This window comes from Mesoplodon mirus (assembly GCF_964341445.2).
Source record: "Mesoplodon mirus genome assembly, chromosome: 12".
Taxonomy (NCBI): domain Eukaryota; kingdom Metazoa; phylum Chordata; class Mammalia; order Artiodactyla; family Ziphiidae; genus Mesoplodon; species Mesoplodon mirus.
This window is the reverse complement of record NC_138988.1, coordinates 40,726,261-40,865,731: the sequence shown is the minus strand read 5'-3', so window position 1 is coordinate 40,865,731 and position 139,471 is coordinate 40,726,261. Positions and strand designations below refer to the sequence as shown.

The window sequence follows — 139,471 nt, the reverse complement described above, 5'->3', positions numbered from 1 at the left end:
TCCCCATAAGGTTAACAGCTGATCTTTCAGCAGAAACTCTGCAAGCCAGAAGGTAGTGGCTGCACATATTCAAAGTGATGAAAGGGAAAAACCTACAACCAAGATTACTTGACTCAGCAAGGATCTCATTCAGATTTAATGGAGATATTAAAACCTTTACAGACAAGCAAAAGCTAAGAGAATTCACCACAACCAAACCAGCTTTACAACAAATGCTAAAGGAACTTCTCTAGGCAGGAAACAGAAGAGAAGGAAAAGACCTACAATAACAAACCCAAAACAATTCCTATGGTAATAAGAACATACCTATGGATAATTACCTTAAATGTAAAAGGATTAAATGCTCCAACCAAAAGATATAGACTGGCTGAATGTATACAAAAACAAGACCCGTCTATATGCTGTCTACAAGAGACCCACTTCAGACCTAGAGACACATACAGACTGAAAGTGAGTGGATGGAAAAAGATATTCCATGCAAATGGAAATCAAAAGAAAGCTGGAGTAGCAATTCTCATATCAGAGAAAATAGACTTTAAAACAAAGACTATTACAAGAGACAAAGAAGGACACTACATAATGATCAAGGGATCAATCCAAGAAGAAGATATAGCAATTGTAAGCATTTATGCACCCAACATAGGAGCACCTCAATACATAAGGTAAGTTCTAACAGCCATAAAATGGGAAATCAACAATAACACAATAATAGTGGGGGACTTTAACACCCCACTTTCACCAATGGACAGATCATCCAAAATGAAAATAAATAAGGAAACACAAGCTTTAAATGATACATAAAACAAGATGGACTTGATATTTATAGGACATTCCATCCAAAAACAACAGAATACACTTTCTTCTCAAGTGCTCATGGAACATTCTCCAGAATAGATCACATCCTGGGTCACAACTCAAGCCTTGGTAAATTTAAGAAAATCTAAATCATATCAAATATCTTTTCTGACCACAATGCTATGAGACTAGATATCAATTACAGGAAAAAATCTGTAAAAAATACAAACACCTGAAGGCTAAACAATACACTACTTAATAACCAAGAGATCACTGAAGAAATCAAAGAGGAAATCAAGAAATACCTAGAAACAAATGACAATGAAAACTCAACGACCCAAAACCTATGGGATACAGCAAAAGCAGTTCTAAGAGGGAAGTTTATAGCAATACAATCCTACCTTAAGAAACAAGAAGCATCTCAAATAAACAATCTAACCTTACACCTAAAGCAATTAGAGAAAGAAGAGCAAAACAACCCCAAAGTTAGCAGAAGGAAAGAAATCATAAAGATCAGATCAGAAATAAAAGGAAATGAAGGAAACAATTGTAAAGGTCAATAGAACTAAAAGCAGGTTCTTTGAGAAGATAAACAAAATTGATAAACCATTAGCCAGACTCATCAAGAAAAAAAGGGAGAAGACAAATCAATAGAATTAGAAATGAAAAAGGAGAAGTAACAAGTAACACTGCAGAAATACAAAGGATTATGAGAGATTACTTCAAGCAACTGTATACCAATAAAATGGACAACCTCAAAGAAATGGACAAATTCTTAGAAAAGCACAATCTTCCGAGACTGAACCAGGAAGAAATAGAAAATATGAACGGACCAATCACAAGTAATGGAATTGAAACTGATTAAAAATCTTCCAACAAACAAAAGTCCAGGATCAGATGGCTTCACATGTGAATTCTATCAAACATTTAGAGAAGAGCTAACACCTATCCTTCTCAAACCCTTCCAAAATATAGCAGCGGGAGGAACACTCCCAAACTCATTCTATGAGGCCACCATCACCCTGATACCAAAACCAGACAAAGATCTCGCAAAAAAAGAAAACTACAGGCCAATATCACTGAAGAACATAGATGCAAAAATCTTCAACAAAATACTAGCAAACAGAATCCAACAGCACATTAAAAGGATCATACACCATGATCAAGTGGGGTTTTTCCCAGGAATGCAAGGATTCTTCAGTATACACAAATCAGTCAATGTGATACACCATATGAACAAATTGAAGGAGAAAAACCATATGGTCATCTCAATAGATGCAGAGAAAGCTTTTGAAAAAATTCAACCCCCATTTATGATAAAAACCGTCCAGAAAGTAGGCTTAGAGGGAACTTACCTCAACATAATAAAGGCCATATATGACAAACCCACAGCCAACATCGTCCTCAATGGTGAAAAACTGAAAGCATTTCCACTAAGATCAGGAACAAGACAAGTTTGCCCACTCTCACCAGTATTATTCAACATAGTTTTGGAAGTTTTAGCTGCAGCAATCAGAGAATAAAAAGAAATAAAAGGAATCCAAATCAGAAAAGAAGTAAAGCTGTCACTGTTTGCAGGTGACATGATACTATAAATAGAGAATCCTTAAGATGCTACCAGAAAACTACTAAAGCTAATCAATGGATTTGATTAGCTTTACAATACAAAACAAATGTATTACAAAACTAATGCACAGAAATCTCTTTCATTCCTATACACTAATGATGAAAAATCTGAAAGTGAAATTTAAAAAACACTCCCATTTACCACTGCAACAAAAAGAATAAGATACCTAGGAATAGACCTACCTAAGGAGACAAAAGACCTGTATGCAGAAAATTATAAGACACTGATGAAAGAAATTAGAGATGATACCAACAGATGGAGAGATATACCATGTTCTTGGATTGGAAGAATCAACATTGTGAAAATGACTATACTACCCAAAAGACTATACTACCCAAAGCAATCTACAGGTTCAATGCAATCCCTATCAAACTATCATGGGCATTTTTCTCAGAACTCGAACAAAATTTTCACAATTTCTGTGGAAACACAAAAGACCCTGAATAGCCAAATCAATCTTGAGAAAGAAAAACAGAGCTGGAGGAATCAGGCTCCCAGACCTCAGACAATACTACAAAGCTACAGTAATCAAGACAGTGTGGTACTGGAACAAAAACAGAAATATAGATCAATGGAACAGGATAGAAAGCCCAGAGATAAACCCACACACGTATCGTCAACTTATCTTTGATAAAGGAGGCAAGAATATACAGTGGAGAAGAGACATCCTCTTCAAAAAGTGGTGCTGGGAAAACTGGACAGGTACATGTAAAAGTATGAGATTAGATCACTCCCTAACACCATACACAAAAATAAACTCAAAATGGATTAAAGTCCTAAATGTAAGGCCAGACACTATCAAACTCTTAGAGGAAAACATAGGCAGAACACTCTATGACATAAATCACAGCAAGATCCTTTTTGACCCAGCTCCTAGAGAAATGGAAATAAAAACAAAAATAAATGGGACCTAATGAAACTTAAAAACTTTTGCACAGCAAAGGAATCCATAAACAAGATGAAAAGACAGCCCTCAGAATGGGGGAAAAAATTTGCAAATGAAGCAACTGACAAAGGATTAATCTCCAAAATTTACAAGCAGCTCATGCAGCTCAATAACAAAAAAACAAACAACCCAATCCAAAAATGAGCAGAAGACCTAAATAGACATTTCTGCAAAGAAGATATACAGATTGCCAACAAACACATGAAAGAATGCTCAACATCATTAATCATTAGAGAAATGCAAATCAAAACTACAATGCAAGGGTTTCCCTGGTGGCGCAGTGGTTGAGAGTCCACCTGCTGATGCAGGGGACATGGGTTTGTGCCCTGGTCCGGGAGGATCCCATGTGCTGTGGAGCAGCTGGGCCCATGGGCCATGGCTGCTGAGCCTGCATGTCCGGAGCCTGTGCTCCTCAACGGGAGAGGCCACAACAGTGAGAGGCCTGCATACTGCAAAAAAAACAAAAAAAACAAAAAAAAACAATGCGATATCATCTCACACAGATCAGAATGGCTATCATCAAAAAATCTACAAATAATAAATGCTGGAGAGGGTGTGGAGAAAAGGGAACACTCTTGCACTGTTGGTGGGAATGTAAATTGATACAGCCACTATGGAGAACAGTATGGAGGCTCCTTAGAAACTAAAAATAGAGCTACCATACGACCCAGCAATCCCACTACTGGGCATATACCCTGAGAAAACCGTCATTCAAAAAGAGTCATGTACCACAATGTTCATTGCAGCACTATTTACAATAGCCAGGACATGGAAGCAACCTAAGTGTCCATCAACAGATGAGTGGATAAAGAAGTTGTGGCACATATATACAATGGAATATTACTCAGCCATAAAAAGAAACAAATTTGAGTTATTTGTAGTGAGGTGGATGGAACTAGAGTCTATCATGCAGAGTGAAGTAAGTCAGAAAGAGAAAAATACCGTATGCTAACACATATTAATGGAATTTAAAAAAATAAAAAAGGTCATGAAGAACCTAGGGGCAAGATGGGAATAAAGACACAGACCTACTAGAGAATGTGCCTGAGCAAATGGGGAGGGGGAAGGGTAAGCTGGGACAAAGTGACAGAGTGGTAGTGTATATATGGAGAAATATACACTACCAAATGTAAAATAGATAGATAGTGGGAAGCAGTAGCATAGCACAGGTAGATCAGCTCGGTGCTTTGTGACCAGCTAGAAGGGTGGGATAGGGAGGGTGGGAGGGAGATGAAAGGGGGAGCAGATATGGGGATATATGTATATGTATAAGTGATTCACTTTGTTATACAACAGAAACTAACACACCATTGTAAAGCAATTATACTCCAATAAAAATTTAAAAAAAAGTGTCATTAGCAATAATATAAAAATATGGATAAATTTTCAAAGGATATGAAAGACTTGTACACTGAAAACTATAAAATACTGCTGAGAAAAAGAAGATATGTAAATGGAGAGATATACCTTCTTTATGATTGAAAGACTCAATATTATTGTGTCAATTCTCCCCAAATTTAACTACAGATTAGGTGCAGTACTAATCAAAATCCCAGCAAGCTTTTTTGAAAACATTGTCTTACTGATTCTAAAATTCACACAGAAATTCAAAGAACTAGAACAGTCAAAACAACTCTGAAGGGCCTCCCTGGTGGCGCAGTGGTTGAGAGTCCGCCTGCCGATGCAGGGGATACGGGTTCGTGCCCCGGTCTGGGAGGATCCCATATGCCGCGGAGCGGCTGGGCCCGTGAGCCATGGCCGCTGGGCCTGCGCATCTGGAGCCTGTGCTCCGCAACGGGAGAGGCCACAACAGTGAGAGGCCCGCATACCGCAAAAAAAAAAAAAAAAAAAAAAAAACAACTCTGAAAAAGAAGAACAAATTTGGAAGGCTAATACTACCTAATCTTAAGAGTTATTATAAAGCTACAGTAAATGAAAACAGTTTTTTTGTTGTTTTGTTTTTGGTCACACCTCATGACCTGTGGGATCTTAGTTCCCCAACCGAGGATCGAAGCCAGGCCATGGCAGTGAAACCACTGAGTCCTAACCGCTGGACCGCCAGGGAATTCCCAAAACAGTTTGGGTTTTTTTTAATAAATTTATTTAATTTTTTTGGGGGGGGGCTACGTTGGTTCTTCGTTGCTGCGTGTGGGCTTTCTCTACTTGCGGCGAGCGGGGGCTTCTCTTCATTGTGGTGCGTGGGCTTCTTGTGACTTCTCTTGTTGTGGAGCACCAGCTCTAGGTGCGTGGGCTCTGGAACTCAGACTCAGTAGTTGTAGTGCCAGGGCTTAGTTGTTCTGTGGCACGTGGGATCTTCCCGGACCAGGAATCAAACCCGTGGCCCCTGCATTGGCAGGCAGATTCTTAACCACTGAGCCACCAGGGAAAACCCAACAGTTTGGTTTTGACATAGAGATAGGCACCTATATCAAAGGAACAGAATAGAGTCCCAAAAAACCCCACACATTTATAGACAATTGATTTTTAACAGAGGCATAAAGGCAATTTAGTGGAGAAAGGATACCATTCCAACATTGGTGCTTAGACAGTTGGACATCCATATGCAAAAATAAACAAACTTGGATCCATATCTCACACCATACAAAAACTAACTCTAGATTAATCATAGACCTAAATGTCAAACCTCAAATTATAAAATTTCTAAAAGAAAACAGAAGAAACCCTTTGTGACCTTGACTTAGACAATAAAAGCACAGAACAAACTGATAAATTGGACTTCATCAAAATTAAAAACTCCTGCTCCTCAAATGACACTGTTAGGAAAATGAAAAAACAAAGCATAATGTAGGAGAAAACCATTGCAACGCATATATCTGATAAAGAACTTGAATCGAGAATATGTAAAGAACTCTCAAAAATCAATAAGAAAACAGCACAATTTTTTAAATGAGTAAAGGATTTGAACAGGCACATTATCAAGAAGATATCCGCATGGCAAATAAGAACATGAAAAGGTGCTCAACATCATTGGTCATTGAGGAAATGCAAATATAAAATGGAACAAGATTCCACTACACTATCAGAATAGCTAAAGTTAGAAAGACTGACCATATCAAATATTGACAAGGATGCATTTTGCTTTCTTCTTGGTGGTGGGAGGTGCAAAATGCAATAATTTGTCTTCTATTTTGGAGGTGATGACTACTGGACCCCTAAAAGTTTTACTGATGTGGTGGCCCCCAAATCTTCATAGGATTTTTCTCCCAACCATTGTAGCACATGACAAAGACTCCATCATGCTAGACATTTATTGCTTATTTGGTCCAATTAATATGATGTCATCAATATAGTGGACCAATGTGATATTCTGAAGAATGTCCAGATTATTTGGATCTCTTTATTTTATAGTTTGACCGAAGTCATGAGAGTTAAGATAGCTTTGGACAAAACTGTGAATGTGTACTGTTGTCCATTTCAAATGAATGTGAACTGTTTTTGAGATTACGGATTGTCTAATATTTACAAACTCTTTTAACCCTATTGTAATATGCAAAGCGTCTGTTCATTTAGTTCACACTATTTAACCCTAGCATATGACCGAACATAATTCAGCATATCCAAGTACCCCAAGTGGTAGAGACAATTTTTGGTCATTTTATCCCTAATACAATCTAATTTCTGCCTCACCAGACAGCACTCACAGCTATGTACATCTCAGAGAGAAAACTTGTATGTATACTCCATCGAAGTACAATAATTTTCCATGCTTTTTTTTTTTTTTTTTTTTTCGGTACGCAGGCCTCTCACCGTTGTGGCCTCTCCCGTTGTGGAGCACAGGCTCTGGACACGCAGGCTCAGCAGCCATGGCTCACGGGCCCAACCGCTCCGTGGCATGTGGGATCTTCCCAGACCGGGGCACGAACCCGCATCCCCTGCATCAGCAGGCAGACTGCCAACCACTGCGCCACCAGGGAAGCCCTTCCATGCTTTTTTTAAATTGAGAAAATGGCTTGTATCTAGAGAACTGGTGTTCAGATCAAAGTGCTCTCTCAATAGCAATTTATTGAATCCTCTCTATATGCCAAAACCTGTGGGTAGAAATAGAGGGTACAAAAATAAATGAGATAATGTCTGCCTTTGGGAGGCTCTCAAAGTAACTGGAGAAACACTTCAAACAGTTAAGGGGTAGTACTGTATTGAACATACTGTAAAGAGGGGACCAGAGTGCTAAGGGAAAAGGAAGTAACTCCTCATGCCTGGAGGAGTTTAGGAAGGACATGGTACATAAGTTGAGCACTAAATAGTAACTATTTATCTGACCAAAAAGGGGGCAGGTGAGGGCATTTCCAGGCAGTGAACATTAGCCCTATTAGCGAGTTTGTTAGTAACTTTGGAGCATACTTGAAGCCAAGAGGGTTGTTCCCTCCTTTCCTACAGAGAACCAAAGCAAGTGGTTAGACAGCTTTATGTGCTAGGTTATGAGAATCTGAATCTAGGTTATAGGCTTTCAACAATGGAGCAGCTGCTAGCCAAGGCAGGGGCTAAGGCGAAAGACTGCCTGAAATCATTCTTAAATACATGCTCATGTGAGAATGTCTGACTTCCTAGGGTTTGTACTATCTAGGGTGGTGTAATAACACAGCCATCAGAAATGAGCCTCCCATTCCCTTGGAATACATTTTCACAGCTTTAAATTTTTTTTAGTCCTTTACAAATTCATGAAGAATGAGGAACCCAATGACGAATTAGAGTTGGGCTCCTTGCAGTGAGGGCTGCTTTTTTTCTCAAAGGATGCTTAACAACCCTTGATAGTTTGGGGCATCACGGTTGAATGCTGGCAAAGTATAATTTTTTTTAATGTTGAAAACATGATTCATACAAACACAGAATGAACGTATGTCAGGATTTATTAACTTAATAATAAGGGAGCCAGTAAGTTAAAGCTGGTTATAAGAGCATGTTGAGGAACTGGGTATTCATAGACATTTATAAAAGAAAACTAGGAGTAAAAAAGGAATGTTAGAATTAAAACGTTAGATTAGATATAAAACTGGTTCATATCCAGGAGGGCATTCAAACTGTACCCTTTGAGGTTATCTTTTCTACTGGATAATATCTAGCATATAACTTCAGAGTCTAAGCATATAGTTGATAGTAATAACAATGCTACATTCCCTTAGGCTAGGTAATGAATTAACTCTTAGATGAGACCACCATCCATCCCCAGTAATGCATTGAAAGTACGGGCCACCTACCTTCTTGCCTTTTTTCCAAGTAATTTTTCTTAACAACATTTCATATTTCTTCAGCCAGGCATTTGAGTTCTCTTCCCCCACCCAGCCCACATCTGTCCCAGCATGGCTTTTTAAGTCCAGCTGCCCTCTACACCTTACCGTCCATGTATACCACACTCCTCTACTTCAGAACTATTGCCCACCCTCTCCCATCAACCAAAGACCCTGCCGTTCATTGCCAGAGGTCAGAGTACAACTTATCCTTCAAGGGCAAGTGCACTTGGCACTCTCTCCTCAGAATTAGTGCTGTAATAAATTGAATCACCCTTGACACCCTTCCAAATTACTTAGTACCAATCTTTCTTGGCTGGTCTAAAAAAAAATGGTTTCTTGGGATTTTACTATTTTATATGCTTAGAACCTCTCTAGAGACAGCCTGCTGAAAAACTAAGTCTTCAGCTATTAAGGCATTTGGTCCTGTTTAATTGGATTTGATGGCTTGGGCACACCTGCACTAAAGCTTTCAAATGAAATGCACGTTCTGTTGCATGAACCTAATTTAAAACTGGCCCAAGGGGACATTTTGTACAATTGGTGGAAAATTTGTGATATCATGTTGAGACTTAAAATGACTAAATTCAGCTTTGACAGATTTTTTTTTTCTTTTTGGCTGCATTGGGTCTTCGTTGCTACACGTGGGCTTCTCTCTAGTTGCGGAGAGCAGGGGCTACTCTTCATTGTGGTGCGCAGGCTTCTCATTGCGGTGGCTTCTCTTGTTGCAGAGCACGGGCTCTAGGTACACCAGCTTCAGTGGTTGTTGCTCACAGGCTCTAGAGCGCAGGCTCAGTAGTTGTGGCACACAGGCTTAGTTGCTCTGCAGCATGTGGGATCTTCCCGGACAAGGGCTTGAGCCCATGTCCCCTGCATTGGCAGGCAGATTCTTAACCACTGCGCCACTGGGGAAGCCATTGACTGAATTTTTGATGCAAAAAAAATCAAGGAACTTTGGAAATAGGGCCACAAAAAGGATGATAGACCATTAATTCTGGCAGTTAATAATGGGACAACTGCATATCCACATGCAAAAGAATGAATTTGTTATACTAAGTGAAATAAGCCAGACAAAGACATATATCATATAATATCACTTATACATGGAATCTAAAAAAAAATGATACAAATGAACTTATTTACAAAATAGAAATAGACTCACAGACATAGAAAACAAACACAGTTACCAAAGGGAAAAGAGAGGTGAGGGATAAATGAGTTTCAGATTAAAATGTATAAACTACTATATATAAAATAGATAACCAACAAAGACCTACTGTATAGCACAGGGAACTATACTCAATTTCTTGTAATAACCTATAATGGAAAAAAACGTAAAAAAAGAATATATATATTTATATATATGTATAAGTGAATCACTTTGCTATACATCTGAAACTTAACACAATATTATAAATCAACTCTATTTCAGTAAGGAAAAATTTTAATGCAAAAAAAAAAAAAGAATGAATTTGGACTACTATCTCACAAAATTAACTCAGAATGAACCAAAGACCTACATAAAACTGTGAAACTCTTAGATGAAAACATAGGTGTAAATCTTCATGACCATGAATTTGTCAATGTTTTCTTAGATATGGTACCAAAAGTACAAGTAAAAGAAAAAAAAACTAGACTTCATCAAAATTTATAACTTTTGTGCTTCAAAGGACACCACCAAGAAACTGAACCCACATATAGGAGAAAATATTTGCAAATCATATATCTGATAATGGACATGTATCTAGACTATATAAACTCTTACAACTTAAAAATGAAAGATAACCCATTAAAAATGGACAAAGGACTTGAATAGACATTTCTACAAAGAAGATATTAAAATGGCCAATAAGCACATGAAAAGACAGCATCATTAGTCATTATGGAAATTGAAGTCAAAACCAAATGAGATACTACTTCATACCCCCTGGGGCGGCTGTAATAAAAAAAAAGACATAATAACTTGTTTAGAATGTGGAGAAATTGAAACCCTTATACACTGCCGAGGGAAGATAAAATGGTAGAGCTACTTTGGAAAACAGTCTGGCAACTACTCAAAAGGTTAAACGTAGAGTTACTATTTGACCCAGCAATTCCACTCCTAGGTATATACCAAGAGGAATGTACACGTATGTCTACACAAAAACTTGTATTTGGGTCATAACAACACTATTCATAATAGCCAAAAAGTGGAAATAATCCAAATTTCCATCAGCTGAATAATGGATGAACAATTGTGGTATACCCATCATTTAAATATTATTCCTCTATAAAAAGGAATGCAATACTGATACATGGTACGATATAGATTAACCTTGAAAACATGCTAAATGAAAGAAGTCAGTCACCAAACACCACATATTGTGTGATTTCATTTATGTGAAGTGGCCAGAATAGGCAAACCTCTAGAGACAGAAAGTAGAGTGGTGGTTGCCTGTGGCTGGGGGAGATAGAATGAGGAAATGGGGAGCAACTGCTAATAAGTTCAAAGTTTTTAAGAGGGTAACAAAATGGCCTAATATTAGATTCTGGTGATGATTGCACCACACTATGAATATACTAAAAAGAGTTGAATAGTTGTGATAGAGACCATATGGTCCACAAAGCCTAATATTTTTACTATTGAGCTCTTTACAGGAAAGTTTGCCAATTTCTCCCTTATGGTAAGTTTTAAATTGAAATGTGTGACTCCTCCAACTCTGTTCTTCTTTTTAAAAATAGTTTTGGCTATCCTTTGGGGTCCTTTGCATTTCCATATAAATTTTAAGATCAGCTTGTCAGTTTTTCCAGAAAGGTCTGCTGGATTTTGATAGTGATTGTGTTAAATTTATAAGTCAAATTGAGGAGATCATTTTTTAATTAATCTCAAATTGTCTGATATTTTACTAGTGAAAACCTCTTCAACTGTTTTATGTGTCCTTTTGATAAGAACTATATCATTTTTGACCACTCCCTTGCTTTCTGGCATAAATTATTTCAAGATCATTTCATAATTTTTCTTGTCACAGCCAAGGAGTTCTGGTTCTTTCAGTGGAGTCAAAATTTTGGTACTTGGTACTAGATCTTGGTACATTGCTATTGGGGATGTTACTGCTCCAAAACCCTCTCAGTGCACAGAGCTAGGGTATATTTGAATATAAATAAATAAATAGATAAATAGATACATACATAAGTAAATCCCCTATATACACACACATACACATTTATATCTATTATTTATGTCATTGTATGTGTATATTTGTATATTATATATGTATATACCTATATTAACATTCATGAGTAGCTCACACTGAATCCACTAGTTCTAATCTAATACCGCCGAGTTCTTCCAGTTTTCTTCATTTCCATATTTGTTACTCCCTTCTTTGCAATGAGAAACCTGGCTTACATATTCCTTAATATACTTATATGTTTATATATTTTATATAAATAGATAGTTATAGCTGTGTCTATATCTATACACTATATACTATATTAGTCTATATATATTTATGTATGGTAGGATTGGACTTTCCACCATCTCTGTGACTATCAGAGACAGTCTTCTTTCCTCATGTTCTAACTGGGAACCCAAGAGGTCAAGGAACATTCCCAAGATCATTCTATTAGTGATGGACACAGGCCTTGCTGAACACAGGCCTCCCCACCCCCTGATGGGTTTGATTGTTTCCTGTGATTCCACAGCAAGCATAGACCTGACTCCCAGTAGGAGGATGTCTTAGATTGGCTGCCCTTGAAACAGACTCTGAGCTGCAGAGAGTTTGTTCCACAAACTTGTACAGCAAGTCTGTTAGAGAACATGCTCAGTAGGCACAACTGTAAGGGGCAAAGGAGGCAGAACTGGGCAGAAGGAGAAACCAACCAAGGTTGGAAATGAGACCTCAGATCACCCTACAGGCAGATCTGGAGCTGGGGTAGCCCCCAAAGTTGACTCAAGTTGTGAGATGAGGAGCTGGCTTTTTTATCTCCACATCAGCCCACCATTGGCTATGGGCTGGCCCCTGGAATGGGGCATAGCCTGCATGGCCAGTTCCCTGTAGCTGAGGGCAGTTTCCAGTGAGAAGTGCAGCTATGAACTGTAAACAGTTAATACTTACAGCAGCTGAGGGATGGGTGCATCAGCTCTGAAGAGGGGATAGGATAGAGCCCCACAGAATCCACTAGAGAGAAAGAAGTCTAGCCTGCAGGCAGTGGTGTCAGACAAGTATTCAGCATCGCACAGGAGGTGGAGCTCAAGGAGCAGAATTAGAACAGGCAAGGGCAGCTGGCATTTTGGCGTTAGAAACAGGTCCTGGGAACAGCTTACTGGGCATGAAGAGACCACATGGTGTGAGAAGGTTCTGAGCTGGACCTTTTACTTCTGGCCTGTGTGTTTAGGGGCTGAATGGTCCAAGTAAAAAGAAATCGCAGGATCTCTCAGAGTTGCTTCCTTTCAGTTCATCAACTTCAAGTGGCAGTTGTGATTTAGTTATGTGTTGCTTTCCTCCTTGAGTATTGAACTTAAGACAGTTGATAAATTGACCTCATAAAAAATATAAGCTCAAGGGGAATTCCCTGGCTGTCCAGTGGTTAAGACTTGGGCTTGGGACTTCCCTGGTGTTGCAGTGGTTAAGAATCCGTCTGCCAATGCAGGGGACACAGGTTTGATCCCTGGTCCGGGAAGATCCCACATGCCACATAGTAATTAAGCCCATGCACCACAACTACTGAGCCTGCGCTCTGCAGCCAGTGAGCCACAACTACTGAAGGCCACGCGCCTAGAGCCTGTGCTCCACAACAAGAGAAGCCACTGCAATGAGAAGCCCGTACACCACAACGAAGAGTAGCCCCCGCTCGCTGCAACTAGAGAAAGCCCCTGCACAGCAACAAAGACCCAATGCAGCCAAAAATAAATAAATTAATAAATAAATAAAGTGATAAAGGTCTAATATAATTAAGTTATCCATTTTATAATTTTATTAAAAATAAGATAATACATCAATATATTGTTTCTTACTAATTTCTAATAATGCAGTGTAATGTGTAGCTAAAATTATACATTACTTGTGAAACAAGGAGTATGATAAATGCATGGTTTCCCTGAGTAAAGAGTACATATGGATGTGGATGTGATTCAAATTCTAGTGTTTAGCTTTTTTAAAAAAATAAATAAAAATCAAGTATAAAAACAGTAAATAACTTCGTTATAGGAAATCTTTTCCTATTTAATGAAATAGAAATGTATTTACTGCTAAACACTAATTAAACTAGCCTGTACTTTCATTTTTTTTTTTTTTTTTGGTCAATAGAAGGTAGACAATATTTAACAGTTTTTAGAGAGTTCCCTTGCTGTCCAGTGGTAGTACTCGGTGCTTTCACTGCCGTGGCCAGGGTTCAGTCCCTGGTCAGGGAAATAAGATCCTGCAAGCTACATGACGCAGCCAGAACAAAACCAATTTTTAAAACAATAAGGATTTACCATTATAACAAATACTTCATGATATGATTTTTTTTTTTTTTGGCTGCGTTTTGGGTCTTCATTGCTGCGCAGGGTCTTTCTCTAGTTGCGGCGAGAGGGGGCTACTTTCGCCGCGGTGCTCGGGCTTCTCATTGCGGTGGCTTCTCTTGTTGCAGAGCACGGGATCTAGGCGAACGGGCTTCAGTAGTTGTGGCTCGCGGGCTCAGTAGTTGTGGCTCGCGGGCTCCAGAGTGCAGGCTCAGTAGTTGTGGCACACGGGTTTAGTTGCTCCGCAGCATATGGGATCTTCCCAGACCAGAGCTCAAACCCGTGTGCCCTGCATTGGCAGGTGGATTCTCAACCACTGTGCCACCAGGGAAGCCCATCATGATATGATTTGATAAAAATGATTTTAACTACCTAATCAAGCAATGCATAACAAATCTAAAATAAATCAGATAAAAGTTTTATCCAAGATATCTGGAAAGATTTAGTAGTCCCGTGAAAACGTTCCAGGTATATTTAAAAGAATCACTGTTAACAGTCCGTACGTTTTTTTCTTTCCAAGAATGATCATTTAAAGACCTGCTTACATTATATACATATAGAAAGACATTTTTGGCATTCAGGATAGAATTTCTTATCGTGCTTTTTTAAAATTGAAGTATAGTTGATTTACAAAATCGTGTTAACTTCAGGTGTACAACACAGTGATCCAGTTTTACATATACATATTCCTTTTCAGATTCTTTTCCCTTACAGGTTATTACAAAATATTGAGTATAGTTCCCTGTGCTGTGCAGAAGGTCCTTGTTGGTTATTTTATATATAGTAGTGTGTATATGTCAATCCCAATCTCCCATTTTATACCTCCGTCACCCCCCTTTCCCCTTTGGTAACCATAAGTTGGTTTTCTATGTCTGTGAGTCTCTTTCTGTTTTGTAAATAAGTTCACTTGTATCTTTTTATTTTGGCCAAGCCATGCGGCATGTGTGATCCTAGTTCTCCGATCAGGGATTGAACCTGTGCCCCCTGCATTGGAAACTTGGAGTCTTAACCACTGGACCACGAGGGAAGTCCCTGTATCATATTTTAGATTTCACATGTAAGTGATGTTATATGATATTTGTCTTTCTCTTTCTGACTTACTTCTCTTAGTATGATAATCTCTAGGTCCATCCATGTTTCTGCAAATGGCATTATTTCATCCTTTTTTATGGCTGATACTCTTGCCTTTTTTGTTCTGCTCTCAAGTGATTATCTAACAAGAGCTAGGCATTCTTGGGCAATAGTCAGGGGATAGAAGAGGCAAAATTATTGAATAAAAATTGTCAATACTCCCACTGCCTCTATCATTTATCCGAATTCAAAACTTGGGGCAGAATGCCCTGGTCTTAATTTAACTTTACTCTTAACAGAAATGAGCCCAAGACAGGGAGAGACAGGAAGCCCTCTCCAAGAGTAAAGAAGGGTAATGCCTTTTTCTTATAAAGGGACAGAGGGCTATTGGTGATCCAGGCCTAGACTTGGGCCAACCAATGTTAGAAAATTTATGGGCAATGAAGAACTGGAAACATGTATCAAAGCCCTAAGAAGGCCTTCTCATGCCCCAGTGGAATCAGATCCTGGTTTGAAGACCACATATCTTGGTCATAGTGGAGCTGGTGAAGTGATATTGCCTCTTCACTCTACCAGATCCAGAAGGAATTGGAGGTAAATCCCTCGGCCAGAAAAGGGAGGGACTATGACCTTTTAATGAGTAATTAATAATAATAATAATAATACCTTTTCTTAATTTATTCATAGGTTTTCATGAATAAACTATATTCTATTACTTTTTATTATTTATGCCTAGTGCTCAAACACACTGGTTTTCATGTTTACTTGACATTAAAATTGACAAGAGAGGTCTTTTAATTCTTTTAATAGTTAGCCAAAATTTGATTTTCTCTTCAGAACTTTTTTGTTTGAAGATCTGTAATCATTTTGTGACTTTAAGTTCCTATATTGAGATCACCCCAGAACACTTTTTAAAGGGGACTCTCAACCACTGCACCACCAGGGAAGCCCACCCCAGAACACTTTTTTTTTTTTTTTTTTTTTTTTTTTTTGCGGTACGCGGGCCTCCCACCGCTGTGGCCTCTCCCGTTGCGGAGCACAGGCTCCGGACGCGCAGGCTCAGCGGCCATGGCTCACGGGCCCAGCTGCTCCGCGGCATGTGGGATCCTCCCGGACCGGGGCACGAACCCGTGTCCCCTGCATCGGCAGGCGGACTCCTAACCACTGCGCCACCAGGGAAGCCCCAGAACACTTTTTAAAGGAGCAATCTACCTAAACTGTTACACTTGGGAAATGGCTCAAGAGATGCTAATTTATCAACATAATGAAATACCATGCAGTCAACAGAAACGGCAATGTTGAAGGCAAATGATGTGGTTGTGTACAATAGCATTTTAAAAAATTTTATTGGAGTATAATAGATTTACAATGTTGTATTAGTTTTAGGTGTACCACATAGTGATTCAGTTACACATATACATATATTCATTCTTTTTCAGATTTTTTTCCCATATAAGTTATTACAGAATATTGAGTATAGTTCCCTGTGCTATACAGTAAGTCCTTATTAGTTATCTATTTTATATATAGTAGTGTGTGTATGTTAATCCCAAGCTTACAAAGCATCTTAAATGCAGAAACTAGAACACTGATATCAGTGAGTCAGGTTATGTTGGTTCAGAGCTGAATTGGAGAAATTTAACATATTAAGTGGGAGATATATGAGGAATTTTTTCTCTTAAATCATTTTCTTAATGTGGTCAAAATATGTGTTGTACAATAAAAATATGCAGTGAATGTTGAGAGCAATGATCACTGTTAATGAGTAAACAAAAGTGTTCCTTGCAAATTAATTAGTAAGTAAAAGGACTTTCAAAGGGCAACGAGCTTAAGTTATAAAAGGGAGAGGTGGTTATAGAAAAACCTATTTGGCAAAAGGCTGCCAAAGAGACCCTAAAACATCTCTCCAGGGGGTAAATTCAAGAAAGGCCGAAGTAATAGGCTTATGGGGTAATGAACAAATCTGCAGAATGAAGGTCCAAGGACCTGTTGCTATTGATAAGCTTGAATATTTTGACATCCCCTCTCAAAGCAAGAAAACTAGCCAAGACAAAGGCAAATGTAGTGTGTATAAACTCAACAACCACATATCAAATATGTGTAAACCTCTGCCTCTGTGTTTCAGCATTTGCCCCCCTCTCAAGGGTTCTCCTCTTTCCTCTTTCCCTCCTTCCTGGGATCCTGGGTAAGGAAGCTTGAATAGGGGGAGTGGTTGGTCCTTGCTCATTAACCTATTTATCCCACTTGGATTCTGCCTCTGCTCTGGCACCTCACTGGGATGTGCTGGCCAGTAAAGCTTACCTCAAGCTCCACTGCCTGGGAGTCTTCCTCAGCCACAGTTACTCTACAGCTCAGTTGCCTTGTTGGTTCTGATGTCATGTTGAATGTAGCACCATGTTGAATAGAGTACCACTATGTGGTAGGGCCCTTCGGATGCAGCACTATGTTGGTGGTGGCAGCATGTTAGAGGAATTCCATGTTGGATCGAATGCCACATTGGCAACAGTGCCATGTTGGATGTAGCACCATGTTGGCAGTGGCACCAAGTAGATGGGGGCATGTTGGTGGGCCATCTGTGATTACTGAGTGCTGCACGGGCTCTCTAAATGACTGCTCTAGGGAATCCAAGACAAGCTGTCTACTCTGGGATTTCTCATCCCACCCCAAAACTGTGGGTCCTTAATACACATACTGTCCTTGGAAGTTCAACCCTGAGAGAAGTGTGGAACTAGAGCCCCATCTCTGACTTCTTCCTCTCTTCCAAAAAATCGTAAGAAAGTAAAAATCACCCATCATTCCACCCTACATAGATAGCTACTGTTGATATTTGCATAATAATATTTTTATTTGTGTGTACATTTGAATGAAATGGTACATGTTATACATAATGTTTTATAATATTTTTATTTAGTAATATATTTGTCAGTCTTTGTGTATGTGTGTGAGATCTTGTTTTTTAATTTTTCTTGAAATATAATTGATTTACAATGTGTTAGTTTCAGGTGTACAGCAAAGTGATTCAGATATATATGTGTGTATATATATATATATATATATATATATTCTTTTTTAGATTCTTTTTCATTATAGGTTATTACAAGATATTGAGTATGGTTCCCTGTGCCATACAGTCCTTGTTTTTTATCTATTTTACATATAGTGGTGTGTATATTTTATACTCTTTTTTCTTTTTTTGCGGTACGCGGTCCTCTTGCTGTTGTGGCCTCTCCCGTTGCAGAGCACAGGCTCCGGACGCGCAGGCTCAGCAGTCATGGTTCACGGGACCAGCCACTCCGCGGCCTGTAGGATCTTCCCGGACCGGGGCACGAACCCGTGTCCCCTGCATTGGCAGGCAGACTCTCAACCACTGCGCCACCAGGGAAGCCCTGGTGTGTATATTTTAATCCCAAACTCCAAATTTATCTCTCCCCTGCCTTTCTCCTTTGGTAACCATAAGTTTGTTTTCTATGTTTGTGAGTCTATTTCTGTTTTGTAAATTATCTTTATTTTTAATGGGTGTATACGCTTCCATAGTATAAATGTACAACTCATTTAATCAATTCCCTCTTCATTTTGGGTGCTAACAATTGTTCACTCTTATATAAACAGTGGTGTATATCCTTGCAGAGAAATCTCTGTTCATCACCACGATGTTTTCATTAGTAAATTTCCTAGAATTAGAATTTCTGGGTCAAGGGATAAACTAAAGTGATGCATGCTCACTGTAAAAATTCAAACAATACAGAAGTTTATGTTGCTAATAGGTGTATACACTTCCAGCCTTTTTTCTCTGCATGTCCACACACATATGTGTGCACACACACAGACACACATTTATAAAAGGTAAAATGGTATCATACTATGCATATTATTCCACAGCTTGCTCTTTTATAAAAACTAGAGTAGATCATGAACATCCTCCTAGTCTATAAGTTTACCTCATTTTAAGTTGCAGAGTATTCCAGAATAAAGGTATATTTTGTAAGCCATTCCCCAGTGGACAGACATTTAAGTTGCTTCCAGTATTTCTCTCTTATAAATTGTGTGGCAGTAAATATTCTTGTTTGTATAACTTTGCACACTTGTGTGAGTAATTCTTTAGGATAAATTTCTAGAAGTGGATTTCTGGGTCAAAATGTGTTAGGAACATACTGAAGTTCAGTCTCAGCCTTGGTATTCTACCAAAATTTGATATTTGCGTTTGGTTTTAGCCAAAGAGCAAAATGCCTGTCTTGTGATCACTTCTGACTTTCCTGACCTCGTCATCAGTGATCACATGGTAGCCCTGGACATCAACCAAGCTCCTGCTTCACTTATTGACTCTGGTAGGTAGAATAATGCCCCTCCCCCAAAGATGTCCATTTCTCTCTCTTTTTAAAAAATTTTATTTATTTATTTATTTATTTATTTTTGACTGCATTGGGTCTTCGTTGCTGCGTGTGGGCTTTCTCTAGTTGCAGCGAGCGGGGGCTACTCTTCATTGCGGTGCGAGGACTTCTCATTGCAGTGGCTTCTCTTGTTGCAGAGCATGGGCTCTAGGTGCACGGGCTTCAGTAGTTGTGGCTCGCGGGCTCTATAGCACAGGCTCATTAGTTGTGGCTCACGAACTTAGTTGCTCCGCGGCATGTGGGATCTTCCCGGACCAGGGCTCAAACCCCTGTCCCCTGCATTGGCAGGCAGATTCTTAACCACTGTGCCACCAGGGAAGCCCAAGATGTCCATTTCTAATACCTGAAACAGTGAATATGTTAGGTTACATGGCAAAGGGGGATCAAAGGTGCAGACAGAATCAAGTTTACTAATCAACTGATTCTAAAATAGATTATCCTGGATTATCCAGATGGGTACAAGATAATCACGAAGATCCTTAAAAGTGAAAGAAGGAAGCTGAAAAGAAGGGTCAGAGGGAGACAAGACTATGGAAGAACAGTCAGAGAGATGGCTGTGTAGATGGAGGAAAGGGACCATGAGCCAAGGAATGTAGGCAGCTTCTAGAAACTGGAAAAGACAAGGAAATGGATTCTTCCCTATTGTCACCTTGATTTTAGCCCAACATCAGACTTCAAACTATAAAATAATAAATTTGTATTGTTTCAAGCTACTAAATTCGTGGTAATTTGTTACAGCAGCAATAGAAAACTAGTACCGTGATCAAGAGATTTCTGGTCTAACAGAGCTAATCTGATTAAGTAAGTATTTATAGGATGGAAAATCAATCAAGAAAATGTTTCATGAGTGTCCTTGACAATGGAACGCACATGGTAAAGCTTGTGAGTGGTTTTGGAATCAGAGACATACAGTGCTCTGTCTATACCTTTCAGATGTTTCTTCAGACAATCCCTTTAGTGCAGCAGGATGTGTTGGTCAAAGGCAGAGAATGGGCTGCTTTCATCATTTTTCTTCAGGCAAAGACATTACCTGACCTGTCAGAGATTTGGGAACTGTCTTGTCATACATATACAAGTTGAAATGGCAGCCATTAGGTGTTTAAGTACAACTATAACAAGAAGACTTTTCACTATTTTTCAATAATAATACCAACACAGTAGGACTTACTAACAACCAGTTGTTGCTTACGATAAAAATAGTTTGCAGGAACCTGATAAAGAGAACTGAAACCAATTTAATTTCCTCTCTCTGGATTAAAAAAAGTACTGGGTCCAGGCATACTTTCCTGTCATTATACACGGAGAACAAGCAAAAATAACAGCTATTTGTTCCAACAAATACTTGCTCCTAGAAAACTATGAACTAACAAAAAGAGCTTACTTATCAAAACTAGCATTTTACTCATTGACGCTTGCTTAAAGACTGTTGCCTCACTGTGCCTACCAATCCAAAATTATTGTTATAAATTCTGCCTAATCTCGATCAGTTTCCTACTTTGCAAGACCCTCCTTTAAACTACCCAGTTTGGACCCTAAAGCCCTGTAAACATCCTTCCCTGACTTTCCCCCTCTGAGAAATTTTTATGACTTTGTCAATTTGGCATTCTCTTTAATGCTGTAAGTTTATTAAATTTAACTTAACTTGAACAGGTTTTCAGGGGGTCTTTTGGAGAGTCTTTTCCCGATAGAGGTAACCTTGAGGGTGCTAGTATACTTTCCATGAACCCTACTCTAAAGATTCTCCTATATTCTCACTCCAGGGAAGATACTGAAGTTGGTGTGTATGCAGTGGAAGCTGAGTATCACATGGATATTCATATACAGTTTTATTTCCTTAAACACAAGTCACCTTGCTCCACAGCAACAGTTCTAGGTCCAAAGTCAAAGGAATCTATTTATTAGAAATAAAAATATGTAAGTGAAAGTAGCAATGTTACATCTACTATTTAGTAGGTGTTTTCTTCAAGTAAAGCAAAACTCTTCAGTTTGTGTGTTTGCTTCAGTGAAATTGTATCATCAACTTAGCCTCAAGTCCAGGAATTGAAGAGGAGATAAATCTTTACCCAGTCAGCTCGCTATTAGAGAGGAAGGAAACTTTAATAACTTGATGACAACATCACTGTCAGTTGAACACTTTACTGCAGAACCTACAGAAATAAATCTGGCTCCTCCACTCACCTTTGCTGACTATACTGAAAATGAATGACTGTTTAGTATCACAAAAGTACACGTAACAATCGAGCAGCCCATGTTACTTGGAAATTATGGTGCCCATAAGTATTAAAATGTAAAACTTAAAAAATTTGGCTACTAAAATAAAATAATTATAATTATTTATAAAAATAATTACTATATAATAATAATTTTGAAATAATTTTAATTAAAATTTGTATTTGAACAAAATGTGTTTATGGTATCCCTCTGTTAACACAATTAAAATTGTTAAAGGTATCACCAAATTTTTATCCAAAAAGTTTGTACTAATGTAAAAAGTATGTACCAATATACATTTTTTTTTTTTTTTTTTTTTTTTTTGCTGTACGCGGGTCTCTCACTGCTGTGGCCTCTCCCGCTGCGGAGCACAGGCTCCGGACACACAGGCTCCGCGGCCATGGCTCGTGGGCCCAGCCGCTGCGCGGCATGTGGGATCCTCCGGGATAGGGGCACGAACCCGTGTCCCCTGCATCGGCAGGCGGACTCTCAACCACTGCGCCACCAGGGAAGCCCACCAATATACATTTTTAAGGCTCTGGAGATAGACTACCTAACTGTCCTCCAGAAAACATGAGCCATTTGATTCTGCAACACTGAAGAAGAATGTCCATTTATGTGTTGTTAAAGGATAATTTTTCAAAAAAGTTATAATCGTGAACAGGAATAAATAATGGGCATTTATGAATTGCAAAGTCTTCATAGACATTAACTTGCCTGGTCCTTTTAGCATCCATGTAGTAGGGAGGGCAGTAACAGCTGCTGCCTCCATTTTACAAATGCAGAGATTGAGCCTCAGAGAAGTGGCACCTAAGGTCACAGACTCTGAGTGGTAGCATGTGGACTTGGCATAGGGTTCTCAGACCCTGTGTTCCTTTTTCATGTACCTGGCCACTTATGTGACCACATTCTCTATGCTCTCAGTGTCTTTGGGAGCCTTCCAGTTCCTCCTTCAGCCCGTCTCACCTTCTGCAGGAGAAGGCCAGGCACAGCCCTATAGCAAAGACAGTTTCTTCCACCCTTGCCATCTCTGCCCTTACCATCATTCCCAAATTTAAGAACAATACTTGTCCACTTGGGACTACCCTGGTGGTCCAGTGGGTAAGACTCCATGCTCCCAGTGCAGAGGGCCTGGGTTCAATCCCTGGTCATGGAACTAGATCCTGCATGCATGCCGCAACTAAGAAGTCCACATGCTGCAACTAAAAGATCCCTCATGCTGCAACGAAGATCCCGCATGCCTCAACTAAGACCCAGTGCAGCCAAAATAAATAAATAAATAATAATAATAAAAGAACAATACTTGTCCATTCCACACACACTCAACTCTAGCATCCTAATGCTTTTTGCAGCTTTTCTGGACAGAGCAGATTCTCCTTCAAGGGGTGTATAATAGGAAAATCCCACTTGTTTCTTAAAAGCCATTTAGTTATCAAATCACACAATCATGGCTGGCCTTTGAGGTAAGCCCCTTCCCTGCATGCAATACTCCCTCTTTTTTCTTCCAGCCGTTGCTGATACATTTCTGCAAATAGCGTGCCTCTCCCTTTATTGTTGGAAAGCTGAGCTGGTAAAAATGTTTTTCATCTGCTCATATAAAAATATCTTTCTAAATTAAATGTTATTTTTGTTAAGAAAAGCAAATTATATTTAACAGAAAAATTTAAAAATATTTTAAAATTTAAGGGGAAAAATCACTTCCAGTTTCATCCAGAAATAACCACTTTTGACATTTTCGTCTTTTTTATTCATATATATGTGTGAATATCTCTGTATATGATATAATTTTCAACTGATATGTTAAGTAACTTTTCCACAACTGCTTTTATAGAATCACAGAATCTAGATTTAGAAGAAAACTCGAGGCCTTCAAGATATTTCTTCCTGGTTTGAGGGCTTTGATTGGGTCTGCCTAGACACTGCTTGTATCCTCCAGGGACTGGGAGCCCAGTTTGTACCAAGAGAATCCATTCCTGGTTTGGAAAATTCTCATTCCGTTTTTGTCTCCTGAAATGACAGAAGATGAATATGAATATGTCCTATTTGGATTTCTCAGATTGAATATCCCTGGTTTCCATGATTATTCCTTGCTTGACAGAATTTTCAGAGCCACTCATGATGCTGGTCACCCTCCCAGGGGAGTCTGTTCACTTATAACACTGCCTCCAGTCCCTGACATGAAGTCCCAAGTGCAGCCTGGCAGATGTGGTGTGTAGTGGGGCTGCTGCTTCCCTAACCCCAGACACTTGACCTCCAGTAACACGGCCCAGGATGGCACTATATTTTTAGCAGCTACTTTTACTGTAAACTTTTGGGTTGGTCTTAAAAAGCCATCAGTCAGGATTAATTGGAGAAAGATAATGCCAGTCTGAATGCCAGCCTTCTCAAATCCAAAATCTATTTTGGGGAGTGGAAAGGGAGCCTAACATTGGTTGGTGTGTGTGTGTGTGTGTGTGTGCACATGTGTGTGTTTGTTCACCATCTATCAGATGTAATGCTGAGCACGTTCATATCTTTATTATTATTATAGTTATTGTTACTGTCATGGCAGTTTCAGTTGGTTGAGGTCCTACTGTGCACTAGGCATAAATTAATTTCATTTCACAGAGCCCCAGGATAATTAATTGTTGTTTTACACATGAGGAAAGGAAGGCAGGGAAATTGGACAACTTGTTCCAAGGTCCCACACCAGTAAGATGTTTACGCCCGTATTCTACCCCTATATCATATTGCCTCAGAAAAGTGCAACCACTGATCAACAGTCAAGTTCAGAGTGAGATTCCCGGGAATTCCCTGGCAGTGCAGTGGCTAAAGACTATGCGCTTTCACTGTGGAGATCCTGCAAGCTGATAAATGATCAGATTTTTAATATAGTTCAAAGGTTAATGTCCACGGAATTTCTTGACAGATTCAATGTGGGGTGTAAGAGGAGTGAAATACAAAACTAAGGATTTTAGCCTGAGCAATAGGGCTGAGATAAAGAAGGCTGTGGGTGGAGCATGTTTTGGAGTGGCATTTGAGCATTTAGGGTTTTTTTTTGTTTTTTTAAAAATAAATAAATTTATTTATTTATTTTTGGCTGTGTTGGGTCGTAGCCGCCTGTGGGCTTTTCTCCAGCTGGAGCAAACGGGGGCTACTCTTCGTTGCAGTGTGCAGGCTTCTCATTGCAGTGGCTTCTCTTGTTGCAGAGCATGGGCTCTAGGTGCACGGGCTTCAGTAGTTGTGGCACATGGGCTCAGTAGTTGTAGCTTGTGGGCTCTAGAGCGCAGGCTCAGTAGTTGTGGCTCATGGGCTTAGTTGCTCCACAGCATGTGGAATCTTCCCGGACCAGGGCTTGAACCTGCGTCCCCTGCATTGGCAGGTGGATTCTTAACCACTGTGCCACCAGGGGAGTCCGAGCATTTAGTTTTAAACATGCTGATTTGTAGATATCTTAATAGACACTCAAGTGGAGATGCCAAGTTAGCAGTTAGCTATACAGGTATACCTTGTTTTATTACATTTTGCTTTTTGCACTTTGCAGATACTGAGCTTTTTACAAATTAAAGATTTATGGCAACACTGCATTGAGCAAATCTATTGGTGTAATTTTTCTAACAGCATTTGCTCAACTTGCATCTCTGTCACATTTTGGTAATTCTCACAATATTTAAAAATTTTTCATTATTATTATACTTGTTATGGTGATCTATGATCAGTGATCTTTGATGTTACTATTGCGAAAGATTACAACTCACTGAAGGCTCAGATGATGGTTTGCATTTTTTAGTAATAAAGTATTTTTTAATTAAGGTATGTACATTTTTTAGACATAATGCTATTATACACTTATTAGACTACAGTGTAAACATAACTTTTATATGCACTGGGAAACTAAAAAATTCATATGACTTGCTTTATTGAGATATTCACTTTATTGCAGTGGTCTGGAATCAAACCCACAGTATCTCCAAGGTATGCCTGTACAGTTTTGGAGATCAGGAGAGCAGCCTAAGCTAGATATATAAAATTGAGACTTGGCACATGGATGATGCTTAAAGCCACAAGGCTGGATGAGATCACCAAGAGAGTGATCTCCCTATTATCTCCTCTGGATCTGTGATTAGATGTTTCCTAAATCTTCTCATTCTCTCCACCATGACTCTTATCCGTGCTTTCAATTTTCTTTCTCTTCCTCCCACTACGCTACAAGTCCCAGCAGTTTCTTCAGATCCAACATCTAGGTCATTAATTCTCTCTTTCACTGTTTATAGTCTGTCATTTTAACTTTTAGAACTACATTTTCTTCATTCCTAGAAATTCTTTTTAAAAAAGTATGCACTCTATTTTAATAGCCTTTATCATATGTTTGACACATACTTTGTCTTTATTTAAAACATAACATATATATTGTATAATCTTTATCCAGTAATTTGTTATCTGAAGTTCTTAACTCTGAAACTCTGATTCTGTTTACACTGTGCCTCCATCATGATACATTGTTTCCATGTATGCCACATGTGCACACATGCATGCATATGCATGTGTGTGTCTCTGTGTGTTAATCTTTGGAGCTCATGTTTACTAGGGCTTTGTGGGAATGCTGTGTAGCTGGATAAAGGGCCTGAACACTAGATTTTAAAATTTGATTCTACTAGGTGTTTCAACCTTGGGAAAATATTTTTTTTCTGTCTAAAAACAAACCTTTAGATCTCCAGTTTTATTGAAGCCTTGGGCTAATTTTTATGCTAATTCTTCAGCCTGGTGGCTCCTGGACCACACAGTGTAAATTTGAATCCCAAACCTGTGCATGGTTGCAAATTCTCACAGGACCTGTTCTCCCTCATCCCTGGGGAAATGTTATTTCTCCATGTCAGTGGGGAAATTTTTTTAGCTCACCTCTTCATCGGGTGCTACCTTTATGCAAGGGGTCCCATTTCCATCTTCCTATGAGGCATGGGCCATAGTCTTATTTCTCACACTTATGTGGGCATTAACACTCAAGAGCAACCGTCCACTCACACACCTTCTACCAGCCACAGCCGGTTCACACACTGACCACTCTGGTTTTCAATTCTCCAGCTCCTGGCAGTTCCCTTTCTTTCCTGCAAATTTAGCTTTGCATTTAAAAGAATGTTATACTTTAGACAGTATCTGTTTGTAGCCAGAGTGTTTTCAGGTTACCTGATCTGTCACATTGATGGAATTGGAAGTCCCTTTAGGGGTGAATGTGATGGTCAGATTAGCTCAGCAGGAACTATTTTCTAGAACAACAGGCATGTTTGAGTGGATATCATGCCCCCTAGCTCCCTGTCATGTTGGAAGCATCTGCTTCTGTGAGGAGTTTGCATGGAGGGTGATCTACAGAGCACCGTTTGGCTTATTCCTGTGGCTCTGCCCACGCTGATGATTTCTTGTTTGTTTGTGCCAGAACTGACCGAGGCGTATGTGGTGATGAATGAGCTAGAGACACATGGGACCAACTGCCATGACAGAGGCCCAGCCTGCCCTGGCCTGCAGGCCCCAGGACTGGCTGTCCAGGAATTCTGTGCAGGGACGTCCAGCATGCCATTCTAGCCAGTGACAGGGAATGAAGGGAAGGGGGACTGGTTATACCACAAATGGCTGCTTCCTGTGGCTCCAGCAGGATGATGTACCCCTGTTTACTATGTTCTATTTCCTGAGCTGCTCCAAAGATGCGGGAACCCCAAACAAGTCCTGGTAAGGGCAAGGGCAGCCAAGAAGGGAAAGAATCTGAAATCTCTAAGGCCTCCAACTCATCAGCTGGGATGATGAGCAGAGCCTGGACATATCTGCCTGTTTGGCCACATTTAAAGGAAACATGAGGACTGACATTCCCCGTGTGTCATCCAGGGGAATGAAGTCAGGGGACTTCAAAGCTGCTCCGGGAAGCCTTGGCATAGAAGGAGTCTCTGAAAGCTGTTTCAGGACCATTGTGTATCTGCCAGTCAGTGAAAGAGAAAGGGGGTGGATAGGAGAGAGGGCAGAGACCTTAAGGAAAGTCTTCAGCTTTCTCTCTTCAACAAAACCCCCATCTGGCTGCTCACTGATGGGCTGAAGAACAGAACCACAGTGTCTTTGATTGGAAAGATGCCATTTAGTTCAACCTTCCAGCTAGTGTAGGTTCTGCAATCTCCTTGCCAGACAGCCTCCCACCATGGGGTTCTCACTGCTAACTTCATGGTAGGAATGATCTCATTTGAAGCCTCTTCTTATTTTGAGGTAAAAATCTGCCTTTCAGTCATTTCCACCTACACCCCATCCTCTCCTGGTTGCTGAGGAAGAAGCACCTCCTGCCTTTACTGGCTCAGGAACACAAAGAGGATTCCCTGCGAGAACCTACAGTCTCACCCATGAGAACCAGGGCTCCTCGGACCCAGCTCATCCCCAGGATGGCCATCCAGGAAAGGAAAGAGGCTGACCAGTGGGACAAAGGCCTGCCAAAGGGAGACTGGCTGAGCTACTTTTTCACTTTCTTACTGGAGACTCAGTTAGGACCCCACCTGTACATAGGGAAGACATCCTCCCAGATAGGAAATAAAATAAAGTTCTTGGATGAGCAACGAAAGCCAAACTAGGAAGTTATTTTATCCTGTCCCTGCATATAAGATAGTGAATCGAAACCAAAAGTGTTCTGTGAAGATATTCGAAGGTGTCCTTTGAAGGCTGTTCCTCCTGGCAGGCAGGCCATTGTGTGTTCTCTGGGCTGCACCCAGCCTTGGAGCAGAGGGATTGGAGTCTGGGCAGGTGCTTTGGCAGTGCCTCTAGAGCAGGCAGGAGTAGCTGGTGGTTTCGTCCTTCAACGCAGTGGCAGTGACTCCCTATTTTCTATGTGTCTGCTGGAGGCCCATCATGGTTTTCAAATAATTGTGCTAGACACAGAAAAGGGGAGAAAACAAGTTAATTAGGACATGCGGACCTAACAAGGACTCAGAAGCCACACCACTTATATCCACCCCATCATTCTTCCTGCAAATATCACTGTTTGAGGACAAGGATTCCCTTTGACTAGCCCGTTCTGTGAGAAATAATGTTCCATTCAATCCCTCTCATTCTTTCATGCTAAAGAAAGTGTGTAAACCTGTTTTTAAATGTTTAAAAGGAGACAGGCGTGTTTCAAGGGCCCACTTGAAAGCTTCTGACAAGAAGTAGGTTCAAAAAAAGAAAAGGGCTCTCTCTCCAGAGGGGTGGGGCCCATGTATTCTGAAGGGCCTTCCCTCTGCAAATCAACTAGATGTTCGTGAATCCTACCCTTTTAATGAACTGCTAGGCTCTTGGTAAGCATGTGGAAAAAGTAAGCTGAAACAGAATCAGTGGGAAGGGCAGTGAGCAAGCAAATGCTAAAACGAACATGGAATTTGGAGGTGAATCCTAGATTCCCCACATGGTGAATCTGAACTGAAACTGAAGCTCCCACATGAAGCTGGAATTATTTTACCCCAATTTTTTATTGTGGTAAAATACACAAAACATACAAATTTCCATCTTAACTGTGTTTAAGTGTACAGTTTAGTGGTATTAAATACATTGATAATGTTGTGCAGCCATCACTACCATCTATCTCCATAACTCTTTTCATCATCCCAAACTGAAATTCCATATGCTTTGAACAATAACTCACTGTTCCCCTCTCCCCCCAGACCCTGAAAATCACCACTATACTTTCAATCTTTATGACTTTTTTAAGTCAATCATTTAATTTTTAAATTATTTTTTAAGTGTTATTGGAGTGTAGTTGATTTACAATGTTGTGTTAGTTTCAGGTGTACAGCATAGTGATTCAATTATACATATACATATATTCATTCTTTTTTAGATTCTTTTCACATATAGGTTATCCCAGAATATAGGTTGTCCCAGAATATTGAGTAGAGTTCCCTGTGCCATATAGTAGGTCTCTGTTGGTTATCTATCTTATATATTGTAGTGTGTTGTCTGTTAATCCCAAGTTCCTGATTTATCCCTCCCTGCCACATTTCCCCTTGGGTAACCATAAGTTTGTTTTCAATATCTGTAAGTCTGTTTCTATTTTGTAAATAAGTTCATTTGTATCATTTAAAAAAATTAGATTCCACATATGAGTGACATCATATGATATTGGTCTTTCTCTGTCTGACTTACTTCACTTAGTATGATAATCTCTAGGTCACACCACGTTGCTGCAAATGGCATTATTTCATTCTTTTTTATGGCTGAGTAGTATTCCATTGTATATATGTACCACATCTTTATCCATTCCTCTGTCGATGTACATTTAGGTTGCTTCCATATCTTGGCTATTGTAAATAGTGCTGCAATGAACATTGGGGTGCATTTTGGTTTTCTCTGGGTTTATGCCCAGGAGTGGGATTGCTGGGTCATATAGTAGTTCTATTTTTAGTTTTTTTAAGGAACCGCCATACTGTTCTGTATAGTGGTTGTACCAATTTACATTCCCACCAACAGTGTAGGAGGGTTCCGTTTTCTCCACACCCTCTCCAGCATTTATTTATTTATTCATTTTTATTTATTTATATTTTTTTGGTGTGTTAGTTTCTGCTTTATAACAAAGTGAATCAGCTATACATATACACATACCCCATATCTCCTCCCTCTTGCGTTTCCCTCCCATTCCCTATCCCACCCCTCTAGGTGGTCACAAAGCACCGAGCTGATCTCCCTGTGCTATGCAGCTGCTTCCCACTAGCTATCTGTTTTACATTTGGTAGTATGTATATGTCCACCAGCATTTATTTTTTGTGGACTTTTTCCCCCCCAGATTTATTGAGATGTAATTGCCATATAATATAATATTGCATAAGTTTAAGGTGTACAGTGTGTTGATTTGACACACATATATTGTAAAGTGACTGCAACCATAGCATTAGCTAACACCTCCATCATATCATATAAGTACTATTTCTTTTTTGTGGTGAGAACATTTAAGATCTACTCTCTTAGCAACTTTCAAGTATATACTACAGCATTATTAACTATAATTACCATGCTATACATTAGATCCCCAGAACTTATTCATCTTATAACTGGAAGTTTGTGTCCTTTGACCAACATCTCCCCATTCCCCACCCCCACCCCCAGCCCCTGGTAACCACCATTCTAATCTCTGTTTCTATGAGTTCAGCATTTTGTTTGTGGACTTTCTGATCATCGCCATTCTCACCAGTGTGAGGGGATACCTCATTGTATTGATAGTTTTTGTTTGTTTGTTTGTTTGTTTTAGTTAGTTATTTTGCCCAAGCAGTGCAGCATGTGGGATCTTAGTTCCCCGACCAAGGATCGAACCTGCATCCCCTGTGTTGGAAGCAGGGAGTCTTAACCAGCGCCAGGGGAGTCCCCACATTGAGGTTTTGATTTGCATTTCTCTAATAATTAGTTATGCTGAGCATCTTTTCATGTGCTTTTTGGCCATCTGTATGTCTTCTTTGGAGAAACGTCTATTTAGATCTTCTGCCCATTTTTTTGATTGGGTTGTCTGTTTTCTTGATATTGAGCTGCATGAGCTGGTTGTGTACTTTGGAGATTAATCCCTTGTTGGTTGCTTGACTTGCAAATATTTTCTCCCATTCTGAGGGTTGTCTTTTTGCTTTGTTTATGGTTTCCGTTTCTGTGCAAAAGCTTTTAAGTTTAACTAGATTCTATTTGTTTATTTTATTTTATTTTTTTTCGGTACACGGGCCTCTCACTGTTGTGGCCTCTCCCGTTGCGGAGCACAGGCTCCGGACGCACAGGCTCAGCGGCCATGGCTCACGGGCCCAGCCGCTCCGCGGCATGTGGGATCTTCCCAGACCGGGGCATGAACCTGTGTCTCCTGCATCGGCAGGCAGACCCTCAACCACTGCGCCACCAGGGAAGCCCTATTTGTTTATTTTTGTGTTTATTTTCATTACTCTAGGAGGTGGATCAAAAAAGACCTTGCTGCAATTTATGTCAAAGACTGTTCTTCCTATGTTTTCCTCTAAGAGTTTTATAGTGTCCAGCCTTACATTTAGGTCTCCAATCCATTTTGAGTTTATTTTTGTGTGTGGTGTTAGGGAGTGTTCTAATTTCATACTTTTGCATGTACCTGTCCAGTTTTCCCAGCACCACTTATTGAAGAGGCTGTCTATTCTCCACTGTATATTCTTGCCTCCTTTATCAAAGATAAGGTGACCATATTGCGTGGGTTTCTCTCTGGGCTTTCTATCCTGTTCCATTGATCTATATTTCTGTTTTTGTGCCAGTACCATACTGTCTTTGATTACTGTAGCTTTGTAGTATAGTCTGAAGTCAGGAAGCCTGATTCCTCCAGCTCCGTTTTTCTTTCTCAGGATTGCTTTGGCTATTCGAGGTCTTTTGTGTTTCCATACAAATTGTAAAATTTTTTGTTCTAATTCTGTGAAAAATGCCATTGGTAATTCGATAAGGATTGCACTGAATCTGTAGAATGCTTTGGGTAGTATAGTCATTTTCACAATATTGACTCTTCCAATCCAAGAACATGGTATATCCCTCCATCTGTTTGTGTCATGTTTGATTTCTTTCATCAGTATCTTATCATTTTCTGAGTACAGGTCTTTTGCCTCCTTAGGTAGGTTTATTCCTAGGTATTTTATTCTTTTTGTTGCAATGGTAAATGGGATTGTTTCCTTAATTACTCTTTCTGATCCTTTGTTGTTACTGTATAGAAATGCAACAGATTTCTGTGTATTAATTTTGTATCCTGCAACTTTACCAGATTCATTGATGAACTCTAGTAGTTTTCTGGTAGCATCTTTAGGATTTTCTATGTATAGTCTATCTTTATGATTTCTGACTACTCTAAGTACCTCATGTAAGTGGAACCATACAGTTATTTGTCTTTCTATGACTGGTTTATTTCACACAGTGGCTGTACCATTTTACATTCCCACCAACAGCTCACAAGGGTTCCAATTACTCCACATCCTTGCCAACACTTGTTCTTTTCTTTTTTTTTTTTTATTACTAGCCATCCTAATGTGTGTAAGGTGGTATCTCATTGTAGTTTTGATTTGCATTTCTCTAATGATTAGTAATGTTGAGCATCGTTTCATGTGTTTACTGTCCATCTGTATATCTTCTTTGGAGAAATGTCTATTCAAATCCTTTGCCCATTTTTGAATTGGATTTTGTTTTCTGGTTGTTGAGTTTTAGGAATTCTCTGTATATTCTGGATATTAATCCCTTATCAGGCTGGAATTCTTGAAGGAGTTTAAAATGGTCCTGTGTTGGTAATGCCACATGGCAAAAGCAGGTGCAAACTCTTTCAGGAGGAAAGTAATTTCAGCTTGTACATTCAGGACTCTTAGAGCTTAAGTTCAATCACATTTATGGTCAACTGAATTTCAACAAGGGTACCAGACAATTCAACGGAGAAAGGATGACTTTTTCAACAATTGGCACTGGGAAAACTGGATATCCACAAGGAAAAGAATAAAGTTGGACCCCTGCCTCACATCATATGCCCCCTCCTCTGAGCCCAGAAGGGGTAGGCCTCTCTGTGGTCAGACAAGGAAGCTCCTGCATAGTGGTCACAGTCAAACAATGTCCGAGGCTGGGCTGCCTATGCCTACTTGACCCCACTCCATTCTCTCCCATAGAGCCCTGCCCTCCTACAGGTCTGGGCTTCCTTGATCCAGGACTGATCTGGGCTTCCCTTCAGGGGCCAGAGTTAATAAAGCTTGATGCTCACAGCATAAGGCTAAATGGCTGCCTGGATAAAGCCATCCTCTCTCCTGCTGAAGGAGTGGGCCCAGGCAACTAGGATGGGCAGGTGACCCTGCCCCAAGCCACAGCTGACTGAACCAAGAATGCACACTTAACCCAAGAAGAGTCAGTTAGGCTTCTCCCTCCAGAGAGACACAAAGTAAGTAGTCAGGTGATACTGGGCACTGGGGCTGTGAAGTCTTGGAAAATAAGGGCATGCCAGGGCCAAGGCTGGAGCTAGAAATTGAGAGGTGGGGAGGGGAGAACAGATAGATGAAGGATCAAACCTCAGGGAGAAGCTAAGGTCAGATCTGGAAGGAGAAAGGCCTGGAGGGAGAGGAGCCTGGGCCCTGCTTCCTACAGATGAGTTCTGTGGCCTGCTAATCAAAGTATGGTCTTGGACTAGCTGCATGGGCACCATCTGGGTACTTATTAAAAGTGCAGACTCTCAGATTCACCCTGGACCTGCTGCATCAGAATCTGCATTCTAACAAGACTCCTGGTGATATATGTACACAGCACAGGGTGAGAGGTGCTACTATGGAACCTTCAAAATCTGTGTTAACAAACCCCTTCACTCAAGCTTCTTTGAGTGGGCTTTAGCTCCTCACAGCCATCAAAGGTCAGTGAAGGTATCAGTTTAACTATAAATGTAAAGAATGAACTCAGTCAGGAGAAGGGCTTTCTAACTATAACACAAAATCCAGAAGCCAAGAAAGACAAGACTGATAAACTTGATTTCATAAAAATCAGCAAAATAACTACAAAAAAAACGTAAGTAAAGCCAAAAGACAAATAAGGGGAAATATTTGCAACTCATATCATAAAGAGCTAATCTCCCCAATATATCAAGAGTTCCTATAAATTAATAAGAAAAATACCAACAACCAATAGAAAAATGGGCAAAAATATCAACAGGCAGTTTATAGGAAAAGAAATTAAAATGGCCCTTAAACATATGAAAAGAAGCTTGACTTTACTGATAATAAGAGAAATACAAATCAAGGCTAGACTGAGAGACCATTTTCACCTTTCAGATTGGAAAAACCCAAAAAGCAGGATTCTGCATCTTGCGGAGAGGCTGTGGGGAACTAGCATCCTGTATATGCTGCTGGGGGGTGGGGTGTGGGTGATGGGTTCAGCTCTAGGCAGGCAATTCGGCACCATCTATCAAAAGTACAAATGTCCTTTTGGCCAAGAAATTCACTCCTACAAACTTGCCTTTCACTCCTGTGTGAATTCACATTTGTACAAGGTTAATTATCACAGCAATGTTTGTCATAGTAAAGAAATGGAACCTCCTAAAATCCCTCAATATGAGATGCATTAAATGAATTCTGATAGATCCTTGCAACGGAGTACTACCATGCAGCTGTGAAAAAGAACACAGCAGCACCAACAGGTTGAAGGGGGATGATCTTCAGAATAGACTGTTAAGTGGAAAAAGCGAGATGCAGAACAATGTTCAGGAGGAACACTAGAAATAAGTGACAGCGGTTCCTTGTCAGAGGGGACTGGTGGGAGCTGGACTGATGGGGGACTGGGTATTAGTATTTTCGTGCTTTTTAGTGCTTCAGTTGTATCATCCTATTGAAAATGTAAATGAATACCACAAAAATATTTTTAAAACAATGAGCTCACTTGGGCAGTCACCCCATGTGCCGCTGCCACCTGCCGTATAAGAACTGCCTCTGGGCACAGAAAAGCACACAGCATACAGGCCTCCTGTGTTCTGGCTCCAGGCTGAGCCTCAGCAGAGCGGAGACCCTTTGTTCCAGCCCGCTCAGTGAGGAGAGTACCAGGCCATGTCTAGCTTTGCCTTGGCTGCCTGTGGTCCTCTGGTCCCCTGCCACCTGTGCACAGTCGCCTCCACTGGAGAGGTTCTCCCCAACAGGAAGTGGCCTCAGGGGAGCCCCAGGCCCTGTCCTGGCATGTTATTCACACATGGGCTGTCTTAGCACTCACCAGCCATGTCCAGGCCTGGCCAAAGTCTGTGGGACCCCTATTGGTTCCAGCCCAGCCCCAGGACTCTGGAGTTGGCAGAAGATACACACTGACTCTGGGTGACTCTGGATTTCCCTGGACTGGCTTATTCCTCCTCTGCCTCTCTACAGTGGGGAGTGTAATCCTGGGTGTCCTAGTAATGATGTCCCTGAGGCCTTGCCTTCCTGGAGACATGACTCTCCCGAGTTACCTTCTGTTCTGTCTTGACTTTGGCATTGTAGAAGGAGACAGAATCAGGGCCCTCTGGCAGCATCGTCTGCTGCAGCCGGCTGAACCTGTCCTGGTCATCTTCTCCCTACAAGAGTCCCAACACAGCACAGTTCCTTCAGCCTGGCATTGTCAGGATTCACTCTGACAGGGCCTGTGGTGGGCATTAGGGCAGCCTCTCGCTGGGTCTGCAGACCTCCACCCAGGATAGCTCACAATCCCCCAGCGTCATGTTTTCCAGTGTCATCACGGACACCCTGTAACCGCCACCAGGGCAAGATGAGCCACTCAGGAAGGGGTGCAGCAGCATGTGGTGTTTTCTGTGTCCTCATCCTTGATAACAGGGGAGAGACCTGTACCTGCCCACCTGCCTGGGCCAGCTGTAGGAGAGGCTGGGAGCCGCCGGTACACTGCCAAGCTTGTGGAGAGAACAGAGGACAAGGGGCACTGCCCACTGCCCTGTGCTTGTCCACCATCCCCACCCCTGCCCTGTGCCACTCACCAGAGACACAATCCTGCTGAGAGGCATCATGCCTGGACGGATACTGCCACCTGGCTTCAGTGCCGCCTGCAGGTCCTCAGGGACAAAGAAGGACTCATTGTACCAGATGTCAAATTCTGCAGGGAGACAGGGAGATGGCACTGTGAGGGTGGGGAGTCCCTGAGGAAGCAGGTCAAGGCTGTGTGTGTCTGTCTGTCTTGTACTTGTCACAGCTCACCCTCTCTTCACTTCCTGCTCCAGGGCCTCACCCTTTCCCATCTCCATCTCCTGCCCTCAGAATCCTGGAAACACATATCTAAAGCCCTGTCCAGGGACTTCCCTGGCAGTCCAGTGGTTAAGACCCCAATGCAGGCTTTGATCCCTGCAACGGGAACTAGGGGAACTAGGATCCCGCATGTCCCAGGGCACAGCCAAAAAAATAAGTCCTGTCCAGCCCCTGCCTCTGCCAGAGAAAAGTTCTGAAGCCACTTCTAGAACCCAGATGGTAGCCCTGCCCTGTGCCTCCTGGAACCCCAGGTGGCCAGCCAACCTTCCCAAACGGCACACCCATGAGCAGGCGATGTCGACACTGATCCACCAGGTGCTGGCAGTACTCGATCTCAGCCCTGAGGTCCTGTAGGTCCTGATACTCTGTCCGGTACTGCTTCTTGAGGTCTTTAAGCTTCAAGATCAGCAGGAATTCCTCCTCATCAATGATCATCAGCCCCTTGTTCTCATACTCGCCTGCAAGGGGAAGGAGGAGGTTAGGGAATGAGGTGCCCACCTGAGGTGGTCAGAAAGAGGGGAGAGTGCTGGCAAAGCATGAAGACAGGACCTGGGAAGGGCTGGGGTGCAGCATGGAGGTGGACAAGGCATGAGAAGGCCAGGCTACTAGGATATGTCTCACAGGGAGAGGGAGCTCAGGTCAGAGGACCACACTGGCATTTTTAGGACAAACAGGAGGGGTGGGCAGAGGAAAGGGTAGAGATGGCCCACGTTCCACGATTATTTTGACCTTAAACCCCACTAGCCAAAGATATCCGGTAAATACCTCTATTATACAGGTGTTTACTTTTATAAATTATGTAAACAAGCTGCCCCCACCGGCTAGTACCACAAGGCAGTTGGGCAGGGTTCCTTATTAATAACAGATGTAAACCCACATTTCAAATTGTCTTCTTGACGATTTCAGCATTCGCCGGCTACCTTCTTGTCAGAGGCCATCAGACATCTTGTCGAATGGCTGTCAGAGGGCTCCAGGAGGAGAGGGGTCAGTTGTGCTATTAGTCATCTCCTCCGCTCACTGTCTCTTTGTATGGACCTTTTAAGGTCTGTCAGTGTGATGAAGGTTGTTAGGTTAAGACAAAATAACGATATCTGTGGAGCCACTCACCTGGCTGTCTACTGCTCATAGCACCTTGAAAGTTCAGCAAAGGCGTCATGTCAACACCGAGACCAAGGACCCCTGGAGAGTGAGTCCTGTGTGTGACCGAGGTGTGTGGCCAGGGTGCACGAGGCAGTCCCCAGGTACCGGAGGAAAGCATTAGCACTTCCGCTGATGTTTACAGGGAAGAAGTGAGGCACATTAAGTGTCACTGACACCATTCATGGAGAGGCAAGGGTTCCAATTCAAGGTGTTTGCAGTGGCGGGGGGAGTGGTGTCCAGGGTAGCCCTCACCTTCAGTGCAGAGCAACCTGGTTTGCATGCCGTGGGCCTGATGTGGTCACTTTGATACAGACAAATCCGTCAATCACAGAGTAGAGTCTTTAGAGTACTCTGTTGACATGGGGAGTGACAACATCTTTTGTACTACCCAGAGGTTCTCTGATTATCTCCACAGAAAACACTTATGAGAGCTGAACTTAAGATGATTTTTCTTTTTCTTTTTTTTTTTCACAAAAGACTAATTAATGTCTCAAATTCAGTGACTGTTCTGGGCTGATAAGTGGCTGTCAGTCAAGGTACCTAGAAAATATTTTTAAAAATGAATTTACTCGATCTGTTCCCTTAAGATAAAGGTATTTTACTTGCTATTTTAACAACCAATGGGAAAACAACTGCTTTCGGGGGGAAAGAGCAAAAATGTTTTTTGATACTGATAAAAGTTTAAATATTTTAAAATATTGTTTATTTCTTCTTCATCCCATCCTTTAAAAATGTCCATTTTCAGGTATATTGAGGAGTAAGTGATATATCAGCATAGCATACATATATATTATTTAAAATATGTAAATATATAATAAGGGGTTGCATATTCAAAGGAGGTGTGGGGGGCACACCCCTGGTGGCACAGTGGTTAAGACTCCACGCTCCCAATGCAGGGGGCCCGGGTTCCATCCCTGGTCAGGGAACTAGATCCCAAATGCGTGCCACAACTAAGAGTTCGCATGCCACAACTAAGGAGCCCACGTGCCACAACTAAGGAGCCCTGGAGCTGCAATCAAGGAGCCCACCTGCCACAGCTAAAAACTGGCGTGACCAAATAAATACATATATAAATATGTGGAAGAAAAAAAAGGTGTAGGCAGAAGGCACAGAGAAGTGCTTGTTGGTCCTGCAAGGCCTTCACTCTAGAGGTTCTGGGTGGGGGCATGTCTGGAGCCATCATCACCCACCTTCCCCTACTTCCCAAACCCATGGAGGGCTTTGCCCTCTAGAACAGTGTGTTACGCTTGGTCTGTAGGGTATGAGCAAAGTAGCCCCAAGAATTTGGAAATAAAGTTGCCCTCTGAGAAATAAGTGAGTAAAATGCAACCTCTGTGAGTGAGATGATCCCCCTGACCTGCAGAAAACCAAGTGCCACCTGGAGATGACCAGGTGATCAGTGAGATCATTCAAGAAGGCTGGCCTAGCATAGGGTTGCGATTTAGCAAGGGAAAGCCCAGTAACTGGTTGTGTGCCCTGCCTGTGAACAAGAGTGTGGCCTCTGAACCACCAGCCTCAGTGTTGGGATGGTTACTCATTAAAATGCAGGTTCTGGGCCCTGCTCCAGATTTCCTGAGTCAGAGCCACTGATTGCAGCCTAGGAATCTGCACTTGACCAGCCCTCCCAAATGAGTCCTCTGCTTACTCGAGCTTGAGGGTTCTTGGTGCACATTGAAGGTATGGGCAGTGTCTGCCACTGGGACAAGGGCACCAGGTCAGGGTAACCAGGTGAGCACTCTCCCCACTCCCCACACAGAGGTCCCTGCTCGTTGAGCCTGAGGGCTTCCCGCACCACCTGCCTTAAGAGACGAGACTTTGCTAGGCCAGTTTGTTGCGGGGTTGGCATGAGGAATGGTCTTAGTGACAGTGAATCACTTGGCCCTTGGTATCCACATTCTCATTCCCTCCTCAGTTTCTCATGTCTTGACTAGCACCCCTACCCCAATCAGACCACTGTGGTCAGTGAGGAGACAACACCAGGACCCATGGACCTTGTGGTGGTCGCCAGCCACCCATCTCCCTGGGGAAGTATCTACAAGACCAACATTCTGTCCCTCCATGGGCAGAAGCACATATCAGATGGAAGGTCCAGCACTTAGATCTGAAATAATGCAAGAAAGGGGACTTGCAGGCAGAAGCTAGCTGACAGGGAAGGACTCTGTAGTTCCCCAGGGCTGACTAGAGCCAAGTGATGACCTAGGGATGAAGCCTGCACCCCAACATCCCCTGCTGGCCCCCTACCAACTCAGTCCTCCAGTGCCCAAGTCTGCCCCATCCCGAGCAGGATGACTCAGATGCCACTGTCCCCCAACTATCTTCCCATCACCTTTACCTTGCTTCTCTCGTAGTGACTTGTGGAAATTTAGTGCCTCCTTGGTCATGTCGATCTCCCGCTTGATGGCATTGATGCGCTGTGTGGTCTCGCTGGCCCTTTTCCTCCGCTCGTTCAAAATGGATTTGTTTTCTTTGAAGATGCGGTTGATCTCACTACCCCGTTCGTTCTTAAAGTCCTCAAAGGCCACAGGCTTGGCGGGTGGGGTGCTGGGCCTGAAGATGGAGGGGAAGGAGGAGGGAGAAATGGGGCAGCTGTCTTGGAGCCACCGGGCACTTCACCTTTCTTCCCTGGGGCTTCTGTAAGCAGGAGGTCAGAATTCCTGGGCACCACCTACCCCAGATGGGAGCTAAACTGTGTAGGAATCATTCTCTCGTCTCGTTTTACTGAGCACACAAGGGCACGTGACTGTTGCAGAAAATGAGGAAAGTAAGGAAAAGTTACCCAAACCCCCCCCCAAAATACCACTCATTACCTATTGGCAACCACACTTAGGCGTATCTCCTTCATTTCTTTGATAACTGTTCTAATATTTGGAGTCATGCAATATATATAATTTTACATCTTACTTTTTTCACAGAAGCATTCTTTCATGCTATTAAAAACTCTGAGAACTCTAGTTAATAAGATGTAAGATGAAGTGCTGGGCAGGGGAAAGTAGATTGTCTGCAACGTACTTTGAAATCCATTTTTAAAAAAAAGATGGATGGAAGGATGGAGAGAAAGACACATGATGAAATACTATAGTAACATTAACGGTAGAATCAAGAGGGTGTTCACTATACAATTCTTCCAACTTCTCTGAATGTTTGGAATTTTTTCCCCAGGGTGGGGAAAAATTCTTCATGTACATCTTTGTACATTTCAAGGGCAGAGAAAATAATTCACTTAGTGCCCTTTCCCTAATGTCAACTATTGAAGGTGTTACCAAAAATTTTTTATTTTGCTTTTTAAATTAATGACACAATCTTTTTGTATAAATCTTTGTCTACATCTCTAAATATTTCCTCAGGATAGATTCCTAAAAACTCAATCACTGACTCACCACAGAGAGGAACTGGGTGGCTGGAGGAAGGGTCTCATACCTGAGAATTTTGTATCTTTTGAATATATTACTTATTCAAAATAGGCAAATTTAATTATTTAAATAATTGCTATTTGGAGGGTCTAAAATGATTCCATGTATAATTGTGTATCTTGGATGACTCCTGAGGTTGAACCATTTTGCACGTGTATAAGCCATCATATTTCTTCTTTTTTGGACTGTGCTCCTAGTCTTTGCCTATTACCCCCATTTTATTTCTCTTCTATCTGCAGGCGCTCTTTCCTTGTCATACTCTTGATTTTGTATGATCTGGTGCAGGAGTTACTGTTAGATGGTCACCTGGGTGGGCGTAATTCCTCCTTTGGGGATTCCGAGGCAAGGGGCTCAATACTGGAGGTCTCCCGGTCCTGCAGAAGCATGTCTTTGACATCTCCATCCTTGGAGGATGGGGTCAACTGGGTCTTGGAGGTGGAAGCATCCAAGTCCTTGCCACTCACAGGGCTGCTGGCACCCTCCTTTCTTGTCAAGGAGCTGGAAGGAGAAGGCAGGGAGACCCCAGGCTCAGTGTCTCTGATGCTGAGGGGAGTAATCTTGCTCAGCACTTATACACCAGAAGCCCCAGCCTGCTCAGCTCCTATCTTGAACATAAACCCAGGCCAAAGGGCAAAGAGTACAACCCTAAGCCATGCAGATGGGGAGGAAGAGGAGAGAATTTCTCTTCCTTTTATCAGAACAAGAAGTCCTCCTTCCAGCAGTCTCAGCAGGAGACACCTGGGAAGAATGGGCAGTCTCCAGTTTGGAAGCATAAGGACCTTTGGGGTGGGCCACAGGCTTTAAGGAGCATCATGGCTGCTGAGGTATTAGTCACACAGGCATCCCTGGGAAGGAGTAGCAGATCCCCCACCCAGGGTGCGTCTGTCTGCGGACCAACAGTAAAGAGAGACACGTCTGCCCCGCTGCTCTGATCAGTCCACGACTTGCTCTCCCACCTCTGTCAGTGCCCACACCAGCTCCCCAGAAAGTAGCCATCCTCCCTCTCCAACTGATGGCACCTGGGGTCTTCCCTCCCAGAGAGGTACATGTGAGCAGGACTGAACTAAAGGGAGGATATACATGGCTCCTTCCACTGTTTCCTTCTCTTTTCTTCTTCTTGCAACAGGTGTGGCTTGGGGGAACCAAGCCTTGATCCATTTGTTACTGCACTAATTACCCAACGGCAGAACAGAGAGGGTGGGGGTGTGACCTCCCTTCCTGAAGAGGCAGGAGGAGGCCAGGGCATCCTCCTACCCAACTCCAGTACTGCATGTGACAGTTTTCTACAATCAGCTCTGGCCCGTGTCCTTTTACAAGTGATAATAATGGTAACAACATATTTGTATTGAGGTCTTCCAGGGACAGGGATTGCATTTACTCACTTATCCTCAAAACCACCCCAGTGACTAATGCTATTATTATTATTATTCCCATTTTAGGGATGAGGGAACAGAGGCAGAGAGGCTCTTATACCTCACAGAGGTGACCCCCTTGGGTGAAAGAACTACTGAGCAGAGAGGTGAGCCCAGGAGTTACCTCCAGAGCATGTGCTTTGTCCACCATGACACAGCACTTCCCAGCGAGGCTGGTTCATTAAGGGAACCTTGACACCCTCCATCTACAAACGAGTCTTGCCTGAAAGGTGAGCTGGAGTTTTTAGGTGATGTGGGTGCCAATTAGCCGGGTCACAGAAGGAACCTGGTGGTGGGGGCTGGGTTTCCACATGAAGTACCGGAGGGTGAGTGCCAGCCTGGCTTCTCACTTCCACTCTACCGCACCTTAGCAATGTGACCTTGGAATGAATTCCCCTCTCTGAGCCTTGGTTTTCTCAGTTAAAATGGAGACATGAACTCCCACCTCGTGGAACTGCTGTGAGGATGACAGGTGACCAGCCCCAGCCTGGGCCCCACAGATGCTGCTAGTATTGGCAGGAGAGGTATCCATTGTGACCACCCCATAACTAAGATACCAGGGGAAGGGAGGGACAGCTTATGTCCTCCCTTTCACCAGCCAAGGAGGGCCAGGTGCTGATCAGCTGGAGCAGCAGGAAGGTCATTCACCTGAGCTGCTCTTTGAACATCTTCTTGGACCTGGATTTCTTCCCGGGTCTGGTAGAGAAAGGGGCGACTCCGAGTCCGAAGCCTTGTCCGTCAGGCTCGCCCACTAGGTGGCCGTCAACGTCCGTGAGCCCTGCCTGGACAGAGGCCAGTTGCAGGTCTGTGGTTAGATTAAGGGTTCAGGCTCCCTGGGGAACCAGGCGTATATGGACCAAAGGTAGACATGTTCATCCCACACACCGAGATGTGGCTCCTGCTGATGTCACTTCAGGCTGTCCCCAGCAGAGCTGTCTCTGACCACCCTACCCAATGTCCACTTCCTACATCAACTCCTCTCATGGTCTGGTGTCTCATTCCATACGCTGAGGCTTTTGGGGCCCGTTTCCAACCTAACTCTGGGAATTGGTCTTGTTTACTACTAGCCACACCTCCATTTTATGGAGAACATTTTGAACTCATATGTGGTTTACTCCTGCCTGGATCACCCCATGCTCATGCTGGTGTTACCTTTATCTGTCGCAACCCTAGATCTGCCTTAATGCAAGACACTCACTGTCTCTGGAAAGATCTGGGGATGGAAAAATCTGATGTGAGTCTTGTCGGCAAGAGGCAATTGTGCTTACCTTCTGGACAGCAGAGATGGCTGCAAAGTCATTCTTGTCTATGAGGGTGTACTTCCTGCGCAAAGTGGACTCCACTTCCTGTTCCTGTTGGCTTGGGAGAGAGAGTGAAAGAACCCCTCACAGCTGGGGCCATGCTGAACCCACTGGGGCGAGCACCAAGTACTGGAGTTAGAAGTCGTTTGTGTGTGGCCCCTGCGACAGAGCCACATCCTCATCATGAACCAGACCAGACCAAAAACGCTCATTCCCCTGCTCCCCACTCCCCAGTGCGTGTACCCATTGTCCAGCCCCCAAATCTGCAGGGGCCACCTTATGTGCCAAGCACAACTGCTCTAAGATGACCTTTAACAAGGACCATAAGCCTGCCTCGGCACCATGCTTTCCCACCTGTCTGTCTCTAACAGGCCCTTCAAAATCACATACCCATCTTCTGTGATACCATCCAGCATCAGCCAGTCAGGCTACAGGTATGTCTGTACCCAAATAAACCACAAATCCCTCCTGAGGTGGGGAGGGGGGTGTGGGGAGTATCAAAGTGTCCTGCTCCGGCCATCTTCAGGGCTGGCACTCCATAAGGACCTCCTGTCCAATTAATAAACTCAGGAAACCGGGGACCACCTCGTTTCTGAGTAGCCCTTGAATGGAGGGCTGTCCTCCCCACTTCCCCCAGGGGAAGGGAAGGGCAGGAGGATATAAGAGCTCAGGGGCAGAGGCTGTCGGGGACACCCAGGGCCTGCCATACCCAGAGGCCTCTGATCTGGCTCCTCACACACCAGAGAGAAGGCAGTGCACTTGGAGACCGGCATCCATACCATGGGAAATGAAAATGGCAGCCTGACGTAGCAATGGGGTGGATGGGGTGGGACCCTTACCTCAGAACCACCCGGAACTGGTTGAACACCTCCTGGATCTGTCTGAGGTTGATTATCTGGAGGGAAGAGAACAAGGCAGAGGTTAGACCAAGCGCACCATGGGACCAAGGCTGTGTCTGTGTTAGTAGAGAAACCAGGACCCCTTGGCTAACCCGTGGACCATCTGTCTCAAGAATGAGACATCTGGGACTTCCCTGGTAGCACAGCAGTTAAGAATCCACCTGCCAATGCAGGGGACATGGGTTTGATCCCTGGTCCGGGAAGATCCCACATGCCGCAGAGCAAGTAGGCCTGTGCGCCACAACTACTGAGCCTGCACTCTAGAGCCCGTGAGCCACAACTGCTGAAGCCTGCACGCCTAGAGCCCGTGCTCCTCAACAAGAGAAGCCACAGCAATGAGAAGCCCGCACACCATGATGAAGAGTAGCCCCCGCTCACTGCAACTAGAGAAAGCCTGTGCACAGCAACAAAGACCCAATGCAGCCAAAAATAAATAAATAAATATATATTTTAAAAGAGGGCTTCTCTGGTGGCGCAGTGGTTGAGAGTCCACCTGCCGATGCAGGGGACACGGGTTCATGCCCCGGTCCGGGAAGATCCCACATGCTGCGGAGCGGCTGGGCCCGTGAGCCATGGCCACTGAGCCTGCGCGTCTGGAGCCTGTGCTCCGCGATGGGAGAGGCCCGCGTACCGGAAAAAAAAAAAAAACAAAAAAATGAATTGGACATCTGCCAACACCCTCTCAGGAAAGTGGCGGTCCAGCCCTCCTCAAGAACAGAGAAACACCTGATTAGTAGTTGTAAAACTATTTACTGCGACTATAAAAATCACCTTTTCTGAGTGAAGACCTCTATAAAATTAAAATGACTCTAGTTCTTGAGAATACTAAGAAAACATTTAAATAAAATTTATTGTCCTCAGCTCTCTCCTGCTTCCAAAAGGTTCCATTACGAACTTTTCTGTGTGGGCACAGACACACTCACCTGTGGCTGGAGGAAGGCCATCAGCCTCCCTCTTGGGCCTATAGCCCACCAGCATTACCCTCGATGCCTTGGTCAGTCTGGGGCTGCCCTTATTAGGAAGACCAGAGCAGCCTGCCCCTCAGTTGTCCCAGGCTTGCCTCTGGCAGCTGCTCACAGTAACAGGTCAGGCGAGGTTCTGCCCATGAGCTCCCTGATAAGAGGTCTGCCAGCTTGTGCTATAAAAACAATGCATCTTTCCCTGTGTGGCTGCTGTCTCCTCCTCCTTGGCCCACTCCAGCATGGGCCCTGGGGGGTCTGCCTTGTAGACAACCAGCATGACTGTCATCCTTTAATGCCCTCACTCTGTCTGGCACAGTCAAGCCCCTGAGGTGCTGCATCTCAGTTCATCCCAGCTCGGTTTCCCTCCCCACCACACCGTACAGGTGAGGCCACCAGAGTACACAAGCTTGAGCATTTTCCTGAGGTCACTCAGCAAGGAGATAGCTGAGCTGAGATTCGATCCAGGGCAGCCTAGCTCCAGGGTCCACACTTGTGCCCCCAGTGATGGACCACCTCCTGTGTATTCAAGGCTGTTTAAGGCTGTCAGCCACTCTGTGGGTCACCCACAGCCCTGCAACCCTAAACAGGGATGCCGAGACCCTGAGGTGGGCTAAAGGGCCCTGAGGCCAGGAGTCCAGCACCACCTACCCTACACCCCCTGTACCCTCTCAGTGTGAGGTTACAAGGCTAGCACAGCACGCATCGGGGTGTGGCCAGGAGATGGAGGCCCGGGCCAGCTGGACGCGGTGGTCCTGAGGGGCTCCTTACGTCAATCTCGTCCAGCGTTCCCTCCAGGTACCTCCGCACCTGGGAGTTGATCTCGGCAATTTGAATTTCATCCATGGGGTCATAGTTAACGAGGGTACGGTTGGCCTTGGAGGAGAAAAAGGAACATATTGTTAAGCTCCAAGCACCCGAGCCCAAGTGGGGTGGCAGGGACCATTCTGAGAACCAAAGTGGGGAAGTTGGGCACAGACCCTGGCCGCCCAAGCCAGCTCCATTCCCTTCATCACCACGTCCTGGCAAGGAGGGCCTGACTCACAGGCCAGGTGTTCATGTCAGCAAGGGACAACCAGGTAGGGCGGGGAAGGAAAGGGTGCCCAACAGGGGGCCTGCTACTCCAAACAAGGGGGTTCTGCTGACTGAGTCTCAGCAGACTCTGTAGGATGAGGGCCACAGGATGGAGGGGGCAGCCTCTGCCTTGAGGCTCCTCTGAACCATGAGCATTAGCTCAGACAGGCTACTGGAGGACTCCTGCCCCCACCCCCTACCTTCATGGCTCCCTGCTGCTGTTCCCACCCGACCATCCAGCCTTGGTCAGGGGCCACCTCTCCTGACCTTGACCCATCATGCTGTCTGCCCCTGTACCCCTGCCAGGCCTCTGGCCCCTGCCCCTCATCCCCCCTGCCTACTGCCTGACCATCTGACACCCCTGTCCACATCTTCTTGTTTGTCCAGTGTCCCTGCCTACCAGATATTCCTGGTCCCCCAGCACTTCTGCCCCACCCCCGAGTCTCTCTACTCGGCCCCTGACCCATATGGCCCCCTGTCCACCCAGTCCCTCTGCCCACCCAACCAGCTTTGCTCATCCAGCATCCCTGCCCTGACCCTTTGCCCCCTCCCAACCTAGCCCTTCTGCCCACCTGGTACCCTGACCCTAGTCCCTCTAGCATTCTGGCAACCACGCCCCACCACCACCTCTAGCCCCTTACCAGGCTGTCATGGATGGCTAGTTCCTGCTTGAGCAGTGCCAGCTCCTTCTCCAGGTTCTTGACCATTCGCTGCCAGGGAAACATATTGTGGGGTCGGGGGGTGAGGGGGAAAGCAGGGAGGACAGTCAGAGAAGCCACCCTGCCTCTTCCATATTAAGCCTATAATTCCCCACCCGTGCCTGGACATCCTGGCTCTTCCGGGTAATCCATGGGGTGTGATCTCAGCATCTGGATGATTCCCTCCCCACTGGTGACTTTTCCCCAACTGGGTGACTTTAGGGTTTGAGGGGGTCTCAGCAGTCCTCTGGCCTCTGCCTCTTACTGCAGAGGAGACTGAGAACAGAGTGAGCACAGGCACCCCTAGGGCCACCTCAAACCCTGACTCCCAGGAGCTCCAGGATACTCCAGTCCAACAGGGTAATGGCCCTCTCAGTGCAGCCCATGCCTCCAGGATGCATTGACCCTCATCCTTCCCAACCACTACGCAAAGCATTACCATTCCCCACTGATAATCAGGTATGCCACCTCCAATTTATTGCTGCTACAAAAAATGCTGCAAAACATCTTTGCACTTACATCTTTGTGTACGAGAACACAGTGATGTATGAGCTCTATGTGATCTGCCCCATTACTTCTTTCCTACTCTTTTCTCCCTGCTCACTCCATTCCCACCAAATGGGCACATTCCTGCCTCTGCATTGTCTGTCCCCTCTGCCTGGGACACTGTTCTCCCAGGTATTTCCATGGCTCACCTCCCTCAAGTCTTTGTTCAAAAGCTTCTAAATTAGGCGCATCTCTATCACCCCATGTAAAACTGCAATCCCCTCCCCACCCTCACACCACTCTTTTAAAAAATCTTGCTCTACTTTTCTTTCATAGAACATACCCTAGAGCAGTCTTGTCTAATAGAACTTGCTGTAATGATGAAAATGTTCTGTGTTTGTGCTGCAAGCCACATAAAGCTATTGAACACTTAAAATGTGACTGGTGGGACCAAGTAAGTGAATTTTTAATTTTATTTAATTTTAGTGATTTCAGGGGACTTCCCTGGTGGTCCAGTGGTTAAGACTCCGCACTTCCACTGCAGTGGGCACGAGTTCGATCCCCGGTTGGGGAATTAGGATCCCGCATGCCGTGTAGCACAGCCGAAAAAAAAATTTTTTTTTACTGATTTCAGTAGCCACATGTGAGTAGTGGCTACTGTATTGGACAGTGAAGCTCTACAACTTAACTATTTTGGTTTTAAGAAAAATTATATATATTTAATATTTAAGGTGTACAACATGATGTGGTGTTTGTTTGTTTGTTTGTTTTGCAGTACGCGGGCCCCTCACTGTTGTGGCCTCTCCCATTGCAGAGCACAGGCTCCGGACGCGCAGGCTCAGCGGCCATGGCTTACGGGCCCAGCCGCTCCGCGGCATGTGGGATTTTCCCGGACCAGGGCATGAACCCGTGTACCCTGCGTCGGCAGGCGGACTCTCAACCACTTCGCCACCATGGAAGCCCTACAACATGATGTTTTGATATACATGTACACAGTGAAATGATTACTACAGTCAAGCTATTAACATATCCACTAGTTACCATTTTTTGTGTGTGTGGTATGAGCATCTGAGATCTGCTTTCCTAGCAAATTTTCAGTATACAATACACTACTATTAATTATAGTCACCATGCTATATATTAGGTCCCCAGAACTAATTCATCTTAGAACTAAAAATATGTACACTTTGACCAACATCTCCCCATTTCTCAGCCTGCCCCCACCCCACTCTTGGTAATCACTGCTCTATGTCTGCTTCTATGAATTTGACTTTGTTAGGTTCCACATATAAATGAGCTCATGCAGTATTTTTCTTTCTGTGTCTGGCTTATTTCACTTAGCATAATGTCCTCTAGGTTCATCCATGTTGTCGTAAATAGCAAATCTAGAAATGACTGATTTCTTATGTTTATTATATCTATCTCTCCCACCCCCAGCAGACTGTCAGCTCTTCAAAGACAGAGATTTGTGTTTCTGTTGGTACACTGATACATCCCAAGTGCTTCAAAAAGTGCCTGGCACATAGTAAGTACTCCAGAAATTTTAGCTGAATGAATAAATGATACATTTCTAGAAGCAGAATTGCTAAGTCATTTTACATTTGATAGATACTGTCCTAGTGTTTTTCATATAAGCAGCACAAGGGACTTCATGCTGAGAACCTTCACTGTGAACAACAGGGCTTCCTTTAGTTGTCAAAAAATGGCCACTGGAGGGAGCCCCTGACAGCTGGTTCTCAGGACTGGTGACCAAAGCTGTGACCAGTCTGTAGCAAGGGGTCCTGGTGTCCTGGTGGCTCAGTGGCAAATCAGGGCACAAAGCCTGAACTCAAGACACATGACCAGGGTCCAGATTCTGACTCTGCCCCTCTGGGCATCCTCAAGACGGTCCTTCAGGTGGACTCCCTGTGAGGTGAATGGGAGAGCACTGGTGGCCGGCCCCTACTCATCTCCATCCCTTCATCTCAGCTGAGGGATCTCAGCTCTAGAAAGTGCACTATTCCCAGCTAGGAAAAGTCTGGCTGAGCTGCTGGGGACCTCCAGCTGGATGACTCTGTCCAGTGTGGCATGAGGAGCCAGGTTAGACCTCTGGGCCAATCAGGTGATGGTGGAAATGAGCCATCTGCTCCCATGGGTCACCAGCCTCTATGCTGCACCCTGACAGTATGGAAGCCATTTCTCCTACTACCTGGCAGGCTTAGTGGCCTCTAACTTGCCCTCTTCTACTGACTGGAAAGAAGCTGCTTGGAAATAGGGCTGAAGCAGAAGACCACACAGAATAGGGTCTGGCAGCACCTCCTGGCTGACCAACTCCCTTATAAGAAACAGGGGCATTTTCTGGATGGAAAAAAAATGCCTCAGAGACAGTACAGACCCATGTAAGATCCTTGATGGTTAGGTGTTTCCATCATAAATGTAATGAGGATAATTCAGAGAGTTCTGCTTAAGTCCACGCCAGGTTGTGAGCAGCTATCAGCCTAAGAAGTTTCCTTATTTTGACCCCACGGCAGCGTGCAGGTGTGCTTCCTCTTGGCAGAGTAGGGTACCCCAAGTCTCTCTGCTGTCTGTTTATGCCCGTGGCTCACAACCCTTACACCACCTCACAGAATCACAGAATGACACAGTGGGAGGGTTGCTGGAAGTCATCAGTCCAACCTCCTAGTTCACAGATGAATATCCTGAGGCTCAGAGCCTGAGCAACTCACCACAGAGAGCTGGTAGCAGAGGTGGATCAGGAACTCAGTCTACCACCTTCCAGCCAGCCCCACCAACCAAGGAAACTCTACAGAAGCTATTCCACCCCCTTGAAAACAGGTGTCAGTACTGAAAATGGTGCTGGAAACAACCTGGGAATACTGGCTACAGTCTAGGAAAGGCAACAACCAAAATAATTTTCCAGGTCTCTCTCGAGAACTCATACATATAAAGGAAAATGCTTATCATAAAGATTATAAACACATTTGCATTTGGTGACATGGCAACTTGGCTGTCCAGGAACAACAGTGCAGATTTCAGAACAGGAATTACATTAAAATGAAAGTCCTCACTGCCAGGTGCAACGCCCACTCAGCCAGGTTCACAGGTGGTAATGTGGTAGTCCTAAGCTAAGAGAGCACCAAATAAGAAAATAAGAAAAATAAATAAGAAAAGCTCCAAGCTACAGAAAAGCATAGAAAATAATGCCATGAAACCTTGGGAAGACCACCTTAAAATCTGACTTTAACAGCGTGCCACCATATTGGCTTCCGGTGTTTTTGTTTTTTTAAGAAATAAAACATTTCAGATAAATGTGAAGCCCCTGGCTACCCCACTCCAAATTCATTGCCCACCCTGACATCCAGAAGGAACCTCTGCTCAGTTTGGTCTTTTCACTCCCATACATTTTTTCTTTGTACACACATCTATTCACTAATGATGATCAGCATTGCTTTGTATGTTCTTATACTCGGTATAAACGAGAGATGCCACCATTCAATCCCCAGGTTGTTTTCTCACTAGAGATTATCCATGCTTGCAGCTCACTGACTCTCTCCCTCTGCAACCTACTTAGCTACTTTTCTGTTAAAGGCTATTAATCACGTTCCTAACTTCTCACCATTACAACAAGCAGTGCAGCACCAGCTTCTATAGGTCTCTTTATGTGCATATGTGAGAATGCTGCTAGACTATATACCTAGAAGTGATACTGCTGGTCTGCAGAAGTGACTATAGTGCTAGCTAACATTTCCTGAGCATTTACTCCATGACAGCACTGTGCTAAAAGATCCCTACCCGTTATCTTGTTCTTCACATCTCTTTGAGAGTGAACTCTGTTACTCCTGCCTGAGAAAGAATAAGTATCTCGCTGAGGTTATACAGCTGACGAAGGAAAGAGCAGGCTGCTGAACCAGGATAGCCCAACGCAGGGGCCAGCGCTCTTAACTACTGTGCCCCTCATTCTCCAAGTGTGGCCCCAGAACAGCAGCAGCACTGGGGACACTCATGAGAAATTTGAATCCTCAGCCCCCACCCCAGACCGATGGAATCAGGAACTCTGGGAACGGGTGCAGTGACCTGTGGTTCAATGAGCCCGCAGGGTGATTCTGACACCCATTCAAGTTTGAGAACCACTGCTCTAAGCTCTACTTCCTCCTCAACCTCCAAACCATGGGTTAGATCCACAGAGCCCCCGGACTGTTATTTTCCTTCAGGATTTAGAATCTAGAAAGTTTAGCTGGTTTGTCATGGGTTTAGGGCATGTATATGCTCCTGTCTCCAGTAACTACGATTGCATAAGCATCTTAAAGGAAAACCAAATTATTGGTAAATGTGTTTTTACTTTACTAGATGTTGCCAAAATGCTCTCCAAAGTGGTTGTCAATTACACTTTGACCAGAAATAAATAAGCATTGCTGTTTCTGCACATACTCACCATTGTTTCTACATTGTCAGGAAATTTCTAATTTTTGCTAGTCTGAGGGTGGAATTCCACTAAGGTTTTAACTTGCATTTCCCTGGCTAATGGTGAGGCTGATCATTCTTCTGATTGGTCAGCTGTTTGCTGAGAGGCATCGCTCAGGCTGGGAAGAAAGAGGCTCTGTAGTGACCTAACCAGATGAGTCTGAGAGATGGTCCACACTGATTTAACTCAGAAACAATTAGCTCTAAGGACTCTCATGCAGAAGCCCAGGGGCACTCAGAGGACTTGAAGCCCCACATATGAATTGGGTGGGGGCCTGACCTAGCCCTTTCACCTTTGTGGCAGCCCCCAAGGGACTCTAAACACTGGCCTATCCCAGAGCAGAAAGGGACTGACCCAGGATCACATGCGTATCTTTGGTCAAGGCAGGAAGGGAAGCCAGGCTCTTGTGACCCAGCCTGCAAACCCATACACCTTCCCCACAGCGAGATACCTGCCTACAAGCCCCTTAGTACCTCAGCGTCATACTTTTCGTTGATGGCAGGCTCAGTGGTGACCAGCTTCATCCTGCTGGCAAACCGCAGTGAAGACAGCTGAAAAACACATCAGACAGACCTCTATGTTCTTGGTCAATTACTTGTGAGTAGAGATATGTGCAAAACAGGTTAAAGGATTCCACTAGAAAACAAGTCTCCCTGCAGAGAGGAATGCTCCATGGGCCCATGGAGTGACATCTGGGGGTCCTGCCTGAGTCCCTCTGGGGGCACAGCCAGCCAGGGGTAATTATGGCTGGGGGGCCCATGAGGTGGCCACAGAAGCGGGCACTTGGGAAACAGCCCCACTGTGTTGATGTTCCATGAGGAGTGGAGGGCTGCTCCCTGGCGGTGAGGAGCAGCCAGTGGCACATGAGCTGCCAGTGAGCCCTGACATCCCAGCCTCATACTGTGCTGGGCTGACTTGGAGCCTTGAAACAGGGAAGCCGACTTGGAGGGGGGATGGGTAACCCAGAAGTAGCCTGAGGAAGGCCTGAAAGGGCTCTTCCATTGGACAGTCTTGCCTAGTAGTTAAGAGCTCTGCCACCAACCAACTGACTGCACAACCTCAGACAGGTCTTGTAACTTCTCTGTAAAGTTGGGAAGACCTGCCTCACAGGGTCACTGGGAGACTTAGTGCTGAGGTGTGTAATGTGCTCTGGACAGAACTGGCCCACAGAGAGCCCTCAGGAAGAGACCCCTGTCATTTTAGTTGGAGTTGCTTCTGTGAGGGTGAAATCAGACTCTCCTGCTGTAAGCACAGCAGCAAGTGTGGCCACGACTCCCTCATACACGCATGCATGTTCACTGCATAAAACAACACGAATCATGACAGGAACAGTTTTAAAGTTTTAAAGCATTTGGAGAAGAGAATCATGAGCTTCTGCACCCCCAATATGCCTTTGTCCCAACCCCCGAAACTCTTCCAGCAGCTCCTTAGGTCTCCTGTGGGCTCAGTCCTAATCAGAGATCCCAGGTGGTGTGGGCACAAGCCTCAGGGGAAAGCAGGTACCAGGAGAGCTGCTTCCTATGTGACCATCTCAGGGGTGGGGATAAGGGGAGAAAGGGTCTTCCACGATCTTGGAGGACGTATTTCTTAACCAGGCAGCCAGGAGGCCCAATATTCATATGACTCCTCTTGGGGTTCACTCATGCTTTGTTATGCTGTGAGACCAGTAGGTGCCTGAAGCCTTCCTCTGGGGATGCTGTCTGCACGTCAGCTGGAGCTCCCCTCCCTGGCCTCCCAAGTTCCAGGGCACTGGGTATGTGGCGGGAGAACTCCCCCTGGAAGCTGGGATGGTCCTTAATGCACCAAGTTGGGAGGCCCTGTAGGAACATCTTGCCCTGCAATGTCCCTGGAAATGACCTGTTTCACCTAGTGGATTCTCCAGATGACTGAAGCTTGCCCCAAACATCCACATTTGACCAAAATGTCTAGGGAGAGATTTACAAACCTATCTTATTTAGGATGGGTAGGGAGGAGAGGCGGGGAGCTCCAGCCTGGGTGCCTAGCTATGTGGACTCACCTGTGTCACTGGCTCACTTCGTATTCCTGCCTCTGGTTCTCATAAGCTTCTCACCTCCCCAGATCACCTGTTTACTGCTGCTGGATTAATCTCCCTGAGTCACAACTCTGGCCACAGCCCTCTCCTACTAAAACCCTGTGACAGCCCCAGCCACCTGCAGCAGAATAGCCAAGGCCTCAGCATGGCCGCCAGGGCCCATCCAGCCGCTGCACCTTCTTCTTCTTCCTCTCCTTCCTGAGCTCCTCGCTGCAGTGGCAAAATACTCCTGGCATGGGCCAGAAAACACAGTCCTTGCCCCACAAAGCTGGCTCTCAGCCTTCTCTTCTCACATAGGCCCCCACACTGAGCTTGCCACCTGCCTTGCCTCTTCCTTGACATGGCTTCTGCCCCTTGGTGCTTGGTATTTGGATCCTGGCTGGGCCCCCTTCAGCAATTTTGGCTCAGACTCATCCCTGGATCCCTCCACCCTTGACCGTGTCTATAGCTACTGTGTCAGTTTACCCAGCCCTGGCATGCATGAGGAGGGATTCCATCCCGGTTGCACTGGCTGTCTTTACATACCGTCTCTTCTAACTGGGCGGCTTCTCCATAGATGTTTGTCACAAGGACCATATTGCAATTTCCCCCTGCAGAAAGCAGGACACAGAAGGGACATGAACCATGTGGGTTTTCTGCCAAGAGATTCCTTTGAGGCTGGTGGGTGGTGGGGGCGGGAGGGCTCTGAACATTTGTGTCCCTTCAAAATTCATATATTGAAGTCCTAACCCTCAATGTGATGGTATTTGGAGGTGGCACCTGCAGGAAGTAATTAAGTACAAGAGGTCATGAAGGTGGAGCCCCATGATGGGATTAGTGCCCTTGTAAGAAAAGAAAAAGAGACCAGAGCCCTGTCTCCCTTTCTGACCTCTTTCTTTTCTTTCTCTCTCTCTCTCTCTTTGCCATGTGAAGACACAATGAGAAAGTGGCCATCTACAGGCCAGGAAGAGAGTTTTCACCAGGAGCCATTCCTGCCAGATCTTGACCTGGGACTTCCAGGTTCCAGGACTGTGAGAAATAGGTGTCTGTTGTTTAAGCCACCCAGTCCGTGATATTTTGTTCTAGCAGCCTGAGCTGAGACAGGGTCAGAGAGGACACACGCAAGCATGCATGAGGCTGGGAGGCAAGGGGAAGAAGAAGAAAAGCAGGAGAGGCTGTCAAATGTACCTAAAAGAGGAGCTGGGGGAAAAGCAGAGGAGAGAAGGCCTGGGGTAGGGCAGAGGCCTCTAGGCCAGGGCTTTGCTTATGGGGGTTGGGGAGAGCACTCAGTTAATAATCACACACCAACCACTGTGCCATTGGGCCCAATGCGAAAGCATGGGAACACAAGGATGACAAGACACAGCCCCAGCTCCTCAGTCAGGGAAGGGAGGATGTCACAGGAGAAGCCCTCCACCTTGGTCTTCAAGGTGATGAAGGATTCTGCCAGCTGGTTCAGGGATGAGGGGAAATGAGAAGGTACTTCCGGTAGAGGCAAAAGCTTAAGCAAAGGTTCTGAGGAGTGAAGAGAATGGCATGGGGGACATGAGAGGGCACTGTGCTTGATTCTGCCTTTCCAGGTGTGCCTGAGGTCACTGTGAAAAGGCTGCAGGTAAGTCCATGCCACCAGGAGGGAGCAAATCCATTATCACCAGTAACAGACATGCCAGGCCTGTCCGTCCCCTGCTGTGCACCAACCACACCCTCACCTAAGGAATCCTTCAGGGCGTGGGTGAGCTTGCACTGCCGGAAGGGGATGTGGTCTCGCTTCTGGTCCCCGAGGGCAATGATGGCCTGCTCCAGGAATGACAGCGACTTGTTGATGTAGGTGGCTTCCTTCAGGACTCGGCCCTCAGACTATAAACCAAAGGTCAGTTCCTCATCAGACCAAGTGGAGAGGCTGCCCCACAAAGAACACTGCAGGTCTGTGGCCAGGCCAGAGCCTCCTTCCCAGAACCAGGTCTTCTCTCCCTGTCATGGGATTGTATTGTATCCATCTTGGGCTAATGGGAACACTCACAGGAACACTCGTGCAAATATTCTTATGAATGAATGCTCATGTGAATATGAATACTTATGTGAATATGTATATGAATACTCTCAAGAGTCACACTATTATGAATACACATGGGAATATTTGTGCAGATACTTGAGCAAATAATCCTGGGAATATACATTCATTCAATACACAAATACAAACATTCATAAGAACGCACATAGGAATGCTCATCTGAATGCTCTTGTGAATACTTATGTTAATACGCTCACATGAATATTTATGCGAGATGAAAAATTCATGCAAATATTCATTGTGTGAACACTCACACTGATAAATAGAGAAACGCTAATACGAGCATGGAGCATTGACTGAGCACTGACTGAGTGCCAGGTACTTTGCTAAGAATTTAGGAGCCATTATCTCATTTAATGTTTACAAAAATCCTGCCAGGTAGGAACTGCCTCTCTGTTTCACCTCTGCTAGTTCTGTCCCTCCAGCTCCACTGCTCCTAGCTCGGGACGGTGCTCACGAATGCCCTATGAGGGACGGCCCAGGTGCACAGAAACTAAGCCGGAAACAGAGCTGTGGCTTCTTGAGGAAGAACTTCCTGCTCCCCCACTTACCGCAGACTTCCCCAGCCTCTCGGAGCCTGCTAGATCCACCAAGTTAATTTTGGAAGTGATGTACTTTTCGTCTGATAAGGTCCGTGAATGGGCCTACGAAACACCCAAAAAGAGGTTAAACTGTCACAGGGAGAAGGTTCTTATTGAGCAGGCCCCATGGGAATCGACCACCCCTCTCGGCTCTTCAGAGAGCTTGCACTTACCTCCATGTAGATTGTGAAAATGCAGTGTGACCTAGATGAGTTCTTGTTCATTGTGTGGGAGGCTATAATCCTGTTGGTCTCTCCCTGAAGAGGACGGAAAACACAGACATTTTGAAATATTAAAATAACATGGCATTTGGATAATTTTTCAATTATGCAGAAATGATATTTATATCACTGCAATCAGCCAGGCCTTCCAGGGAAATCTCACTTATAAACTAGTAGAATAGAAGACAAATTGGAGTCCAGACCTATACTTTCACTCACTGCTAGAGATGTGTGAATTTGTATGATAGTTTTCTTTCCTTCTTTTTTTTTTGGCCACGCCATGCAGCTTGCGGGATCTTAGTTCCCCGACCAGGGACTGAACCTGTGCCCTTGTGAGTGAAAGCTCCAAGTCCTCACCACTGGACCACCAGGGAATTCCCTGTATAATATCTTTCTGAAAAGCAAAGCAGCAATAAGAATTAAGAGCCTTAAAATTGTTCATGAATATTGAATCATAACCAACGTATATATCCAACAATTAGGGAATGGTCTAGTTGTACAATGAAATGTTATGCAGCCAGGAGAATGCTGACAAATAGTTTGTTTTTTTAAAAAATACATTTATTTATTTATTTTCAGCTGTGTCGGGTCTTCGTTGCTGCAGGCGGGCTTTCTCTAGTTGCAGCAAGCGGGGGCTACTCTTTGTTGCAGCGCGCGGGCTTCTCACTGCAGTGGCTTCTCTTGTTGTGGAGCACGGGCTCTATGTGCACGGGCTTCAGTAGTTGTGGCTCAAGGGCTCTAGAGTGCAGGCTCAGTAGTGTGGCACACGGGCTTAGTTGTTCCACGGAATGTGGGATCTTCCAGGACCAGGGCTCGAACCCATGTCCCCTGCATTGGCAGGCAGATTCTTAACCACTGAGCTACCTGGGAAGTCCCGACAAATAGATTTTAATAACAGAAAAATGCAGAATCCAAAATCATAGCAAACTGACTTCCACAGCACAATAAAAGGACTATACACCACAACCATATCCTTGCATACCCCGGGATGCAAGGATGGTTTGACATACACAAATCAATCAATGTAATACACTTCATTAACAAAATGAAGGACAAAATCATATGATGGTACAATCTAAGGAATGCAAAAGCATTCACAGAAGAAAGAATAGACAGATGGTGCTACCAAGATGTTAATAATGGTCACTTCTGGGTTGGAGTTTATAGGTGAATTTTTATATATGAGGGCTTGTGCTTTCATTTTTTTTTTTTTTACAGTGAACATGTATTACTTTTATTTATTTATTTATTTATTTATTTATTTTTATTATTATTTTTTTTTTGCTGTACGCGGGCCTCTCACTGCTGTGGCCTCTCCCGTTGCGGAGCACAGGCTCCGGATGCACAGGCTCCGCGGCCATGGCTCGCGGGCACAGCCGCTCCGCGGCATGTGGGATCTTCCAGGATCGGGGCACGAACCCGTGTCCCCTGCATCGGCAGGCGGACTCTCAACCACTGTGCCATCAGGGAAGCCCCTTACTTTTTAAAAGTTAGGAAAAGTCAATGATTTGTTTCTTTAAAGGGACAGCAGGCCCTTGCCTCTAAGTCAAAGGATTGGGCACTATGACCAGAATACACTTAAAAGGAAATGTGGTGGAAATGGCTGTTCTTAGAGAAAGAGATCCTTGCAGGAGGGACTCCGTCTCCTTAAAGGCCCCTTAGAGGTGCTATGAACAAGCCTCAAATCAGTGATGCCACGTTCCCCTGGGGAGAGTGGAGCACCCGAAGAGGAGGGGAGGCCCTGGGCTGTGGAGGAGGCCTAGCTGGCCTCCAGGCTATACCCTCATTGCCTCATACTGTCCACCTCTCCTGCAAATTCAGTGACGTTCACCAAGAGTACAAGGGGTCACTTCACCTTTATCCTTCAGTCTCCTCTTTCTGAAGTGCCCTCTTTGCTTGTCTTCCTGCCTTCTAATTAAGCAACCTCTGAAGGCCAGAGAAGTGTCGTTTCCTCCATGAAGAGTCCTTTGCTGACTGCCCTCACCCTGGCCACATCCATCCAGGTGTCTGTCACTCCTGGAGCACAGTTCAGATTGTGCCGTGGTTGTCACGGGTTTCTTCCTCATCCTTCTCCACCCCACAGCGAGCCTCTTTAGGCCTCACATTTATCCTTCCACCATCATTGCCTAGCAAGGACATGGCCCTTGAGGAACTACTGCTGCAAACAAAATGCCTGGTTCAATTCTACATATGAGTGCTCAGGCACTGCCAATCATGCTTCTGAACAGCATCCACTGAGCACTTATTGTGTGCAAGGCTCTGTAGTCAGTGCTCAAAATGCTTGATCCCATCTGGTGCCTCTGTTATGGGAAACAATGCGGAGGCTCTTCAAAAAAATTTTTTTTAATTTATTTTATTTATTTTTGGATGCGTTGGGTCTTCGTTGCTGCGCACAGGCTTTCTCTAGTTGTGGTGAGTGGGGGCTACTCTTCGTTGCAGCGTGTGGACTTCTCATTGCGGTGGCTTCTCTTGTTGTGGAACATGGGCCCTAGGGCACGTGGGCTTCAGTAGTTGTGGCTCGCAGGCTCTAGAGCGCAGGCTTAGTAGTTGTGGCGCACAGGCTTAGTTGCTCCGTGGCATGTGGGATCTTCCCAGACCAGGGATCAAACCCGTGTCCCCTGCCTTCACAGGCGGATTCTTAACCACTGCGCCACCAGAGGAGCCCTCTTCAAAAATTTAAAAATAGAACTACCATATGATCCAGCAATCCCACTTCAGAGTATTTATAAAATAAATCACAGGGATGTAATTTACAGCATGGTGACTATTAATAATACTGTATTGCATATTTGAAAGTTTTAAAGTTGCAAAAAGAGTAGATCTTAGAAGTTCTCAGCACACAGAAAAAATGTGTAACTATATACGGTGACGGATGTTAACTAGAGTTATTATCGTGATCATTTGGCAATATATACAAATATTGAATTATTATGTTGTACACCTGAAACTAATATAATGTTACAAGCCAGTTATACCTCAATTTAAAAAAATATCTGATCCCATCTGATTCTTATGACAATGTTTTAGGGTAGGTTTAAAAACAGTGTCTCCACTTTTATAGATTAGCAAACTGAAGCTTGAAGAGATTAATGATTTGCTCGACATTAAGGCTTCATAGATTGAAAGAAACCTGAATTTGAGCCCAAGTCCCCAATTCTAAGTTCTATACCTTTTGCACTGTATCACAGCCCAAAACATCAAGGGGGCCTTCCAGGAATACAATGGACTAAATATTCAGAAAACTTCCCACTGCAAAACACCTAAAGATGATAGAGAGAATATTTAAAAACTCCTTTTGAATGCATGGCTGAGACTGCAAGAAAGTAAGGCCAGTACCCAGGGCCAGACACAAAGCAGGAGCAGGAATCCAGGAACTGCAAGCCAGAACCAGTGCTCTTACTGCCCTGAGGGCACCTGCAGACGGAGGTGCTGTAAGATAGCCCTTGCTGGATTTCTTGGTGATTCTCTGAGTAATGAAATTGACATGTTATAAAGATAGAGAATATCTCCTTTTGCTCCCAGAGCCATTTGCTCTTCACATTCTGAGGGTGGTAGACCTAGAGCCACTTTTGTCTTCCCTCACCTCCCTCCACTCCCATCCCCCCACCCAAGCCATCTGTTACATTCAAAGGGTGATAAGATCTTTCTCCTTCAGAAACAAAAGCTTAACTTCCAGGTAGAGACCTTGCCCTCCTTTCCTAAGAGAGGATTTACTTACATTTCAAAATAAAAGCACATGCTCTCTCTCATCCTCCCTTTCTGTCTCTAGCTTTACCACCCGCCACCTCCGCCCCACCCCACGCTGCAATCTCTCTCTATCCTAACAGAGGGGAAGAGGAGTAAATGTACCAGCTCCTATATAAGCTCTGAGATTTGTAACTTTGGAATTCCTCTCCAATAGTACAGACACCCTCTCCCCTCTGTAGGGCTTCCCTGGTGGTGCAGTGGTTAGGAATCTGCCTGCCAATGCAGAGAACACGGGTTCGAGCCCTGGTCCAGGAAGATCCCACATGCTGCCGAGCAACTAAGCCCGTGTGCCACAACTACTGAGCCTGCGTGCCACAACTACTGAAGCCTGCGTGCCTACAACCTATTCTCCACAACAAGAGAAGCCACCGCAATGAGAAGCCTGCACACCGCAACGAAAAGTAGCCCCCGCTTGCTGCAACTGGAGAAAGCCCGCGCGCAGCAACGAAGACCCAACGCAGCCAAAAATAAATAAATTAAATAAATTTAAAAAATTTTTTTAAATCTGATTTAAAGAGGCCCTGGATTGGTAATGTTCCCTAGGCTCCTGAAAGAAAAAACTATACTCTAAAGTAATATAGTCTCAACCCAAGCCTCAAAAAAGACCCACTGATAAAGGGCCAAGGGAGTACAGCTTATAATCAAATTACAAAACATACTTGTTATGATAAGGTAACATTTTATTTTGATTCATAGAACGTTTGGAAGAAATATACAGGGAGGTCCTCTCTACCTTCTACTCAGCCTCTCCTATGATTAACATCTTGTAAAATGGTAGTACAATGTCAAAACCAAGAAATTGACATTGGTATAATCCACAGAGCTTATTCAGATTTCACCAGTTATACAACTTATTTGTGTATGTATGTCTGTATGTGTGTGCATTAACTAACTATGCAAGTTGTTATTTCTAGGAAAAACGAGAGAGAAAATATAAATATGAATGAATATATAACTTCCAAACTAGTAAAGAGGGAAACAAATATAATAAAAAATAAAAATATATAATAAAAAAATCCAATGAAAAAGAAGACAAAACAGGTAAGAAAAATAAATGGGACAAAGAACACACAGTCAAATGACAGATTTAAACCCAAGTATTTCAGAAACTACGTTAAGTGCAAATGGAATGAAATGCTTCAGTTAAAAGATAAAGACTGTCAGAGTAAATTTTTAAAAATCCTCTCATATGCTCTTTACACAAAAAGCCAAAACAAGAAATTTATACACATTCAACTAACCTAAATTTAAGAATTTTTGTTCATCAAATAACACATCAAGAGAAAAAAAAGTCACAGGAAATAGAAAACATTGTAATACACACAACTGAAAAAAGAACTAGTTTTCAGAATATATAAAGAATTTATACAAACAAGTAAGAGAGAAAAAAAAGACATCTGTAAAGAAAATAAACAAATGACATGAACAGGGAAATCCAAATGGTCAAAAAATACATAGTAAGGTCCTTAATCTCACTGGTAATCAGGGAAATATAAACCAATGAGTGGGACCACAGTGGGAAACACTACACATCAGCCAGATTGGTCAAGATTTTAGGGTCAGAATAATGGGAATTCTGATAACGTGTTGTGGGAGTATACCATTATGGAAAATAGTTGGTATCATTTAAGAAAGTTTAAGACACACACACTGTATGACTCAGCAATTACAGTTCTTGATTTTACCTAGAGAAATTCATGCTTATGTGCCCCAGATATACATACAAGAATGTTGCTAGTTCTCATTCCTAATGGCCGTGTCTGAAATACACCCAATCTAGGAAAACCCAACTGTCCATCAGAAGTAGAATGGATAACTAAATTGTAGTATATTCACACAATGTAATATGATGAAAGTGAAAAATATACAGCAACATCAGATGAATTACACATAAAAAGTAGTTAAAAGGTAAAAGAAATAAGACAGAATTCATCCTACGTGATTCCTTGTATATAAACTTCCAAAAAAGTAACTTATGCTGCTTGAGAAAACATAGGTGGGATGCTCCAGGTGGTAAAGCTATAAAGAAGACCAAGGAAATGATTACCATACAAGTCAGGAGAGTGCTTACTTCTAAGGGTATGAATAAATAATTATTCATGATTTAAAAAACTCTTGGGCTTCCCTGGTGGCGCAGTGGTTGAGAGTCCACCTGCCGATGCAGGGGACGCGGGTTTGTGTCCTGGTCCAGGGGGATCCCACATGCCGCGGAGCGGCTGGGCCCGTGAGCCATGGCCGCTGAGCCTGCACGTCTGGAGCCTGTGCTCCGCAGCGGGAGAGGCCACAGCAGTGAGAGGCCCATGTACCACAAAAAAAAAGGAACCTCTTCACAAACTTGGACCTTCTTTAAACTTAATTTAAGCCACCAAAAACCTACGGCAAACATTCTTCATGGTGAAATGTCAGAAGCAACAATAAGACGAGAATGCCTCATTGCTGCCACCTGGGAGACTCTTTCTTCTGTGTACATGCAAGGGATCCAGGTTTATATCACCCCTGAGGACACCTAAATGACATTTAAAAAAAAAGTTTTATTTGACATATATATATATATATATATATATATATATATATATTTAGGCTGTACCGCGTGGCATGTGGGATCTTAGTTCCCCAACCAGGGATTGAATCCATGCCCCTTGCATTGGGAGTGTGGAGTCTTAGCCACTGGACCACCAGGGAAGTCCCCTACATGTATTTTAAATACCATAAGGCTCACTGTTTAAAAAAAAAAAAAAAGACTCATTGTTTTAAGTATACAATTCAATGATTTTTAAAATCAGTAAAATTACAGGGTTGTGCAACCATCACCACAATTCTATTTTTAAAATGTTGTATCACTCCAAAAAGTTCTCTCAGGCCCATTTGCAGTCACTTCCTGTCCCCTCCCCCAGGCAACTACTAATCTGCTTTCTGTCTCTATAGATGGGGTTATCTGGACATTTCAAATGAATGGAATCATACAACAGGTAACTTTTTTATTTCTTTTACTTAGCATTTTTTTGAGATTCATCCAAGCTGTAGCATGTCTCAGTGCTCCATTTCTTTTTATTGCTAAACAGTTTTCCGTTGTATGGATGTACCACATTTTGTTCATCCATTCTCCATTGAGGAATATTTTGGTTATTTCCGGTCTTTGGCTATTATGAATAGTCTTAATATGAATTTGTGTACAAGTCTTTGTGTGCACATTTCATTTCTCTTGGGTAGATTTCTAGGAGTAGAAGTGCTAGGTCCTATGATAAAATTAATGTCTAACTTTTTAGGAAACTGCCAAAATGGTTGCACCATTTTACATTTCACCAGCAATGCACAGAGTTTTAATCTACATGATTTTTAAAAGAATAACATATCCCGGGGAATTTTTTTATTGATTTGTAAGAGTTTTTATATACCAAGGACATTAATTCTTATTTTTTTTCTATACCACAAATGCTTGTGATTTAATGATAACTAAAAAAAAGGACAATTTCAACTAAGTAAAGAAAAAACTTCACAAGAAAAAAGACTAGAAGGAAATAAGCCAAAATACATATTATTGTTGCCATATGTAGAAAACAGATGAGTGAATTCTTTTTTTGCTTCTGTATTTTTCATTACTATCTGAACTTGCTAAACAAGCATATATTAATTTTCATTCTGGTTATCAAAGTAAGTAAAAAACTAAGGAGGGAGGAAAAGAAAAAAAAAGTAAAGGAGGGAGGAAAGGTAAGGAGGAAGGAACCGGTAGACTTGATCATCTCACCTCAAAAAGGAGGCTGAATGCATCCTCCTCCTGACTTGTGAGGTGGACCGACAAGCCCTTAATGAAGACCCCCTGAGGACTTTCCACGATGGTCATAGGTGTGACCGAGGGTCCAACGTAAGGCAGAGTGGACAGGAGATCAAACAGGCTCTCATTATAGATTTCCAGGTAGGAAACACGAACAGTGATGGCCTGTGTGGGGCGTTCTTCGATCATCTTAAAAACCTAGATGGGAGATTGGACAGCAGTCACTGAGAGCAGAACTCCAACGGCCAGCCAGTGCTAGGGGAGTTCTTACCTTAGGAAGGAATCCTTGCCCTAGAAGAATTTACAGTCTAGTTGGTGTGATGGTCATCAGCAACAACAATTATTAGTAGTTGCAGTTTATCAGGCAGTATTTATTATCATCTTGTAGTTTTTTGAGGCCTGACTTACAGATTGGCTAATACTTGTACAGTCTCAAGAAGTAGAGGCATGATGAACAGAAGGGACTCTGGAGTGAAGATCTCTTGTTTTGTGGGGTTTCACCACATATAAGCTTCTTTCACATCCATTTTTTAATTCTACCCTCATGATGCCACTGCGACTGAAGCAGGGCAGGGGCAATACCCATCTGTGGTGGCTCAGCTACTAAGGGAAGAAGTCAAGCCAGAACTCAGCCTTCTCGACTCCTAATACCCTCCCCAGTGCTTATCAGCAGGTGACTTTGGGCTGGTCTTTTCCCCTCTCTAGACCTTAACTTTCTTATCCGTTAAATGAGGAGTTGGGTTGGATGATCCCTGAAGTCCCCGCCTTGCTCTTACAGGCTAGATTTGTGCTGTCCAATATGCTAGACACTAGCCACAGGGGGCTGCTGAGCGCTTGAAATCTGGCTTGTGCAAATGAGGAACTGGATTTTAAATTTTATTTAATTTTCACTAAAAATTTAAAACTGATCCTAAATTCAGTTATTGGTAAACTTTTAAGTATGTTTGGAACAGTTTGGGTTTATAAATCTACCTTTTCAACTGTAAATTTCATGAACTGTAAATACACAGCAGCTCTTTCTGATGAATATTTAGTGTCTTAAATAGAAATGGGCTGTAAATGTAAAATACATACCAGATTTCAAAGACTCAGTATAAAGAAAAAGAATGTAAAATATCTCAATAATTTTCATATTGATTACATGTGGAAATGCTATTTTGGCTATATTGAGTTAAATAAAATATATTATTACATATTATTTAAAAATAATTTCACTTGTTTTACTTTTTTAAATGTGGCTATTGGAAAACCTAAAATTGCATATGTGACTTACATTATATTTCTATTGGGCAGTGCTGGGCTAGACTATAAAGTCTAAGATGCTGAGATACTGAAGCATTGACAGTGGGATGTTAAGGATATTGCTTCAAGAAGTTATCGCATGGATGGTCATACACTAGAGGGACATCTACACTTCTCACAGCACAGGGCTATAAAACCTCAAGATGCTTTTTAGGGAAAAGTCCTTTGCCTCCCACCTTCAAAAAGAGGGTCCTCACAGAACGCAGGCTAGCAGACTCTGAAGGAAGGCCCATCTGTCCTGTCTTCAGTCACACTTCCCAGACCAAGGCTGACTCGGTCCTGAAAGCTCATGTCGTGCCCTGCTTCTTCCCTTTGCTCTTTCTGGGGCTGTGGTGGTGCAAGAAACCAGAGCAGGCCAGTAAGGAAGCTCTGCAAGGGTTCATACCTCCCTCATTAAAACCAGGAAGGAACAGGATTAGGACCTCTGAATCCTCAATTACAGGGTCACAGACCATCAGAGCAGCAAGAAGCCAGTCAGCACATCTGACTGCCTCTTTAACAAATGAGGAAACAGGCTCAGCATGGGCGTAGGTCAGAGCCTGGAACCTAAACTCTTGGTTTACACACACACACACACACACCCCACCTTGGGTAACCTGTCTCCCCTACAGGCTGCAACTCCTTTGAGGCTGGACCCCACTGTCTCCAGGAGCTCGCCTGGGACGGGCAGCATGTATGGTAGAAAGAGGGGACCTATGTGGCATCCCACCACGGGCCCACTCTCTACCTGTTGTAGGGCACGAGGGAGTATCCCCCGGTGCTTGTAATTCTCAGTTGCCCCCGTCATGGTGTATGTCTTGCCAGCTCCCGTCTGCCCATAACACATGATGGTGCCTGCAAACATTTCAAAACACGTCTTGGTGACATCCAGAAAAACAGCTCCAAGGATAGCTCTCCCATCCCCCAGCATGCCCAGTGCCAGCCAGAACCCTAGTGTGAAGGTGGCCATCAGGAGCAGCCAAGGACAGCAGGAATTCCTGCCATGGAGGGTGGGTGAGCAGGGAAACAGGGATATAAATGGTCAAAACACAGACAGCTGCTCCGAATCTGTGGTCCATGTAGTTCTCTACTGCTTCCTCTCCAAAGAGGGGATCTGATCCTAGGGCTTCTGAGGAGAGCAGGGAATTCCAGGGAACACTGGAATTTTCCTAGAAAGATGAGGGAGATAAGAGCATTGAACTCAGCCCTTCTTTAGCAAGATCATGAACACCCAGGCTCTCAGGGCTTGGCCTCCCTGCAGGGCAGCCCAGGCAGGAGGAAAGAAGGGCTTTCAAAATCCCCAGGAAGAGATGGGAGTCAGAAGGGCATTTTCTGTTAGTGATGGGAATTCTTTGTAGACTGCAAGTTCCCACTGGACTGAAGGGCTGCTAGTTGGTCCCAGGCCACTTTCAGAAATGGAACACCATGACCAAGCCCTGATCTGTCACATTGCCCTCTCTGGGAAGACTTTCACTTGCACCTCTCTCATGCTTTAGGTCTACCATCACCAGGCTCTGGGACACAAACCAGTCACGGGCTCCGGTTCCCATCTGCTCTTCTTCCTGGCTTGAGCAGCCTGAGCCAGACCCAACCCAAAGGCTGCTTCTGGGCATTTACAAAACAGATCTGCCCGGGCAATGCTGGGCCGTAGAAATCAGTGTTTGCCTTTGCCACGTGAAGTTCCTGGGATTGGTAGGTTTTACACAAGGGGTCTTAATTCAGCATCTGAGCTGGAGTCAGAAGCAGTGTCTATTAATCCTGCAGAAATGTGCAGGAAGGAGTCAGTTCAGCTGGGACTCAGAGCCCACGACTCTTAGCCTCCCCGGGCCTTAGCTCCTTTGTCTCTGCTTCCTCAGGGCCACATCCCCTCAGGACCAATGGAGACCATAGCTATATATCACACACAGGATACGTTACAACATTTAGGCATCTACACTCAACGGACTTTTAAGCAGAAGACCTAAAACTTGCAAACAGGGAACATTCTAGTCTGGAGCCACCAGACGGGCAAAGTCTACAGACTGTGATATATTTTTTTCTATGTATTTTTTCTTTCTTTTTTTGGTCACGCTGCGTGGCATACGGGATCTTAGTTCCCCGACCAAGGATCAAACCCGCTGTCTCTACAGTGGAAGCACAGTCTTAACCACTGGACCGCCAGGGAAGTCCCTCTATGGATTTTTAAATCTTTTTAAGATTTTAAGGGACTTTCCTGGTGGTCCAGCGGCTAAGACTCTGTGCTCCCAATACAGGGGAGGCAGGTTTGATCCCTGGTCAGGGAACTAGATCCCACATGCTGCAACTAAGACCTGGTGCAGCCAAATAAATAAATAAATAAATATTTTTAAAAAAAGATTTTGAAACAGTCTTAGAGTGAACTAGTTTGTAAAAATTTCCCAATAAATTTTAATTTGTTAAAAAAGCTTTTTAGTTAAGCTTTTAAGAAACTCAAACTGTACTCAAGTCTTTAGTGATATATGTAAATAATACTATAATACAATGGAATAGATTGATTGTGCTGGTAGAATGAATGGAAATATCCCCTAGCAGGTAGCCAAGAGAAAAATATTTTGACTCCATCAAATTTATCATAAAGACTTTATGTTCAAAACTAATATTCAGGGATTTGAAACAGGATAATAGTTGAATCCCCATGACCTACAGAGAGTCAGGGTCATATAATCTTCCTATGAAGGTAGGATCCCAGGACCATGGATCAAGCCATGCCCACAGTATCACCAAGCAAATAAGTTTTCCACCATAAGAACATGGAGACAGACAAATAATCAAACAAAAGTTAGTAAGTGAAGTTGTATTTTATTCACCATAAAATACTTGTACCTCTTCCTGGGTGGGCAGGGGTTCCACAGGTTCTTATGTAAAACAACAATTAATTAACTAAATTACCATTATAGCCATTGAGGGCTTGAGAAACCACATCCTTGGCGACTGTCTCATAAACCAAGTCCTGGGAGGCATCATGGAGAACTCCATCCAGCTTGAATGACCAGTCTGTCTGCTGGTTATTGACAACTCCTCTCCGAGTATCTTTTTTTAAGTGAATATCAATGGTCTAGGAAGAGAGAGAGGTAGTTGTTAAGAAACTGGTATAAAAAAGTCACTGATAGCCAAGGCCTGACCTGGAGGAAACAGAGAAGGTGAACTTTAGGAAGAACAGGGACTTGCACGTATTCTGGACGACCTTTGGGAGGTGGGAAGGAAGGCACTGCAGGGAGGCCACACACCCTCAAGGTGGAAGGATCAGGAGACTGGAGCACTTGCTGGTTTCAGCACATCTCACCCTAGTGTTCAGGGTGCTGTCTGTCTTGGTTCCCCCATTTCTGATATGGGGTCAAGCATATTTATCACATATCAATATTTATCACATTAAACAAGCTTTAGATAAATTCAATAAGCACAGGGAGGCCTTGAATTAGGCCAGAGAGAATAGCAGGCTTGGTGATAGAGGCCTGGGCTTGAGCCCCATCTCCCTCGTGACTGGCGGTGAGGCCTCCCTCAGCACCGTGGTGAGCACTTACTTCCACACACACGCTATGGGCTAATGTGAGCAATGATGAAATGATAGCCACAGGAAAGGCTCTGGACTCCTCAGACACAGTTACTCACTGGTATTAAATTGAGGGTGACTACCTACTTGTAATCAGCAGATTTTTAGATGCAAAGATTTCTAAAAAATTTTTTTAGAGTTTTAGATCCCTCCATAGCAAGCCACTGTGGCAGCAGCTAGTTTAGAAACATATTGGGTTAGGTCAATGGTAGATTCCAATCTTCGAAATGGGGACTTCTAAAGTAAACAGACTCTCACTGGAATCTTATACTGGCTGCCCTAGTCCAGAAGCCAAGACACAGCTACACGCAGAAAAACTAAGATCAACAGAGAAAGGCTTGGTCTATTCATACATTAAATGCTCTGTGCTTCAATCATCACTGAATCCATGTCCAGCAGGGTGCACTTCACAGCGCTGCATGTGAGTTTCTTTCTGACTGCTAGGACTTTCGAACCTTGAGAAGTTGGCCTTTGAATTCCTCTCTTAATGTCTCCATGCTGCCCATAGTAGATCCGCAGATGTTTGCTGAATGAAAACATCCCATAGTCTCGAGGTGTCCTAAGCCTGTCACAGCCTTCAGAAGAGTTGTCAGGACAGTGGTGGGGACAGGGGGATGGATAGATCTTTCCAGTTCTCTCCATAAGAGTTTCTCCCTCCCTTTGGTAAGTTTAATAATAATCATCTGAAGACATTCCTGTTGAACTTCCTGGGAGATCTGATCACCAGGAAGTTTTATGAGTGTGCACAAACGTCAGCTTCCTGTGTCAGATATAAGGATAAAGGTAAACTTTTTTTTAACTTTTTATTTTACATTGGAGTATAGTTGATTAACAATGTTGTGTTAGTTTCAGGTGTACAGCAAAGTGATTCAGTTATACATCTAACTATTCTTTTTCAAATTCTTTTCCCATTTTGAGATTGACATGTACACACTGCTGTATCTAAAATGGATAACCAACAAGGACCTACTCCCATTAAAAATGAGAGTTTCATGAGTTTCCTCATCAACAACATTGTGGGGGAGTGCTTTGGCCTTGAATGACTCTAGATTCCATCTGAACTTTTACCAATTCTGTCTTGGTCCTTAAAAGGTTGCTTGGAAACCTTAGAGGTTGTAGTGAGGAGGGACAGAGAGATGCCCAGGCAGGTGAAGGCAAACACACTGTACTTACTTTGTTGTCATCTCCATATTTGATCATTTCATGAGCAAAGTCATCAGTAGGTTTGACACGGACAAATGCATGAACTTTTTTCCTAGTACCCATTCTAGCTAAAAAGAAGAAAATAGAAAAATTTTCAATAGTCATCCTCCAACAACCATTAGAACGGAGGTGTCATTCATCAAGAAGATCAGAAAACATGATGTGCAGTCCATGTTTTCCTCTCCCACTGAGAGCCAGTCTTCCTTTTGCCCCCCAGCATTTCAGTGATCTGTCCACAGGATGCTGTTCAACAAGTCCGTGTACTTCCTACTTTACAGGGTGCCTCACCACTCTCCACCAACAACCCCCTAAGAGACCAAAATACAAAGCAAAAAGAATGCTTCCTTTAGTGGCCTAATTTTAGATGTGGTTTCTAGAAATGTTCCGTATCAGCGTTTACCTACACTTTGACTTATTCACTATATTTTCCTCTAAAATACTGACTATGAAATGCATTAGAACTAATTTTCTTTTTTTCATTAATATACCTTACTTCAGATGTAGCACCTCCTTCTCTACCTCCATTAGACTAACTTAGCTCAGAAAAAGATTCCCTGGAAGTACATTTAATCTAGCCCATAGTCTAATATTCTTTCTTCTCTGCCACTCCATTGAGAGAAAAATCTCAGTCCCCTACCTCCTCTGCCTCTCCTAAAACGTAATTATGTATATTCTCATCATTTTCTTTCAGGCAGACACACATATATTTGTATTCCTTCATTTATACTATCACAAGTAATTACCATGTATAATAAAATGTTAAAATAAACATTGAATGTAGCTTCATCGAATAGGTTGAAAGCTTATAGTTATAAATGACAGGGAGGGAGACTTAGGTAAATTAACTTCTTATTATGTGGAGTTTTCGTATAGTGGGAAAGACTTTCTCAAAGTAAGGACCATAAACACTATAAACAGTCAAGCAAGATGCCAACTAGCAGAGATGCTACAAAAGGGATTGTTTGTATTACAGGGAGAGTTAATTGATCTCTAATATCCTGTCCAACTAAAGTATTTCATAAACATTTAAAAAAATTGAATTGTACAGGAATTCCCTGGTGGTGCAGTGGTTAAGAATCCACCTGCCAATGCAGGGGACATGGGTTCAATCCCTGGTCCGGGAAGATCCCACATGCCCCAGAGCAACTAAGCAGTGCGCCACAACTACTGAGCCTGCGCTCTAGAGCCCACAAGCCACAACTACTGAGCCTGCGTACCACAACTACTGAAGTCCGTGCGCCTAGAGCCCGTGCTCCACAACAAGAGAAGCCACTGCAATGAGAAGCCCGCACACTGCAACAAAAGAGTAGCCCTGCTAGAGAAAGCCCGCGCGCAGCAATGAAGACCCAACGCAGCCAAAAATAATAAATAAATAAATTTATTTTAAAAAAAACAAAACTGGGCTTCCCTGGTGGCGCAGTGGTTGAGAGTCCGCCTGCCGCTGCAGGCGATACGGGTTCGTGCCCTGGTCCGGGAAGATCCCACATGCCGCGGAGCAGCTGGGCCCGTGAGCCATGGCCGCTGAGCCTGCGCGTCCGGAGCCTGTGCTCCGCAACGGGAGAGGCCACAACAGTGAGAGGCCCGCATACCGCAAAAAAACAAACAAACAAAAACCCCAGAACTCATTTAGAGTTAATGCTCCACAAAGTACAAAACAGACTTTGAACAGAGACAATGCCTGAGGGTCAGGATGTGTGCTGCATCATGCACTTCTCTTTTGATGTCCCTGACAGCGTTGGGCCAGTTCCATAAGAAATGAGGCATTTGCCCCTAAAATAACCTGTACTTTCATGGGGCAGGGCAGAGGAGTTGAGGCTAAAGAAAACTCCTGGATACTTCTGAAAAAGAACCAGCAAAGGAATTGCTGAATTTATGAAGAGGTAGGGAAACATGAGGGATGGGGAGCTGACTCAATTTCATCTTCAAATTGGTAAATAGCAATACCATCACAGTTGTTCAGAAAGAAATAGCTTGTTTGTGCTACTGCAAAGTGTTCTAACAAATAAACTGATCAGATGGCCAATATTTTTAAAAAGCTAATTTGCAAGACCTTGACTGTTAAAAAATTAATGTCCCTTCACATTTCTAGACACAACTTGTGGTGACCACTTAATTTCCTCATACAATTATCTTAGCTATCATCAAGTGGCATTAAGTATCTCTACAGAAGCAAATTAAATAGAGAAAGGCCCTGCCCATTCAGTTTACAGTTTCAATGAAGTGGGCAAAATAAAACTCTAACCCCTATTACAAACCCTTCAGATGTCACATTAAATAAGCAAACTACTTTCACACCTGCCTACTGTAGAGTGTGAGTCCACTTCCCACAGTCCTCAAGTAATTATTTCATGGAAGTCTTTTCCTGGTCACTGTGGGATCACTCAGATCTTTTAATTTTTAGAAAATGAATCTGTAAGGTATTCAGGTGAGTAAGGATAATGGCTTGTCCAATTTCAGGTCTAAGATTTTTGTTTGCAAAATTGAGCTCTAGAAATAAAAAGCCACAAATAGCTCTAACAGGACTCCCAAACTGAGGAAACTTAAGAGATGATCTCATCTCCAAGTTCACTTTGATCTAGACTTTTGGGAAGTGAAGAGTGGAGAGAGGTGTGCTGACTCAAGCAAACACTAACACTCAATTTCTAAAGTTCTGGGAACCATTCCCCATACCAGTCCGATGGCCCATCCTCCTGCCCAGGGAAGTTAAGATGCTGCCCAGGCTGCCCTCTGAAAGGGACCATGAAGAAGTAGGGTGGTTGCTCAAGCCTCCCTCCTGGCAGCCCCTACCCACAGACAGCCCAAAGGCAGCACAGGCCAGCTCCAAGCATTACCCTCCCCTCAGAGCCTGCCCCTTTTCTGCCCAGCAATTTGCCAACATGCACATGCAGTCATTCTATCTGTGCTTCCCAATTCTCCCCATGCTCACGCCCATGGCTCCAGGCACGCCAGGAGCCATATCCACCTGACACAAGCCTTCTCTATTAACTACATCCCTCCTGCGAATCCAACACCCAGTCATTTGGAGACCCCACGCCAACTTGCACTTACTGAAATAATGCTTGTTACCGTTCTTACACCACATCATTTGAGTGGGTTTCAGCTCCCAAATTAAATTACAAGCTGTTTGAGGGACAGGACTGTGTCTTTTATTTCTTTTGAATCCCCCCTCAAAGTCCAGAACAGTGCCCAGCACAGAGTAGGTGCTTAAGAAATGGTGATTGGTGGTGATGGTCATGACTGGAAGTCAGAGGGTGGCGGAATCTCCATATGTGGGTCCATCTTCGGTCATTACTGAGAGAGTCCCAAAGGGCACATGATGTCACTCGCCTCCCTCACCGCCTCCAACCCCTGAGCCCACAGCCCTTCCAGGAGGACACTGGGTTTCCAGGCCCACTTGCAAGAAGCCAACTTCAGCCCCTCACCACGCTCTCCCTTTTAGTAGGGTCCTTCTCTCTCAGGACCTTGTGGGGAATGCCTCTCCCTCGTGGACACCACCCTTAGATATTTCTGGTGTAAATAAGTGAACCTTTGAGTGGCCACCTAGAGCCCTCTCTGCTGAAAGGTTCACAGTTTCCTCATTTGTTTTAGAGGTGGGAATGAACAGATTGCCACCAAGCACCCCTGAAAGATCAACCAAAGGAGAGGACCAGGTGGGTCCCTATCTTCCAGCGTTCCTGTCCAGAACAGAGGCTCTCAAGGAGAACACTCGTAGCCACCAGCAAGGTAGCAGCATCTGAACCCCCCAAAAGAGGGTCCAAACGCACGTGGCCTTGGACTAAACAAAAGACTCGGACCCAGGCCAAACTGGTCTTTCTCCTTTTTCTAACCCAACATGCTGGACCCCTGTGTGGTGTCTGGGAGGCAGTGGGCCTTGGGACAATTCCTGTGCCTCTCCGGAGCGATTTCCGCATTTGTAAAGCGAAGGGCCGGCATGGCAATCCCGAAGCCTCCCTCCAGTTAGAAAACCGAATACAGAAGAGTCCAGAAGACCAGAGATCTCTGAACCTCAGAGGCGACGTAGGACCCTCGTGGGGCCAGGGAACGTTAGATCCGAAGACCCTAAGCCGCAGCATCGACGCCTCGCCCTCCTCCGCCCGGGTTTCACAGATCAGCGAGCCAAAGCTGGGGGACTCCCGGGTGGAGCGGTGTTCAGATTCCAGCAGCTGCCCGCCGCCCGGGCGGACACCCCCTTTCCGGCCTTCTTTCTCCCCACCCGGACCGCGCGTGACCCCTGCTTACCGCTCCGGAGGCTGGAGCCCTTCCGCAGCCCGACCACTGCATTAGCAGCTACAGAAACCCGGCAAGCTCGGCTGCCGGGCTGTGTACACAGTCGCCGTGGCAACAGGCCGCTTCCGGAGATTCCGGAAGTAGGGGGTGGTGGCGGAAATGAAGTCCGTGGTCCTCTGTTGAGGTACCAGTAAGGCCAGGGCCCAATTAGGAGGACGGGAGATGGGACCGATTAATCTAAAAAGACTGCGGCAGCTGCAGGCGCGAAGCCAGGGTAGGGGTAGCGGGGGAACGAAGGATGCGCAAGAACCAGGAAACGGGGCAGCCGGGCTTCCGGCTCACAGCTGTTTGAGACTACGGCGGCCGCGCAGCTCCGCCCAACTCCAGCCTTGCGCTCCGAGCTGCCGTCCATAGGCGCCCTCGCCCCGCCCAGCTTAGCTTCGAGCCAGCCGGCCAGGCCTGCGCAGTCGCGGCGGCCGGGGAAGATGGTGGAGGACGGCGCGGAGGAGCTGGAGGACCTGGTGCACTTCTCCGTGTCCGAGTTGCCTAGTCGCGGCTACGGCGTCATGGAGGAGATCCGGCGGCAGGGCAAGCTGTGCGACGTGACGCTCAAGGTCCCGGGTGCTGGGCGGCGCGGGGCTGAGGGCCAGGGGACCGAATGGGGAGGGAAGAGAGGCGGGGGATAAGGGAAGAGAGGTCTAGAGCTCAGCGGGGTGGGGAAAGGAGGTTGGAGGGAGAGCGAGTAGGGGAGAGAGGGGTGCTGACTGGGAGAGGGGGATTGGGACTGAGTGGGGAGACGGACAGGGACAGCCTCTCAGCCCTTAGAAAGAAAGGCTGAGAGGTGCGCCGCTGAGGCCCTCGGAGTGGAGACATTGGGGTGCCCGCCTCCCTTTTCTGTCACTCAGACGAGAGAAAATGGACTTGCAGCTCCTCTATGGACGAAGGGGCTGTGGCTCTGTCTACATTCTGATGGGCACTACGGAAGCACCTTTTCTTGCCACTACAGACGTTTCTTTGTGCCCCTCGAAGTTAGCTGCGCTGTGGTAGAGGCATGGGCTTTTCCTGAGGAGTCATTGCTTGCCCTTGACTGATAGATTACTACCTTGTCTCTTAAGAGCTTTTAAAATCTCATCTGGAAATCTTTTGAGGTGGGCAACCACTCTGCCTCGCACTAGAAGGCACACTACCACCACCAGCAGCACCACAAAGGTCTCGGAGAATGGACTGATGGGCTGCGTGGGGAGAGGGCTCTCTTAACCACCTGTTCCCTATTGGCATTCTGGGCGCAAGAGCCAGGCTTCCTCCCGTGCTTTGCATCCATTCCTGCTAGAGAGGCATGCTGTGCTGCTCCTTGGCCAAGCTGTTGAGCCAGGTGGGGCTCTCCAGGCGGGGAGATGCTGCTGCAAACCCTGTTCCCTGTTGGGCTTTGGCTAGAAGGCTGTCAGCATCTGTGAAGGACCCTGTTTAAAAAATAAAACTATGCAGAGATCTGTTTGCTCTTCTTATTTTCGACAACGTTAAGGAAACTTCCTCTTCCACATATTTGAGTCAGACCTCTGGAGACAGTAAAGTAGAATGGTTAAGAGTGTGGCATTGAGAATGGTATATGGTTCAACCAAAGACTAAAAAAAAAAAAAAAAAAGTGTGGCTTTGGAGATAGAAGGATTTGGATTAAAATCCTTGGGAAAGTTACTTAATCTCTCTAAGCATCAGCTTTCCCAGTGTAAAAATGGATGATTCCTAATTCTTCGTATTCATACGAGGATTAAATGAGAAAATTGGTGGTATTCTTTGCATAATGCCTGGACTAAGGTTTTCATCACTATAAACCCCTCCTGAAGGAGATTAGTTTTCCAGTAGAGGAGTGAAGTGGACTGAGAGGGGAGAGCATCTTTAGTGGGGAACCAAAGGGTTTGAGAAAAATGAGCTGGAAGGAAGCAGAGAAAGTAAATATAAATGAGAGATTTTTGTCCACGGTGATTACATGGTAGTAGATGTCGAGGCTACTAGAGATTTGTCAACAAAAGAATGATCTGGTTGTGGCAGTAACACTTGGGGCGAGTGGGGGCGAATTTTCGGATTAAGATTTAGGCTGTAAGGGTAAGCCAGGGAAAGCTTATAAGACACAGAGAAGCAAATAGGGAATGATAGAGTGAGATGGTCACACTACGTGAGTTAAAGCATTGCATTTTGCCTCCGCACTTAATGCACATATAGAGTATAGCAACCCCGTAGCATAAAAATGCTTGTGTGTTTTTTCCATTGAAATACTTTTTGTTCACTCAAAGGGACAAGTAAATTATCAGAAGTGATTCCAGCTGAGAATGCCTGTCTAAATTGCTATATTAGTTTCAAGGATCTGGGACATAAGGACCAGTATAAAGGCATAGGCTAGAGCTGGCCAGGACTGTAGAAAGCTCTGCTTCATTGGTTTTCTGACTATTCTGTGGAGCCTGAGGAGCAGTTCAATGCCCTGTTATGGTAGGGCCCAGAGAGAGGCCACGCAAACCAAGCTCTGCCTCATTTCACTCCCCTTCCCTAGAGCTGCTCTGTGAAATCTGTTGCAGTCTCTCTCTCTCTTTTTTTTCTTTAATTAGTTAATTAATTAATTAATATTTGGCTGCGCCAGGTCTTAGTTGCGGCATGTGGGATCTAGTTCCTTGACCAGGGATGGAACCTGGGCCCTCTGCACTGGCAGCACAGAGTCTCAACCACTGGACCATCAGGGAAGTCCCTCGGTCTCTCTTTTTCAAAATAGAGTCTTTCCTGAAACTTCTGGTGATTCCAGACTTTCTTCCAAATAAATAGAAACTGAAAAGCTGGTTGGAAGCTTTTTGGCATGGGATGGGTTTATTGATTAGTGGGCCTCCCAGTAGGGCTGTGGTTCTCAAACTTTAGCAGACATTAGAATCACCTGGCAGCCTTGTTAAAAAAACAGTTGTTCAAACATTGTTCACCCCAGAATTTCTTATTCAGTAGGTCTGGAATGGACCTGAGAATTCACATTTCTGATAAATTCCGCAGTGATACTACTCCTGGTCTCGGGCCACATCCTGAGAGCCATACCTGTAAGGTGGTGGACCTGTCCTTTTCTATGGGATATGTTCAGAGTCCATGGATCTTCCTTCAGGCTTCTGCCTACATGGAGTAAGCCTGGCTGTTATCATTCTAGGAGCTGATAGTGGGAGGGGACTGGGAGCTCTTGCTTCTGTATGCAGACTTTCCCTTAATCCCCCTGAATAGTACCACTTCATGTCTTCCTTGGTGCTCTGGTTGCCCAAGTCTGGAGTCTCTGGTTCATCCTGTCCAGAGAATAAACCTCCAGACTTCTGCTGGGGCAGTGACAGGGCACTTGCCTGGGGCAGGGAACCAGTACTGCCTGTTTACAGCCTTCCTTATGTTCACACCTTCAGAGGAAACCTGTATCTTCAACAGTTGAGTTTTGGAGGGTGTTCTGGAGTGACTTGCCATCTAGAGCACTCAGTATTCTCCATATAAGTCCGTTACTATCCGTTTGTCTGCTTTTCATCTTCCAAAATACGGTGACATTTCTAATCTGCTCTCTCAGCTTCTTTGTACTTGGGAGCTTTGCTATTCCTTGATTGTCAGTCTGAGAGGTAGCGCAACACAGACTCAAGCCAGATCGCCTGGGTTTGAATACTGGCTCTGCCACTTATTAGCAGTGAAAACTTGGACAAGTTCCTTAAATGCTGGTGATTCAGTTCCTTCATCTGTAAAATGGGGATCATCACCTACCTAGTAAGAGTGTTGAGGATTCCACTAGTTAATGCACTTAAAACAATCATGTAGTAAATATTCAGTAAGTAGAAGATATTTATGAATAATAACTTAATGGGATTTCCTATTAAGGGGAAGTGGAGATAAATGCATGTGTTCTGCCTGCCATTTTGAATTCGTTTTAGACTCGGTTTAATTCTAGATGGTTTTATCTAAACATTATGTTCATTGCCTTAAAAGCATTTGCAAAGCACTGATCTACTTCCATAGCTTGCATTTTACAGATGAGGACCAAGCCTAGAGGGAGAGGGGACTCATCCAAGGTCACAAATTAAATGGGGTAGAGCTAGAACTAGAGACTGGACTCCTGGTGTCCAGACTCCAGGTCAGGTGTTCCTTCCTGCTCTCCTGTTGCCTCTTCTATCAGTGACAGTGACTGAAGTGATTTCAGCTGCTACCATTTGAATTAATCTACCTCAGGTCAATTGTACTCATCCTTAACAACATGTCACCTTTTCTATCTTTCCAAGTTTTAGGGAGAGTGTGACAGCATTAGCAAGCATGCCACTTTCTCAAAATTCACTGCCAACTCTTGAACCTTGCTTAATTTTCTTTTTGGAAATATTTGAAATTTAAATTCCTTAGATGCCTGTTGGATAGTTAAGTAGAGGCATAACAGAAAAGAGTAATATTGATATACTGGATTTTTTAGAATCACATTTTATATCTATGGTGACTCGAACTTCTTTGAGAAACTGAAAGCACTGAACTCTCTCCCCAGAAAAATGCACATACTTACATATGTGCAAACTTTTGCATTCAGTCATAAGAGCAGTTCCCCTGGAGCCCACCTTTGGATCTTGGGTTATGAATAGAACTGAGTATTATTCTTCTATTAGGAAAAAAGCCCATGTCTTTTTCCTTGGCAAATCATTTTATCTTAAAGGTTAGAAGGATAGTAGTGCAAGACTTCTTGGCAGCCTGTAACATAAGACTAAGTCTGGGTAGAGAGGTTTGCAGTCACAGAGGCTCTTATCTCCTCTTCCCAACAGTTGGTTTCATCCCCTTTCCTCTGGGCTACCAGGAGCCCAGTGCTTAGGCCGCATCTGTCATGTTCATCTGGATCCAGCAAATTGGGCAAACTCCCCAGATGCAATGCGTGTTCTCCACAATCTCTTATTCATGAGATTTAGACTCACCAGATTCCTATATTTCTATTCTTTCCTCACATATCCTTTCTTTTTCTTTATTTGTGAGAGCAGAATGGGATCACCGCATATACATACTATTCGCTGACCCATAAGCTTAGAAGAGACAGGAACCTCCTCTACACACACACACACACACACACACACGCACACACACACACACGCACACACACACACACGTTTTGCAACCACTAATAAAGGGTTCCTCAAAGATCTGCTGGCATCAGTCTTCCCAGCATTTTCCCAAGGCCCGTGCTAAAGTTTTGAACCCAGATCTGAGAATTTAGCCTTAAGAAGGAAATATCTTTTCACGGGTGAAAGGCACAGTATTAGAATATTTCCTTTTGCCCCACTGAATCCAGGTACACAATTTTCACTGAAACTGACTTCAAGAGCCTCACATTTGAGTGTGGAATCTTGCTTAATTTGCTGTCATGCTGATTTTGTGATGAAAGAGTAGGTGGAGAAGGATGTCAGGAAGTGAGGTAAGGACTTGTTGATGCATGCCATTTTTATGTTATGTGTAGTGTGGTGAGTTACACGGGTGTAATTATAGAGCTAGAATAATCATATTAAAAGGAGCCATAGAGGTCTTCTATCAAAGCCATCCATTTTACAGGTGAAAAAACCCTGAGGCTTAGTGATATTAAGGGATTGCCCAAGGCACAAAGCTATATTATCTGAGATCCAACACAGCTGTTTGGTGGAAGCTTGCTTTTACATCCTCTGTCAGATTACTCACCTGCCCTGCTAATGGTATAAAGCAGAGCAGGGAACAAACACCATCTGCAGTGTCATCTGTGAGCATGGAGGACAGTGATGTGTATGGCCAGATGCAACACCACTGTTCTATTTCAGGAGAGAAGACAGATGCAGGCTTTTTCTGCTAGTTTTCTGGACATATGAATTTTTGACTGTTTCGATTTGGAAATGACACTGTATTGGGAGATATTGTGCCTCTGAATATTGCTCATTCCCGGGGCTTTCTACTGTCTTTCTTCAGGTAATTGTGTTTCATTTTCAGCCTTGCCTCTTCTTAATGAGTAATTAAAACTAAGGGCAAGAATGTGCTCCTTTAGAGCATGTGCACACATATCACAATGTGCACTTGTGATATGAATTCATATCAAAAAGTCAGTTTTGCTCTTTTTTCTGTGAGTTACGTTGTAGGTGATGCTGTTAAATTTGGATACCAATTAGATGAATGAGAGAGTTTGATGCTTCCTGACACGTAGGTGGGGAAAGAGGGTTGGAGATTGTATGGTTAGGGCACTCAAGGTGGCTGTTCTCTTGCTCTCTGTACATCCCCTGCCCGGCCAGGGCCTGCTTCACCTGTACCCTACTCGTATGACTGACCTTCCTACACTCTTTTCCCCACCCCAGCTGGTGATTGTTCTTATCAAAGGAGCTGGGAGGGGTGTGCCCCTCTGCTGGTTTCCGTGGTAACTAATGAGCCCACCTGACGTCAATTCCCCTATAACTAGCAATCTCCCCTTCCATGTGGGAATGAAGACTGCCACGCTGTCCTGCCCGCTGTCTGCCGCACACGGTGGGGTGTCACTCCGGGACCTTGCTTCAGACACGTAAGGTCCCCCATCCATTACACCATTGATGTCTCTGTTGCTGCAGACTCCGGGCTCTTTCTTTGGTCTTAAAGCTGGACAAGTGCAGGCCATGTTGCCTGTTGTGTGCAGTCCAACAGAGGTATCTTGGAAAATCAGTTAACTAGCTGAGCAACATTCATGGCATTCATTCTGAGGCTTCTGGAGCTTTGCCGTCCAGTTGGGTGAATTGAAGAAGCCTGTGTTTGGGGATGCTTCTTACTGCAGGTGTTTCGTCTATTGTTTTCTGCGTGAGATTCCATTGTTTGCCCCTTGGCCGTGCCTGGTTCAGCTTGTGGGCTGGTTGATGGAAAATGAGACCACAATGTTTTTCCGAAGATGTGTTCCTGTAGCCCCCCCTGAATTACAGGTATGGCATCTACCTTCCTACTTTTGGTTTGTTGACTGTTGGCACTCACATTGCCTTCTTGGCATAGAAGCCAGCCGGCTTCCCCACAATCAGTTTAGGCCTTTCCTACCCAAACAGCTGATCACATCATTACTTGTTTCTAGGTGGGGAGAAGAGAGAATGAACCAAGATGTGTGAACCAGGAGTTGGCAAGCATTTTCTGTAAAGAGCCAGATAGTAAATATCTTAGGATTTGTGGGTCATACAGTTTCAGTCGCAGCTACTCAACTCTGGTGTTATAGCACTAGAGCAGCTGTACACAGTACATAAACGAACGGGTCTGGCTGTGTTCCAGTAAAATTTTATTTACCAAAACAGGTGTGGGCCAGACCTGTTGCCTTACCCATATTGTATACTGATATGGCCTTTGTAAAGTTTAAGGTTTTTGGAGTAGATTACAGTTGCTTTATTGCCCCGGCGTATACTTCAGAAATTGGAAGCATCTCTTGTTAAAGAGTACGGGTGAACCAGAAGTGAAAAACTTTCTTCTTCCAGCTTACTGCAGGTGATCATGGGACTGTCCTGGTCGGTGACTGAATAACTGACATAGGAGAAGTTACTGTTATATTTTGCATCTCATCTTTAAAGTCTTGTAGCTCTGCTGAAGCTTGAAGCAGACTATTCCAAAGCATTAACTAAAGACACCGTGCTCCCTTTCTGTCTTAGTTGAAGCTGAGGATGCTTAGCTGCTTGCACAATGGCAGGCCAGAGGAGACCGTGATGGCTCCTGTGTTCCAGTGGACCTGAGCGGCTGTGTGCAGGGCCGTGAAGGTAAGGGCCAGAGTTTGGGCTTTTGGCAGGCAAAGTAGATCAGTAGTTCAGGTATGGCCCAACTTTCTGGGCAGTGTGCTGCATATCTGATGAGAACACAAAAATGCTTTTTAGAAAATAGGCTCAAGAACAGATATTTGTGCAAGCATGTTCATAGCATAGTTGTTCACAATATGCAGAAGATGGAAGCAGCCCAATGGTGGACTGCATCAGTGGTTGAATGGATAAAATGTGGTACATTTTGTTCCATACGTACAATGGAATAATATTCCATATACACACTGGAATATTATTCAGCCTTAAAAAGGAAGGAAATTCTGACACATACTGCAACATGGATGAACCTTAAAGACATTGGTCTGAGTTTTGAAATAAGCCAATCACAGAAGGACAAATATCGTATGATTCTTCTTAAATGAGGTAACTAGAGTAGTCAAATTCATAAAAATAAATAGTAGAATGGAGATTTCGCAGTGCTTGGGAGAAGGAGGGAATCGGGAGTTAGTGTTTAATGGGTACAGAATCTCAGTTTAGGAAGATGAAGAAGTTCTGGAGATGGATGGTGGTAATGGTTGTACAACAGTGTGAATGTACTTAATGCCACTGAACCGTACACTTAAAAATGGTTTAAATGGTAAATTTTATGTATATTTTACTACAATTAAAAAAGAAGAGAGAAGCTGAAGAAGACTTGTTAGCAAGTGGGCGAATGAGATTGCTCATAGTGCTTTGTGATTGGAGAGACACTAAAAACAGAATTTGTCTCTGTCCGGATCCACTGATCAAAAACATTTCATGCTAAGGAGTAATCTTCTTTAGCTTTTGCAGTAAGCTGCTTCAGCTGTTAAGAGCCACATTTTATTAGCTCAGCCCTGTGGCTGCACTTCAAGTGGTCTCTTAAAAGGAATTGACTTCTAAGAGATACACATTTAAGTGATGCACACATATTATAAGCTTATTTTTCCTGTACTGATTTGTAAAATCTGAATGTCATGTAACCTTTAACAGAGCTATCCTGAGGATCAGCGAAACATACTGTGCTAACCTGTCTTCCACTGAAGGTTTGTTGGCATAGTTTACAAGTTACAAATGACTTTCAGATCTTTGCTCCAACCGCTTATTTTGGTCCTAAACACTAGACCTGCATTTCCATTTGTCCTGTTGATCCTTATGCTCATTAAGTCTAAAATGAAGCCTCTTTCCCTTCTCAACAATCTCTTCTTTTGTTCCCTTTGTGTAAGGATGGCACACCATCCATCTAGTCATGTAGGATTGAAACTCCGGGATTGGCTTTGGCTCGTCCCCTCTCCTTTAGGTGTATTTGTGGCATTTATCATAATGACAGTTACATAATTATTTACAGTATTGTAACTGTGAGAGCAGGGGCTGTGACTGAATCGTTTACTGAGGTGTCTGCATAACAGGTGCTCAGTAACCCACTGTCCTAATTCAGACCCTCTTCACCTTTTACCTAACCTGGGGTTTCTTTAACTCTAGCAGCTTGCTGAGAATTCTTATAAACCCTATAGGGGATGATCCTGGTATAGCTAAGGGATTGCTTTTCAGCTCTGATCATGTCATTCTCCTGCTCTGAGTGACTTCCCTTTCATTCTCATTCAACAGTGTATCAGCAGATATGTCAGCGCCTTCCATGAGCCAAGTACTGTCCTAAGTGCTGGGGCCGCAGCAGTGAGCAGAGTAGGCAGAACCTCTGTGAGTGTGAGCTTACCTTCCAGCCTGGGGGTGTGGGGGACAGGACGACACAATAAACAAATGAATAGATATAAAATGTCCAGTGGTGATGCGTACTATGGAGAAAAATAAAGGACCATAAGGGGACTGAGCGCTGTTTTCTCAGAGGGACCAGAGCCAGTCTCTCTAAGTAGAGACCTGAAGGAAGGGAAGGAGGGATCCATGAGTGTATCTGAGGGAAGAGTATTCTAGGCAGAGGGAATAATCAGCACAGCTGAAGCAGGAGCATAGTTGGCATTTTGGGGAAATAGCAGGCAGCTGGTGTGATAAGAATAGCGTGACCCAGGAGAAAAGGGGAAGGACACAAGGTCGGAGAGGTAGCCCCAGGCCCAGCATAATTCCTAGTACAGTACAGTACAGCTCAGTAGATACTTGTTGAATGAGTGAATGAATGAATGAATGAAGCTAGACAGTATTTATTTATTTATGAATGAGTGAATGAAGAATCGGCAGGGCAGGGTGAGTCTTAGAGGTGTATCTAAGAGAGGTAGGATGCATTTTCCATAGTTCATGAAGCAAGCACAGCATATCGTTTCCATTTTTCCCCTTCTTGTCCGTTCAGGAGAGATAATGGTAATGGCCAGAGCAAGAAAGACCAATTCTGGCTTGTTGTTGAAGGAACGTCTGTTCTTCCACACCACAGAGAAAATCAGAGGTTAGAAACTTGTCAGGGGAGCAGGAAGTAGAACAGAGCTGCTCGGCTCTTGGTGGTTTTCAAAGGTGGTCCTACCCATGTTGGGTAAAGCTTGCCTTTTTTTCCACATGTCCATAGGCTATCACTTTAAGTCAGCAAGACATCTGGGAAGAGCCATGGGGTAGTGGCAGTGCAGGAGCAGCAGCTGCTGGCTGGTTTTCTCTAGGATTATTGGAAGGACTGCTGATTTAACTGAATCTCTGATTATTCTAAGCTGCTCACAGAAATCTGTCACTGCCTTCTGTGAGATATAAGAGGGAGAAGCTTAAGGATGTTCTGTTGGTGTCGACTGCCACTCTGGGTGAATTTTCTAGGATCTCCACCTGTGTTCTTTTTTATAAGTTTATTTATTTTTGGCTGTGTTAGGTCTTTGTTGCTGTGCGCGGGCTTTCTCTAGTTGCGATGAGCGGGGGCTACTCTTTGTTGCAGTGTGCGGGTTTCTCATTGCGGTGGCTTCTCTTGTTGTGGAGCACGGGCTTTAGGTGCGCAGGCTTCAGTAGTTGTGGCTCGTGGGCTCTAGAGTGCAGGATCAGTAGTTGTGGCGCACAGGCTTAGTTGCTCCGCAGCATGTGGGATCTTCCCAGACCAGGGCTCGAACCCATGTCCCCTGAATTGGCAGGCGGATTCTTAACCACTGCACCACCAGGGAAGCCCTCCATCTGTGTTCTTGATAGTCCAGTTCCTTCAGACTTGGCCCCTCTCTGCCTTTCTCCCCTAGTTGCACACAGTCTCCGCCTGCTGGCTGTCTCTAAGGACCTAAGCTCTCCAACTTCTGGGGCTCTGCTCTAGTATTCCTTTGGCTTGGAGTACCCACTCACCTTGGCCAGCAGAGTCCTACCCACGCTTTAAAGCTCCTTTTGTAGTTTTCTCTTCTTAAGGGGAGAGAAGCGGCCAAACACTCCTTCCTCTCTTCTCCTAAAGCACTTTGCATTTGTGTCTGTTCAGCATTGTCTTGTGGTCGAAAGTTTGCTTGCCTGACTCCCTGCCAACCTGTGTTTCTGTTGGGCAGAGACCTGTGCCATCTTCTTTCTTTTGCCGTATCACAGTGGGGAGTTGTGTGAAATCCCATCTCTCTGAAGTTTGCTCATTCCTCCAGGTGCAGTTAATCTCTCCCTCTCCCACTTTAACCCCTTGTTACTCAGAGTATTGTCATTGCATCAGCATTGCCTGAGAGCCTGTGAGAAATGCAGGATGTCGGACCTACTAAGCTAGAATCTGGTGATTCTTACGTCCTGTGCACCTGAAAGTTGGAGAAACATTGCCTTAACACTTTGCACCTACCCCCCTTAGCATACTGAGCAGAATGTAGGTGTGTTAAGAGAGTCTTTCTCCACCTCTAGATGTTGAGCTTTGGAAGCACGTGAAGCATCCATTAGTTAACACAGTACTTGGCGTGTTTCAAGTGTTGAAAAGTGTTTGCTGAATTACCCTCAAGGGCCCCTGCCATTATGTTCGAGATGCTCCTTCAGTCAACATATTGTTGAAGTGCATTTAGCTGTGCATGGTGCTTTGCTAGGTACGTGAGGCACCCTGCTATGAGTAGGAGTCAGCCCCTATCTTTGGCATTTAAAGATTGGTGAGAGAGAGAGCTACCCATCAGTTAACTATGAGACAAGGCAGAGTGTGATTAATTCTGTAACTGCCCCGGTATCACCAGAGGCCTGAGGGAACACCAGAGAGACGGCAGTTATTTCCAGTTTAGAGGGTTTGTGATGGTTTCATGGAGAGGATGGTGTCTGATTGGTACCTTGCAAGATGAATAGGACTTTGACAGACAGATATGGTAGGAAGAGGCATTCCATGCTGGGGAGAGCCTGTTCAAGGGCCCAGGCATGAAAGTGCGTATGCAGGATGTTTCTTGAACAGGTAAGACATGGAGGAGCAAGGTGGAAGGTGTGTTTGGGGAGGTGGGTTGAATGCAGACTGAACTCCTTGAATTCTCATGGTCAGGAGTCTGAACTGGTAAGAAACATTTGCAAATCACATGCGGTTGGTACAGTTAGATGTTGAGTGGTTTCTGATGACTCCTCCCTCCTGTCTCCTACTTACCTCCCATTCTACCTTGCTGGACATGGGTGAGCCAGGGAAGGGTTTGGAAGAGGTGGGGACAGGCCTGAGTGTTTAGCCAGCTCTTCACTGGCTCTTCCCGTGGGACCATAGCCCCAGGTCTTTTTTTAGTGCTAGCTGGTCAGCCACTTCCTCTCTCACCCCCTTCCTGAATCACTTACCCCGTGGGGCCCCCTAAAGCAGAGACACCCAAGCTCCATCACAGAGGGTTTCACGCAGTGTGCTTTAAATGCCATCAAAACCCCAGACCAAACCAATTCCATATGTTTCATTGTACTTGTCATCTGTTTCCCGGCCCCATGGGTTTGTGAGGACTAAACATTTCTGCGTAGAGTAGGATGGATGAGCATCCCTCTGACCATGTTCTGGGCTGGCAGGCAAGCTATCCAGCATTCAAGATGAAGTGACACCCCTGCCACCCCATTTCATTACATGCCACCTTGTTAGACATGCACCTGAACTAGACAACTGTGGAGTGGCTTATTTCTTCCAGGGTTGAGAATACACTGTTAGCTTGGAAGGCAAGCCCTCTGCCAGTTGGCCCCAAGCCTTATCATCTTTTTCTTGAGGCTTTTACTTCAACTAATAAATTTTCAGATAAGGTTAGAGAGTAACACTCCTGATGCTTTCTGTAGTTAAGGGCCAGTGCCTTCCTCCCACCAGTTCCACCAGCCCTGAGCCAGAAGACCAGGATTAAAAAGCAGAGGTGAAACTCATAGAAGTTTTGTTATCTTTATCTCAGATGAAGGACTGAGAGCTACCTTTTAGATGAAATCGTTTTAGGATTCATTAAGAAGACTCGAGAATGAGGCACTAAGTGCTAGGATACAATCCTTTCCATGGGAAGAATATTCAGCCTTGATGCAGAGACATTCATTAGGGACAACATAGTGTGGTATCTTGTGTGCTAGAGGCTTGTACCAAGTGCTACAGGAAGGGGAGAGCTGACTGCCTGGAAGTCAGGTTAGCCCCTCAGGAGGGAACATTTGAGCTGGATCTTCAAGGATGAGGAATAATAATTCACCAGGCAGAAAAGTAAGGGATAAGGATCCAAGCAGAGGGAATAGAGCGATGTAAGGGAATTGGCAGAGGCTTGGAAGAGAGGCCTGGTGGAGAATAAAACTGGTTAGGGTAGATTGGTGCCAGTTTAGAATTTGGATCTGACTCAGGCAGTAGGGAGCTCAACAAAATGGAGACTGACACGACCAGACTCAATTTTAAATCAAGTTGATTCATTCAGAAACTTCATTCATTCAACATATACTGAGTGTTAATTGCTAGACTATTCCAGGAAACATGAAAGATTGCTCCCTTGGTGGGACTCGTGTTTTAGTAGGATAGGTAAGTTCATATTGTCAGGCAGCCACCATTTGCTCTTGTCAAGGTTACCAGTGACCTCCACTTCCACGATGTAGAGCTATTCCGTGACCACAAAGATCTATCTCCCTTGTGCTACCCCTTTATCATCAGGCCCATCTCCCTCCCACCCACCATCTCTAATCGCTAGCAACCACTAACTTGTTCTCCATATCTCATTTCAAGAGTGTTGTATTTGACCTTTGAGATTGGCTTTTTTCACTCAGCATAATGCATTTGAGGGCCATCCAAGTTGTTGTATCGATAGTTTTTTCCTTTATAGTTCTGAGTGGTAGTCCATGGTATGGATGCACCACGTTTTGTTTAACCACTCACCCACTGAAGAGCATTTAGGTTCTTTCCAGTTTGGGCGTATTACGAATAAAGGTGCTGTGAACATTCATTTACAGGATTTTGTATGAATGTAGGTATTCATTTCTCTGGGATAAATGCCCAAGACTACAACTGCTGTGCCACATGGTAAATTCATTCTCAGTTTTAGAAGAAATCACCAAACTGCTTTCCAGAGTAGCTGTACCATTTTACATTCCTACCAGCATATGTGAGTGCAATGGTTCATTGTGTGTGTCAGCTTGACTAGGCTTTGGTGCCCAGTTGTTTGATCAGACACCAGTCTAGATGTTGCTGTGAACATATTTTTTAGATGTGATTAACATTTCAATAGTAGACTTAGAGGGGCTTCCCTGGTGGTACAGTGGTTGAGAGTCCGCCTGCCGATGCAGGCGACACAGGTTCGTGCCCTGGTCCGGGAAGATCCCACATGCCGCGGAGCAGCTGGGCCCGTGAGCCATGGCCGCTGAGCCTGCGCGTCCGGAGCCTGTGCTCCGCAACGGGAGAAGCCACAACAGTGAGAGGCCCGCATACCGAAAAGAAAAATAAATAAATAAATAAATAAATAGTAGACTTAGAGTAAAGCAAATGACCTTCTGTAATGTAATGGGCCTCATCCAATCAGTCTAAGGTCTTAAGAGCAAAAACTGAGGTTTCCCAAAGAAGAAACAGTTCTTCCAGGTTGCAACATAGAAACCCTGCCTTTATTTCCCACTTGCTGGCAGATTTCAGTTATTTTTTGTATAAACTGAGGTTTATGTCAAAGTTCCTTTTTTTGCCTAAAGACGTCCAATTGCTCCAGTCCTATTTGCTGAAGAGATGTCTTTCCTCCATTCAAGGTACACAAATGCTTGTGTACCTTTGTCGAAAACCAGTTGGCTGTACCTGTGTGGGGCTACTTCTGGGTTCTCTGTTCTGTTTCATTGGTCAGTGTCCCTATTCCTGCACCAGTACAGCACAGTTTTGCTTATTCTAGCCGTCTGTGTAATAAATCGTGAAATGGGTAGTTACTCCTCCCACTGTACTATTTTATTTTACCTTTTTCCCCCATTGTAACTGTTTTTAATTGTACAATTCAGTTTCATTAAATGTATTTACAATGTTGTATAGCCATCACTGCTATCTATTTATAAAAACTTTCTCATCACCCAAAGCAGAACTCTATAAACATTAAGCAATAATGCCTCAATGCCCCTTATCCCAGCCCCTGGTAGCCTTTGTTTTATTTTTTGTCCCTATGATTTTCCCTATTCTAGACCCTTCATATAACTGGAATCATAAAATATTGTCCTTTTGTCCCTGGTTTATTTGGCTTAGTATAATGTTTTCAGGGTTCATCTATGTTGTAGTATGTATTAGAATATCATTCCTTTTTAAAAAAATAGTCTTTTGTTTTGTTAGAGCAGCTTTAGGTTCACAGCAAAAATGAACAGAGCACAGAGGTTTCCCATACACTCCCTATTCGCACTGCACACACAGCCTCCCCCACTATCAGTATCCTGCACCGGAGTGGTACATTTGTTATAATAGATAAACCTATATCGAGACATCATTATCACTCAAAGTCCATAATTTACATTAGGGAGCACTTTTGTGATAAATGTGTGTCATATGTTTATTAAAAACCATATTCTGTGGGCTCCCCTGGTGGCACAGTGGTTGAGAGTCCGCCTGCCGATGCAGGGGACACGGGTTCGTGCCCCAGTCTGGGAAGATCCCACATGCTGCGGAGCGGCTGGGCCCATGAGCCGTGGCTGTTGAGCCTGTGCATCCGGAGCCTGTGCTCTGCAACGGGAGAGGCCACAACAGTGAGAGACCCGTGTACAGCAAAAAAAAACCCCATATTCTGTGCCCTAAAACTCTGCCCTAAATGTCATCTGTGCTCCACCTATTAATCCCTCCCTAACCCCTGGCAACCAGTGATCCTTGTACTATCGCCATAGTTGTGCCTTTTCCAGAATGTCATGTAGTTGGAATCATACAGTATGTAACTTTTTAAGATTGGCTACTTTCACTTAAATATGCATTTAAGGTTCCTCCCTGTCTTTTCATGGCTATAGTTCATTTCTTTTTTTTTAATTAATTAATTTATTTATTTTTGGCTGCATTGGGTCTTTGTTGCTGTGCGCAGGCTTTCTCTAGTTGCGGCGAGCAGGGGCTACTCTTCATTGTGGCGCGTGGGCTTCTAATTGCAGTGGCTTCTTTTGTTGCAGAGCACGGGCTCTAGGCATGCGGGCTTCAGTAGTTGTGGCACGTGGGCTCAGTAGTTGTGGCTCGCGGGCTCTAGAGCGCAGGCTCAGTAGTTGTGGTGCATGGGCTTAGTTGCTCCGCGGCATGTGGGATCTTCCTGGACCAGGGCTCGAACCCGTGTCTCCTGCATTGGCAGGCGGATTCTCAACCACTGAGCCACCAGGGAAGTCCTAGCTCATTTCTTTTTAATGCTGAAAAATATTTCATTGACCTGATGTACCACAGTTTATTTATCCACTCACCTACTGAAGGACATCTTGGTTGATTCCAGGTTTTAGCAGTTATGAATAAAGTTGCTATAAACATTTATGTGCAGATTTTTATGTGGACATACGTTTTTAACTCCTTTGGGAAAATCCCAGGGAGTGTGATTGCTGGATTATATGATAAGAATATGTTGAGTTTTGTCAGAAGGTGCCAAACTGTCTTCCAAAGTGGCTTTACCATTTTACATTCCCACCAGCGATGAATGAGAGTTTCTTTTGCTCCACATCCTTGCCAGCATTTGGTGTTGTCAGTGCTCTGGATTTTGGCCATTCTAGTAGATGTGTATTTTTACCTCATTGTTTTAATTTGTGTTTCCCTGTTGACGTGGTGTGGAGTATCTTAATATGCTTCTTTAATATGCTTAGTTGTCATCTGTGTATCTTCTTTGGTGAGATTTCTGTTAGTCTTTTGCCCATTTTTAAATTCAGCTGTTTTCTTATTGTTGGATTTTAAGAATTTTTTGCATATTTTGAATAACAGTCCTTTATCAGACATGTGTTTTACAAATATTTTCTTCCAATCTGTGGCTTCTTTCTTGATTTCATTCTTTTTAGTGCTCAGTGATAATCTGTTGTATGTATATACCATGTTTTGTTTATCCGTTCATCTATTGATGGGCACTTGGGTTGTTTCCATCTTTTGGCTACTGTGAATAATGATGCTATGAACGTGGGTGTACAAATACCTCTTTGAGACTCTGCTTTCAGTTCTTTTGGATACATACCTAGGAGTGGAATTGCTATGTCATATTGTTCTGTGTTTAACTTTTTGAGAAACCACCAAACTGCTTTCCACAGTGGCTACACCATTTTGCATCTCACCAGCAGTGCACAAGGGTTCCAGTATCGCCACATCTTCACCAACACTTGTTATTTTCTGTTTGGTTTTTTTTTCCTTTGATAATAGCTATCCTCGTGAGTGTGGTGTGAAGTGGTGTCTCATTGTGGTTTTGATTTATATTTCCCAGATGATTAATGATGTTAAACATCTTTTCATGTGCTTATTGGCCATTTGCACTTAATTTTTGTTAAAAATTGTTTTAGCTGTTTTTGTTCCTTTGCCTTTCCATATAAATTTGAGAATAATCTTTATATCTATAAAAATAATCTTGCTGGAATTTTGATAGGAATTGCATTAAATCTGTACACCAGTTTGGGGAGAATTGATGTCTTTATTGCATTGAGTCTTGTCATCCTTGGACACAGTATGTCTCTCCATTTATTTAGATCTTTGATGTCTTTCATCAGCATTTGTAGCATCTAAGTCCTCTAAATCAGCTTGTTGGATTTACACTGAAGTATTTACTTTTTTGAACAATTATATAATTATATTTCAAATTCTGGTTTACACACGTTAATGGATAGTATGTGGAAATACAGTTGATTTTCTATGTCAGTATTGTGTCCTGTAGCCTTATGTACTGTGACCTTGCTGAACTCACTCATTAGTTCTAGGTTAGTTCTGTGTGGGGTTTGGTGTTTCTGTGTGGGGTGGGAGTTGGTAGATTGCTTTGGATTTTGGACATAAACTGTCGTGTCATTAGCAAATAGGGATAGTATTATTTCTTATTTTCTAATGTGTATTCCTTTTATTTCATTTTGTTACCTTACTGCACTGGCTGGAACTTCCAGAACTGTGTTAAATAGCAGTGGTAGGAGTAGACATCCTTGCCTTTTTCTTCATTTTAGGGGAGAGCATTCAGTCTTTTACCAGTAAGTATGAAGTTAGCTAAAGTTTTTTTGTAGACATTCTTTATCAAGTTGAGGAAATTACCGTCTACTCCTAGTGTTTATCATGAATAGGTGTTGAATTTTGTAATATGCTTTTTCTACGTTGATTGAGAGGATCATGTGACTTCTTTTTCTTTTAACTTGTTAGTATGGTGGGTTATATTGATTGAGTTTTGAATATTGAACCTGCCTTGGATCCCTGAAATAAACTGTACTTGGTCACAGTATATAGTTCTTTTCATATATTGCTGAATTCTACTTGCTAATATTTTGTTAAGGGTTTCTGCATCTATATTCATGAGGGATATTGGTCTGTAGTTTTCTCTTTTTTTTGTACGATCTTTGTCTAGTTTGGGTATTAGGCTAATACTGGCTTCATAAAATAAATTTGAGTTGTCCCCTCCTCTTCTACTTTCTGGAAGAGATCATTTAGAATTGGTATTAGTTCTTTTTTAAATGTTTGGTGGAATTCTCTAGTGAAACCACCTGAGCCTGGAGACCTTCTTTTCAGGGGTTTTAAAATTACAAAATCGATTTCTTTATTAGCTATAGGGCTATTAAAATGATCAGGGTCTCATTTTGGAGGGGGAAGGGGAGGGGGAGTGTGAGCTAGGAGTAACATTTCTTCAGTCTACTGTTCACACTTACAGAGGAGGACACTAAGTAGCCCTAGCTCCTGTCCATCTGACCTCAGGCAGGCCACATACCCCAGTTAAGATGGGGATTCAGATGCTGGGTTTGGCTATCCCTATCCAACATTACGATATTTTTCTCAGAAGATAAACTGCTAGGAATTCGAAAAATGAGTCATCCATGCAACAGGTACCTGTTGCCCATTTCTGCATCCCCCGCAGTGTTCCCAGTCAGTAAAACACTGTGTTTACTTTATGCCTGTGATGCCTGTAGCGGATGCTGTCACCCTGGTGTTTTCACACATGGGATCCTTTAAGACCTAACTGTTGAGCAGAGTGGGGGCCTTGAGGCACCACCAGGGTGCAGTCAGAGCCGAAACCACTTTTAGTTAGAGCCCATCTATTAAGATCAGGAAGGAAGGTCCCCCTTTCCTGCATTTCCCCAGGGCTTTCTCCAGACCACAGTGCTCAGAGCTCTGGCTCTTAATGGCAGAACTAGCCTCAGTAGTCTAGACCAATCATTTATTGGCTCATGTAATCAAACAGGAGAAAAGATAGGGTTGATGATGGGCCTGGGGGACTGAAATGCTGCTAAGACTCGTCCCTTCTGTGGTCAGCATCCTTCTCCCACTGCAGACTGCTTCATCACACACGGAAGGGGATGGAGCACCCGATAGCTCCTTGGTACCTGGAGGGATTGTCCCTCTTCCTTCTTCCTTATTTGAAAAATCCTGAGGAAGGGTCTAATTGGTAGGGCTTAGGTCATATTTTGTATAGTGTGGTGGGAATGAAGATAGAAGACATTCCCAGAAGAAGGTAAGGCACACTGAATACAGCTGACATGAGGTAGAGTCCATAGCTAGTCATGTTTGTTTGGAAGGTTTTTAGTGGCAAGTATTGAAGCTACAAGTGTTTCTGTTAACCTTCAAGTAACCTAAAACTGTTAATAGATCATCATCATCGTACTATTATAGATCATTCATGGTTAATATATTATTATAGCAGTATTAATACATAATTAATAGCTAAATTTATACTACATAGCTATATAGAGATCATATGATATCTAGTTGATAGTAAATAATAATAATAGATTGTTGTACTAGCCCTCAAGTGTTGTGGTTATTTGAAGATTTACTGTACCTACTTATCTATGTAAGAAGATTTTGAAGGAAATGAGTAGAAAAATCACAGTGCCTCCTTCTCTGTCTTCCATATCCTTTTGTAAACTTAACTGAAAGAACCTGCAGTCCATTTTGACTATAACTTTTAGTGAAACTGCCTTTTTGTCTACAGGGTTAATTTATTTTCACAGGGAATTGTTGATTTTCTGGGCAGCTATTAAGGATAGAGTTGGTATTTTAATTTCAATAAATATTTACTGAATTGTTTAGGGGATGTACAAGACCCTTATTACCTCAAAGAGTTTGAAGTCCACTGGAGTAGGTAAGAACAGAAAAGTACAATTCTTTTTTTTTTTTTTTGCGTTACGCGGGCCTCTCACTGCTATGGCCTCTCCCGTTGCGGAGCACAGGCTCTGGACGCGCAGGCTCAGTGGCCATGGCTCATGGGCCTATGTGGGATCTTCCCGGACCAGGACACGAACCCGTGTCCCCTGCATCGGCAGGCAGACTCTCAACCACTGCGCCACCAGGGAAGCCCAGAAAAGTGCAATTCTTGAGACTGAAGCTTCCCATCTCTAACATGGAGTAGCCTTACTTGTCTCACGTGTAAGATTTTGGTTGCCGTGGAGAGGTGGGCTGAGCTGGCTTTGTGCTGGGTGGTCGCTGAATAACGTGGAGGATAGGTTGATACCTGAGATTGGAAGGCAGATGCTTCAAGGCATCTCCACGCAGTCCATCTCCTATGTATCTGATGGACAAGGCTGCATTATTTGCTGAGGCTAATTAGCGTTGAAACTCCATGGGGGTGGGGGGTTGGAGAAAGAATAATTGTATAACTATGATTAAGAAACTGAAGTTTTAGGGACTTCCCTGGTGGTCCAGTGGTAAAGAATCCGCCTTCCAATGCCGGGGACCTCGGCTTCGGTCCCTGGTCGGGGAACTAAGATCCCACATGCCCTGTGCACCACAACTGAGCTCTCACGCCGCAACGAGAGAGAGAAAACCCGCAGGCCACAACTAGAGAGAAGCCCACGTGCTGCAACGAAGAGACCACGTGCCGCAACAAAAGATCCTGCATGCCTCAACCAAGATCCCTCATGTTGCAACTAAGACCCGATGCAGCCAAAAAAATAAAGAAAATAAATAATAATTTTTTTCAAAAAAAGAAACTGAAGTTTTTAAAACAAGGCATTTGGGGCTTCCCTGGTGGCGCAGTGGTTGAGAGTCCGCCTGCCGATGCAGAGGACGCGGGTTCGTGCCCTGGTCCGGGAAGATCCCACGTGCCGCAGAGCGGTTAGGCCCGTGAGCCATGGCAGCTGAGCCTGCGCCTCCGGAGCCCGTGCTCCGCGGCGGGAGAGGCCACAACAGTGAGAGGCCCGCGTACCGCAAAAACAAACAAACAAACAAACAAAAAAATAACAAGGCATTTGGTGGTTACAGGCTATTCATGACTCCAGAGTGAATGCCTTAGCTCACTTCCTTTTGAAGAGGAGCAAGCGTTGTATAAGACACTTTATCTCAGTGTTGGATTCCACAAAGTGCAGACAGATCATACTGGTTTGGCAGGGGAGTCTGTGAATACCAGCAGAAAATCAGGTGTGACGTGGGTGGAGAATGGGGGGGGTCTTAGATAAGTGATCAGCATCTTCTTCTTTCTAGAGAATGTGTTCACATCCCTGTTCATAATATTTCTTCCTGTGACTCTAGAGCAGTGGTCAGCAAACTTTTTCTATAAAGAAGCAGATAGTAAATATTTTTGGCTTTGCAAGCCGTTGGTCACTATCACACCTACTCAGTTTTGCCATTGTATGGGCATGTCTGTGTTCCAATTAAACTTTATATATGGACACTGAAATTTGGATTTTATACAATTTTCACATGTCATGAAATATTAGGGTTGATTTTTTTTCAACCATTTAAAAATGTAAAAACTACACTTAGGGGCTTCCCTGGTGGCGCAGTGGTTGAAAGTCTGCCTGCCGATGCAGGGGACATGGGTTTGTGCCCCTGTCTGGGAAGATCCCACATGCTGCGGAGCGGCTGGGCCCGTGAGCCATGGCCGCTGAGCCTGTGCGTCCGGAGCCTGTGCTCCGCAAAGAGAGAGGCCACAACAGTGAGAGGCCCACGTACCGCAAAAAAAAAAAAAAAAAACTACGCTTAGCTCATGGGTCACAGAAAAAACCAAGAGGCAGGAAGGCCAAATTTTGGCCCATAACCATGCCGACCCTTTCTCTAAAGGTCTTAAAAATAAAGTTCTCAATTTAAGGACATTTTATTTATTTAACAAGCACTTATTTAGCACTTAATATGTGCTACGCACTGTTTTAAATGCCATGCATTAAATGCTAATTTAATCTTCACAATAACCCAATGAAGGAGGTACTGTTTACCCCATTTTTGCAGATTTCGTGAATTGAGGCACAGTGAAGCTAAGTAACTAGTCCAGAGTTACACTGCTAGTAAATGGCAAAACCTAGATTTGAACGCAGGTAATTTAGTTCCAGAGTATGTTCTTATCTACCATGATATAATGTCTTTCTTAATTATTGACTTTCTAGCCCAAAGGAATTTTAGAGATTAACCCATCGCTACTCATTCTTACAGGCTCATTCTTACACACAAGATTCATAGCCTTTATGATTCAAATGTGTGCCTTAGTAAAATTATGGATTACTATTTATGCACTTTCAGCATCTCTTGTGACTGCCTAAACGCTTAGTCTTAAACCCCACTGATCCCTAGGGTATTCTGTCTGCACAGGCAGGGCACTTAACTGTTCACTTATTGTTTAATTTATGTTCATTGTGGGCTCCTTGAAGGTAGGAGCAATAGTATCAAAATGTTTTCCATCAAAGAGAAATCAATTCTGGGTGTATCTTTTGCTTTCTTTGGGAACACCTGTCTCAGATTACTTCCAACTCAGATTTTGTCCTGCTGCTTTTTCCTGCTTGAATAAGCAACTGGTTGAATCTTGCGCCTCACCTGCCTGTGATAGGGAACAGAATTTGTGGTGTCACGCTACACTATCCCTGTTGATCCAAAGATACCACCAGGGCAGGGTCAGGAATGGAAGATTTCCCAGGCTTTCCAAGGAAGAAAATGGGGGGAGGAGGAGGAGGAGGAGGAGGAGGAGGTGGAGGTGTGTGTGTGTGTGTGTGTGTGTGTGTGTGTGTGTGTGTGTGTGTTAAACCAAGTCAAAACTTAGGTAGACATGAGGTGCTCAGGATTTCTGGTTCCTTTTGCTCAGTCAAGGTCTCAGACACTACTAACTAGAAGGGACCTCTGAGAACCTCTGGTGCAGGGGTTCCTGTGCTACAGGGATTCTGCAGAGTTATTGCAGGGGGCCCTCAAATCTATATGTGCACCAATCTGTGGGCCAGATAAATTATATCGTTTAGGTGTAGGTACAGTTATTTTTCAAATGCATGTAGATTCCATCATGATTAAAAAGAAAGCTTTACTGAATTCGTGATAGGCTACTGTTATTAACACAGCTACTACCTTTTGAGAACCCTGATCCAGTTAAAGCCCTTTATTTACAGATGAAGAAACTGAGGCTCAGGGATAAAGGGAAGAGATTTGCCTGGGTCATACAGAAAAGGAACAGCTGGCCTTGAAATCGGTGCAGTTTATATGTATCATGTGGCTTGTGCTCTCTGTCTCCTCTGGCATGGGCACAGGTAGAGACTGGCAAGTATTTTGACCTTTGACCACATGCTGAACTTTCTAATAATGCCTAATAGAGTGGTTGATTGTGATATTTTTTCCAGTATTTTTGGTGCTGCTTTTAAGAAGTTTTTTTAAACTAGTATATTCCTTGCTGTGCGCATATAAGTAATAATCCTATATTCCAACCTGGAAACCTGAGGTATGGTAAAATTAGGCAGCTTGCTTGTATCTATAGTAGAGCTGGCCCTAAAACTCAGAGATTTAATCTCTCTACCAGGGTTCTATTAATCAGACGGAACTTGAGAGGATTTCAGTTATTTATATCTTGGTCTTTCATGGCCGTTGCTCTCAGCTGGGTGCAACAAAAACCTTTTAAATCTCTGTTACGTGCCTGATGCTGAGCTGGGTGTTTTCACATGTATTGTATATAACTTAATTTAACGTGACCAAAGTTGCAATGCTGAGGCCCACTCAGAACAAGCTAAATAGCACTCTGCTCCAAAGCCCATCCATCCAGGTATTTATTTATTTATCTGTTCACCATTATGGAGCACCTCTGTTGTTTGCAAAAGTGCCCTTGAATTATTCCCATTGGTGGCCAGGCTAGGACAAATCAGCACAGATCCATCCCTCCAAACAAGACCCAGGATTGACAGCAACATCAGTTTGGTCTGCACAGGACAATACTTTTTTCCCATTGGAGCTTCAGGAATTTGGAGTGACCCTGGTCATTTGGTCAAATGATGTTCATATCAACCATTCTTAAATTAGATCTTCTCAAATACACTTGAGAAGTCAGATGAATAGGAATGGTCTCACTTTTTTAGTTGGGAAGCCAAACTTGGAGGGGACGACGCGTCTGAGGTAACATAACTGGTGAGGGCCTTCTAACTCCAATGTTGATGCTACACCACCTGTCTGGTGCACCACTGCTGCTCAGGAAAAGGCTCTGTGTCCACTCTTTGTAGAAGCTAAGTGGCAAGAATGCTCAGTCTTTGCTGCAGTTTTAGTGGAAGTGGTTTGGGCTTTCCCGTTTGAATTGATTTTTTTTTTCCTTAGAAGCAAATTTCGCAGAATTGTATATACCTAGGAAGTCTTGTGATTGCCCCTAATTTGCTCCACAGATGCTGGTCATTGCAAATCATCCCACAGTGGTTAAGTGGCTGGCGCTGATACACACGTAGTAAGTGGTCCTGTGAGCACGGGCACTAGAGGTGTGTTGTGTACCTAATACCTTGATCCCACCTGGGTAACTTCCACATGTGTGTTCATGAGTTTAGCTCTTTCAGTTCAGAGTGTTTCATGACACCATAGATTCATTTCTTTCCTTCCCTCCTATCTTGGACTTTGAACCTGGGTCTTCCCAATACTTTACTATCTGATTCCATTTAATTCACTAATATTTAATTAAATTCATTTAATTTACTGTCTGATTCAATTGCATTGCTAATACTTTATGATTATAATAAATATTGTTTTATTAATATTTATAATATTGTTTATTTAAAGGTAGGTATAGCAAAATGTGATTAAAGGTAGAGATATATGCCAGATAGCCTTAACTTTTCTGACCAATCAATTATATGTTGCTTATTGATTATTTTTTCCTAACTTCTGTAGCAGCAGTTCACATTTCTTTGCCACCTTAGGGATGGAAAAGGGAGGAGATTTGCAGTAACAGTGTGTAATTGAAGATCAGTGGAGAAAGTAGCCTTTGCATGGGCCTGTGTAATTCAAGATGTTAAAATAGGGAACACACTGTCCTCCTGTATAAGCTGTAGTTTACAATATTAGATTTATCATTTGGATTTCCCATTTGCTTTGTCCCCTTTTTTTTTTTAGGGAACTTTTTATTTTGAGATAATTGTAGATTCACATGCAGTTAAGAAATATTAACAGTGAGATTCCCGTGTACCCTTTGCCCAGTTTCCCTCAGTGGTAATATCTTGCAAAATCATAGTACAGCATTACAAGCAGAATATTGACATTGACACAATCAGCTACTCTTATTCAGATTTGCCCAGTTTTACTTTCATTCACCTGTGTGTATTTAATTCTATATACTTTTATTATGTGTGTTAGTTTATTTTTTAATTCTAAAAATTTCCCAGTTGGCTGAGAACTTGAGCTGGGAGGGGTGTGTTATTTACTGGGTCCCTCTCAAACTCCACCAGTAAACAACTCAAGTATAATTTTCTTTCACATAATAGCTACTTAACTGGGGCAAGTTAATTCTAAATCTTGGTTTCCTCATCTATAAAATGGAATTCACAGTAGCTACTTAATGCAGAGGGTTGCTGTGAGGACTAAAATGAGAAAATATGTGTAATGGGTACTTAGCAAAAGGAACTTCATAAATGATCATCTCATTTTTTTTTTTAACTAAGAGTATAGTGAGAGTATTTGGGTTTTTTTTAAGCTTTTCACCATAGTGTATTATCCTAGGATTGTAGAACTGGAAGTTCCCTTAATATAATAGTTTTAGAATCAGTGAAGGACTTCCCTAAACGTTCTTAGGTAATAAGCTGTTATTCTTTGTGATAAACTAAAATGTGCCTCCTTGTAACTTGCAGATCTGCCCTCATCCATGTGATAGCCCTTCTAGTCTTTGCGGACAGCTATAGTCATCCCTAAATTATCTGTCCTTTAGCCATTCCTCGTAAGATGTAGCTTCCAGACCCTTTTCCATCTTGGTCTCCCTCTTCTAGATAAAGACAAATTAGTTGTTCCCCTTAACTGAACACAGAATTCAGATGTAATCTGCCTAGCATATCCCAAGATAGGCCTGTCTTCTCTTTAGCTGAGCTTTTTTGGGAAATCAGGTCACCTAGTTCGTGCACATACAGCTTGTTCTTTTGTCTTCTGTTTACTTTGTAGATGGAAAATAAATGCATAGCAGTGTAACACAGCAAACTGAATGCACATTTTGCCCTCATTTCCTCCTGTAATCCCATTAAAATGATAGTAAGAGGGAAAAGAGAGATCAGCAAATGAGAGGTCAACAGAATGTTAAAGCCAGGAAGCAAGTGTGATGAACTTAGTGGGCCAGAGGAACTGAAGGTGCCTGCTTTGGCAGGGAGGGGTGGCGGGGAACTAACAAAGAGGATTTGTAATGCAGAACCCTGGAATAACTCCAGAATCAGAGAAACCAAATATTGAAAACAGGAAGATTAGTTGAAAGTCTATGTGAAAAGCAGTTAGATGCCTACAGCCCCTCCTCTACTCTCTCAGGAGACAGATATTTTAGTCTTAGATATTGAACCAGAGGCACACCAAGCACAGAAGATGAGACGGAATATGGCGCAAAACTGAAAATAGGGGCTTTAAGACAAAGTTCTATATAGTGATTAATAGGACCATTCCCCTTTCTCACAGTTTTCAGAATATCTGCAGGCGGGTGCTCTCATGCAAGAGACTGAAAGATCCTTCTCTGATAAATTTAATCCCAGAGAAAAAGTCTTAACGATACTATCTACTTTTGGGGATCCTCAATAAAATGGCAGATTCTTCTTGCCTGATCACCCTAATGTGAAGCGCACAAGTTGGCAAGCTTAGCTTCCATACACAGAGCTTTCAAACAGCTTCTAAAAGTATGAGCAGATAGCCAAGTGTCATGAGACATTTAAAGAACATAAAAGACAGAGTCCAGGAGACTTCCCTGGCGGTCCAGTGGTTAAGACTCTGCACTTCCAATGCAGAGGGTGTGGGTTCCATCCCTGTTTGGAGAACTGGGATCCCACATGCCGCATGGCCAAAAAATAAAATAAAATAAAAAGTACTGTTCTGAAACTCTAAATGGTTCCTTAGGGGGGAAAAAAAGAGTCCAAATCAAATGGAGGTGAAAAGAACTCAGGAAACAGTAAAATCAGGGAGGAGAAGAAGGAAAGATTTTAACTATAATATCTTGAGAGAGATTAGAGAAAATATTGCATGCATAAAAGATGAACTAGATTCTTTAAAAAAAAAAAAAAAAAGAACCTCCAGAAAACAAGACCTCTTAGAATTAAAAATATGATGACTTCCTTGGCAGTCCAGTGGTAGGACTCTGTGCTCCCAATGTTGGGGGCACGGGTTCGACCCCTGGTTGAGGAACTAGGATCCCGCATGCCACATGTCATGCCACCCCCCCAAAAAAGGAATTAAAAATATGATAGCAAGTATGAAAAATACAACACAGAAATATTGAAAGGTAAAGTTAAAGACGATTCCCAGAAGATAGACCAAATGAAAGAGATGGAAAATTGGGGAGAACAGATAAAATAAATTACAGAGGATCATTCCAAGAGTTCTAACACCTGACTAATGGAAATTTGAGAAGAAATAAACAATAGAGAGGGGGAAATTATCAAAGAAATGGTATGAAAAGATGTTTTCAGAACTAAAATCATATCTATAGATTGATACAGCACAGTGAATGAAAGAAAACCAACTCCAAGTTACAGCCCTGTGAAATTGCAGATCTCTGAGGATAAAGAGAAAGTCCCAAAGCCTCTAGAGAGAATAGTCATATAATGTTAGTATTCAAAATGGCATTAGCTTGCTCAAAAGCCACAACTAGGGCTTCCCTGGTGGCGCAGTGGTTGAGAGTCCGCCTGCCGATGCAGGGGACATGGGTTCGTGCCCTGGTCGGGGAAGATCCCACATGCCACGGAGCGGCTGGGCCCGTGAGCCATGGCCGCTGAGCCTGCGCGTCCGGAGCCTGCGCTCTGCAACAGGAGAGGCCACAACAGTGAGAGGGCCTCATACCGCAAAAAAAAAAAAATTCTGACACAGGTGAATTCCCTGGCGGTCCAGTGGTTAGGACTCCTTGCTTTCACTGCCGAGGGCGTGGGTTCGATTCCTGGTTGGGGAACTAAGATCCCACAAGCCACATGGCATAGCAAAAAACCAAAATATTCTGACAGAAAAAAATATTCTCAACTTAGAATTTTATAGCCAGCTAAACTGTCACTCAAGTTTAAGGATAATAAAGACATTTTCAGACATTTTGTGCATATGCCCTCTGATATTGTGATATAATAAGAAATGTGTTTTTGGTCTTTGTCCCTGGTTCCTGGCACAGAGCTCCTAAAATCATTATAACTTCCTGAGTAGTAAGGGTAATAAGAGCATCTTTTGTTGTAATATATGCCCTTTGTTCTCAGTTCCTGACACAAGAGCTTCTAAAACCCTTGGAATTTTCTGAGTGATAGGGGTAAGAGGAGAAGTCAGCTAAGTTTACACTAATGAGGTAACTCTTTGTGGGCCCCTAGATAGCTTCAGTTTGGGGGCTCGTTGCCAGAAGAACCAACCATGAAATCAGAGGGTTGGAACTTTCAGCACCACCTCTCTGCCTCTGGGGAGGGGAGAGGGGCTGGAGATTGAGTTAATCACCAATGAGTTAATCAGTCATGCCTACAGAAAAATCCCATTCTAGAAAATTATCAAACCTGAAGAGGAGGTTTTGGGGACACCGCCCACACCCTGACCTTATAGCTGATGGGTCAGAAGTATGAGTGGCCCAGTTAGCATCTGAAGCAGGGGCAGTCTGGTGGGACTGAGTCCTTAACCTGTGGGGTCTGCACTAACTCTAGGTAGTTAGTGTCAGATTTGAATTAAATTGTAGGATACCAATTGGTATCTGGAAAGTTGGAGAATTGGTTGGTGTGAGAACAAACCCACACATATCGTGAAAGAAGTGCTGAGAGTTAAAAACAGTTTATAGTACACCCTTTCTTAGGAAGCTCTGCTAGAAGACACTTTTCACAAGAACAAGGGAATAATAAAGAAGAGGACTAAATGGGATCCAGGAAACAGGAGTTCCAATATAGGCAAGGGGAAAGGAATTCCCAGAAAGACAGAGTTCCAGTATGGATGTCACAAGAACAAACTGATAGGGTACCTGATGGAACATATTAAAGGGAGTTTTACACTTTATTATTCTCTTTAGGGAAAACAGAAATTATACCAACGAAGAAATGTAATCATAGTATACATCCTGGCTTGTCTACAAATAGTATTCACATAGATCTAATGATGCAATTCTTAATGTTAATTTGACCAAAATTTGGCATAATTCTATGGGAAAATGGAGATAGTATGTGAAGTAGTATGGAGTAGTATGTGAAGAGAGCATGTCAGAGCAAAATCCTAATCTTCCATCATAAGAATTAAATATGTAACATAATAGTTATATTTTGCCACATAACAAATTACCCCAAAACTTAGTGACTTAAAATAACAGATATTTATTATCTCACAGTTTCTGTGGGTCAGGAATTGAGAAGCAGGATTTGAGAAGCTCTCATGAGGTTACAGTCCAGGTGTCACCTTGGGCTGCAGTCATCTGGGCCTCTCAGGATATGTTGTTATCTGGCTTCCCTGAGAGCATGTGACCCAGGAGAGACAATTAGAGGAATTTGCAGTGTGTTTTATGACCTAGCCTTAACGTGACATACCATCATCACTTCTGCTACGTTCCATCAGTCACACAGACCAACCCTGAGACACTGTGGGAGGGACCTGCACAACATGAATACCAGAAGGCAGGGATGAGTTGGGAGCTATTTGGAGGCTGACTACCACAAGTAATAACTAAAAGTGAAAATTCAAGAAATAATATTAGAGGCATATTACTTAGAAAGATAGAGATAAATACCAGAAGAAAGTGGCTGCCCTGGGAACAGAAATCAGGGAAACAGAAACTTCTGGTTTTCATTATAAGCCTTGTAGAACAACTTTAAGAAATATTTGCATTTATTACTGTGATTTTTTTTTAATTATGAAAAACCCTCAAAGCATGCAGCCATTTAATGTCCCCGACACTGGTAGTAGAACAACACATGGATTATATGAGGAACTCCTAGAATCTGAATCTAGTAAGGATCCTTTGGTATTTGGATGGTTGTGTGCTTGATCTTGAAGGACAGTTTACAGATAATAAACCTAAAGTTCAGTGAAAAAGAGGACATAGTGACAGAACCTGAGCTAGAATCCTTGAATAAATATGACACAAAGAGATGAGCATCAGATAGTGAGATGGCTCTGGCATTTCACTAATGTGGAACTTAGGTGAAGGGGAAGAAAAAAAAGACTGTTTGCTCTTTCTGAAGAGTAGAAAATTCTGAAGTGGAAATGTTTATGTGTCTTGGAGCTATAAATGGCAAAGTTAAAGGGAGTATCCTTTTGGCAGATAGTTGGAAAGCACTTTACGGAACTCCCCAGGCTAAGGATGTGTTCCTGAGCGTTTGGTACAAGTTAGAGAGAGAGTCTGCCTCTGTCCACATGAGCCCTGCGGGCCATGCAGAGCACTGGCCAGTCCACAGCCCCAGTCCTTCCAGCTGCTGCTGCCAGGATCATGTTCCTTAGAGGACTCTGGGCTCCTTGTGGTCTACCACAGCCTGGTTGGTGCCCAGGGACCCCCTAACATCTGTGCCCACAATGCCTCCTCTGTCCTTGATCCCCACATGCACCCCCTATTCAAGCTTGATCTTGTTTCTCCTCATCTCTTCCTGTCATTGTCTGTTTACTCTTCTGGAGGAACCTACTGTTAGGTGCTTCAGCGTTCTTGGCCAGTTTGTCTCTTCCATCTGCCATCTAATAAAATTGGAATCAGGATAAAGTGTTCGAGAAATCAGGTCTTTGAGTTGGTGGGGGGAGTTTGGAGGGGTGCAGTGAAGCTTGCCATATAAATAAAAACTTTTAACCATTTTAATACCTTATGAAAATGTGTTGTCTACATTCTCCTACTATAACCGCGTATGTTGAGTTTAAAATACTTCAAGGTCTCCATGAAAAGCCTCGGCTGTCACATACTGGGATGCCTTCAGTACCACTCCAGTGGGCAGAGAGTTGAGCTGTGGAAGGGGCAGGGTGGGTTTTTGTATTTGCATTCCTCAATATCTGTCTTTGTATTTTACTTTGCCTGCAGATTGGGGACCACAAATTCAGTGCTCACCGGATCGTCTTAGCAGCCTCAATCCCGTATTTCCACGCTATGTTTACAAATGACATGATGGAGTGCAAGCAGGATGAGATTGTAATGCAAGGAATGGACCCAAGGTACTAAATTCCTCCATCAGGTTTCACAACCTGCTTTCTAGGTGCAGTTTCAGCCTTGTGTTTGGTGCCCTTTGAGGGCCTTCCAGCAGGACCCAATATCTAGCACAGCTCCACACACATAGTAGGTGACCAGTAAACAAGCTAGAACCTCAGCCAGTGGCCTGAGACAGGGTTAAAATAAGGAGAGTTTTGATGTGTTTTAACTCAATGAGAGTAACATGTCTCATAGGAACTAGAGTCCAAGATACGTTTTTAAAACTAGGACTGGGTACAAAGTTAGTGGTATATTATTCTCTTCACTTTTCTGTGCTAGGCTTTTTAGCTGGCAGACTAGTCTTTCAAATAAGTGTCTTCATTCATTACCCTTCCCATCAGTCCAGAACATTGTTGTCCACTCTTGTCCAACTTTCTGCCTCGATGGAGATGTTCTGTTTGTCCTCTCCAAATTGGTAGTCACTAACACATGTAGCTGTTGAGCGCTTGAAATGTGACTAGTGGGACTGGGGGACTGAATTTTAAATACTATTTAATTTTAATTCATTTAAATTTAATTTTAGGGGAATTCCCTGGCAGTCCAGTGGTTAGGACTCCATGCTTTCACTGCCGAGGGCCTGGGTTCAATCCCTGGTCGGAGAACTAAGATCCTGCAAGCCACACAGTGTGGCCAAGAAATAAATAAATAGATAGATAGATAGATAGATAGATAGATAGATAAATAAACAAACATAATCATAAATTTAGTTTTAATTAGCCACGTGTGTCTACTGGCTGTTAATGGGATGATGCAGGTCGAGAAAGTAGCAGAAATCATGGTTATTTGATGGGTGAGAAAACTGAAGCCCGGGACTTCCCTGGTGGAGCAGTGGTTAAGAATCCGCCTGCCAATGCAGGGGACACAGGTTTGAGCCCTGGTCTGGGAAGATCCCACATGCCGCAGAGCAACTAAGCCCGTGCACCACGACTACTGAGCCTGCATTCTAGAGCCCACGAGCCACAACTGCTGAGCCCGCGTGCTACAACTGCTGAAACTCATGCGCTCTAGGGCCCATGCTCCGCAACAAGAGAAACCACGGCAATGAGAAGCCCGCGCACCACAACGAAGGGTAACCCCCACACGCTGCAACTAGAAAAAGCCTACGCGCAGCAATGAAGACCCAATGTAGCGAAAAAAATAAATAAGTAAAATTTAAAATAGAAGAAAACTGAAGTCCAAGGAGGTCAAGCCCAGAGTTTATCCCATCTAAACGTCTTTCAGTGTCCCAGAAAGCCCTCCATAACGGAATCATTGGCTCCAAATGTCAGTAGTGCTGAGGTTGAGAAATTCTGCCCTAGATAAATTTTAGGGTCAGGAGGCAGTACTATAAACCCTGAAATTGCATCATTTACACACTTACTTAAAGTTATCCTTACATCTAGACCCTCTTTACAGAAATACTTTCCTGACTTCTGTATAAAGGCTTTATATAAACATATTCCACATTATGCCTTTTGGGGCCTTGAAAGGAAAAAGGCATATTTTATGACTTAAAAGATTTTACTGCAAGTCTGTGAGCCGAGGCTGTGTGTTTATAACCTAGGCTACATCCAAGGGTCCACTGTGCACCTACTATGTACCTGGCATTGTTCTGGGGTCTGGGCATGCAGCAGCAAACAGGACACGCAAGATGATTCTTGTTGGGAGAGAGACAATAAATAAACCAATAACTCCAAAATATTAGCCAGTAAGCTGTCATTTGTTGCCTAACGTCTTAATCTCCCCGTGGTGAAAACTTGAAGGAAAGGAGCTAGGAAACTGTATGGTACCTTCTGGATGATTGAAGGTGATTTGCCCCAGTACATGGAGAGGATCTGTATACCCACTGCAAGGGTGCAGTCTCAGGCCAGCTACTTGTAATGAAAGACATAGAAGTGTGTCTATATCCAAGGGCAGTTGTACACTCTCATCTCTGAGATCTGTGTCTGACAGAGCCATGCTAACCACCATGCACCGTCCAGGTGCTTCATTTAACAGACTGAGCACCTGTGATCTGTGCTGCTGTAGGTACTGAGGTATAGCAGAGGAAACAGAAAGCACCTCTTATTATTCCAACTTGCTAGTAGTGGTGATCTGGCAGTAAACAAATACATACATGATATGGCTGGGAAGTGAAAGTGATATGAGAAAAGTAAAGCAGAATAAAGGCTAGCGAATGATGGTGAGGGTCTGTGCTATTTCAGGGTGATCAGGAAAGCCCTCTGTGATAAGGTGATATTTGAGCCAAGACCTTAGTTGGAGTGAGGGAGCAAGACATCTGGGGGAGGAGCCATTCAAACAGAGGGAGTAGCCAGTGCAAAGGCCCTGAAGTGAGAGTGTGTTCAGCATATTGGAATAGAGTGTGTGGGAAAGAGTAGAAGGTGATGAGGTCAGAGAGATGGAAAGGGGCCAGACCACATACAGCCCTATAGACAGAATTTGGATTTCATTCTTGGTGTGAATTGGAAGGCAGAAAAAAATGTTGGAAACCTCAGGCTGGAAACTTATCCCAAAGAAATAATCCAAAAATGTTATTTATAATAGCTATTATGCTTACCAATAAAGGAAATAAATTATAGCACATTTACATGTTGGATTACTGTATAGCAGCCGTTGAAAATGTCAAACATGGGGAGTTCCCTGGCGATCTAGTGGTTAGGACTCAGCGTTCCCACTGCCATAGCCCACGTTCAATCCCCGGTCGGGGGGAACTGAGATCCCACAAACCGCGTGGCACTGCCAAAAAAAAAAGAAAGTTGAACATGAAGTCAGTGTAGAAACATGGGAAAGGGCTTCATAAGTATTACATGATTATATCCATACGACTTAAGCATGCAGGCAAATAGGAAATGAAATTTAATCTAGAAAAATGACTACAGTTGACTCAGTAGTGAGATTCTGGGTCATTGCTTTGTCTTTTCAGAACCTTCTATAATAAAATCATTTGGGCAGTAAAGACAACCTAAGAAGTAGAATGATAGCTATGGTGAAGTAATTATTCCATTCAGGTAGATTCTCAAAGGACGTGGGCTAAATGTATTTGAGAGCGGGGCCCACCCGTTCCTCAGGTAACAATGTCAGCTTACTTAGGGCCTGAGTATCCTGTGGGCCGAACACCATCTCTGAAGAGCATCTTTCCTCTTTCCTCTAGCGCCCTGGAAGCTCTGATCAACTTTGCCTACAACGGCCACCTTGCCATTGACCAGCAAAACGTCCAGTCGTTGCTGATGGGGGCAAGTTTCCTGCAGCTGCAGAGCATCAAAGACGCCTGCTGCACATTCCTCCGAGAACGGTGAGGTGATGTGATGCGCTTGGCCTGTGTCGGGGAGCAGACCGTTTCATTTCTGGGACCCCCTGCCAGTTTGCTGAATCTTTGGGGGCATGGAGAGTCGCAAGAAGGGAGTGAGCTGGGAAGATAACTCTGCGGAAATGACCCTTCTTGAAATCAATATCAAGCAGTACCCGGTTCTTTGGGATGAACCTTTCAGGGACATGATTTATGGAGCCTTGCCTGCACTCTCCGTTGGTCTGACATGTACCTCTTCTGGTCCTCTCTGTCCAATCTAACCAGCCACCACCAGATTTATTCAGTGCTCCCTAACTGTTCCACAGCTGTCTCCCTCTTGGTTTAGGTCCTTCTCCCTCCTTGAATTTCTTGGCCTTCTTTTTTCCTTCTGCTCTGCAAGAGCCCACCCAAATTTCACCTCCTGAAATTCTCTGTCCCCTGCAGTCCCCTGGGAGCAATCATTATATGCTCCTTTAGAGTAAGGACCATGGATTATACCCCTACCTACGTCCAGTACTTGGCCATGACCTTTTGAGGACTGAGCAGATAAGAAGGCTCTTCCTCCCCCTCAAGAGGCAGAGCTCTTAGTCACAAGGTAAAAGCCACCTTTAACCACTAGAGGCTTGGGGGTGAGGGTTATTGCTGGGCTACACACAGGCAGGGAGAAACCAGAACAGTGCCCCTCTGTGGTCTCTCCAAGGCCTGGCTCCGCCTGAGCTCCTCTGGTCACAAGGCCCCTGGCCTGAAGACCAGCATTCCTCTGCCTCAGACCTGGCCTCCTGAACCTCATCCCTTCTTAGAGCCAACCGCTCCCTCCCTCATTTCTGTTCCACCAGCTCAACTCACTTAGCAGCTCTGTGGACCCTGCCTGAGGTCCACATCCTGCCTATGGTGCTGACGGGCATCAGTGAGCACTGCTGTGTGGGCAGATGGTCTTAGCGACCGTGGTAATGATGCTAACACTCAGGGGCACTCTGTGCTGGTTTCGTTGGGAGGTAGGTGGTCTGTTCGGGTTTTGCAGCTGGAGACCACATAGTGAGTGCAGCCCCAGAGCCTGGCTTAACCTGCCCTAGGATGCCTTCTGGGTCAGGCTAGAGAGCTGCGTGTGATGGGCTGTAGGGCACACACTGTCTGTCCTACATTATTTGCGAGCTTAAGGACGCAGACTGGACTTGGTTCATCTCTGTATTCCCACAGAATTTGGAGAATGACTAAGGCCCTGTGGAAAGGATGAAGTTGGCCATTCTCACAAGGGGACAACAGCTCCACCTAGGGGCTTTTGAGTTCCTCACTGTCAACACTGGATTCAGGCTCTATCATAAAGTAGTGTCATGTAAAAGATGCTTAGAAGTGATTTTTAGACCAGTGCAGTTTTTACATGCACCAGTGACATATTAGGAAAAGGTACTTTTAGCACAAAGCCTGATGCTTTGAGTCTGTCCTTGACATTTTTCTTTTCAGCACTGGGAGGCCCCTTCTGAAGCCTAAACTCACACCTTATTCCTGTTTTTATTCTCTGCCACAGGCCCCAGAGGTTTGGCCTTTCTGTTTTCTTTTCAATAGCTACCATCACTGCCTGTGTTCCTGGGGGTGGTTTTCCCTGAGCCTGGCTGCAGAGTGTGATGGAGTCTCCCAGCTGCCCCCTTCCCGTGTGTTCTTGAAGACAAGCATGTGGGCCCTTCAGTTTCAAGGTTTGATTACTGAAGACTTGAGGGAAACCATCCTGAGCGGTTGTGAAAAGGACAGGGCATGACAGCACAGAAAAGCTGCAAAGCCGTCAGAGTTCTTAGAGCAGTAGTTCCTGAGGCCATTTTGCCTGTTAGATATTCAGCCTGCTGATTTTTTTTTTTCCCCATGAGGTTGGGGTTGATTTTTTTCTGTGGCTCCTTATCCAGCCTTCAGATGAATGGACCTCCTTGTTTTTAGGTGAGGATTGGAGGGTGTGTATTTTCCAAAATTCTTCTCTCAGAACTGGATCAGAACATCAGATGCGTCAATGAACCAAGCCAATAACTTATTTAATTCAAGTCAATAAAGCATTACATCTTATCATGGTCAAGCTATGTCCGCAAGGAAGGAGGTTGTAAAGTGGCTGTTGACAGATATGGGTCTCTATCTGCCCTTTGGGTTATTGTCCCTCTTGTCTTCCTCCTTCTCCTGAATGGTCCCCTCTCCTGCATGGCAGCTCTCCCTCCCTTTTCCCCACCAGTTGGCTTACAGACAGGCTCCCCACATCCTACCCTCTTAGATGTGAAAGCCCACTTCAGTGGAAAGTGTGTTTTGTGCTCAATTATTCCAAGCCAGTCAAAGACAACCAAAGGTGAGGCACAGGAATCCTAACCTGGGAGGGAAAGGATGGAAATGTGTGCCAGTCAGCAAAGTGGATCATCCTGTCCTGTGTCTTTGGACTCTATCCAGTTTCTTATCCGTGGTATTTGAACCCTCCTCTTGACTTGATGTCACAGTAGTAGGGATGAGTGAAGCACATGCTGTAGAGGCCCAGGGAGGGTCTGTCCTCGTATCTGATCTGCCATACGTGCTTTTAACAAGTCTCAACCAGGAGAAAGGCTAACGTTACTTGACAGATGACTGAGCTGACATTCTGACCCTGAGTCCCGTATTTCTCCCTGGCCATGCTGCTTGCCCAGGGGTGCTCAATGCTTATGTTTCCTTGGCCTTTGGAAATGGCCTAGGTTTCCAGAGCAATGGACAGAGCCAGTTTAGGCTGGAATGAAACAACAGCTATGCAGAATTTAGACTAGTCATAAAGCCAGGCTCCTGAGATGCTCTGCCCTTTCAGTCCCTGACAGGTTTGCTACTTACTGGCGGTGGGCAATGGTGAATATTGATTAGTAAGTATAGCTTACTGTAACCCTTAAATCAATATGGGGGGGAGGGGGAAGAGAAAGCGTTCTCACAAAGAAAAGTAAACCTGGGCAATTTTAATCTAATATGTACCATCTCCCATCACAAGATTGTCAGTCACAAAATCAAAATAAGAAAAGCCACATCCCCCATGGTCCACTGCTGTCACCAAGATTTTGGAACCACATTGGGCTCATTTGGAATTTTCTCAAGTGTAATAGTAGTAAGAAAAACAACCATATTAAAAATTAAACCAGAAGCTAACTTCATACCAAGCACTATGTCGGATGCATTTCCTACATTCCTACTTAGTCATGGCCACAGCCCTAGGAGGTGAGTAGCTGTTGTCATCACCTTTTCTAGGCAAGGCTATTACTGACACTTGAGGAGCCTAAGGAATCCACCCAAGTTGCCCAGTGTGGCAGGGTCAGAATTTACCCTGGGTTTCCCTGGCCCTGATGAGTGCAGGTCTGTCTCGGGACTGTGGGAATGTGCACAAAAGGCCAGAGTTCAATCTCAGCACCACCACTTGCTTGTAGAGGGACAATGAGCACATTTCTTAGTTTCTCCGAGCCTCAGTTTTCCACCTAAAAATGAGAGCAATTACTACTGTGGAGTGTTGTTTAAAAGATCCTGGAGAATGTGTCTAGAAGCCCTGGCAAAGTACTTGACTCACTGATGGTGCCAAATAAGTGATAGCTGCCGCTGTTGACTGAACAGTCAGGCCCATAGAGCCTCTTTTTGTTTAAAAAAAAAAAAAGGAAAGAAAAAAGTGTAAGGGTCCTGATATTAAAGAAGTCATCTCTCCATGTGGTTTAAACTCTCATTCTACATCTTCAGGGCCTTCCCGGTGACCAGAGGCGGACATTCAATCAAGAATGTCAACCACTGAAAGAAAGCAAAGTTTTCCAGTATGTGCTCTATTCCTCTCTCCTGAGAGCTGCTTCCCAGGACTTCCCAGAGAGCTCACTCCACATAGACACATGGAGCACTAGGCCCAAGAGGCAGGCTCCTTTGAGGATAATCTGCCTTTTTTTTTTTTTTTTTTTTTTTTTTTTTTGGCGGCGTTGGGTCTTCATTGCTGCACGCGGGCTTTCTCTAGTTGCAGCAAGCAGGGGCTACTCTTCGTTGTGTGCGGACTTCTCATTGTGGTGGCTTCTCTTGTTGAGGAGCACGGGCTCTAGGCACGTGGGCTTCAATAGTTGTGGCGCATGGGCTTCAGTAGTTCTGGCTTGCGGGCTGTAGAGTGTAGACTCAGTAGTTGTGGTGCACGGGCTTAGCTGCTCTGCAGCATGTGGGATCTTCCCGGACCAGGGCTTGAACCTGTGTCCCCTGCGTTGGCAGGCGGATTCTTAACCATTGCGCCACCAGGAAAGCCCCTGCTTTATTTTTATACCTTTACAAGTTGAGTCCCAGAGAAGCTCACCTGATGTCACACAGGGGGTTTCCACTAAAGCTGAGGACAGAGCTTGTTTTTTTTTCCATTCTGTAACTCTACCCAGAACCAACTTGAGAATGATCAAAGATAACCTTCTTTCTCTAACTTTTTTCTTTTTATCTCCTCTTATGCCAAAAGGCTTCACCCCAAAAACTGCCTGGGTGTACGCCAGTTTGCTGAGACCATGATGTGTGCTGTGCTATACGACGCGGCCAACAGCTTCATCCACCAGCACTTTGTGGAGGTGTCCATGTCGGAAGAATTCCTGGCCCTGCCCCTGGAAGACGTGCTTGAGCTGGTGTCTCGGGATGAGCTGAATGTGAAATCAGAGGAGCAGGTCTGTAGAGCAGTCCAGAGGTGACATGGGGGCTGCTGCTCTTTCTAACCTTTGTTTTCTATTTTACTTTTTTCAAAATGTAGATCGTGGTGTGTGCGCAGCTGTTGTTTATTATGGGTTTGCTTTATCATACCATATGCATTTTTCATGAAAACTTTTTACACATTTTAGTGTCTAAATAATATTCAGCTGATTTTTATCAATCCTGTGACCCTCATTCTTCAATGTTCAGGTTATTTCCAAAATTTACTATTAGAAATAATGTTTCTGTGAACCGGAAATGAGCATAGATAACTTTCTGGAAGAGTCTTACTGTAAAGGAGAGTAGAGCGTGGGGGCAGTTGCTGGGGGGGCGGAATATGAAGTCAAGAGCATTTTGGTTTTTTTAAGATGAGAGAAATTACAGTACAGTTGGACTGCTGATGGGAATTTTCCGGAAGAGAGGGAAGAACTGGTAATGTAGGATAAAAGGGAGAATGGTGTCCTGGGGTAGGTGAGAAGAGACAGTGTAGGGCACGGGGTGTGTGTTTGAGAGGAGCTTAGGCTGTTCACATCCACGGCCACAAGAGGGAGAAGGAGAGCACATGCCCTGCACAGGGGGAGGATGGATGGGTGGGAAGGGAGATGCTGGGAGTTTTTATTCACACTCTCTTCTTGTTTGTTTCTGTGTTCTCATCTGAGAGTGAGGATGAGGGAGGAATGTTAGACGTTTGAGGAGAGATGAAAAGGTATGAACCAGTCCTGTAGGAAAAGGGGAGAGTAAATGGATGAAGCTCGGGAAATGGAGAGGGCTGGATAGGAAGCAGGGCCAGATGAGATTTTCAGTCACAAGTTCAATATGAGCTGGTCAGCCCTGTTGTGTGTTTTCTATCAGCTGCATATACTGGTACAGGGTAGGGGGTGAATTGGATATAAAGAGCTGGACTTCAGCAGGTACAGATTTTTTTCCAGGTAAGTGTGATTAAGAGAGATAGGAGACTAGCATGGCAATAATGACCCTTGGAATCCGTGTCGGGTGAGAGAAAGGTGAGGAAATAGGCTGCAGGGGACCTGAGAGGGAGCCATGCCCAAGGCTAAGTGGAGTTGGTTGCATGGAAGAGGAGGTGAAGCTATTGGCAAGGTGAGGTGTGGGTGATCACAGGGTCCTCTGAGGACAAAGAAGACATCTTCTTGAAGCGGTCAAGAAAAGATTAAATGAGAGTGTAGGGTGTTAGTAGCCAGAGAGGAGTGAAGGACATCTTTCTGTTCAACTGAAGTGTGGTGCAAGGTGTCTGAAGAGGACAGTGAGTCAATGTTTCTTTGAGCAGAGGGTGACGAGGGCTGAGCAGTGAAGGGCGTCAGATGTGGGGGGAATTGGACCTGGCCCTGCAGGCACCCAGAGCACCACTGCAGCAAGGCCTCTGCTCGTCTCGTCAGTTGGTCATGAGTCCTGGCCTATCATGAAGCCGTGCCTCGGCAGAAGGAGCCCCAGGCTCCAGGAGGCAAGCCGTTGGGATGTTAGTCCCAACTCAGCTCATTTCCTTAATGTCTGAAGAGTCCTCACCCTTCCGTATTAGTGACCGTTAGAAAAGTGAACTCTGAGCTCAGCAGTGTGGGCCCTGAGATTTGTAGGAAAGAACCCCATCCCAAGAGCAAGGGGTTCTGTCCCTGGCTCTTCCACTAGGTAATATGACCCAGGGCAGCTCACATCTGTTGCAGTGATGCATTCTACAAGGGCTGTGGGGCTTTAGAGGGAGATATCCTTGTGACCAGAGCCATTAGGGAAGCCTCCTTGGAGAACACGGATCTGGATCCAGGCCTTAAAAGAAATGGGAAAGGGTTTAGATGGAAAGGAAGAGATGGGGGTATTCGAGGTAAAAGGGACACCTGGCCTGGCTAGAGAAGAGGGTGCAGGAGCAGTGGGAGGGAAGGTCAACAGCACTTCGTTACAGTACAGGAAGGAAGAAGGAAGCTTTGACAGGTTTTCGTTAGGAAGTCATAATGAAAGCCAGGAAGGTGTTGCAGTAACCTAGGCTTGCCTTTCAAGAGAGTGGACTGAATGGGGTAGCTGGGGACGTGGAGAGAAAACAGTGGATTCAGGAGACAAGTAGGAGGAAAGATTGGTGGGCCCAGTATAGGGAGCAGAGGGTTTGAGATTGGGGGATACAGGGCTGTGGCCTACGGGTGGAGGAGTTGCCGCCAGAGCTTCCCGTCTCTGTTGTGGCAGGTCTTTGAGGCCGTGTTGGCCTGGGTCAGATACGACCGGGAGCAGAGGGGACCCTGCCTGCCTGAGCTGCTGTCCAACATCCGCCTGCCCCTCTGCCGGCCCCAGTTCCTGTCAGACCGAGTGCAGCAGGATGACCTGGTGCGTTGCTGCCACAAATGCAGGTGAGCAGAGGTGGGGCCTGCACGAGGATGATGCCGAGGGTCTGGACGGAGAAGAGAACTTGGCCACTTAGCTCAGGGGAGGAAGGATTTGGAGTGGTCGTTCTTAATTCACAGCACACAGATTGATCTGCCTTCTGTCTAGAACCTGGAAGAGCCCGAGTCTCTCACCTTGGGCAAAGAAATGTGCCGCATGGGAGCATCAAGGCAAAAGGTGCTTCCTCCCCTAAGTTATCTGAGGATTTTCTAGCATCTCTTTCCATTGAGCTGTTTATGGACCTACAGGCGTCTATACTGCCTGCCCAGACCCTGTCCACACCAGCAGCTGACTTATTGGTGACTTCCTGGGGCTCCTCATCCTCTTCAGTAAACATTAGTCAGTGTGCTGGCCTCAGGTGGGTCTGCCCAGCTACAGTGATGGGCAGGGGTGGGGCATGTTTAGCAGCATGCAAGACTGTTAGCCAGAATAAATCAAAAACAACAGGGTGCAGCAGAGCCACCAAAACAGCTCAGGACACGGCAGCCCTGTAGAAGGATGGTTATAAAAGTAGAGCAGCAGAGGAAGATACGCATCTTCCTTCAAACTGCTCCTCATATTCACAGCTGGTTCAGGAGGAAGTCAGTGGCGTGGTCCACGCAGCGTGAAAGTGTGTGTGTCAGGGAGGGGTGGAGGTGTGGGTGGAGGTGTGGCTGGAGGTAGCTGAGACCCTGTGATGAGCAGTCTCAAGAGTGCTGTTGGGGAGTTTGAGCTTTGTTCTGTAGGCAGTGGGTAGTTATCGAAGGGTCTTAGAAAACCAGCTTGGACCCCAGTGTGGAGGCTGGAATGGAGGGGTGGGGCTGGAGGCAAGGAGATCTCTCAGGAGCAGTTGGCTTCTGCTGCCACAGTCCAGGTGAGATGGTTAATTGCTGGGTGTGAGCCATAGGGATGCAAAGGAAGAGCGGGGTCTGAGTGGCAACAGGATGCAAGCAGCTTGTTGAACCTCCCCAAGGCTGGCTATTTTAGGGAACACCCTGTTTTTCTTCTATTAAACTAACAGGGATGGGCTCTGCTCATCTTGCCTCTCCAATGCTGAGCACATCCCAATAGCTTTGTATAGTTTCCCCTGGACTCACCTGGGTTCTTTGAGAGCAAACCTTCCAGAAGGCTTCTCCTCCCATGTTTCCCCTGCAGTTGTGGTTGGGGGAGCCAGGCTCAGACCTACAAATGTGGGCCAAGTGGAGAGAATACCTCCTGTCCTAGCATCTTGCACTTTATTCCAGGGACCTGGTGGATGAAGCAAAGGACTATCACCTCATGCCAGAGCGCCGGCCCCACCTGCCAGCTTTCAGAACTCGGCCTCGCTGCTGCACATCTATCGCTGGGCTCATCTATGCCGTGGGGGGCCTCAACTCAGCAGGTATCTTGCAGCTCCCCTTTGTAGAGCTCTGCCTCGGATGCCGTGGTTGAAGAAACACCAAACAACCTAGCCTGGCTCTCTGCTTCCTCCCCCTTGCATGTCACCACCTTTATCCCTCTTGATTTTATATAATTGTTCTGCAGTTAGCGCATGTCAGATATTAATACCATTGAAGCAGAATATCAGCACAAAAGGGACCTTTAGAAACTCCAGAGGCCTGGCCCCCTTCCTTCACAATGGGGAAGTAGAGGCCCAGGGAACTTTAGCTATGTTCACACAAGTCTTTTGGCTGAGCAAGGACTAGAACTCAGGTCCTGGTTCCTGAGCCTGCACTCTTCCCCTAATATCACGTCACCTATGGGATTTACTCAGCTTTGGATAGGATATAATCAGAGACCCAATTCTGTTACCAGGCTAATCACATTCGGTCATGTGGATCTCTGGACTTAGACTGTGAGAGTGTCACCATAAGAAGGAAGATTCTCCAAATACGCATGGTCTGCACTATCAATATTTTTTACTCTTCACCTCTTACCTCCAGTGAAACCCACATGCCTTGTAGTCCATGTGTTATTGGCAGTTCTAGTATCATACAGTCAAGTTTTCAGGAAACCTCCATGGGGCACCCCCACTCCTGCCCACCCCAGGCACCACTGCAGGGCAGTAGCAGTCTAGGAGAGGGCAGTGGAGACACGTGAATCCTTGCAGTGCAGTGGCACAGGGAGTCGTCACCTCGGATGTGAAGGCCAGGCCTTTTCAGAGTCAGCCCAGGCTTGTGGGATGTGGGGAGCTGGTGGGAGGTGGGGAGCTGGTGGGCAGTCCTGGGCAGTTTTGTTTTTAATTGAAAGTTAATGGGAGGGGGGTACTGGCCTCCGCTACTTGTTAACCATATGACCTGGGAAAGGTAAGTCCTCAACTAGTAAATGCTAGAGCTTAGCAGGTGCTGAGTGTCCCAAAGCAGAATAAAACAGGGAGGGAGTTATTTTATTTGATCTTAAAAAACTGATGAAAACGGTAGGGTTGGAGTTATTATTCCTTGCTTCTGTGACTACTATTTATTGAGCACTTAGTATATTCTAGAACTGTGCTAGGTGTTTTACATATTATATCATTTAATCCTCATGGGAACTCTGCTATGGAGATTATTTCACATGTGAGAACAGAAGATGGGGATACAAAGCAGCTTGCCCAGGGTCACCACTAGGAAGTGAGAGTCGCATTGGAAGCCATTTCCTGCTCTGTGTCGGGGAAATAGTGGATCCATTTGCCTTCACCTCTGCCTTTAAGCAGGTGAAGAACCTCCTTGCAACTTAAAACTGCCCTCTCTAGAAAGTAAATAAATGCCTCCTGTCTGATTCTGATTTTCCTTAAACAATTAAGTTTGAGGTTAATCATGGCTGCAGTTTCTTAGTGTGCCCTCCTGGCTTGAGTAATTCTGCGGGAAGAGCTGATAGGACGAAGTTGAACATTCCGTATAATCATTGCGTAACAGCTGTGATCTAAACGAGCGGTCTCATTTGTTTTAATTTGAGTAGCAAATTTTTATGCAGGTGATTCCCTGAATGTGGTGGAAGTGTTCGACCCCATCGCCAATCGCTGGGAGAAGTGCCATCCCATGACCACAGCCCGCAGCCGTGTCGGTGTGGCCGTGGTGAACGGGCTCCTCTATGCCATCGGGGGGTATGACGGCCAGCTGCGGCTGAGCACTGTGGAGGTCTACAACCCAGAGACGGACACGTGGACCCGAGTGGGGAGCATGAATAGCAAGAGAAGGTATTCTGGGAGCCAGTCTGTATGTCCTGAGCATACACACCAGGCCTCTGGGGGACACCATGCTAGACAAGCAGGGCACATTATAAAGTAGACGCTAGCTTCAGCCTGGGGATCCCCTGCAGCCAGGCCAGCCACTGCCCGTACCTCCTAGAAGCCAGCCCCCATCTGCTTAAAAGTAAAACCCCTGCCTTGTCCTTTGAGGAACTTGGGGAGACAAGACAGGGAAGACAGGGACGTGTGGAAGTTGTATTATTATTTAAGTGCCAGGTAAGGACTAAAGGTTTGTATTATGGAAGACGCGAGGCAGGAGAGAAGCTGGACTGGAACGTCTGGAAGATTTCAGGGAAGAGGTGAGATTAAAGTTGAAACCTGAAGAATAAGGAGAATTTAACTTTATTAGTCATAAAAGGGAATCCGAGGTGCTCCTCTTTATACTTTCTTTCCCCCAGGATCCCTGACCCACATGTGCTTTCACTACCAGGGAGTGTGTGAACCACAACAGTGCTCTTTACTTCTGGATGCCACACGTCCCCCAGGCATGAGCGCACAGCTAGTTGTGAGGTGGACCGAGTTTATGTCTCTCTCTTTTTTTAAAAAATAAATTTATTTATTTATTTATTTATTTTTGGCTGCATTGGGTCTTCATTGCTGTGCTCAGGCTTTCTCTAGTTGCGGCCAGCCTTACTCTTCCTTGCGGTGCGCGGGCTTCTCATTGTGGTGGCTTCTCTTGTTGCGGAGCGCAGGCTCTAGGCACCCGGTCTCTAGAGCGCAGGCTCAGTAGTTGTGGCACGTGGGCTGAGTTGCTCCGCGGCATGTGGGATCCTCCTGGACCAGGGCTTAAACCCATGTCCCCTGCATTGGCAGGCGGATTCTTAACCACTGTGCCACCAGGGAAGTCCCGAATTTATTTCTCTTAACGCCTTCCAGCCACTTGTCTCCTCCTGCTCACATTTCCTGAGTAAGAAAACATAGTGCCTCCATTTAGTCTTCTTAGTGCCAAAGTGACTGGCAGCATCCTTCCTTACGTCAGCCGTGTGTGGGGTATTGTCATGGTTGGACGGCAGGAGCTTTGGAAGGGAAGAGTGTAACTGGACAGGCTCTGTGTTCTCTTACCCTTGGGGTAGCCGCCCCAGATTGTGGTGTTTTGTTTGTTTGTTTGTTTGTTTGTTTTTGGCTGCGTTAGGTCTTCGTTGCTGCACGTGGGCTTTCTCTAGTTGCAGCGAGCTGGGGCTTCTCTTCGTTGCGATGCGTGGGCTTCTCATTGCGGTGGCTTCTCTTGTTGTGGAGCATGGGCTCTAGGCGCACGGGCTTCAGTAGTTGTGGCGCACGGGCTTAGTTGCTCCGTGGCATGTGGGATCTTCCGGGATCAGGGCTCAAACCCGTGTCCCCTGCATTGGCAGGCAGATTCTTAACCACTGCGCCACCAGGGAAGCCCCGAGATCGTGGTTTCAGATGACGCTCTGATGTTTCTCTTCCAAAACTAACAGAAGATAGGTCAGCCATCCAAGGCCCCCTACCTGTTTAACCAGAACAGCTCTGCATTTATCCCTTTATGTATTGAGCTTCCTTGACATATGCCCAACTTTAGGAGGCAAAAGGTAAATGAAATTTTTTTTTGAAAGAGGCAGTTCGAAAACCACTGGACCAGTTGCCCTTTAAAGGCCTTTCTGCTTTGTAATTCTCTCGTCTGAGTGTTTGCCTTACAGACCCCTTTGTCTGGCCATGATTTGGGTTTTCTACTTGTAAGATCACATGACCACCAAAAAAAAGATCAAGTCACTGACTGGTCAGGAAGAAGAGTCATGTTTCAGTGTGGAAGTCCTTTGCCACATGAAACTGTCACACAAAACTGTCACACATGGTCTGTGATACACATGGTGTATCACGTTCAGTAGTGTTTGTTTGTGGCCTTGAGCAGGGGGGAATCTGCCTTTGTACCAGTAAGATTCACCAAAGGCCAAAGTAGCTTCGTTTTTGGAAGAAAAAGTATGTATATAAGATCTACTCCTCCCGAAGCCGTAAGCTACACTCTCATGGTTCCTTCCTTCCCCGCCACCTCAGCCTCCGTGCTTCCCCTTCTTGCTCCTTGGATACTTTGCAGCTTTCTGTGGCCTCGAATGACTCACTGCTCCATATATATCCCCAACGAGGAGGACCTTTTTCGCTTTGATGTCAATCAGTTGTTCTTCATTGTGTGTCTGCTCTGGGCCACTTGCTAGCTGTGATGTCGCAGGGTTTGGAGTGCTGTCTGGGAGGGGCCCTGCGGGCAGCCCTTTCCCTCACTGTGGTTAATGCCCTGTTATTAGTAGTGTGGGCCCAGCTCCATTTCATCCCCTTTAAATTACAGGCTACCTTAAAATGTTCATAGTCACTTCTCCCCTGATGAACCACACACCCTCTCTCCTGCCAGTTGGTGACAGCCTCTTTTCTGCCGTCATTCCCTGTCCTTCTCCAGTCTTCCAGGCTGCTTGCGTGGAGCCTTCTCCCATGCCTTATCCAGTCCACACTGGTCAGCATTTCTTCCCCTTATCTCTTCACACTGTCTTTACCGTTCATTGATAGTTAATCTCACACAGTTTTGTGGCACCTATCAATTCTTCCTTACATTTTTGTTGAACTCCTAAATTGTTACTTTTGTCCACTTCTAGAAGGATAGTGACATGTCTAGTGAGTTTGTGACCTTCCCACAGTCCTCTCCCAAGGCAGGTCCTTTTCCTCTTTCAGGCTGGTTCAGGGACATCGTGTGGATCACTTTGATTTGCTGTGTACATTTGAAAGGGGGCTGTAAAGCCTGGTATAGTTTATTTTCCTATTTGTTAGGCACCCAGATTCTTTTTTTTTTTTTTTTTTTTTTCTTTTTGCTGTATGCGGGCCTCTCACTGTTGTGGCCTCTCCCGTTGCGGAGCACAGGCTCCGGACGCGCAGGCCCAGCGGCCATGGCTCACGGGCCCAGCCGCTCTGCGGCACATGGGATCCTCCCAGACCGGGGCACGAACCCGTATCCCCTGCATCGGCAGGCGGACTCTCAACCACTGCGCCACCAGGGAGGCCCCCAGATTCATTTTTAATCTTCTCCAGCATCAGGTTTGAAAACAGTGAATCGGGCAGCTTGGCATTCATGTTTAATTTTTCATGAGGCTTTATGTAGAAGATTCTTAGGAGAGCTTGGCATGATGAACAGTGTGGGAATCAGACTTGTGTCATTGAAATCTAAGGCATGCCTCTCTCTGGGCAGCCCTGAGAGGATAGCCCAGACTCCCCAAGCCACAGCTACTCATCTATACAGTGGTGATGGTGATACTTCATGTAGGATGTGTGAGAGTGGAAAATAGCAAGTGTGGAGCACCTGATGTGTGTAGTAAGTATGAAACAAACAGAAGCTGTTGCCTCACCCACTGAGACAAATTAGGGGACATGCAGGGCCATGTATGTAATGAAAAGATGTCTGTCAAACTTTATAGTGAATTGCGTGGGGAAATCAAGGTAACACAACAAACGTATGTTGAGGGCTTGTTACGTACGAAGCACCACACTAAGTACTGTCAGGGTCACACTGATAGAGACCCCAGTCTTCCAGGAGGTCCCCACTTGTTAAGAGATGGCAGGTCGATTCCTGGTACCCCGTGGGCAGGAGTGTGGCTTGCTCAGTTCTCTAAACCTGGTGCGTGGTGTGCCTCATGAGGGCCTGATGAAAACGTGCTGAACGAATGGACGACTGACAGGAGCTGTGATAAAGGAGCTGCTCTGGGAGTGTGGGGTTGGGAGGGAGTAATTCTTGCTGGGGGATTCAGGATGGCTTTTGGAGGAGGAGAGAGAGGAATTTGACCTGGGCCTTAAAGGTAAATCAGACCCTGAGCACGGCAGGGTGGAAGATGAGCATATCAGGGACTGAGGAGGAGGGAGAAGAAGTAACCCCAAGAAGGGGGGCGGGAGGCAAGAGGAACCACAGGGCAGCTCCTTTCCCCTCAGTGTTACACTTTGCTTAGTCACATTCCTGGGATTTAGGTCTGTTCTAGAAAGAGGCAGTTGGGGGCTAGGTTTACTTCTCAGTGAGCGTGAGAGGTTGCCCCAAGAAGTCTGAGGCCCATCGGGATGACACCTCTGTTTCAGTGCCATGGGGACGGTCGTGCTGGACGGGCAGATCTACGTCTGTGGTGGCTATGATGGCAACTCTTCTCTCAACTCTGTGGAGACCTACTCACCTGAGACGGACAAGTAAGGACTCCAGCTCCCCTGGGGCAACTGGAGCTTGCTAAACAGAGTATGAAAAATCAGAACTGCAGTCTTTTAATCATGCTTCTCAAGGATAGGGAATATCTCACCTATTTAGCCCCTGTAGTACCTTGCATATAATAGGTATTTAATAACTTTTGGTTAAATGAATGAATGATTAAATAAATTCTAAAAACAGTCTGCTTAGATACTTGGAAACAGTTATTAATGCTCTGTACCTCTTAACTAAATCAGCGCATTTTAATAGAAATGCAGGTGAAAGGGGATGAGAAATAGATGAACAGCACTTTCCAAAGTGGGTAAGATAGGATTTGGAAAAAAAAAGTTATGTTTCAAATACTCAAAGAAGCTTGGGAAACATTGATGTCTGTACCACCAGAGGCCTCATCTTCCCATAATACATATTACTATTTTAAAGACTGAAAAATTATGCGGCAGAGAAACCTCTTAACTTCATTTTATCTAACACCTATCACCATCTGGTGGACTTATTTTGCGGAACACTCTTTGGAAAACACTGGCAAGGTTAGCCCGAGTTCTTCGTTTCAGTATTTGAATCTGCTTTTACTATAACAATATAAGCACATTAGTAGAATGGATTCATCACAGTGCTTTTAAGCCAATATTCCATTCACTTAACCAACTTACTATGTATCGGGCAGCGAGCAGGGTGTCTCAGCTCCTTAAGTAGCACCTAGTCTGTTGGGGCCACAGCACAAGATGATCGTCCTCCCTTGGGTGCCTATGTCTAGAGCTCTTGGGCACAGAGTGGGGAGGGCTCCCATCTTCCCCACAGCTGGGGGGGAGAGTCAGGTTGCAGAGATGTCTTCTAAGGGGAGACCCATCGTGGGTAGTGGGAGACGTGCATCCCAGGTGGGGGGACAGCAGGAAGAGAGGCCTGGAGATAAGAAAGAGCTGTGTGTGGTTGAGGAGCATGTGTGGGTGGCGCATGGCAGGAGGCGAAGCTGGAAAGTGGATGAGGACCAAGTGGTAAAGAACCACATTAAGGAACTTGGATTCTGCCTTAGAGGAAACAGGAGTCCTCACTAGAGGACCTGCTGTGCAGGATCGGAATGGGGATGGTCTGAAAGCCAGACCACCTGTAAGGGGACTGTTGCAGTGGTCCAGTGAGAGGCCAGAGCTAGGGCAGCAGTAGTGGGATGGGGACAAGCAGTGACTAGGAAGCAAACCAGGGGGGTCGTGGTGACCACAGAATGTTGAGGATGATGGAGAAGAGGTCATGAAAATGCTGAGATTATAAGTATAGCAACTAAGTAGCTAATGGTCCCATTATCGAGACCAGGGAGTGTGATGGAGGAGCAGATCTATCAGAGAGGTCTTGCTTGGGCAATGCTAATTTTGAGTGCCGGCAGAGGTGACCAGCTATGGGCCCGAAGCTTAAAGTGAGAGGTGGCAGCCGGAGTGAGCCCTTAGCAGAGGTGGTGTGGGAGGCGATAAGAAGTGGGGAGATCGTCCAGGGTGAGACGGAGCACAGCACAGTTCCCCTGAATCCTTCTAAGCTGTCTTGGGAGGACAGGAACACCAAATCTCATGGCTCCCCTTCTACTTTGCCTCTTTCCTGAAGGTGGACTGTGGTGACCCCGATGAGCTCCAATCGCAGTGCTGCGGGGGTTACAGTCTTTGAGGGCAGGATATACGTGTCGGGCGGCCATGACGGTTTGCAGATCTTCAATAGTGTGAGTCTGGGCTCCTCCTGGGCTAAGGGCACCTACTCTTGTTATCTTTGAGAGTTATTTTGAAAGGATATTCTTTGGAAAAAGCCTCAGCCTTGCCATTGCTAGGTAAGGTGTCATGTAGAGGCCTCAGGCCATCTGCCACATGCTCCGAAATGCCTCCAAGAATGGGAACCAGTGTGCACAAAGGAGAGAGATAGGGTGTGGCCATACCACCCACACCCCCACCCTGCTCAGTTCCCCAGCGGATGCTGCGTGAGACCCAGTGAAATTCCTGCCCAAAGTAAGCCCAGTCATATACAGAGGGTGAATTTTCAAATAGTTGCATTCTTCTGGATAATTTGTTTGAAATTGCATTTATTCTTTTAAAAAAATCTCAAGAGCCATTTACTGGTCCCTCCAAAGTCAGTCAGTGCTGTGAGGGAACACACTGCACGGATCTCAGGAGACCCTGCTCTCATCCCGGCTCTGTCACTACATAGCAGTGCATCCTGGGCAACTCCTTGATTTGTTTCCTCAGGTGTAAACAGAACTGGTCAGGTTAGGCCATCTCTCTCTCACCTGTCCCTATAAACCCATGAGCAGGTGCGCAGCTGAGGAAACTGGGCATCGGGCAGAGCACACACTGGCAGAGCTCCTTGTCCCCAGGCCTCCCCCTGGGGCCTGATGCCAGGTGGGCCACCGGTGACCAAGCTTTGGCTTTGACTGTCCCGAACCTGCACCTCTCTCCCCGCTGCAGGTGGAACACTACAACCACCACACAGCCACCTGGCACCCGGCGGCCGGCATGCTCAACAAGCGCTGCCGGCATGGAGCTGCATCCCTGGGAAGCAAGATGTTTGTGTGCGGGGGCTACGACGGCTCGGGCTTCCTCAGCATTGCTGAGGTGTACAGCTCTGTGGCGGACCAGTGGTGCCTGATAGTCCCCATGCACACACGCCGGAGCCGGGTCTCCCTGGTGGCCAGCTGTGGGCGGCTCTACGCCGTGGGGGGCTACGATGGGCAGTCGAACCTGAGCTCGGTGGAGATGTACGACCCAGACATGGACCGCTGGACGTTTATGGCCCCCATGGCGTGTCACGAGGGAGGGGTCGGTGTGGGCTGCATCCCTCTCCTCACCATCTAAGGCGAAGGGTGGGATGTGGTGGGGTAGGGATCTGGTACAAACACAGTCACTTCCTTCCAGGGATAGTCCCCCTCGGAAGAGGTGGTGGACCAGAAGACAGGGTGAAATGTGAGCTCGCCGGAGGTACAGTTTTTCCAGGTGCTTAAGTCCTCCCTCCCTGTGCAGCCCTTGTGACCATCAGGCCTAGGTCATCAAGATGCACAGCGTGGGACAGAAGCCCCTCTGGGTCCCGCAGCTGGTGACACAGGACTGCTTTGCTGGTCCACATGTCCACAGGCTCCATCCAAGCCCAGCTCTCACCTGCCACAGCTCTGTGGGTCGCCCATCTGCGGAGTGTCTTCCATCTGACACTCCTTGCCTACTGCTCGGCAGCTGTGTTGTGGCCAGTTTGCCATGGGGTGGCTTCAGTGGCCAAGCGTGTTGGAAACTGGGGTGTGGGTGGGAGAGGAGGGACACAGGCCGGGTTGTCCTCACCGCGAGGCTGCAGCCACAGCAGTGCTGGTTGCACACACGCACCTCCTCCTCCCATCCGAGCGCACCGAGAGTTTTGTCTGCATTGCTGAGTAAGCAGGAGGAACAGAAGCTTTTCCTGTGTCTAATATTGGGATTTCAGTGAGGTCTTTTTCATCTTGTTCAGGAGAAACAGAGGCAGAGGATAAAAGATACTTGAAAGAAACGGAAGGAAAGTTAAAGAAACACTTGAAAGAAACTGAAAAGAAAAATAATTTTTTAAAGTGAACATTTTTTTGCAAGAAGAAAACAAAGACACTAGAGGCAAATATGTGTTTAAATGGAAAACCACCCAACGTGAAAAGGGTGGTATCCGCTCCCACATTCGGATCCCAGGGTCCTAAGGCCTCGCATGGCACTCGGGGTTCCCTCTGAGCCCCTGCGTGTCCAGAATCAGTGCGCACTCGACCAGTCCTGTAGCAAGGTGCTCGTGGGGTTTGTCTTCACACCCACTATCAGAGGACTTTTTTAGTCGTAGGCTTAGTGAGTTGGCTAAGTTACTGCCACTCTTCTAGGTGGGAGCTCCAACTTGTCGCTGGAGGCTCCAGATGCCCCTGTGGTTATCTCCCACTGCCACCATGGCACTCATGCAGATTCCCACCCCACTTTCATTCCTTCCTTATTTGACCAGCAGGAAACAGCAGGTCTGGCCAGATTCTCATTTGCCCATCTATCATTCTTGGGTAGTTTTCTTCATCGTGATGCTTCTGAGGTACATTGACCATTTGTACCTCTAGAACCTAACCAGAGACTTGGTCCTTCCACCAGCCACGGCTGGCGTGGTCCAGTAACCTTATCTACCCTGCCAGTCCGCTGCTCCTCCATCCACTCGCCAATTCCAGGGGTCTGGTCTCCCCTCCAGCCCTTGGCAGACTGACCAGCAAGGTGGACCTTTATATTCTAGCAAAGCTGGCTTAATGACATAAAGAACTAAAAGCCGAAAGAATCTCTTGCTGCTGCAAAGAACAGATTTTATATTTCTTCCTATGACCTTAGCTAATGACCTCTTGAAGAGACTCCATGCTCCTCCTTCCTCCTCCCTGGATGGGACCTTGATGCTGCACAGTGGGACCCCAACAGGAGGACTCTTCTCTTACCAGTGCACTGGGCAGTGGAGCTGTCCTTCAACTGCTGCTGCCAAAATTTGGTTTTCTAAAATTCTTCCAGTAGAGACTAAAAGAGGATACATTTCCAATGCAAGACTGGGTCTCAGGGTCCCAATCTCTACTTGGTTGGTCTCCTGCCCATCGCTGCCTGCCTGGGTGTCCTGGAAGCCTGTTCAGAAAGGCACAACGTGACACCTGAGACATCTCTCCTACCCTGGAACTGTGAGGTTTACCAGTGTGTGCAATCGCCATGTTTCCAGAGGGAAGTACCTTTGTTACCTGCCACTTAGGAGCTGGGCCTCTGCTAAAAGCACTTGAAAATGATGTTTTTATTTTAAAAGACTTAACAATCTGATATAGTTTAGCCTGGGCTCGTGGTAGAGCTCTGGCATTTCTCGCTCCCTGTCGGTTTGCCTGTTAGAGGTAGACTTGGAAGGAGGGTGGGGTCTGTGTTTCCTGTTAGAGAGGAGTTATCAGTGCTTGTATTCTTATTATAAGCCCCTTTCTTTTGTGAATTTGCAACAGCACTGACAAACCTGGGTTGTGAATGTGTTAAGAATCAGCCAGTGGGCCTCACCAGGTCCTTAGGATGCTGACCCAGATTTTGCCATTGGGGTTGAGAGATCATTTTCCCATGATCTGCTGCTCTTGTGATAGCCTTCCTACATCTACTCCCACCTCCTGGTGTAGAAGTTACACTGCTCCACCTGGGGTCAGTGTTTCCAAGTAAGGTGAAGCCAGTGCCTTGATCTGGGCTCTGAGCACAAGTGAGCAAACACTAACATTTTCACACTCTCCACAGTTGGTTCCTCAGTCTGATGGTGATGACTGTTTACAGGTGGCTGGTCTGATCCTTTGGTGTTGGAGCCTTTCCAGTAAAACCATGAAAAGAAGAGATGCTACCCATAGATATTGTGAAAAGGGTATAGGGCAGATACTGTGGACAGTGAACCTTGGGGTCCAGCCCAGCTCTGAGCAGAGGACTGTGGCATTTGCTGTCCTAGGGTATTTCCCCTTAGATAACACAAGGAGCCTTCTCTTCTGGGTTTCATCCGAGAGCAAAGCCAGGATGGGAGCTGAAGTCCAACCTTTTGACTTCGCCACAGAGATGTGAGTAGGTAGGAATTCTGATTCCCCCTCCCCCCAATTTATTGTTTCCCAGAAAAATCTTAAATTCCTTTTATTTATAGAACGCATGTCTTTTGTGTTAAGAAACCAAAGAGAAATAAAGAGTACACTCGTAATATCTTCTTGCCCTTTCCTGATTTTATTCTTTTAAATTAGAGGTAAATCATATTTTTATTGTAATTCAGTGAAAAAATATTGGACAAAGTGAAAATCTTTCTGTGAAAATAAGGAAAAAGCCCAGCAGCATGGCAAAAGTAGGCTTTGGAGAGACGTGTATTTTATAAGAATGGGTTCTGATGAAAAATATACGCAAAAGAGTTCATGAGCGTGTTGCATATTTGCTCCTGTCCGGATCACCACTTCTCTTGGATTTCCCCTTTTCTTCACTCCCTGCTATAAAACTCCTAGAGTTCCTAAGTGGAATGTGACTGCCTGTGACCGCCTGGAGCCAAAACCCCCAGCTCCTTTTTTATACCTCCAAGCCAGAGGTGCTTAGCTTTGGTGCACATAAAAGTCACTGGAAATTTTTTAAACCACAGGTTGACTTGTAGAACCCTCCCCAGAGACCAATTCCCTAGGGCTGGGGTGCAGCTCAGGCCCTTGTGCAGGCAAGTTTCCGCCATGGTTGGTATTCTTATCCCGGTGTGAGAACCGGACTCCAGTGTTTAGTTTCCTCTTTCCCAGATAGAGCCACATTCCAGATCTGCCTTCCTGAGATTGCATCCTGGTTACTGTGGTGGTGGATTTTAGGAAATTCTTCATTCACACTTTACCAAAAGTCAGCTTATGGTCAACCTCATCCAGTGGGTAATGGTTGTACTCTTGGATGACAACTTTCTTTTTTTTTTTTTTTTTTTTTTTTGTGGCTGTGTTGGGTCTTCGTCGCTGCATGTGGCCTTTCTCTGGTTGTGGCAAGCGGGGGCTACTCTTCGTTGCAGTGCACGGGCTTCTCATTGCGGTGGCTTCTCGTGTTGCAGAGCATGGGCTGTAGGCGCGCGGGCTTCAGTAGTTGTGGCATGCGGGTTCAGTAGTTGTGGCTCATGGGCTCTAGAGCGCAGGCTCAGTAGTTGTGGCTCACGGGCTTATTTGCTCCGCGGCATGTGGGATCTTCCCAGACCAGGGATTGAACCCGTGTCCGCTGCATTGGCAGGCAGATTCTTATCCCCTGTGCCACCAGGGAAGCCCTGGATGGTAACTTTTTAAAAAAGTTTTTGGAAGGTTATGTCACTCCCACATACACCCCCCCCCAGCACGTTTCACATATAAATACTGTTGATTCTCACTTGGTCCTCTCAGTAACCTCTGTGCAATAGGTGACATAGCTCATTTTAACATAAATTTTCTCAGAAGGGCTGAATAACTGACCTGATTCATCAACTAACTGGTAGTATCGTCAAGAATTGAGACCAGATCTTCACATTCACAGTCCAGTTCACCTGAGGAAAGAGCAGTGTCTTCGTTCTCTGGAGCAGCTGATCCATCCAGCCTCCATGCCCCGAGTGTGGAGGTCTGCTGCCCAGTACTGTGATGGCCTTCGAGAAGCAGACTGAGCAGCGAGAGAAAGAGAAGAACCCTGTTTGGATTATGGAAACAGGTACCTTTGTGTTGAAACAGAGGAAACCAGATTATCTGTGGGCTCTACTGTGGGAGAAAGGTCAAATGCCTCTAAAGTATTAACAGCCCTTTCCATGTAACCTACACCCCTTTGCTCAGAACCAAAGAGCTCATGGGTAGAGAGTGGACCAGTGAACTTTAGCTAGACTCATCTGCTTGACTTTCCATTTCTCTGTTGTTGTTCTTTGAACTACTCTGCTTTCCCAACTAGCAGCAGAGCCCACTCCTCTTCACCCCAAAGATCAACAGTACTGGTTTTTACTGCTGCTCACAATAACATAACATTACCCAATGGAAGAATGGCAAGGGAATCTCACAGTTCTTACAGAAATTATCCCAGGCTTACTGTTTCCTATTTTATCTCTAGTGATACACAAATGTTTTCCTCTAACGGAGCTCAGTTCCCTATTTAATTCTCTTTTTCCAGGTTTGCAGTTCAGGATAAAAACCCAAACTACCTAGCATGGCGTAGAAGGCTGCTGTGGTCTGGCATCTCTGGTCAGCCTGGTACTTCTCCTCCATGCTTGTCCCTGACTGAATCCCAGCAGGGCAGTGGCCTGTTTGCTTGTCTCACCCACTAGATGGTGAGCTCCTTAAGAATCTCCACAATTGTGTACCAACACCAGACACATGGAAGAGACACAACCATTATGTTTCTTGACGAACTTGAGGTCAGGTATAGCCAGATTCAGATTTCACCTAATCATGCTTCCTAGTTTCCCTTTGTTTTGCATCACTGTTGGTTGTTTTTTTTTTTACAATTTTATTGAGGTATAATTTACATACTTTAACATTCACTCATTGTAAGTGCAGTTCAGTAGTTTGTAGTAAATGTGCAGAGCTGTGCAACCATTACCACTACCCCAGTTTATACTATTTTCATCAATCCATAAAGTTTCCTCGTGCCCATGCACAGTCCCCATTCTCACCCCCATCCTTGGGCAACCACTATTTTGCTTTCTGTTTCTATAGATTTCCCTGTTCTAGATGTTTCATATAAATGGAATCATATAATATGTGGTCTTCTGTGTCTGGCTTCTATCCTTAGAATAATGTTTTTGAAATTCATTCATGTCATAGAATATATCAGTAGTTCTTTTTATTTTATTGTTCCTGAATGGTATTCCACTGTATGGATATACCACATTTTGTTTATCCTTTTTTTTTTTTTACCAGTTGATGAATATTTAGGTTGTTTCCAGTTTAGGGCTTTTATGAATAGTACTGCTATTATGTACAAGTTTTTGTGTGACATATATTTTCATTCCTCGAATATATTCCTAGGAGTGGAATTGCTGGGTCATACATACGGTAAGTTTATGTTTAACATTTTAAGAAACTGACAATTTGCATTTCTCTAACAACTAATGGTTTTTGAGCATCTTTTCATGTTCTTGTTAGCCATTTGTCTATCTGTAGGAAAATATCTACTGAAAACTTCCCCATTTTTAAATTGGGTCATATGTCTTATTGAGTTAAAGAATTCTTCACATATTCTTGATACAGATTCTTTCTCAGATAAATGATTTGCAAATATTTTCTCCCAGTCTGTGGCTTGTCTTTTTATTTTCCTAATAGTGTCTTAATAATGTTGTAGAAGTTTTTAATTTTGATTAAGTTAGTTTTATCAGTTATTTCTTTTATTGATTGTGCTTTTTGGTGTCATATCTTAAGAGCTTTTGCCCAACCCAAGGTCATGAAGAAATTCTTCTAGAAGCTTTATAATTTTAGTTCTTGTGTAGGTATATAATCCATTTGAGTTAATTTTAAAATTCATCTTTTTTTGTACGTGGATATCCATTTGTCCCAGCACATTTGTTGTAAAGGCTATCTCTTCCTCCATTGAATTGCTTTGGTACTGTTGTTGAAATCAGTTAACCATAAATATAAGTGTTAACTTCTACTTCTAGACTCTCAATTCTGTTTCATTGATCTCTATGGCTGTCCATGAGCCAATACCACACTGATTGTATGGTACTGAGTTTTCCAGCTTTAAAGTAAGTCTTAAAATTAGATAATGTAAGTTCTCCAACTTTGTTCTTTTTAAAAATTCTGTTGAATATTTTAGGTACTTTGCATTCCCATATAGCTTTTATAGGTCAGCTTGTCAATTTCTACAAAAAGTTTTCTGGGTTTTTAATAGATATTGTCTTGAATTTATAGTTCATTTGGGGAGAATTACCATACTGACAATACAAAGTCTTCCAATCCATGAACATGGAATGTCATTTGTTTAGATCTTCCTCTATTTCTCTTAGCAATATTTTGCCATTTTTGTTGTATGAGTGTTGCACTTCCTTCTGTTAAATTGATCCTAAGTATTTTTGTTTTTATGCTGTTGTGGATGGAAGTTCTTGCTTAATTTTAATTTGGGGGTTTTGGGGGGGCTAGTATATAGAAATACTGTTGTTTTTTTGTATATTGATCTTATATTCTGTGACTTTGCTAAACTTAGCTATTAGTTTTTCTTTTCTTTTTTTTTTGGCTGCACCACGTGGCTTGAGGGATGTTCCCCAACCAGGGATTGAACCCGGGCCATAGCAGTGAAACTGCCAAAACCTAACCACTAGACTCCCAGGGAACTCCCTATTAGATTTTATCTTTTAAAAACAAAAATTGGGGCTTCCCTGGTGGCACAGTGGTTGAGAGTCTGCCTGCCGATGCAGGGAACACGGGTTTGTGCCCCGGTCCGGGAAGATCCCACATGCCATGGAGCGGCTGGGCTGGTGAGCCATGGCCTCTGAGCCTGCGCATCCAGAGCCTGTGCTCCGCAATGGGAGAGGCCACAGCAGTGAGAGGCCCGCGTACCGCAAAAAAAAAAAAAAAAAAAAAATGTATATGTGTATTCCTTGGGATTTTCTACATGCATGATATGTCATCTGTGAATGAAGACAGTTTAACTTTTTTTCTTTCCAATCTAGAAGCCTTTAATTTTTTCCTGCTTTGTTGCACTGGCTAGAATCTCCAGTACAGGGAGTTCCTTGGTGACCTAGTGGTTAGGACTTGCCATGGCCCAGGTTCAATCCCTGGTTGCGGAACTGAGATCCTGAAAGCTGTGCAGCCTGGGCAAAAAAAAAAGAACCTCCAGTACAGTGTTGTGTAGAAGTTGCACAAGTGGGCATTCTTGCCTTGTTCTCAGTCTGAGGGAGGAAAACATTAAACATTTAGTCCTTCACCATTAAATATGTTAAGCTGTGGATTTTTTATCAATGTCTTTTTTCAAGTTGAAGAAGTTTTTTTTGGGTTTTTTTTGTTTTTTTTTTTTTTTGCGGTACGCAGGCCTCTCACTGTTGCGGCCTCTCCCGTTGCAGAGCACAGGCTCCGGACGCGCAGGCCCAGCGGCCATGGTTCACGGGCCCAGCCACTCCGCGGCACGTGGGATCTTCCTGGACCAGGGCACGAACCCACGTCCCCTGCATCGGCAGGCGGACTCTCAACCACTGCGCCACCAGGGAAGCCCTGAAGAAGTTTTTTTCATGAATGGGTGTTAGGTTTTATCAAATGCTTTTCTTGCACCTATTGAGATCATCATGTGGTTTTTGTCCTTTAAGCCGTTAATATGTATATAATACTAATTGATTTTCAAGATGTTGACCTAACATTGGATTCCTGGGATAAATCTCACTTAGTAATGGTGTGTAATCCTTTTTATGTTGCTGGATGGTTTGCTGATTTTTTAAGAGTAGTTTTTACATCTGTGTTCACTAGAGAGCTATTTTCTGTAGTTCTCTTTTCTTGTGATGGCTTTGGCCTTTGATACTGGCCTTATAGAATGAGTGAAGTGTTTCCTACTTATTTCTCTAAGAGTTTGTGAAGAATTAGTATTATTTTTAAAAATATTTGATACAATTCACCAGTGAAGCCATCTGGGCCTGTTATTAGAAGGATGATTTTTAATTTCTAATTCAATTTTTTCACTTGCCTGGAGGCTTCCTGAAGGTGGGTACCCACTTCTCTTAGAAGGTTGGATTCTTGTGGTTAGGGCTATTCTTGCACCATTAACAGAGATTGATATTACCAGAGTGGGCCTGGTCTGTGCCCTTACAAGCCCCTCACTTTCCCTCTCTCCCTTGTCTGAAGATGCTCACCTCTTCTTGTCTCAGAGATCATGATCATCTCTTCTCTCCACTTTGGTACTGCCCACTTCCACCTCTTTCTAACTTCCAAATATAAAGAGGCCTCGGAGCTCAGAGTGAGCTCTCCCTAGCTGATATTGCCCTTTCCCATATGTGAGGAAGGCATCTGGAGTCTTATCTCTGGGCCAGCACAGACTCACATATGCACTTGGATATGTCCCAGTATGACCATGTCCAAAGTGGAACCTCAAACCTGGTCAGCCCTTAGTTTTCCCCATCCTCATAGAGTATCTCTCATCTTCCCAGTGGTTTAGTCAGGAACCCAGTGCTGGGTTTTAGAGGGGGGAAGGGATGAAAGTTACTCATCATCATCATCTCCATCAGCTAAGCCATGACCTAGTTCTGTTGACTCTATTTCCAATCCAATTCTATCCTCTGCTTCCATCCTAGTCCACACTGTCAGCATATCCCTTAGAACCTGGATCACTACAGTGGCCTCCTAAGTGGTGTCCCTGCTTCCACCCTTGTGCCCCCACTTCCACCCTTGTGCACTCTGCAGTCTATAGGCAGCAGAGCAGCCAGAGTGAAATTGTAAAGTTATAAACCAAAATTGTGTCACTCTCCTGTTCATACCCCTCCAGTGGCTCTCCAGGGCTTCAGGGCCTGTTCTCTTCTTGGGATGGTTTGGGGAGAAGTTCAGACACAGTTGCCTTAGCAGATAAGATGTGTGGCCCCCTCCATCCCAAACAGAGCTCTCCTTGGTTCTTTTTTTTTTTTTAATTTATTTGTTTTTGACTGCATTGGGTCTTTGTTGCTGTGCGCGGGCTTTCTCTAGTTGCGGCAAGTGGGGGCTTCTCTTGTTGTGGAGCACGGGCTCTAGGTGCACGGACTTCAGTAGTTGTGGCTCGCAGGATCTAGAGTGCAGGCTCAGTAGTTGCGGTGCACTGACTTAGTTGCTCTGTGACATGTGGGATCCTCCCGGACCAGGGCTCGAACCCGTGTCCCTGGCACTGGCAGGTGGATTCTCAACCACTGCGCCACCAGGGAAGTCTCTCCTTGGTTCTTTATAGAGCATTGCATATCAGGTCTTGTCAGATCCTCCCAACAGCCTGGTTGAAGAGATAGCAGGGATATCCCCATTTTATACATGTGCAAATAAAGGCTGAGTGGGGAGGAGACCTACTCAAGGACACTCAATAAGTGGTAGAGAAAATAGATAAAACAGATAACAAATTGTGATACATCCATACTTGGCAATAAAAGGAATGACTGATGTATTGATACAACATGAATGAATCTCAAAATAATGATGCTTAGTGAAAGAGCCAGACAAAAAAGGAGTATATGCTGTATGCTCTGTCTTGGTCTGTTCAGGCTGCTGTAACAAAATACCAAAGAATGGGCTTCCCTGGTGGCGCGGTGGTTGAGAGTCCGCCTGCCGATGCAGGGGACATGGGTTCGTGCCCCGGTCTGGGAAGATCCCACATGCCGTGGAGCTGCTGGGCCCGTGAGCCATGGCCGCTGAGCCTGCGCGTCCGGAGCCTGTGCTCCACAACGGGAGAGACCACAACAGTGAGAGGCCCGCATACTGCAAAAAAAAAAAAAAAAAAAAACCAAAGACTAGGTGGCTTATAAACAACAGAAATTTATTTCTCACAGTTCTGGAGGATGGGAAGTCCAAGATCAAGGGACCAGCAGATTCACTGTCTAGTGAGGTCCTGCTTCCTGGTTCACAAAGAGCTGTCTTTTTGCTGTGTGTCCTCACATGATGGGCATGGCAAGGGAGCTCTCCGTAGTCTCTTTTATAAGGACACTGATCCCATTCGTGAGGGCTGTGCCCTTATGACCTAATCACCTCCCAAACGCCCTCCCCTCCTTACTTTAGAGGTTAGGATTTCAACATGTGAATTTTGAGGGAACAAAAACCTCCATTCTATAGCAGATTCCATTTATATAAAACTCTGGAAAATGCAAACTAATCTGTAGCAGCAGAAAGTAGATCACAGGTTGCCTGAGGACAGCAGGATTGGTGAGGAGGGTATTGGGGAGGGGTCAGGGGATATAAAGGAGTATGAGGAAACTTTGGGGGATGGTGGATATGTGCACTGTCTGTGGTGATGGTTTCACAGATGTATACTATGTCAGACTTACCAAAATGTATACTTTGAATATGTGCAAGTTATTGTATGTCAATTATAGTTCAATAAAGCTGTTAAAAAAAAAAAAAAAGTCGGACACTGATTTTCCACTGTGGCTTCTGAGTCCCCAAGGTCTGCTGTCTCCTCTGGGGCTCCAGATCCTGGGGTGCAGTTCAGGCCGAGATGGTAAGGCGACCTGTGGACTCCAAGGGCATTGTGGTCTCCATCATGTGGGGACAACCCCAGCTTAGCAGCTCCTTTGCTGGAGTCAGGTGTGTCCTCCATGTGGGTTAACTTCAGAATCCTGCTTTTGTCTTTTGACACACTTTCCTCAATGTTACATGGGCTTCAAGATTATCACAGTTTTGAAATGTTTAATTCCTTTATGCATATGCTCACCTCATACATACCCCTCCTATTTCATATAAATGCAGAAGTGTTCCTCATAGTCATCCTTGCTAAAGTGCAGCTCCCACTTTTTTCTTTTCCTTTTTTGCTGACTCCACCCTTCATTCTCCTACCTCTTGTATCAGTAGCTTCCCCACGATAACCCATGTTAATACCCTGGGGTATTTTCTTCTCTATTTTCGCTACACCAATATAAAGCATCTGTATGTATCTGCAGGTCCATATTTGGGAGTTTCTGTTTTACAGAAGATGGATTCCATTGTACATAATTTTTGGAGCCTTCTTTTCCCCACACCTTCTGCTGAAGCTCTAATCCATTTTTAAAGGCTGTGTCATGTCCCAGGGTGTATATGTCCCATCATTTATTCAGTCATTTCTCAGCTGGTGGTTTCTTTGTTTCCATATGTTGGCCATTGGGTTTTCTTGAAAGATGTTATTTTATTTTTTTACACGTGAGTCTTTAATCCAGCTAGAATTTTTAGCAGATACTGTATTTTTCCCTCCAGATGATGAACCAGTTAGGCCTGCCTCATTTATTAAAAAATCCACCCTTTCCCCAGTGAATTGAACTGCCAGTTTAGAACTTACTGCCTATGTTTTCTTCTAGGAGTTTTATGGTTTCAAGTCTTCCATTTAAGTATTTAATCCATTTTGAGTTTATTTTTGTGTATGGTGTGGAAAGTTGTCTAGTTCAGTTGTTTTGCAGGTAGCTGTCCAGTTTTCCCAGCACCATTTATTGAAGAAGCTGTCTTTTCCCCATTGTATATTCTTACCTCTTTTGTCATAGATTAATTAACCAAATAAGTGTGGGTTCATTTCTGGGATCTCTGTTCTGTTCCATTGGTCTATATGTCTGTTTTTATGCCAGTACCATACAGTTTTGATTACTGTAGCTCTGTTATATAGTTCAAAATGTGTGATACCTTCAGCTTTATTCTTCTTTCTCAAGACTGTTTTGGCTATTTGGGGCCCTTCGTGTTTCCATACAAATTTTAGAATCATTTGTTCTAGTTCTGTGAAAAACGCCCTTGGTATTTTGATAGGGATTGCATTGAATCTGTAGATTGCCTTGGGTATGTTCATTTTAACAATATTAATTCTTCTAATCCATGAGCATGATATAATATTATTTTTGATGCAATTGTAAATGGGATTGTTTTCTTAACTTCTCTTTCTGATAGTTCACTGTTAGTGTATAGAAATGCAACAGATTACTGTATATTAATTCTGTACCCTGCACTTTACTGAAATCAGTTATTAGTTCTAATAGTTTTTTGGTGGCATCTTCAGGATTTTCTATATGAAGTACAGAAAATGTTGTCATCTGCATACA

The 139,471-nt window shown here is 44.4% G+C and overlaps 2 protein-coding genes across 7 annotated transcripts; one reads left to right on the top strand and one right to left on the bottom strand.

Annotated features, from left to right (window-relative positions):
- Positions 1 to 27,559: 27,559 nt before the first annotated feature.
- KIF9 (kinesin family member 9) lies at positions 27,560 to 75,096 on the bottom strand. Of its 3 annotated transcripts, XM_082637969.1 has the most exons (21): positions 74,986 to 75,096; positions 70,717 to 70,814; positions 68,883 to 69,048; positions 66,724 to 66,830; positions 64,668 to 64,892; positions 57,128 to 57,211; positions 56,925 to 57,017; positions 56,012 to 56,159; positions 54,849 to 54,913; positions 52,744 to 52,821; positions 47,287 to 47,355; positions 46,343 to 46,447; positions 44,553 to 44,608; positions 43,681 to 43,771; positions 43,061 to 43,194; positions 41,307 to 41,498; positions 39,923 to 40,137; positions 36,732 to 36,908; positions 36,186 to 36,301; positions 35,667 to 35,771; positions 27,560 to 28,641 (listed from the first exon to the last, which is right to left on the bottom strand). In XM_082637969.1, exons 2-21 carry the CDS (start codon positions 70,807 to 70,809, stop codon positions 28,591 to 28,593), a joined length of 2,370 nt encoding a protein of 789 aa, XP_082494095.1. In that variant the 5' UTR covers positions 70,810 to 70,814; positions 74,986 to 75,096; the 3' UTR covers positions 27,560 to 28,590. The 3 variants fall into 3 exon arrangements, with proteins under 3 accessions (XP_082494095.1, XP_082494096.1, XP_082494097.1); XM_082637970.1 differs by lacking the exon at positions 35,667 to 35,771; XM_082637971.1 differs by lacking the exons at positions 46,343 to 46,447; positions 47,287 to 47,355.
- A 165-nt stretch (positions 75,097 to 75,261) lies between these two features.
- On the top strand, positions 75,262 to 130,006 carry KLHL18 (kelch like family member 18). 4 transcript variants are annotated; one of them, XM_082637979.1, is made up of 10 exons: positions 75,262 to 75,587; positions 106,502 to 106,632; positions 109,797 to 109,937; positions 114,373 to 114,571; positions 116,778 to 116,938; positions 118,196 to 118,332; positions 119,868 to 120,105; positions 124,216 to 124,320; positions 125,924 to 126,035; positions 126,772 to 130,006. In XM_082637979.1, the coding sequence occupies exons 1-10, from the start codon at positions 75,459 to 75,461 to the stop codon at positions 127,156 to 127,158; spliced, it is 1,740 nt and encodes a 579-aa protein (XP_082494105.1). In that variant the 5' UTR covers positions 75,262 to 75,458; the 3' UTR covers positions 127,159 to 130,006. The 4 variants fall into 4 exon arrangements, with proteins under 4 accessions (XP_082494105.1, XP_082494102.1, XP_082494103.1 ...); XM_082637976.1 differs by having other exon boundaries at positions 75,390 to 75,587; positions 119,883 to 120,105; XM_082637977.1 differs by lacking the exon at positions 75,262 to 75,587 and adding an exon at positions 99,716 to 99,806.
- Positions 130,007 to 139,471: the final 9,465 nt, after the last annotated feature.

Excerpts from the sequence above, each read along its gene's own strand:
- KIF9 (XM_082637969.1), bottom strand. The coding sequence starts at position 70,809 with ATGGGTACTAGGAAAAAAGTTCATGCATTTGTCCGTGTCAAACCTACT. Across the intron at positions 66,831-68,882 it reads AGCCCTCAATGGCTATAATG|GCACCATCATGTGTTATGGG; the intron begins GTAATTTAGTTA and ends AAATGTTTGCAG. Across the intron at positions 43,772-44,552 it reads CAGTTCCGGGTGGTTCTGAG|CCAACAGGAACAGGAAGTGG; the intron begins GTAAGGGTCCCA and ends CTCTCTCCCAAG.
- KLHL18 (XM_082637979.1), top strand. The coding sequence starts at position 75,459 with ATGGTGGAGGACGGCGCGGAGGAGCTGGAGGACCTGGTGCACTTCTCC. Across the intron at positions 109,938-114,372 it reads TGCACATTCCTCCGAGAACG|GCTTCACCCCAAAAACTGCC; the intron begins GTGAGGTGATGT and ends TTATGCCAAAAG. Across the intron at positions 124,321-125,923 it reads TACTCACCTGAGACGGACAA|GTGGACTGTGGTGACCCCGA; the intron begins GTAAGGACTCCA and ends TCTTTCCTGAAG.